Raw genomic sequence first — 144,179 nt, forward strand, 5'->3', positions numbered from 1 at the left:
ACACTTCTTCGATATTACTGTCGACATCATGGGCACATCAGATCTTTCACATATTCCATGATCTTGTCCGTGTTCTTAGAATTGTGCTGATGGTTGAATGATTCATGTTATAAGAATGAGTGACATCTACCATCTTTTTGCCCCACTCCACTCTCTCAATTATTTTCACTTTTGTTTCCATCGTTAACACTTGGTGCTTCTTAGCAGTACCAGCTATATGACCGCTGCTTTTATGCTTGCTTCCAGACATCCTGGGCTTGAAATAAAGATACTGTACTACTGTACTCTATACAGTACTGTGCAGTAAAGTACACAAAAGCACAACCACTCTTAGAGAATGCACGCACGTGACAATGTACGCCAGACACGTGAACTAACTTACGTGATTGGACATGCGAATACACGTTTGCATCTTTTAAAGTTCACAACTTGAAGGTTCATATGTAGGGGACTTACTGTACATATATTCAAAAAGCCATAAAAAAGAACTAAACTAAGTGAAATATCAGAGAACGACAAATACTCTGATATCACTTATATTTGGAATCTAAAACAATACAACAAACTAGTGAATATAACAAAAAAGAAGCAGACTCACAGATACAGAGAATAAACTAGTGGTTACCCGTGGGGAGAGGCAGGGGAAGGGGCAATTTAGGGGTGTGGCAGTGGGAGGTACAAACTACTGAGTGTAAGATAGGCTACAAGGATGTGTTGTACAACACGGGGAATATAGCCAATATTTTGTAATGACTGTAAATGGAGTATAACCTTTAAAAATTGTGAAACACTTATATTGTACGCCTGTAACTTATATAATATTGTACAGCAGCTATACTTCAATTAAAAAAAAAAGATAAAAATCTCATTCCTTCCTGCTTTGTGTAGCTTTGTTCCTTTAAGCTGAAGTCCCCACCCTATCTCCAGCTTTTGAAATCCAACCCTCCATTCAAGGCTGTTGATTAACTTCTCCTCTTAGTGAAGTCTCTCCACCAGATGCAAACGCACTCTCTGAATCCTAACTGTAGTCCGGAACGTAGCAAAATGTGTTACAGAGCACTTTATCATATATTATATCATTTGATACTCACAAAAACATTGTAATATTCATTTAGAATAAAGGAAATTTGTCTGAGAAAAGTTATGCAGCCCTCGAAGGTCAAACCACTGGCATGCGGCTGAGGATCCAGGATATAGCTTCTGGGTTTATATGGAGCTGCCCAAAACCTACTGGATTTAACTCTGGGCACTAACACACTTCTTTGAATTATTCATTATTTATAAGCCTCTTTTTTATATTTCTACTGAGCTATAAACTCCTTGAGAACAGGGGCCAAGTCTTAAACATTTTTGTAACCCCAGCAGTCTTAAGCATATATTCAATCAATACTCGTGGAATTCATAAAATAGTAATCTGTGGTCAATTTATGAATAACAGAATGGACCCTACTAACAAAACACACATCAATAATATATACTTGAAAAATATAAGCACCACAAAAAGACACTGTATTCTAACTGCTTCCAAAACACGGCAATTGTCCAGATGGATAAGATATCCAAACAGTTAATTCATGTGAAAAAAGAATGTGTTCGGAAGCATCATAACTGGCTTTAGCTGAGTAATAAATTTCTGCATTTGTCTTAACTCCTCTGCCATTTACTAGCTGTGTTATTTTAGGCAGTCATTTTCAATGTTTTGATAAGGGTTATCACCACATTCTTACTCATTCATTTCTGCAAAATGTTTTATCCTGTTTCCACTTAAGAAAGCTAAACAAACCAGTTTCGCATTACTGATTTTGCTACATAGCAGCATCTGCTCTTCACAGATTCGTCCACACTTCTTGACCAGGTCTGAGGGTTCTAACCTGGTATATTTTATAGCAGATGGCCTCTAAATTGGACTTGGAGTAGCACTTCTGGATCTTTGCTTTTCTACTTCTTAACATTTATTTGAGGATTAATTGCAAATGTGTAATATCAGCAGCATGCTATGCTTACCGATCTAATCCCCAGCAGACCATAGACATATAAGTTTCACGTTCGGTTATTTTACTAGTTTTCATACATTGCCAGTCCCTACCATTTACTAGATATCGTTTTATTTTCCACTTTCTATAATTTTACTGAAATTGACCTTATATTCTTATGAAAAGGAGAACAGAGTGAAGATAGTAGAACACATTACCAACCTAATACACGGTGTTTCAGTGATGAGCTGTGGTCATCTGCTGCAGTCACTGAACATGGGCATTTCCACGTACTCTCACGACATTAGTCACACCTTCAGCCTAGGGGAGGCAACTTTCCTCTTAGTTACTAGAGATCTTTGAAGTTAGCCATGTCAGTGAAGCACTGGGTATTTTTAGATAACTCATGGGGTTCATAGCTCTCTGCCAGGTGGCTATGCCTATGCATGAATAAGCCTGTCACTGTCCTATATAACCATATAATGATGCAGCATGGACCAGAAATGGTGGCAATCCATGACAGGGTTTTCCAGGAAGACAGAAATGAGAGGTTCTCCACACTATCTGATATTTCTTCCAATGTTTTTTTTTTTCCCTTGACACAGTACTCAACTCTTCTAACTCTTTAATATCGTCTGTGAAATAAGAGAGGGCATCTCCAAGATGCTGGCTGATGCCCCGATGTAGGGCGGAAAACAGGAGCATGGCACGGCACTGTGATAAGAGAGCCAGGGCTCCCACACCAAGCCTCCTGGAGATGCATCCACCTGGAGGCCCTTGGCTCTGTGGACGTGCACACGTGTTTGTCATGGTGCTGACGTAATTGCTCGCAGGATTTGCTTTAAGCTCGTTCCTTCACATGAAGACAAGGCAGGCACTGCACACCAAGGAAGGCAAATCCTGGCTTGGGAAATAACAAAGGTCTTTTCTGTTTCATAGCTAAAGGGACTGAAACTCAAAGATGGGGGGAATGTACTTTAAACAATTTGTAGCTATTTTGCTCGATTTTCCCTTGAAGCAATAAATAACGGTGCCCCCTGCCGCTGGTATTTTATCAAGCTCTGTTTGTCATAACTGTGGATTATGTTCCATACAAGACAGCGTCTTTGAGCTTTCTTTCCGTATTTCCCTAGTACAATTGAACTCCGTGAGGAGCAATACCAATGTACCACCAGGATGGAGAAGAAATAGCAGAACCTGCTGCTAAATGCCACCACCTGAATGCAGAATTCCCCTATTAGGAACAAATGAATGCCAAGTTGGCTTCTTTAGTGTAACTTAATGTGGTGACAAAAAATAAGCGGGAGCCTCTAGATTAACAACCACTCCCTGTTGTTGAGGACCTTGGCCACTAAGGGGACCAGAACAAGAGAAAATGATTTCCAACACAGAAAATGATTACCTACCCTCCTAAACCACCCTGTATCCCCTGAACATAGAAAAGCAGCAGTAGTGGGAGAGGATCTCTGAAGATGGTCCTATCAGTTGGGTTTTTAATGAAGTGTGATCTAGTTTGTTTCTCTGTAAAAGGCAGAGGGATCGAGGAATATTCGTGTTCATAATGACATGAGCTGCAACAGACTAGAATCACTGTTCCTCAAATCCTGAGGCCTATGACATAGATTTAGGACATTTAATTTATCTGCTCCCAAGGTCTGTACTCAAAATTAATGATAACAATTATAATGTAAACAGTCATACTCAAATTCAAAGCATTTTTTATTTCCATTTTTCATTTGATCCTTGGAAACAAACAGAAATAAGTATATGATGATCTTCCTCACTTCTAACACAAGTGGATCACTCAGTGATCACCTGTTTTCCTCTCTATAAAACAGGCATTTACATAGATCAATGTGACAGGATAGAAAGCCCAGAGGTAAACCCATGCACCTATGATCACCTAATCTATGATAAAGGAGGCAAAAATAAACAATGGAGAAAAGACAGCCTCTCCAATAAGTGGTGCCGGGAAAACTGGACAGCTACATGTAAAAGAAGGAAATTAGAACCCTCCCTAACACCATACACAAAAATAAATTCAAGATGGATTAAAGACCTAAATGTAAGGCCAGACACTATCAAACTCTTAGAGGAAAATATAGACAGAACACTCTATGACATAAATCACAGCAAGATCCTTTTTGACCCACCTCCTAGAGAAATGGAAATAAAAACAAAAATAAACAAATGGGACCTAATGAAACTTCAAAGCTTTTGCACAGCAAAGGAAACCATAAACAAGACGAAAAGACAACTGTCAGAATGGGAGAAAATATTTGCAAACGAAGCAACTGACAAAGGATTAATCTCCAAATTATACAAGCAGCTCATGCAGCTCAATATAGAAAACACAAACAACCCAATCCAAAAATGGGCAGAAGACCTAAACAGACATTTCTCCAAAGAAGATATACAGATTGCCAACAAACACATGAAAGAATGCTCAACATCACTAATCATGAGAGAAATGCAAATCATAACTACAATGAGGTATCACCTCACACGGGTCAGAATGGCCATCATCAAAAAATCTACAAATAATAAATGCTGGAGAGGGTGTGGAGAAAAGGGAACCCTCTTGCACTCTTGGTGGGAATGTCAATTGATACAGCCACTATGGAGAACAGTATGGAGGTTCCTTAAAAAACTAAAAACAGAACTACCATACAACCCAGCAATCCCACTACTAACCATAGAAAACCATAACTCAAAGAGTCATGTACCACAATGTTCATTGCAGCTCTATTTACAATAGCCAGGACATGGAAGCAACCTAAGTGCCCATCGACAGATGAATGGATAAAGAAGATGTGGCACATATATACGGTGGAATATTACTCAGCCATAAGAAGAAACAAAATTGAGAGTTATTTGTAGTGAGGTGGATGGACCTAGCGTCTGTCATACAGAATGAAGTCAGTCAGAAAGAGAAAAATAAATACCATATGCTAACACATATATATGGAATTTTAAAAAAATGGTTCTGAAGAACCTAGGGGCAGGACAGGAATAAAGATGCAGATGCATAGAATGGACTTGAGGACACGGGGAGGGGGAAGGGTAAGCTGAGATGAAGTGAGAGAGTGGCATTGACATATACACACTACCAAATGTAAAATAGATAGCTAGTGGGAAGCAGCCGCATAGCACAGGGAGATCAGCTCGTGCTTTGTGACCACCTAGAGGAGTGGGATAGGGAGGGTGGGAGGGAGATGCAAGAGGGAGGAGGTATAGGGATATATGTGTACATATAGCTGATTCACTTTGTTATACAGCAGCAATACAACAATGTAAAGCAATTATACTCCAATAAAGATGTTAAAAAAATAAAATAAAACAGGCATTGATTACAAAGCATTAACTATTCACTGGCTGGAGTTAATCCAAATCACTAAAAATAAATTGCAAGCCACTTTTCAAATTCAGAAGGATGAATGAGGCAAAGTTTGTATTTCAAATTCAGCAGTCTCCTCCTTTCCCTTTACAGTTAAATGAATGATGTCAAAAGAAGACCTGCCAGGCTAAGACCTAGGAGTGTGTGGATGTGTGCGCTGCCTGAGTACTAAGTAATCACCACATGAGCAGAGCGCTCGCACTGTGGGCCCTCTAATCCACACTGTCTGCCCAAGTGTTGACAGGAAAATTCTGTCAGGAAGAATCCATTTCCTCTAAAGACAAGAGGGTCTCGGAACTGGTACTAGCAAGATGTTATTGCAGGGAGGAATGGCAGAGTACAGCTGTATGAAAGCAGTAAGTCTGGTTGTGAAGACAAGTAAACTTGAGTTGCGGAGAAAATGTTCTCCAACTAAAAGTCCCAGGGGCTCAGTACATGTTGTCACATTAATAATAGGTCATAGATGGAGTTTTTCAACTTAGAAATTTTAAGATGTCATTTAGTACATTAATAAAGAATGCTGGGACATCAAAAGTAATATAAATAAAGGAAATGTAATCCATGTAAGGGTCATTTAGATAATTATTTCATCTCTTGCATCCAGAATTTTGAAATGAAATATAGTCTTTCCTCACTTCTAGTGCAATAAATCACTTATAAAAAGTAAGTGGTTTCACAAATAAATGACTGTATCTATGACTGCTCTCCTAAAATCAATAATACATTTATTGGTAATTCTGCATTTAAAGGTTCATTTCACCTTAGTATTGACATTCTGTCTCCTCTGCCATTTCAACAGATTTAACATTTTTCATTCTTGGTAATGAACTGTAAGAAAGTCACTATGTTAGGAAGCGGCCCCATTTCGAGTTGGGCAATACAACTCAATATATCATTTTCTATTAATTATGGTAATCGGTAAGGTTTCTTGTTTGTACGCTCAGCAAAAAGTTAGGAGTCTGGCTTCATTTTGTAAGGCAAGAATTCCTGGCTTCTCCTTAAATACATCATTGAGCTGCTCTGTAAAATGGAGCAATACATAAAAACTTGCATCCTGTGAGCCTTCAGCCAAGACTTGAGTCAGTTCAACAAATCCTTTTGAGTGACTACAAAATGCCCAACACTGGGTGGAAGGCCAGGGATTCAAGAGTGAAAATGTAGCACTGCCCTGGAGAAGCTTAGTCTAGTGAGAAAAAAAATATACACGCCGAAAATCACAAGAGAAAGCAGTAAGTCTCCAGGCCTGTAAACAGGCAAACGCGGCATAGGAGTGTCAGCCCATTGCGTTAATTTAGGAACTGCTGCAGAGGTGAGATGATGTTTAAGCTACATGTCAACCCTCTTTAATGAGAAGATTTCATGACAGTGTAAAACATAAATGAGTGTCTCAGTCAGCTCGGGCTGCTGTAACAAAATACCATAGATGGGTAGCTTAAACAAGAGACATTTATTTCTCACGGTTATGGAGGCTAGAAGTCCAAGATCAAGGTTCAGATAGTCTTCTTGCTGTATACTCACATGGTAGAGAGAGTAAAACTCTGGTGTCTCTTCCTCTTCTTCTAAGGGCATTAATCCTATCATAGGGCTTCTACCCTCATGACCTCATGTAAACTTAATTACCTAACTAGCTTCCCCAAATTCCTTACCTCCTAATACCACCACAATCAGGGTTAGGGTTTAAACATTTGAACGGAGGGGTAAAGGGGGGAGAGACACAAACATTCAGTCCCTAGCAACGAGCATGTCCAACTGTATCAAATCACCAAGCAATTTAATAAAAGCATTACCACAATAATTTAGCATGTGAAAATCTCTATGGGAGCATCACCACGTGGAAGAGACAGTCAGGTCTCTCTTCAGAAGCAGATCACTACACAGAGTCACTGTACAGCCTCAAATGGAATGACACAACCAGGGGGAAAGTTTTCATCTCCACTGCGTATTAATGCTGTGACGCCATAAAAATTATTATAATTTTAAAGGCTGGAGCAGGCCGGACTAGAAAAGCAGGGTTATACTGCCACCTGCTGGCATCACTCCAGGATGACTGTCAGTAAATGGGCACTGGATTCCACCTGCAGGTCTGCCAGCAATAACAGTACAGGTAGGGGAAAAAAATACTCATCATTAGCTATTTTATTAGAGAACATACATTTAAAACTCATTTCCAATAAACTGAGTTTTCTGAAACTCATCTGCATTGTATTCTAATCAGATAAAGAAATGTTAATGATATTTTCTTAGTAAGTTTTTAAATAGTAATCCCAGAAATAAACATTTTTTATTCCCACCTCTTAAATTTTTTATATATACCTTGTTATTTCCAGCACAATTTAATAAGATACACTATAGGGACAAGGCAGCATTTTTCATCAGATTTTCAATTAGCTAAAACAAGACATTGTTGGCACTCGAATGAGGTAGACTATAGTATATTTCATATGTTGACAAACTAAATATTTAAAAGCTTTTTCTTTGTCTTGGTTTGAGAACAGATTTTATTGCACCAAATCCATACACTGCATGTGCTTCTCTAACTTTCCCTGAGGCTTCCTTTAACCATAAAACCAGTTATGACCAAGAAAAAAAAAAAAATAAGCAAACCAATTGTTCCATTACTTGCTGGTTTTCATTATATCCTGAAACATCCATTCAGCATTTTTATCTGCTAATGTAACAGAAACTCATCTGCTCAATGAGATTTATTACTTGTTTTTTTTTCACATGTTCACAAGATATTGTACATTTTGCAATGGGTCTTTATTATCTAGTAATGATGGTTTGCAAATTAAATTAGTTTTTAATGGCATAGTTAAATTCTAATTTATGTTTTGGAGCTTTGTTTAATTCATTTAGTTATAATGTAATCGTTTTCTTGCTATTTTCTCACATTACATAGAAAGGACAAAAGAATGGGGGCTCATCGTCACATTGCATTTCCCCCAAGAAACTTTCAAAACAATTGCAATCCAATCCTTTGGGTAAAACTATCTGGTTGCTCAGCATTCTGTATAAGAAGTTGAATCAAACTATTACCGTAACTCTGAGGGCTGGTTAGATATTGCACTTTCTCATACTCATTATAACCCCACTGTACTGTGTAATGTACTGAGCGATTATTCTTTTGCAACAAATTCCTTTCCTATGAGCTCTCTTTCTTTCCTGAACATTCAGGAAAACCAAAACCAAAAGTGATCATTAGCAGCGCAGAAAGTAATATTTTATAACGTCTACTTGCATTTTCTTCCCTCTCAATCAACAGAACTTTCATGGACCCAGCTGCAATAACTTTTTATAATACCTTCTCGTTGTGGTCTACCCCGCAAGAGCAAAAAACCCTTAGCAAGTTTCAACCTTTTAAACCAGAAAGTGGATTCTGGGGCTGCATAAGAAGAATTGATATGATTTAGAATTTCCCAAGCAGGCTTGAACCTTCCTTGGTGTTGGTAGTTTTCCCAAGTGGACTGAAACACACAGGTAGTATGTTAATGAGGACTCTCTGCATCATTGGCTATTTTTTTTTTTTTTTTTTTTTTGCGCTACGCGGGCCTCTCACTGTTGTGGCCTCTCCTGTTGCGGAGCACAGGCTCCGGATGCGCAGGCTCAGTGTCAATGGCCCACAGGCCCAGCCGCTCCGTGGCATGTGGGATCTTCCCGAACCGGGGCACGAACCCGCGTCCCCTGCATTGGCAGGCAGACTCTCAACCACTGTGCCACCAGGGAAGCCCTGCATCACTGGCTTTTTTAAGTTCTCATTCAAATAAGGATAACCTCTCTGGCCCATTCCTTTTTTCTAATGAGAAAAATAACTCTCATATCCCAGGGAATTCTCCCATTCCGATTCAATTTGGGAGTGCTTTTCTGCATATGGTTCCCCCAGAGTTTCTAGGTATAACATGCAGATGCCAGAGGTGATCGGATCAGACTCTGCCCCTCATTCTGACCATCACCTTTTAAATTCCTGATACTGGCCACCAAAGGGCAAAGAGTCTGATAATCAGCAACCCATTTTCTTGTGGTGGAAAAGCAGCTCATTACACCCGTTCTGCTGACTAGGAACCAGGTGTGGCATTATCGCAAATGCAGACAACACTAGAAGGAACATCTTGCCTTATTTCTGACGAAGGTAAAACAAGAATATGTACTATTGAGGTAAGAAAGAAATCCACCTTTCAGTATATAACTTTTTTTACAGTTTTCATTTTTTCCCTGCACCTGTTCTACTTTTTACAAAGCCTGCTAAACTAACAATGTGCTGTAAACATGTGATAGTACTCCTGATTCAGTTGATTATGTTACCTGTGAAAGGATGAGAAAGAAATAACTTGGGGCATCAGAAGTCCTTTTAAATGAAAGGATATTTCTCTAAGAAACCAATGAAAAATAAAAAGCCACCTCGACATTAATCCCCCTGTTCCCCCATCCGAACCATCTTCGGTGCCTTCCGGTCTTCAGATTTGCTGCTGACAATGGCTAGGACAGTATCCACAGAATGGATTCAAGATTATAAATTGGCCCTTGAAATTTACTTATTCAGGAGACACATCTGCACTGAAGCAAGTCTGGAAAGAAAAGAACACTTGAAGAAAAAGCAATTTGCCTCAAAGCTCACCTCTGCTCCTAGCCATTCATATGCCCCTGTCCATTGCCCGGGAGCTATGTGCTAAGAGTGGACGTTGGCTCACAATCAACAGTCTTTGCTCACTTCATTCCTTAGTTCACTAGCTGTTAAATAACACACCTTGTTTGTTTTGTTTGTTTGTTTTTTTATCATGCTGCTTGTTTAGTGCATTTTGGTTTCGCTTTTGTTTTACATTTTATTTCTCTGTATCAACAGGGGCACAATAGAAAAGATCAAAAAAGCAGGTTGTCCCTGACCTGTCTCAATGCCACCAGCTGCTTTCTTCTCGTGGCTTCAGCTATGATAAAGAAAGCTGTGGCTTTCTGTAGTTTTATTCACAGTCCTTTTAAAGTCAATTAATCTCATCACATCAGAATCAAATTTTTTTTTTACCCAATTTAATTCATCACATTATTTTTTTCAACTTGATTTCAAGTAACATTTTAAAAATAAATCCTTTACTTTAGAATAGTTTTAGATTTCCAGAAAAATTGCAAAGATAATACAGAGTTCCCATACACTCCACACCCAGGTTTCCTCTATAATAGATATTTAATTAGTATGGGTATGTTTGTTACAATTAATGAACAAACATTGTTACATTATTATTAACTAAAATCCATGCTTCCTAATTTCCTAAGGAAATTCAGATTTCCTTAGTTTTTACTAATTCCCTTTTCCAGTTCCAGGATCCTATCCAGGATACCTCATTACACTTAGTCTTCATGTTTCTTAGGCTTCTCTTGGCTGTGACAGTTCCCTCATTTTCTTGTTTTTAATGACCTTGACAGTTTTGAGCCTAATCATGAGAAAAACATCAGACAAATCCCAATCGAGGGGTGGACACTCTACAGAATACCTGACCAATAGGCCTCAAAACTGTCAAGGTCACACCTCGTTTTTTGTGGAATGCTCACTGAAACCTAACACTGCAGTTCACTCTGATGGTGATAGTGTTAGGTCCTTAGAAGAGGAATGAGACCTTTTAGGACAGAATTCAGAAGAGAATTTTATAGACTGTTAATTCCTTTAAATATAAAGTTTTCCTGTTTGTTTAGTTCCACCCAGTGTAACCGTGACCTTTAAAATAGAAGCACCCTTGCTGTAGTTGACTTATGAGTGATCTACACACCTAAGCAGCCGGTGCTCTCTAGGCCCTGCCAAAAACGCACCAGTCATGGACGCCCCCAACCTCCACACGAGGTTTCTGCCAGCTGAAGCCCACCTGTGGCTCCCCAACTGCTCACTGTTATGAGTTGAATTACGTCCCCCAAAAGAGATGTTGAAGTCCTAACTCCCAGTACCTCAGAACGTGACCTTACATATTTGAAAATGGGATTCCTGCAGGTGTAATTAGTTAAGATTCGACCCTATTGTAGCAAAATAAGCCCTTCACCCAAGATGATTAGTGTCCTCATAACATGCAGGCAGGCAGGGAGAACACCATGTGACAACAGAGGCAGAGACCGGGGTGATGCAGCTGAAAGCCAAGGAACACCAAGGATTGACAGCCACCACCAGAAACCGGGAAGAGACAGGAAGGTTTCCACCCCGTCTCAGAGGGCGCAGGGTAGTGCCAACACCTTGATTTTGAACCTCCAGCTTCCAGAATGGTTCCAGAATGAAGTTCTGAATAAAGTTTTAAGCCATCCTAGTTTGTGGTACTTTGTGCTGACAGTCCTAGGAAACTAATACACCCACCCACCAACCAGAGGTTTATCCTGGCCTAAAATCAAACCCACCAACAATAAACACTTCCCACTTCCCAGGGGGTCAAAGAGACCTGGGAGCAATTACGAGTTTGTTTCGCTCGTATTAGAGGTACATCAGATCCCATAGACTTGCTTGAAAAGCCAACCCTCAAATGATAACAATTAGTGGAGACATGGTTTTATATTTCAAATGATTTTTATGGAAAAATGATTTTTGAAACCTAATCTAAATAGGATATACCTATTTGGATGAGGTGTATTGTTTCTATTATGTCATTAAGTTTTGCCATGGAGTTGCCATGGAGGTGTCTAGGATTACAACACTTTTAACCTAAGAAAGCTTGTATGTTTTATAAATAATGCTATTTTGGCCATGAAAATAAACACACAACTGGGAAAGATTTGGTTTGGATTTGAAGGAAATCAGGTGTGTGTGTATGCATTATATTCATTGAATATATATTTATTAAATATAAAAAATAAAAATGATTATATTTTTATTTAATTTTTAAAGGAATCTATACTTACAAGAGACAGAAAAAGAATAGGTTTACGGGTATTTTGTTTTGAAGAAGGCTTGCTGATTTGAAAACAAAGGCCCTCATAACTGCCTCATTGTTAGTGCTGAGTTACTAACTTTCACCACACACAAGACACTCAGGAATTGGCTGGCTTTTTTAAGACTGTTTAGGACATGCAAATACCTCTAAAAACCTTATCCTCAGCTACTTGGTCCCATGAACAGACCCTACAGTGTTTTCTAAACTTTTTCGACTTGCTTTAAATTAAGAAATGCATTTTACATTGTGACCCATTACAAACAGACCTCTATATGTACACAATTTATATGAGTACATATTTTATACATATATATATATATATATATATATATATATATATATATATATATAGTTGAAACAAACATTTCCCAAAGCAATATGTGTCCTTATTACTTGTAATCACTCTAACATTTCCCATTCTATGGTATTTCATTTTAATAATGCTGAACTTAGGGGACTTCCCTGGTGGCGCAATGGTTAAGAATCTGCCTGCCAACGCAGGGGACACGGGTTCAAGCCCTGGTCGGGGAAGATCCCACGTGCTGTGGAGCAACTAAGCCCGTGACCTACAACAACTGAGCCTGTGCTCTAGAGCCCGTGAGCCACAACTACTGGGCCCGTGCACCTAGAGACTGTGCTCTGCAACTAAAGAAGCCAACATAATGAGAAGCCCGCACACTGCCACGAAGAGTAGCCCCTGCTTGCAGCAACTAGAGAAATCCCGTACACAGCAACGAAGACCCAACGCAGCCAAGAATAAATAAATAAATTTTGAATAAATAAATAAATAATGCTAATCTGGACCCACTAAACCTATTCCACATCAGGTGAAGTGGGTCATGGCCCACCCTAAACTGATGACCGTAAACTCTATCATTACAAATGGCTCCAGTGCTTCCACAGTCTCTGTTGAAGCGCCCTGAGCCCCAGCTTCCCCTCATATCTTTCCAGCTTATTCCTTGAGAACCCAGCTCCTACAGTTCTTCTACCCCACCGAGACATACAGTCCCTTGATCCTACCACTTTTCCTTGAATCCATCCCTTTATATCCTCTTTACACCAGATACATTCCATGACCCCTTATCGTAATCCCTTCCTTGTACACTCTCCCCTCCTTTGCCCCCTCTTGCTTTGTCACACTGTCCTGGTGAAACTCCGACCTTGGTTAAATCTAACTCTGTGAACTCTGGGCCCATATGCCAGCAGGTAAACAGGGCCAGAGGAAACTATCCTACTTGCTGCTGGTCTCACGTGTCACCTGTCAAGACTGACTCCAGGTGGCCTAGTGCTGCCCTTGTAAATCCCGTCCAGCCTCATGGCTCTGAACACCATTTGCACTAATGACTCCCACGTTATGTCTCCGGCCCTGCTCCCTCCCCTGAACTACAGATATGTGTGTACAGCTGCCTGTGTAGCAGCTCTACGTGGAGGTCTCACAGGCACTTCAGGCTTAGCATGACCAAACCAAGCTCCTGGTCACCACTCCCCACCCCAGTCTGCCTCTCCTGCGGTCTCCCCATCTCAGGAAATGCAGCTCCATTCTCCCAGTTCCACTCTCCCAGTCACTTTCCACCTCACTCACAGGAAACGCTGGGGCCCTAGAGGAAGCCCTCCACAACCTCACCCCACAGTTTGTTTTCTGACCTCCTCTCCCGTTAACCTTTCACACACTCAGCCAGCACCAGGCACACTCCGACATCAGAGCCTTCACTCTTGCTGTCCCCCCCGTGTGGAGTTTTCTTTTCTTAGGTAGTTTCATGGCTCACCTTCTTCAGATCTTTGCTCAGGCCTCACTTTCTCAGTGTATCACCCATTTAAAATCGCAACTCACATCACAACAGCAATGCATATTCCCATCTCTGCTTTACTTTTCTCCTTAGCACTCATCATTATATAGCATGCTCTATAATTTACTGACTTATCCTGTTTATTGCCTGTCTCCTCTGACTAGACTATAAGTTCCACGAGAACAAGGATTTTTGACTGTTTTGCTCTTGATAGTACTCACAAGTGCTTGGTACCTAGTACCATAAATGTGTGTGGTGAATGAATGAATGAGTGAATGAATGATGCAGGTGTCATACAAGTCCACACACTACACTTGAGTTCCAAAGGTGAAACCAAACGTCCCAGGAGGATAAATGGGATGTCAGTCCCTTTCATATAACCTCGTGACCAGTATGTAAGGCCTGTTCTCTTTTGTGCTGCTGTGGATATAGAATCAGCAGTACTTGCCCTAGTGATGACATTGTCCCTGACTTACCTGGGAAACACACACACACACAGGGAGCAGGAAAGGTAGAGACACCTGGACCTTCCTGGATCTTAGGTTTCCCATTCCTAGGATATCTGCCTGGGAGATGCAACTTTCTTGCAGATACTGCCGAAGGATGGGGAAGTGCAGATTTCTGAGAGCTCAGTTGGTGACTGACACTGGTCCAAAGGTCTTTGTGTCTCTGCTAGGGGAGGTAGAATCTGGAAAAACTGTAAATCAGAGGTTCTAGTAGTTCTCTGTTTTGCAAGAAGTTTGAATTTGCCTACTGAACAGGCAACGCTTAGAAGAAACTACTCACTTTACCAAGCCTAATAACTGTGCAAAATAAAAAGCAAAGCACCTATTTTAGACTTGAGATATCCAAGTTACTGTGGTTCCGAGGAGAAAAGTACCACCTGGCCTAGTTAGCATAAAAGAGAGCTCAAGATGGAAAAGAAAATGGGTTGTTTTGGGGATAAGATGAATCACATGAGGAAGATTAGGTTGATTCAGGAGACAGGGACAAAGTGCTGGAAATCCCCCCATCTGGATACTTGGAGCAGATTTGAATACCTGTGGGGTGAGGGCCCTGACTGACTAAACAATTCATGAAAGCTTTTTTAAGACCAAAAAAAAAGCAACAACCCATAATAAGCACTCAAAAGTTGTAATTAGTATCTAAATTTTGGCACACGCAGAGCTGATTTAGAGCCTAGATGACCAAATATAACTTAGAGTTGAAGAGAAAACAGTTCTCCTCGCTTCTGCCCTTCTGAGGCCTGGAGCTTCAGGATGGTGCACAGACAGGACTCGACCCAAAAGGTCAGCACCGTCAGCAGTAACTGAGGTAAGATCATCAGAGGTCCCAGGACCTGGAAATAGAAGAGCATATTGGATGTGTTTGTGCACATATGTGAGCTACCGATTCAGGGACTCCCAGAAATAGCTTGGGAAACGTTGAGGGGGGCAAGTTCCATATGGATGGAATGGGTAGGGGCTCAGAGAAGTGTGATTTCAGCCCACATGTAAATGAAAGCCCAAAGGCTGTTTTGGCCAGGCAACGTTTTGGTACATACTCATGAGGCAAATGAGAATAATTTTAAGAAGCATGCATAAGGTTAAATCTATTCAATAAACCTGGGATCAAAGGTGGACTAGGAAATCAATTTACTCACTCTTGTTCTAGTCAATTCCTAAAGGGAAAGGACAGTGAGATTTCCTCTAAGTATCGCAAGGAGTGGTCTATATAGGCCCAGTTCATGCTGGCTTCCAAGATCTCCTAATTAAGAAGTCCCGGAACCTCTTCAGACTGGAAGCTTGGAAAGTCTCGAACTTGGAGAACCACTTTTAAGTGGAATTAAACATGATTCTTTCTGAGGTATGAAAAGGATTATCTGAGGTCATCAAAACAAAACCCCACAAACCCAAGGTGATAACCCTACAGACTCCCTAAGTATCACCTGCATGTAGTTTTGATTGTAACAGATAATCCTGGCACACAAGAAAAAAAGAAAAAAAGAATGAAACAAAGAGGGAAGGAGGGAGGGAAGGAGGGAGGAAGGAAGGAAGGAAGGGCTCAAATGAAAAGAAAAAACCCCATAGCACAACATTTTTAAAGAACTTGGTTTTCTGTTTGTTTGTTTACTGTAAGTCAATTTACAGCAAATTGCACATAACTAAGTAGCATGAAGTATATAACAACAAAGGGTGAAGAGTGGTTCCACTCTGCAATTTGGTACTAATTTCTTTGCTTTTTTTAAATAAAGATGTTAAACAATCTCTTGTTTTAAATTTGCCACCTGGAACCTTAAAATTTGCCCTCAACTTTGTGATTCATGATGCTGCTCTCGGATGGGCGTTATTAACGATGCTGCGCCATCTGGTGGCCTCCCGTTTGAGCCAATCACTCTTGCTAAGTAGGTATTAAGACCATTTGTTCCTGTAATGCTGAAGGCATGTATATGCTGTAAATGTAGTACTCTTTTTACACATTAATTTAACCTTGGGTGTCCTCTAAATTTTCATGCCCTCTTCCCTAATTACAGCTGTGCCCTTGAAATTTGTTTCATTGGCATTTGAACTAAAGTATAATTGAAAGGAACTGAGGAGGGGGAATGCTTATGAAGCCTTGAGGGAAATAAAAAAAAGGATATATCTAAATAATGCTAAAGAGGGCTTCCCTGCGCCTCGTGGCACAGTGGTTAAGAATCCGCCTGCCAATGCAGGGGACATGGGTTCAAGCCCTGGGCCAGGAAGATCCCACAGGCCACGGAGCAACTCAGCCCGTGAGCCACAACTACTGAGCTCACGAGCCACAACTACTGAAGCCCGCGTGCCTAGAGCCCGTGCTCTGCAACACGAGACACCACCACAATGGAAGCCCGCGCACCACAACGAAGGGTGGTCCCTGCTTGCTGCAACTAGAGAAAGCCTGCGCGCAGCAATGAAGACCCAGCACAGCCAAAATAAATTAAATAAATAAATAAAAAATTTAAAAAAATAAATAATGCTAAAGAGAGACTCCCAGGATCACCAGCTACGATCAGTCCACTAATATCCACTAAATTTCAGATTTGTCATCAGCTTTTCTATGAACATACAAAGCCATCTGCTGTGGAGAGGTCAGTATCACGTGACACACATACTGGCCAGAAGGCGATAACTAGCTAAGAAAAAACACAATCAAATCGCTGGACAACTTTCTCAATAAATTGGAAAAAAAAAAACACAAAAAAACCCCTGATATTTCAAAACAGTGCAAAACTTAGCTCTCGTATTTGCATCGGTTATACAATGTAGAGATGCAATCCATGTTTGTTGCTGATTATTCCATTAAGAACTCTCAAGCAACTTTCTTTTCTATGCCCAGTTGGTATTCCACCACAACAACAAAAAGACTGTTCACAGATTGACCTTCAGTAACTTTTAAACTGTACAAAGAGCCCCTAGACAATGTCAGTGTCTGAATACCAGAACAGCAAGAGGGAGGAGGGACCATCCCACTGGAGGGAAGAGAAAAGAAGAATGCCCAGAGCAGGGAAGCGCTTAGCTAGAAAGCACTTCGTGGTCCTCAGTCAATGGTGGGAAGAGGACAGAATGTGTGGAGAAGACTATTCATGGCTCTGGGGAGGAAGGAAAGACCAAATCCCTCCTGGATCTCTAAAGACCCAGCTCTTCCCCAGTCATTCCATTCATTTATTTTATAAAACCAGGAAATCCTCCATTCCCATCTCATGTTATCATGCCCACGTTTTGGTTGGTGGAACACATGAAATGAAATCATCAGCTGAGGGGGGAAAGGCAATAGCTTCCCACTACGTGAGCGCACATTACAGGGAGCAGAAGGTAAGGGACACTTTCTACCTGCCGGGTTCCAAATAAAGTGCAGTTTATGTTTCCCTGGAGTTCACATTCAGAAAAAAAAAAAATCATGTAGTGACCCTCAAAACAACCCCAAGAGAGCTATGGGGAGATTTGATAATGGAACAGTTCACTGGGAGAGAGCAAAGGGTCTTAAGTCCCCGAGTTACAAAGCAGCCTATAGAGAAAGCATTATTCCATGCCTGAGCGACGCCACATGCTCCGGATCGCGGCTTTCTTTTCCACACTGAATTGTGTTTTCACATCTATTGTTGCAAATGTTTCAGGGCCACTGGAAGCTGGAGAGTCCGGTTTCTGACAGGGCTGGAGAGCAGATAGGTGGGGGATTGAGGGGCACCTCCCCTGAGTGGGGGAGTCCTTTTTTTCAACACTCCAGTTGTCTCAGTCACTGGAAGCAAGGAATGCAAAGCCCAGACATGCTCCATAATAGACTGTGATTAAACTTTGGCTGAACTTTCCCTCACAAAACAAGGTAACACATAAAGTATCCAAAATCTGGAGTACTAGGAGAAAACAATCATTCACTTGTTCAACCAAAAAGAGGTTTTAGATCTAATTGTTACCTGCAGTGCACACCATACAAAGGTTGCTGGCTACAAGGCAGAGTTGTATAAATAGCATGACAAACAGCTGCAGATTTCAATTACTTCATGATCATCAGTGTATAGAATAAAGAGGCAATTTTGCAGAGGAGAAACCACAGGGAATACATTGGACTGACAACTGCCTGGAATTCAATTTGCTGAAGTGATATTGAAATATGGGGGAGAAGTCGCGGTGCACTGATTAAGTTTCAAGCTGCTGCATTACTAATACTATCTCATGAACCTGTATGCTCTGTTATCACCATAGCAACATAATCATCAGAGCAATACTGAGAACAGGCTACACCACAGACTGTTCATTTACATTTGTGATAAATGCTGGAAAAGTCAGGTACACTAATAAGCCAGGACTCTCACAGAACCTGGCAACCTAGAAAAATTGCAAAGAGCAGAAAATATTGCTTTTCTATACCTTTAGCTATTTGACAAATATAAACAAACAAACCAATAAGAAAGATGAATGAACAGGAGAGCCGAATGTTAACCCAAGAAGAAATAAAAACAGAAAATTTGTTTTATGATAGCACCGGTGATATTTATATTTGCCCAGAGTACCTACCGGGTGGGAAAAAAAAAATCTGTTTTGAGATATTTGAGGTAAAGAAAGGTTCCACACACACAAATACACACAAGCTTAAAAAGATCACTAACAGTATTAAATTGTTGGTTCTCATTTCATATAGACATGTTCAAAAAAGAAAGTTTTACTCTACTGATTATATTTACTATCCTTAATGAACAAATGAAAGAGGATTACAAAAAGCATTTTTGACAAACTGGACATTAATTTGACTCTATATAAATCTCAATCCCCGAATTTTTATTTCTATTTCCTTAACTTTTTAACTGCTGATTACAAAGGAAAAGTAAAATATAAAAAATATATCACTTCCAGCTTTTTATTTTTATTAAGGAAATTTGCTTTCCTGATAAAGTATGGCACAGAAATATTCGAATCTGACTTGGGAATTATGCTATTTTTCTGAAAAATTAACCAGATGAGAGAAAAATCTCAGAACTAAATTTTCAAATGTTTGCTTTTTCAGAAATGGCAAATCGATATGTCTCCTCTAGAAGTACTAAACATTTAATATTTTTTCCAGTATTTCCAGCCAGCGTCTTCCATTTCCATGGAATAACACTCTCCTCTTTCTGTCCCTGTCTGTCCAAAGGCTATGTATCAGCTCTGGCAACGAGACAGTGTCTCCTCAGGCTTATGTGATACTGCAGGTTTGGGGTGAGGAAAGTTTACTTCTACGTGCTATATCCAAACAAATGATTTCCCAAATACTTTGCTCACTGTAGTTCAAACAAAGTTCACTCTTAGCAGGATACTATAATAAAAAACTCCAGAAGCAAAGACTTGTGCAATGCATTGTTATTTTATTAGCGTCCTATTTAGAGGGCTGTTACATTGCGTTACTTTAATACAGGAATGTAGTTATTTTCATTCCAAAAGTAACCCACTTCGCACATGGGGGAGTAGTCATTAATAGACAGCTGAAAGGGAAAGTGACAAAACCCTCTCTGCCTCTTTTTTTTTTGGGCAGACTTCCCAGACTGTACTACCCATCTATGCATGCATGGCCATACACATCTCCTATGACTTTGTCTGATTTCCTTGTGTTCCAGATGCTTCCTTATTCTTTGGAAAGCATCAAGGCACAGAGAAAAACACAAGGGATTTTGAATAAGTTAAGCTTGAGCTGAAATCTCAATTTCCAGCTTTGGAACACTTGTGTTTGTGTCGTTTGATTTTTCGCGTCTTTTTTTCCTCATGTGTAAAATGGGGATCACAGCTAAAGATTAGATAAGGTCACATGTTGTGCGTCTACAATACCAGCCTCATGACGTGCACCTACCCGGTCAAGGTTTTTTCCTTCCTCTTGCCTTCTCTCAGCACACCTGTTCTCTGAAGAGCTCCTCGGAGCTCCCTCCTCCACCACTCTTTGTAAAAACGTTCCTGAAAAATCTCTCAACCACGCCACTACACTCTAAACCTAATTCCCACCTAAGTCTCATCAGTTAGACCCTTTGGTTGTGCCCTATTGAGGTGTTTGTTGTTGTTGTTGTTTTCGAGAGTTAACTTTAGACTTTTTTTTTTATTGGAGTATAACTGCTTTACAGTGCTGTGTTAGTTTCTGCCGCACAGCGAGGTGAATCAGCCATACGCGTACACACATCCTCTCCCTCTTGGACCTCCCTCATTGGAGTACAGTTGATGTACAATGTTGTGTTAGTTTCTGCTGTACAGCAAAGTGAATCAGTCATACATATACGTATATCCACTCTTTTTTAGATTCTTTTCCCATATAGGTCATTACAGGGTATTGCGTAAAGTTCCCTGTGCTATACTGTAGGTTCTTATTAGTTATCTATTTTATATATAGCAGTGTGTATATGTCAATCCTAATCTCCCAATTTATCCCTGCCCCCCGCTTTCCCCTTTGATAAACGTAAGTTTGTTTTCTACATCTGTGACTCTATTTCTGTTTTGTAAATAAGTTAATTTGTACCATTTTTTTAGATTCCACATATAAGCTCTATCATATGATATTTCTCTTTCTCTGTCTGACTTCACTCAGTATGACAATCTCTAGGTCCATCCATGTTGCTGCAAATGGCATTATTTCATTCTTTTTTATGGCTGAGTAACATTCCATTGCATACCTGTACCACATCTTTATCCATTCATCCACTGATGCACATTTAGGTTGATACCATGTCCTGGCTATTGTAAATAGTGCTGCAATGAACACTGGGGTACATGTATCTTTTCTTCAGATATACACCCTGGAGTGGGATTGCTGGATCATATGGTAGCTCTCTTTTTAGCTTTTTAAGGTACCTCCATACTGTTCTCCATAATGCTGTACCAATTTACATTCCCACCAACAGTGTAGGAGGGTTCCCTTTTCTCCACACCCTCTCCAGCATTTATTGTTTGTAGATTTTTTGATGATGGCCAATCTGACCAGTGTGAGGTGATACCTCACTGTAGTTTTTTTTACATCCCAGGCCAATGTCACCAATCACCCTTTTTTTCCTCCCCCCTACTTCTAGCACCTTCTTGCTTCCTATCACCCAATTCCCTTTTCCTTGGAGTATGCAAGTCCATTCCTCTCCACTAAGACAAAGAAGATTGGGAGGTTTCCCATAGAGACAGTATTCAAAGTAGGAAAGTTATAATTTTAAAATATCTCTGGAAAAGCTTGGTAGATTTATGAAAGCATAACTCGGCAGAAAGATAATGTCAGAATCTAAGACAGGCTGAGTCCTGACCCCAGCTCTGATGGGAATGTGAGCAGATAAGTTGGGAATAGATAGTGGAATAAAAAGCAAGATAATTTATCAAATATTGGACACAAATTTCCCAGACAGAGGATGCCCATAAAATGTTCTCCCTCCTAAGCTAGACAGAGGCTTTACTTTCTTTTTACTCAATGTGTGTGACAGAGTTTGGAGAAAGAGATGAAATAAGCAGGGAGCCCAAGTGCCCAGCTCCAGCCATGCCACCTGTCATCTCCCTTAGTCCATCCCAGCTGCCATAATAAAAACACTGTAGATTGGGTAGCCCAAGCAACAAACATTTATTTCTCATAGTTCTGGAGGCTGGGAAATCCAAGATCAAGGCACTGACATTTGGAGTCTGGTGAGGGTCATTCCTGGTTCATAGATGACTGTCTTTTTGCTGTCTGCACATGGCAGAAAGGGGTAAGGGAGCTCGCTGGGGCCTCTTTTATAAGGACACTAATCTCATTCATGAGGGCTCCACCCTCATGACCTAATTACCTCCCAAAGGCCCTGCCTCCTGATACCATCGTATTAGGGGTTAGGATTTCAACATATGAATTTTGGGGGCACACAAACATTCAATCTATAGTACCCTCAGAACTACTCTATTTCTGCAAGTAGAACTTCTCATTCTCCCCCACGCCAAAAGGCATCAGCATGGTAGTGGGAAGAGCCTCACTGGACAAGAAGTTAGGAGATCTGGGTGCTGGCTTTGGTGCTGACACCGGTTAGCCATAGGATGTTTGGTCCTGTAAGCCCTCTAGACCTCCATTTCCTTATCACGGGGCTAATCATTTGGGGCCATAGCTCCCTGTGACGGGCTGATGAAGCCTGTAAAACCCTTCTCAGAAGAATGGGTTTAAATGTATAAAATCAAAGACAAGAAGTATAAAGAAAACCAAGTATACTGAAATACAGTTATCAACTATTTAAAAAACAAAATTGTGATATAGTAATATCTATGCTTCTTTATTAATTCACTCAAAAAAATGGCAGGTCTGATATTGGCAGGTCTAATAAAGACTGTAATTTTGAAGCAGGGATGATTATAAATGATACTTCAACATATCTGTTATAAACATAAATATCTGAAAATAGCTGTGATTTCCATAGGTGACAAAATTACAGGTACTGCTCTAATACTGTGATTTGCAGGTACCTTCCTAATTTAAGGAAATGCACAATTTCAGTTAGGGGTTAGTCAAAATAGTGTTTTTGTAAGATAAGGGAATTCTTCCAAATGATCTCTAAGACACCTTTGGACTCTGATGTTCTGATTTCCTCACTCTCACAGAGCTGTGCACCATCACTCCCTCTCACCTGCTTCTGACTGCCCATCCCCTCCTGGTTACACTGGCCTCCATTCCACGCTGAACTTCAGAGGAAGTTATTTTAATATTGTCTTCACACTATATTGGAAATTGTCACCCCTAATCTGTCACAATTGTCATGTCTCCCAATCCTGATTCATCTCGACCATCTTTTCTGCTAACCCTCTCTGGGTTTCAGTTTCATCCTCGTAAAATAGGATGATAATGGCGCTCACCATATGGCTGCTGTGAGGAAAAAGCAAGTTTCAACACAGAAAGCACTTAGAATGGCAACTGGAACATACTGGAGTCACAAAAGACATTAACTGTTTTCTTCTTATTAATAGTATTATTCCATTACTTTTGGCTACTAAGTACTCATAGAGGAAGATACAGAACATGCTACCTTGACGCTCTACAAAGATGTGCCGTTTAGCTTCAAGTGGATCTCACCACTGCCTCTCAATTCTTATCTATCTCTTATTCACCATTCATTTGTTAACAATGAATATGCGTGTTTGAGCACCCACTATGTGCTAAGCACTATTGTAGACCGTGGGGAGTTGGCCATTAATTTATTCATTTATTCAACAAATATTTATTGAGCACTTACTGTGTGATAGGCTCTGTTTGGGGCACTGGGGATCTAGCAAAGAACAAAAGAGAGGAGGTCCCATGGATCTTACATTCTAGTAGAAGTCTTCCCCTGTGATCATGATGGACAAGGCCCCCATTCTGCTGAACCTGACATTCTAGTTGGAAGTGACAAACAGTAAATTGTTCATCAACAAGCAAATAAATGACAAAATATCAGGTAGTGAGGAGTATTGCCACAACTCATCGCCAGTCCACCGTTGCACTTTCCCCTTCCTGTCTTCCATACAATAATAATAATCTTTAGCCTTGCTTCCCTCTTGCACCATCTCACTCTTTCTCCACAATTGAGATACACGTATTCAACTTTACCTTCTATTTTTTAACATTCCCTCCCAAACTCCCATAACTTGAATTTCCATTCCCTCCATTCTACTGAAACTGCTCTCTCAAGGGGCATTATTAACTCCCTTTTGATTAAAAGTCCTTTTAGAGACTTTTAATCTTTTAAAAGGCTTTTTATATCCCTCTAGGCCTCTCTTAACTGCTTGGTATAGAGAATTAGGGTCTGCTTCTTGAAATCCTCTTCTTTTTGGAGTTACTGCTCTATCTGCACCCCACCACCTTCTACGGCCATTTTTCCTGTATTCCTTTTGCTGGACTGTCTTACAACTAATAACCCCTTTTCAGTCAGTTCTCTTGAAGATTCAATCTATCTGTCCTTTGTTCTTTCCTGACATCTTTAAACAAATGACTTCCACTAATCGTAGTGGATCCAGTTCCCACAGTCATAAATGGGCCACAACTGGCATTTGGGGTGACAGGGCATCAGTGACTCACATATGCGGGTGTGGCTTCTCTCTCTGGCACTCTCCAATACCCTGTGCCCCACAGCGTCAAGCTGAGCCAGCACCTGTATCCTTGGATAAATCTAGCCATCTTTCTCTCTCCTCTTGCGACGAGTGTTGCCAGGGAATCTGACATCCTTTGTGTCCAGGTGGGGTTAAGATTTGGGAACAGGTGGAAGAAGAACCCCGTCTATGCTAGGCCACATGTAGAGCCTTACACTGTTGGCCGAGTGGTACTTCATATATCAGGTGCCATTATTTCTTGTGTATATCCCTCCCTTCGGATCTCATAAGAAAAGAAGTAGCTGTGGGCTTGAGGAAGAAATCAAGGATTTTGAGAGTCCTTGGTCAGATGCCAAGTAATACCATAAAATTCTTACTGGAATTGCTAATAATATTTATACTTCAAGGCCCAGTTCAAATCCTTCTTTTATAGCAATTAATAGCATAAGCTCTATTTTGAAGAAGCCCTGAGTATGAATCTCAACCTTTGTTAATTTAGTCAAGGTACTTAGTCTCTCCATGACTCATCAGTCAAAATTTGGGATTTTTTTAAGCAAAGATTACAAAAGATAATTCATCATTATACTTAACACTATTCGTGGCAGGTAGCAAGCACTTAATAAATGCTCATTATAGCATGTAGGCCTGTGTCCCAAGATTTCTCCCTTTCCTCTCCAACAATCGTACTTTCAGGCTTTCCTATATCACTTAAAAGGATGAATTTATAGAACAGAAGGTTTACGACCATTGATAGTTTGCTAGTTTCCATTAGTCTTATCTCTAACAGGGAACTTGAATCTCCTTGTGGGTCAAGCTTAAAGCTTATTCTTTTCCCACAAACCCAAGAGTGACGAGCACAGTACCAGTGCACCTCAACATCAGATGATTGGTCAGAATGCTACATAGCAGCATAACCTAGGCTTATACTTTAATGATATTGTCAATAATTTTTTTTTTTTACTACAGATCAAAAAATGGAGGCTGGCACATGGACAGCAGCTTTCACCATTAGTCAAACTTCCTGGCTTGTAGCAAATCTTACTATGACATAGCTCTGCAGAGGGTTGATGTGCCAATTCAACGTTCACCTACCTGCATGGTAAGCTAAGGTAAAACAGGAAGGAAAAAAGTACAAAATTTCTCCTGACCATAGTTTCAAATGACACCACATCTTTACAGATTATGGAGGAACCAATCTAGGATGCAACCCCCAAAATAAGTTGACTCATATTGAACAAACGTGGTCAACTGTACTTCAAGGCAAAGAAGCAGAAGCACAAATAGCAATAAATAACAGCTTTTGCCTCATAATACTGAAATTACTGGAGTAAATAATACAGATGACTAACACATCCACACAACATCTATCAAATGATGTTGTAACAAATATTAATTTATTAAACGGAATATAACTTAAGTTCAGCAAAATATTTCAGGGAATCTTTTCACTTGGAATTGGCCTTATACATATGTGTGAACTCATCTCTGAGAGCAGAAGGAAGGTGAGGTTTAAAAACTTCTTACTTCTGTTTTTCTCTCATGTACCCGTTCCTTCAAACTGGGAAACTGCAATGTTTTTAAGCAAAGAATATCTTTTGCAACACCCTGTGCTGCATTCCTTTCACGAAGAAGAGCAGGTAAAGTTACAGCTTATTCACTTTACCATCATCACACTGCAGTTAGAGGGTTAAAAAGGAATGCTCTGGTTCAGGGTACAAGGTATTATTATTTTTAATGTTGTTTTTTCAGCACTGAGCTTTTCTCTTCAGTCCTTAATCAAACTTTAATCAAGCCAAAAGCCTAAAGCAGACTTTTGAAAAGAAAAATGGCTAAATGCACATGTCTAATCACCGCTTCCAGGTGAGCAACACTTCTCTCTGGTTCAACAGAGTGTGAGCCCTGATAGTACATCAGGCCTCAGCTTTCTTGGTGTGGTTTGGCAGCTTAGAGAAGCCATGCAATTTTAGGCTGTGTACACAAACACATCTGTCACAGAGCAGTGGAAGAACGCCCCGATGCCTTTAGGAGCATCATCTGGTATGAAATATGGCATGCTATTCCCAGCCCTCGCAAATCAGGAGAGTTTTGATCACAGAAGGAAGAAATCAGCGGGGAGTCACAAACTTGGATGGAGGAAGAGCATAACGTTGTGGGGGTTTTTTTGCTTTTTTTTTTTTTTTTTTTGCGGTACGCGGGCGTCTCACTGCTGTGGCCTCTCCTGTTGCGGAGACGCGCAGGCTCAGCGGCCATGGCTCACGGGCCCAGCCGCTCCGCGGCATGTGGGATCTTCCCGGACTGGGGCGCGAACCCGTGTCCCCTGCATCGGCAGGCGGACCCTCAACCACTGCGCCACCAGGGAAGCCCGGGCATAAAGTTTTTACACACTGTGGCAAACATTCTGTGGCCCGGCAGTGACTAAGAGGAACAGGGAAAACACGTACAAGCATAAGGAAAGGGCAAACAGGAAGGAGAGAGAGGGATTGTTTGGGGTGCACGAAAGCAGAATAACAGCAGTAACGAGAGGAAATTGAGCAAAGGAAAACTTAGGCTGAACATCAAGGGAGAGTTTGCTAACACTGAAGCCTATTAGACTGCCAAATGGCCTCTCAGGGGAAGAGGTTTGAGCTCCATTGCCCAGGTCATTTAAAACTGGCCTGGACAGAAGCACTCAAGGAAACATTGTGGGAAACAAGCCTGCCCTGGCAGAGGAGAGTCAACATGACCTACCATTTCTTGTTCTGTCTCTAATTTTTGTGATATATAACATCATATTATGACATCGCCTCCAAATGGTCTGCTCCTTGGGCTGAGGCTATAATGAGAGTGGATTACTTAGCATGCAATGTACTCCAGGGGAGGCATGCAGAGGCCCAACCTGTAAACCACAGCTCATTAACCAGCAGCTACTCAAATTATTTTGTGCATCTCTGGCCTAATTCAAATTAGAAGTGGAGGGCTTTTCCTGACAGGCCAGGTGAAAGCTTCAAGTTCTCAGCATTTTATAGCCTGTTTTACTAGGAGCTATGAATCCCGCATGTTTTTTACACTTTGATTTTGTCTCAATAGGTACAGAAGGGGAAATAAAGTGCTAGGAAATAATTGGAAAATGGCAACTGACATGAGCAGATTGTTTTCAGCGTGGGCTATGATGCAGCAATAGCTGATAGAATAAAGCCAGTCACTTAGTAGAATAAGCCCTCTCCACTGGGATAAAACTTCAGTCTTCGGCATCCTTGAAGGATTGCAATATGCATGCAGATGGATACGGGTCCCCAGTAGCCCCTCATAAAAGTAGACAGGGATGAACACGGACTAGTGAGCACGTCCTTACGCCCACAGCATCTCCTGATCCTCAGGTGTGAATCATCAAGAAGATGGGACATTTGAAAAATGTGTATCAAGTTTCTATGAGTCCATGATCATATTTTTCCAACGTAGTGAATGGAAATTGGTCTTGACCCCATAAAGTTACATTGTAAATACGATTCTCCATTATATTCAATCAAACACCAGTTTTCAGTGCTTCTTGTGTGCCTCTCTTTTGCATCCTGCCGACTCCACTATTTGGATCGTGAGAACAATTATTTGTTAATGATTCTCCCTCCTTCCCTCAGCGAGAGTTCTATACCTTGAAAAATACTAAATCAATTTAACGCTTACCTGCAGCTTTAATCTGTGTTCTGCACCGTCTCAAGTCCCAAAATTAACCACTCCTACTCCTAAATTCTATTCAATAATCCTATATTACTGAGTTCTTACTTTTGCTCTGCAAAATTTCAGCTATGCCATATCATTAATGTATCCACCATTCAGCAAATAGTTAAGTAAGCAAATAATATATGCTAGGCGCAATGTTAGACCTCAGCTACAAAATAACCGCTACGGTCCTGACGTCAAGGTGCTCACAATCTAGCTGGAGAAACAGATGAGGCAAACAGAGAACAATGTGGAAAGTGCCTCATCAGAAGAATGACAAACTGCTTTGGGAGTTCAGGCAAAGGGACAACTGACTTGGCAGAAGTTGACATGTGAAAACATGAGAAACATTTGACTGAACCGATGTGCGTTCTTATAAAGTTATCCTCACTCTCCCTTTTCCTTGCCTCCACTCTGCCACCAGCTTGCAATATCTACCTTTCAGTCTTCCCAACAGAAGCTTCTTGGATAGCTTTCCTTGCTCATCCTCTACAAATATTCCATCCCGAAGAGCCATCTAACATATTACAACTACCTCACTGTTGGGATTGCCAGCTTATCCTTTGCATTCAGTGTTTGCTTGTAAATACACCCATGTGAGTTTCAGGAAAGCCTGTCTTTCTGCCATTAAAAAGTTGGATTTTTCTTATGACATGGTGGCTTTTTAAATTAGAAGAACATTTAATTCTACATTAATAATATTTTTTTGTCAGTTTCCCCAAAGTTCAGGTTCACTCCACAAATATTATCTTATTTCTTGACCACTCAACTTCTCTAGACAGTGGGCTTGCCAGCCAGGGTGCAGGAATAAGGGAAGCTTCTCAGTTTAGACCACAGATATGCATCTCTCTTTACAGGAGTTTAGACCACAGATATGCATCTCTCTTTACAGGAGTTTAGACCACAGATATGCATCTCTCTTTACAGGAGTTTAGACCACAGATATGCATCTCTCTTTACAGGAGTTCCGCTGCCACTGGTTTTCTAAAAGTGCTACACACTTTCAGTTCTCTATGCCTTTGCTCCTGCTCTGGAATAGCCACTCTTCTCATCTCCTCTACCTTTTAAGAAATCGTATTCTTCCTTAAAGTCTTGGGTCAAAAGTTACAGTCTCCATGAAAACTTGCAAGGAAAACCATCCTTCAGTCAGGATTAAATCAAGTGTGTGTACCTTCTACAAATTCTCGCTTACTCTGTTCTGTTTTACATTATTCATACAACCATTATAAATTTCTGGAGGGCAGAAGGTGTGGTTTATCTGTCTTTCAATCCTTCCGGCCTTGTGCATTATAGGTGCTCAACTGATGATAGCTGGATGAATAAGTGAATACAAACTGCTTTGTAATCTGTAAACCAGATGACAATTGTTTTAGTCAGCCTGGGCTGCCATAATAAAATGCTATATATAGGGTGGCTTAAACAGCAGAAATTTGTTTCTCACAGTTCTGGAAGCTGGAAAAACCAAAATCAAGGTGCTCCCAAAATAGGTTTTACTCTGAGGCCTCCTATCTTAGTTTACAAGCAGCTGTCATCTCCCCGTATACTCATATGACCTGTTCTTTGTATGCACATGTGGAAAGAGAAAGAGATTCTCTCTCTTTCTCTTCTTACAAGGGTACTGTCGGAAAGACATGACCATTGGTTTACCCTCAAAGCTGGACCTGGGCAATCAGAGGTTCATTACCCCTTCCCCAGTCCTTGGAATGTACAGTCTGCAAGTTTCAAGGAAGCAGCCTTGAGTTGTCGAGACCAACTGAACCGAATACATGACTGAACCCAGTTGAGGCCTCCATATTAACTTTTATGATTCTGGTGGGTAGATGTGGAGATCTACTCATCCTGCAGCCACCTTGTAAGTTTCCTTGCTTTTTAAAACTGGCACCTACCAATCTGGAGCAGTCTCCTCTTTCTCTGGGCTCTCCTTGTCCTCCAACATATGGAGGCCAATCTACAAACCAACAGGGCACTAATCCCACAGCAGGGACCCACCCTAATGACACCATCCAACCCTGATTACCTCTCAAAGGCCCCGTCTCTAAATAGTACCATTACATTGGGAGTTAAAGCTTCAACCTGTTAATTTTAAGGAGACACAATTCAATCCACAGCAATAATATATTCATAAGTTATGCACACACACACACACACCACACACTCGACTCCTTTTCCATTTAATTTTTCCTGTTACTCTATCCATCCATTTCAAACAAATAACGAGAGATCTAATGAAGTTCTGCTTATACTTAGACTTGAGCTAAAGAAACTGGTGAGAGCCATAGCTATGTCTAAAAGCTGGGACCCAAGGAGGTCTGTAGCTAACACATAATTTAATTAAAACCTCCAGCACTCTGATAATGTGATTGATTTATTGCCATATAAGTGAATTTTGTTCTTTGAATTCCATGTTGAGAATATATCATTACACTAAACACTGTTAATCCTATCAGAATAAATTTTCTGAGCAGCCTTGGGCATGTGTCTTATGTAGCATTCACTCTTACGTCTGTTCAAACCTAACTACACTTACATTTCATGATAAATGGAAGCCTTAAATAAGGCCATTTACACATCTTTGTCCTTCAGTGATTACTCTTAACCACTTTCTCTAACAAGATTCAGAGAAAAGTGACCAAAATGATTTCCAAAAACTGAGATAAAACCACAGGACTGTGGACTCTAGAGGTAATTATGGTAGGAAAAATAGATAACTGGACTTTGGTGCCTTTAGAGTTTAAACAGCATTGTCAGGATTTATCAATTGTATTTATAGTCCAAATCGCTACCCTTTACATGAATATTCCCTACACAGTTCCAAATAAATGGTCAATCAACTGGTTTTCAAATATATCCAGGGATTGAGAACTCACCACCTTACACAGCCATTCATTCCTTAGTTTAGAGGGTGCTGGTTGTTAAAATGTTCTTCTGCATAATGATCCTAATCAAAATCTCAGCAACCTCTACTCCTTGTTCCCATTTCTGACCACTGAGTCTCATAAAATAGGTACAACCTCTAGTCCTTTGGATACCCTTTTATCATGGCATATCATCCTGTTATTTGGAAAACATAATTCTTTCCTGTAATTATTGATGATCATAACAATGGCTAACATTTATGGGGTGCTTACTCTGTGACAGGCTCTGTTTGAATCCTTTAGATTAACTTATTTGACTCCTTAGAACAACCCTCTGAGGTGTTCACTATTTTGATTCACAGAGATGCCTGCCAGCACAGAGCCATTATGGGCACCCAGTCTTCAGCCTCCAGAGCTGTTATCCTTAGTGACCAGGCTATGATGTTTTCCTACCGCCCTGTTTGCTTTCCTCAGTGCATTTGCTAGTCTGTCCTCTACATCCCTGTGAGGTTAGGACGATCTATTTCTAACCTATCAATCAATGTGGTAGGCCTGCAAGTCCCATAGAAAATGTGCTGTTACTGCATACATCTGGAGGATTGCAGACGCTAGGGATTCCGCTCCAGACCCCTCAAATCAGACTCAGTGGAGGGGACAGAGGGGAAACTTGAGCATAAATATTTTTTTAAAACCTATTCAAGCGATTCTAATGTACCTCCACTGGTCCAGGGCAAAGGTTCACAAGCTTTAGTGTTCATAGAAATCATCTTAAATTCTGATTCAGGAGCATAGCTTGGGGTTCAGAAACAGATTTTCATCAGGACCCACTCCAGGCAATTTTGATTCAGGCAGCAATGAACTATGGAATTCTTACTCTCTTACACAATGTGCCATGGAGTGAAGACTTCTGAAAAACAAGCAAAGGTTTCCTATATCATCAACATGTTCAGGACCACAGTGGTCAAGTTCACTTCCTTATTTTCTCCCCATCCCTAGTGACTCAGGCTCCACAGGAGCACTTGATGAGCACAGACATCAGGCACCCCATGTACCTCAACTATGCAAACATTACTGAAGGCAAGTTTATCTGCAGTGGGTACCACAGCCTACACTGAAAATACAAAAGACACACTTTTGAAAAATATCTACAGCAGGCTATCTTTTAACTATTCTTAAAATATCGTCATTATATACACACATTTCTTTTCACATTCTATACAATATTTTTATATAAATAAAATCTGCTGACTTCCAGTCGCTTCAACAAACATATTTAGTGCACCTGCTAAGCTCCAGACACTGTGTTAAGGGGGTATAGGGGGAGGAGAGAGAGATTATAACAAAAACGAATAAAGCATGGCCCCCTGCCTTGAAAAGACTCATGTTCATGGACCGATACAACTCTTTTCATTACAGCTATCCAGAGAGATGATGCTCCAGGTGACCAGAACCCATGAGTGTATTTCTGGACATCACAGCTCTGTTCAGGTCAGGGGGTTGTACTCGTTCACATTATTCCCAGCCTAACACTCACTGCTCCCAGAACTGTTCCAACAGCTGATTCCCTTGTGGCTTTTTTTTTCTTGTATTAAGATCTTCCTTCCCTAGTCAGACTCATATGGCACCTCTACCCCTTCTCTCTGTCTACCTACTCAGACGTGACCTGGATTCATCCATGAGTTCCACCTCTCTCTGGTCACTCCTGGCATATTCCAACCCAGTACAAGTCTATCTATGAGAATAGGAATTCTTTCTAATCAGACCCAGAGCCACAAAGCGGGTGTTGTACAGTTCCTAGTCTACCAAGAGACATGTGCAGACGTATCCACAATTAACCATAAGACAGAATGTGTTATAATATTATAAGGGAGAAGAACAAACAAAAATGCCATGGCAGCATATTGGAAAGAAGGATTAATTCTGACTAACATGACAGAAGGCAGCTTCATGGAAATGTGATGTTTGTGACCATTTAAAGAAGAAGGAAAAAGTTAGCAGGAGTTAAGAGAACTCTAGATGAGAAGAGAGTAAATAAAGGATTGGAGTTGGGGGAAAGTTTGGAACACTATCAGGTTAAAGAAAAAGATTGCAGTAGAAGGGAGGTGGTTGGCAAAGGCTCAAAAGTTAGTTGGAAAGGAGATTTCAAGTCCTTGAACTCCATGGTAAGGATTTGGACTCGATGCCCTATGGAATGAGTCAGTAAAGGTCTTTCAGTAAAGACGTGGTAGAATCAGCTCTGCTTTAAGAATAATACTTGGACTCCAGTTTAAAGGATGAATGGGAATTGGGGGAGGTGACTAAGAAACAAATCATTAGAACCATTATTTACTCTCCTCAGGAAGTGAGCTGGTTATCCTTCATTTGCCCGAAGGGCCACTTTCCACTGTCCTTCACCCCCCCTCTCACCTGAGGGACTAAGTGCACCGCAGCCTACCCCTCTGCATCCCTATTATGTTCAGCCACTGGTGAGGGCCCACAGGAGATCTGGAGGAAATAGGAGGGTACGTTTGAGGTGCATATTTCCTCAGCTCCCTCCCTGGGAGGTTACCTTGGACCAGCTCCGTCCTTCCCTGTCCTGTCCAGATGAAGGTAACGGCTCCTGTCAGCTGGCCTGCCCCATGCCCACCCCGTCTCTCTAAGGTTCAGGAGCCGCCCTCTCTCCTTAGCCCTTCAGGTTTAGGGCTGGCAACAGTAGCCACCCCAATAGTCCTGCGGTACCACCTTATCTCTGATGGTTTCCCTACACCCTGCCCCTTCCTTAGCAAATAATCACTTTAGGAAACTTTCCTCCACTTACCCACTCTCAGTGTGCCATTGGTGTCTTCCCGGGACCCTGACTGGAGCAGGAAACAATAAGTGCCCTTGAACCAGGGTGTCGGCCAACAGCACGGAGAAGGCAAGTGTAGCACTCCTGAGAGCACAAATCTAAAATGTCCTTCCTTGCTAAGGAGATAGTAACTATGGTAATGCAGCCGTGGAATCTTAGTCAATTTATCCATTTCAGATTGATGAGGCAATCATAAAACATTTCTGAAACTCAATACATGTCTGATAGGAAAGGGCTTTTAGTTGTAAGGTGGATTCACGTTCAAACACTTTCCTTTAGCAGTAAGAGGCTACACGGGTTTGAAGTCAGACTAACACAGCTCGCAGATACAGCAGCTCAGGGATAGGGAACTACAATCACAAAAATGACACTTCCTTTAACACAAGAGACAGACGTGTGACTGTTTATATAATGTATGCAAAGGCTGAGTCGGAGAGGAAAGCACTGAGAAGAGGACGCGTGAGATGCTGAAGCTGCAGTTCTTTGAGCAGAACCATAGGAGAGAACATTTGGACTCTTCTATGTGGGTCTATACAGCAGTCTACTCAAACAGATCAGATAATACCTAAAGGGCAGGTGGCTTATTTGTTCTAAATGCAGCAAGAGGTAATGGCATGCTTAAGTCATTTCTGCAGCAGCCTGTAATTTCACAAGTGTTCAAACCCTTCCTTTGACAGCTGTGCTGTGTGTTCATTATGTTGTCACTGTGAGTTCTATAATGGAGAGAGTGCCTGGTAGGAGAAGAGCTGGGGGGAGCAAGTGTTCAATGGTTTTTATCTCTCCAATTGGTTTAAAGCAATCAAGTAAGGCAAGAATCCTCTTTCCTGAAAATATTCAAATTGCCCATTTCACACACTATTCCATCTTTTATAGAAAGATAAAGTTAATCTGCCATGATTTACTTGAAGTTAGCGATTACAAATATCTACTTTTTGACCAGCCTTATCACATTCTCTGGGAATACATTTAAATAGAGTGGAAGAGAAAATTGAATGGCCCTGTGGAGGGGGAGGTAGAATTTTTAAAAAGAAACACACAACCCATGGAAGTCATGGAATTAGAGTTTAAGAAAAATTGAAAAATAAAAGTAACTTTTCAGATTTGAATTACACATGAAAGGTTTTTGGTTTTTTTTTTTTTCTTCATTTCAGAAAGAAAACATGATAAATACCATACAAGGGAGAAGAGAAAGTGGGGAATTGTAGTTATCTCCCATGAGTTCCTGGCCCTGATTAAAGCAGCCTAAGTAGGTGTGAGTCTGACAGATGCCCATGTCCCTCCCTTTGACTCCATAAGACCCTTTCTTTCTCAATCAGCACTGCTCCCCCATGGAGAACTGAAGATGCGAAGACCACAGAGAACCAAGCAAAGCCTCTTTATTATTCCTCTTTTCAGCCTCAGCTGTGAGTGCCTCCAGCTGGGGATAGGAGTAAAAAGTGGCCATAAAAGTAAGGTTGGGCCTATCTGTATGACACCAACCAATTAGAAAAAGACAGAAAATTCCTTCAAATTCATCAAATGTGGAGCAACTTAATAACAAAAAAGCACACTTGACTTCAGCTTCCTACCCAACAGATGTCAGGACACCAAGTTAAGTTCTTTTATTTCCAATCTGACTAGCTTGTTAAAATAGTTCAATCGATTGACCTAATTTTTTTTCACCTCCACTCAACTGTATGTAGTGTGATTGGTTCGTAACTCCGACTGATTGAAAGGTATCCACAGCCACTGGTTACCCTATTTGAAGCTGACATCTCTTTTTTTCCATGTTTCTTTTTGTTTTGTTTGGCTTTGCTTTGATACCAAGGCAGTCTCATGGTCCTTGACATTTTAAACATTTTAATAAGTGCACTTTCAGCAAGGCCCAGCAGCCTGAAGATTTTAAAGAGCCCGTAGGTCCAGAATCAGCTTATGCCAAGTTTTGCTTGTTTTTTTTAATGCTAACTAATTGCCTTAATTAGTGCTAATTAAAAAAGGTATGACCTCTGACATTAATCTATGCAAACTAATTTGGGGGTTTCTGATAGAACAAATACACAAAATTAAGCTAATTGAAGGAGAGATCCTTTGGAATTAGAACATATTTTCAAAGAAAGCCCATTACCAAATATTTAGTGAGTACTTTTTATATGCTAGGCACTGTGATAGGGCATGGTCTCTACTTTCAGGGATTGTACAGTCAATTAGATACCTGTTCCCCAAGATTTCTGATTCTGTACAATTCTGTACAATTAAGTGACAATTAGATCCTATAATTTGGGAGGAAAAGGGTGATGTATGGTAAGAGAAACTAGAGAGCCAGATATTAGACATAAGCTAACATTTATTAAGTATTTAATAAGCTTCAAACATTCTTCTAAGCACTTTATATCTATGTAGTAGGTGTTATCATTTACACCATCATATAGGTGAGAAAAGTGTAAAAGTTTGGAAATTTGCTAAAAGTCACCAGCTAGTAAGTGGAAATTGCTGGTGTCAAAGGCTGCATGTTTTCACTATTCAGCAGATAATAACAGATACAAAACCTTCAAAGGGAGAAACTTGCATACTAAACAGAATAAAATTTCATTGTATCTGAACACAACAAAGGCCTTAAGGAAAGTTGTCAAGAAAAACCTGACAGAAGTTTCCAAATCGTGGCAGTTATTTCCACTATTCCAATAACTTCCTATCCAACACAAACTCAGAGTCATAAAACTTCAGAAAGAGGTGAGGAAAGGGTGAGGAACTGATGCAGGGATAGAAGACCTGTCTGCAGTCAGGAGGCTGTTAGAAGAGGGAAGACACTAGAACAGTTTACCCTATTTTACATCTATAATCTTTGGACTAGCCTGATGGCATAATTTTGTGATTTTTTTTAAATCTTAGTGGCCATAGAGTGAATCAGAAACAATACATAAATGCATAAAGGCCAATAAGTAGAAACATATTCCTTTGCATTCGTTCATTAAACAAATTTTATTGAGAGCCTAATTTGCCCTTGGTATTCCATTAAATATTGTTGATACAGTAGTGAACAAAACAGACACAGGTCTTTGGGTAGCCAACAAAGAAGCAGGGAAAACACTAAACAAATAACTACATGATAAGCAGGACAGGAGCCATGAAGAGATAGTGTACTTGAAAGCCTGTAATAGGGTGGTCTTAGGGAATCAGGGAAAGTATGTGTTTGAGGAACTAAAAAAAGAGCCTTATAGACTGAATGGCAGAGAGCAAAACTGAGGGTGGTATGACATGAGCCTGGAGGGGCCGGGAAGGACCAGATTGTGCAGGGTCATATAGACCATGTTGAATATTCTGCTTTTTATCCTAAAAGCATAAGAAAGATATAGATATGTTTTCAGGTAAGGATCATAATAATATATATATCTTTAAAAGATGATCCAAGATGTCTGGATAGAAAAATAAGAATGCTTTTAAGTAGTTCAAGAAAGAGATGATGGTTTAGATTCATACGACAACAATGGAAATGAACAAATGTGATAATATTCAAGAGGTATTTAGAAGGTGAAATTGGCAGGACTTCATTATTTATGGAGGTGTAGGGAGAGGAATGGATATGCAGTACTAAGGACGTACTGAGAATACTGGTGGATCATAGCTGTATTAATAAGATAAGGACTCCTGGGGGAAGAACAGCTTAGGGAGGAAAGAAGGCGTTCTATTTTGTTTTTGTTTTTTCTGGGTTTTTTTGCGGTACGCGGGCCTCTCACTGCCGTGGCCTCACCCGCTGCGGAGCACAGGCTCCGGACACGCAGGCTCAGTGGCCATGGCTCACGGGCCCAGCCGCTCCGCGGCACGTGGGATCTTCCCGGACCGGGGCACGAACCCGTGTCCCCTGCATCGGCAGGCAGACTCTCAACCACTGCGCCACCAGGGAAGCCCAAGGCGGTCTATTTTGGACTCGTATTTAAGGTGCCAACAAAAGAGTTAAGTGAAAAAGGATACATTAATAAGTTTAAGAGTCTGGAGTGCAAAGGAAAAGTCTAGGCTGGAGATATAAATTTTAGAAGTAGCATATAGTGACAGTTAAAGCTATGGAAATCAATGAGCTCACCTAAGGGGACCTTGTAAAGCAAGATGAGAAAAGAATCTCTGCCTTTTTGAAAAAAGTGGTTTCTGCTAAATGCCAAGCCATCCGAATATTTAAAGGAAACTTAAAGGTAGCAAGATGTTTAGGGTTGAGGCCACAAAGTAAAAACAATGTTTCTAAGGGAAGGAGCAGATATCTACTTCTGGTGATGGTGGAATGAGAAGATGGGGTATTTCCATTCCACAGAAATCAAATACTATAAAGGGAAAAATTATTTAAGCAATTTCAGGGCCCTGGAAAACAACCAAGGGCAAAGACCCACCTCAGAATTGTTTACCCATTGGAAAACTGTTACTCAGCTGTGGGTTGTCTGGCCTTCTTGCCAGTTAACATTTCAATCCCACCCAGCTCAGACTGCGAAAACCTACAGCTTATTTGTCAGAAATGGCAGACAGTTTAGGGCAGGCAAGAGAGCAGCTAAAATCTTAACTGGGAGATTTTGTAAGTCAAAGAGCATTAGAAGTGCTGAGATATAAATTCCCCAAATATCTTTAGATAACTTCTAAGCATGAATGTTGGAGACCTCCAGAGAGCCTAACAGATATTAAAAACCTGAAGAGATTGGTGAATATGTTGTGCCCTTGAATGCATTCCTCAACCCACACACAGCTTGGACGTATAAAGGATGTAAAAGAATTGAAAGACGCTATCAAACAACTTGACCTAATTGACATCTATAGAACACTCCACCCAACAACAGCAGAAAACATATTCTTTTCAAGTGCAATTAGAATATTCATCAGGATAAATCATATGCTGGCAATAAACAAGGCTCAACAATTTAAGAGCACTGAAATCATACAGAGTATGTTTTCTGACCAAAATGGAATTTAATTAGAAATCAATCAGAAAAAGAAAACTGGGAAAACTACAAGTGTGTAAAAATTAAGTAACATACTGCTAAATCATTTATGGGTTAAAGGAGAAGTCACAAGGAAATTAGAAACTATTTGAATGAAACAAAATGAAAACACACATATCAAAATTTGTAGGATAAATCTACAGCAGAGCTTAAAGAAAAGTTTACAGCACTAAACACCTATACTAAAAAAGAAGAAAGGCTTCAAAACAGTCATCAAAGCTTCCACATTAAGAAGCTAAAATAAATAAATAAATAAATAAAATCAATTTAAATCCAAATACTGTAACCTAGAAGAAAGGTAATAATAAAGATCAGAAGGGAAATAAGCAAAATAGAAAAAAAATACAAGCAACAGGGAAAAATCAATGAAACTAAAAATTGGATTTTTTTGGATTTTAAAAAATATCAATAAAATGAATAAATATTTAGCTAAACTGAACAAGAACAAAAAAAAAGATTCAAGTTAGCAATATCTGGAGTGAGAAAGGCAACATTGCTACTGACTGTATAGAAATCAAAGTAATTATGAAAATTTTATAAATAATCTTGCATGTATAAATCTGATAATGTAAATAAAATAGACAGATTCCTTGAAAGACTAATGTTACTACTGTTAGTAACTAACTAATGTAACTTGTTACTAAATTATATGCTACTAAAAAAAATTCTGAATAGGCCCATCTCAAGTAAAGAAACAGTACTAGTAAATTTTAAAAATCCTTTTTTAAGAAAAGCATCAAGCCTAAATGGCTTCACTCATGAATTTTACCAAACTTTTAAGGAAGAAATAATATCAGTCCAACACAAAATCATTCAAAAAATAGACAAGGAGAAAAAAATTCTATTTTATTAGGCCATTATTACCCTGACAAAGACATCATAGCTAGAGAAAATTACAAGGCAATATCCTTCATTGAAATGGATGCAAATATCCTTAACAAAGTATTAGCAAATTGAATGTGAAAAAATATAATACCCATTCACAGGAAAAATTCTTAGTAAACTAAGAATGGAAGGGAACTTTCTCAATCTAACAGAAAGGATTTATGAAAAAAAAACAAAAACCCGAAGCTAACATCATACTTAACTAGAATGCTTTTAGATTAACATGAGAAGAACAAGGCAAGAACATCTCAGCTCTCCCTACTTTTATTCACTACTAAAGATGTAGCTAATGCCATAAGACAAGAAAAATAAATAAAAGACAGAAATTAGAAAAGTAAAACATCATTTTTCTTGGAGACAACATGGTCCTGTATGTCAACAATCCTAAGGGATCTACAAATAAGCTAAAAAATGGATTTATCAAGGTCATCAGATAATAGATCAATATATAAAAATCAATACTGCTAAGATGGCAATTCTCCCCCAAATTGATCTATAGATTAAATGTAATTCCATTAAAAATCCCAATAGGCTTTTGGGAGAAACAGGCACGTAAATTCTAAAATATATATGATAATGCAAAGGATATAGAATAATCAAAACAGTTTTATCAAATAAAAACAAAGTCAGAGGACATACACAACTTGATTACTTAAAACTTACTTAAAACTACAGTAATCAAGAAAGTATGATATTGACATAAGGATAGACATATAGAGTATAGAAATAGACTCACACTTATATGGTCAATTGATATTTTATAGCTAACAAGGTAATTCTCTGGGAAAAGGGTAATCTTTTCAACACAGTTCCGGAGTAACTATATATCTGTATAAAAAACAAACAAACCCATAACTCATTCCTCACACCATACACAAATATTAACTCGAAATGGATCATAGACCTAAAGAGCTAAAATCATAAAATTTTGGAAGAAAACATAAGAGAAGAAAACATAAGAGAAGACTTTGGAGAAACTGTTGTGACCTTGTATTAGGCAAATACTTCCTAGCTAGCACATAAAAAATACTAACCATAAAAGAAAAAAATTTGACAAATTAGACTTGACCAAAATTAAACACTTTAGTTCATAGGTCTCATTAATAAAATGAAAATACAAGCCATAGATTGGGAGATGTTATTAATAAAATATATATCAGATCTGAAGGACTTGCATTCAGAATATATATAGCTCCTACAATTCAATAGCAAGAAAGCTAATAACAATTTTTAAATGTTGCAAAGATTTAAACAGACACTTTACAAAAGAAAATATATGAATGGCCAGCACATGACAAGTTAAGCATCGCTGATCACTAGGGAAATGCAAATTTAAACTACAGAGATATACCAACACATATCCATTAGAATAAATAAAATTATAAGTGTTGCTGATGCTGTGGGCAAACTGGAGCCCTTATACATTGCTGATCGGAATGTAAAGTGGTACAGACACATTTTTTACCAGTTTGGCAGGTTCTTAAAACGTTAAACATGTATCACATGACCCATGATTCCCCTCCTAGGTGTCCACCCAAAAGAAATGCAAACGTATGTCACACAATGACTTCTACATGAATGTATATAGCAACATTTTCAATATAGTCAAAAAAAACAGAAATAGCACAGAAGTCCACCAACTAGATAAACAAAATGTGGTATATCCAAACTATAGACAATTACTCAACAATTAAAAAAAAAACGAATGATACATGCAATCAAATGAATGAATTTCAAAATATCATGCTGTGTGAAAGGTGTCAGACACAAATTTGTACATACTACATGATTCCATTTATGTGAAATCACAGAAATGGCAAAATTAGTAGAAAGTAGATTAGTGGTTGCCTGGGGTCAGGTGGATGCGATGAGGAACAAAAGGGAAATTTTGGAATGATACATTTGGTCTTAAACTTGACTGTAGTGGTGTTTTAATGGTAGTGTACATTTATTAAAACTCAACAAAATATATACTTAAAATGGATGAATTTTATTGTATGAAGGTGTTAAAAATTTTAAAAACAAAAAGCAAAAAGGAGAGAGTGGTTAACTGAACTGAAAAATGGTAAGAGACCAAAAACAAAGAGAACAGTTCATTTTCCATTGGAAGTAGTCATAAAGGCCATTTATGACCTTAATAAGGATAGTTTAGTGGTTTGAAGGGTAGCAGAAATCAAAATGGAGTGAGATGAGAAATTCACAGGAAAGGAAGAAATGAAGACAGCCCACTTGATGTGTTAGATCCATCCTTGCTAGCCAAGCAGGTAAGAAGAAATGGCATTTTCTTTACCCAAGGTCTACGTCAGTAGACTGTTCAGTCTTCATGAATAGGTATTTTGAACTGCTTCCAAGTGACCTCACCTATCTTATATCTTGGTAGGAGTGCTGCCCAATGCATCCCATTTGCCTTCATACCACCTGCAATGGTCTCTCCATGAGTATTTCTCCCCATGTTGGGGAGATAGAACTAGAGGAGTCCCAGGATACCTATTTGTTGAAGGTTAAAAGCATGCACACTTAAATGTTATATTAAGCAAAACAGAATACCCAACCTGGGTTAATGAGGAGTAGATACTTCTATTAGAGTGGTTCTTAATAAATCTATCCTTCTCAATGAAGTTTTCTTGGCCACTTGGCCTGAAAATGAAATCTGTATTCATGTAACATTCATTGCCCATAATATACATCCTGCAATTAATCTTCTTCTGCCTTCTGACATTTCTTGGAATTTTGGAATGGGGAATGTTGGAAAAAGGGAAAGTGAAACAAATAATAAAGCTCAGGGCCATGGACAACATGATAGGCCTATAGAGAAATTTGGCAATTGAAAAATTCCTTTCAGCAGAAACAGGAATCCTTTCAGGAATAGGAAACCTAATGTTTAAGCTCCATGTAATTCTCTTTACCATTCCAAACTCAGAAAGTTTCTATACACACACACATACACACAATGCCTTCCAAGAATGGTATTAGGGAAAGAGCAAGGAAAAAGCCCTGGGCTCCGTGGATGGATCAGCTCAGAGCCAACAGAACTACTGCAGGAAATGACATGAATGGAATTGAGAGTCCTCAGGAACATATGACCCACTGAATTCACAGAAATATTGGTAGAGCCTTCAACTATCCCTTCCACATTATGAGGGTTAGAGTGTTTAAGCCAATTTTATTTGTCTCAAAGGATAAAGTGATCTCAACAAGAACCTTCCTAAAAAAAAGAAGGAAGCAAGGGAAGAGAAAGAAGCCCAGTTAGGAGGGCTGATGAAGAACAGAATTCTAGGCAAGAAAGGTGGTCAGCAGAGAGGCATGTGAAATAAGCCAGGCCTATATGAAAACCAAGAAGCCCACAGACAAGAAGCAAATTCACATTCCAAGTACAGAGTTGTAATATAGTAATTTGAATATAACATCTGATATTAAATCAGCTTGGAATTGAATTCCAGCTTTCATACTAGTAGTGTTGCTTCAGTTTACTATCTGAAAAATGGGAATAATAACACATATATATCGCATGTTTGCTTTAAGGATGAAATAACAAATGTAAAAGCACGTAGAGTTGTTCTTGGCATACGGTAAGCAATCAATGCATGTTACTGTTATTATTACTATTGTCGTTGCTGCTGCTGTTACAGAAGGCAAGCACAAGGTCTAGGGTTTTCGGCTAGAGAAGGAGAAGTAGCAGAAAATCTCTTCAGTGTGCCTAAGCATCACCAGGAATTCTTTTTTAAAAGACAGATGCCTGGACTTCAGCCCCCTAGAATCTGGGTAAGACACTGGGGTCTGCATCTTTGTTAGTCTGCAGATGATTCTGGTACAGGTGGTCCATTAAGAAATAGGACTCTAGAGGGAAGCCCTCTGAGAGATTTATTTTTCTTGGAAGGGTGAGCAATTATTTAACATCATTAAGGGACACCCAAAGGTGACACCTAGGATATCAGGCCACAGGATCCAGTTGGGAGGATGTTCCAACTATAGCCTGAGAAAAATTAAGCAACGATGTTTGATAAGGCCGGAGATAAATAAGGGCATAAAGCCATATGTAAACATGAAAATGACTCTTCCACAATAAGAAACCAAGAGCCAGCCAGTAAACATGAGGCCAGAGTAGGATCAGTCACAACAAAGAGAAAAACTAGGGATGAGGAGAGAATCCCGGGATGGCAGCAAAGAAGCAGGTTCGGTGTAGGAGGGTCAGAAACAAAGGGATGAGTGGCCTGGGAATGGATAGGGAGGTAGATTAATTAGACAGAGAGATAAAATTATAGTAGTCCATAATGCTAGTCTCAATTAGGAAATGTTTTTCAAATAATCCTAAAGATCCCCTTTTCCACATAAGGAACCAAGGCTCAAAAGGGCTAACTTGCTCACCCACATAAACAACCAGTAGAGGAACCCATTAATAATTCCAGCTCCTCTGGCTGGAATGCAGGACACTGTCCAGTCCACCACATGCTGGTGACGGAATGCAGTATGAGATAGGAAGAGAAGCAGAGAGGAAAGGGAACGTTCACCTTTCACTCAGGGAACAAACCTCTCTGTGGCCAGAACCTCTTTTATCATTGGAAAACCCCATTGGGATTGTATGTAAAAATGTCCAAGATCCACTGGGTGTTTTAAAAGCCATCAGGGGACTTCCCTGGTGGTGCAGTGGTTAAGAATCCGCCTTCCAATGCAGGGGACATGGCTTTGATCCCTGGGCCTGGAAGATCTCACATGCCGCGGAGCAACTAAACCCGTGTGCCACAACTACTGAGCCTGCGCTCTAGAGCCCGCAAGTCACAACTACTGAGCCCATGTGCCACAACTACTGAAGCCCGCATCCCTAGAGCCCATGCTCCGCAACAAGAGAAGCCACCACAATGAGAAGCCTGCGCACCGCAACAAAGAGTAGCCCCCGCTCGCCTCAACTAGAGAAAGCCTGCAAGCAGCAACGAAGACCCAACGCAGCTGAAAATAAATAAATAAATTTATAATAAATAAATAAAAGCCATCAGAATTTTGGGTGAAAATGGAAACTCATGGTACCTTTTAGGAGTTGGCTTCAGAGACCTCTCAGGTACAGCGTTAGTGCTGCTTCCTGCTGATGTAGCATTCTGCACCTCACTAAGGCGCTTGATCTACCTACCTTTTAAGACTGTACTCCGTAATCATCCCACGGGCCAGCAGGATGTTTCCTCTTTTCAGTCCTACAATAATAACCCTACAGTGTTAGCGGATAAGTTTAAGCCACTTGAGATGCCCCACTTAGCAAGCAAGAACAAACTGGATAAGTATGATTTAGAACAAGAGTCTTAATTATAGTATTGTGTACCTGAGGTAATTATTCACAAGATGTAGTGGTGCTTGAGACTATTATTTGTGAGCAACACAATTAATGCAATTTGGCCTGGCCCACAAGTGAAGTCAATTACCTGGCAATCACAAATGTCTCTTCATAGCTTCAAGCTGATTGTTCCAAAAAGAGAATCGTGCCAGATAGATAGATAGACTTATTTATTTATTTATTTATGTATATAAATCTTTTCTGCATTTGCCCATCCCTCTGGTAGAAAATCACTCTCTATTCAAGTCCCAGAGATATCAAAATCTGTATTCTAAAGTTTTCCTGTCAGAACATTTTTCTAAAGTGTTTCTATAAAGTTTCATAGAGATCTGAAATAAACTTAAGTGACCAAGCTAAACCAATCACTCTATGCCACTCTGTATTGAGTGGTGTTGGAAAGTGAACAGAAAGCCTACACTCACATTGTACTGGTGACAGGTCTTCAAGAAATCAGGAGCCCGGTATCATAAGATGTATTGGGTTGGCCAAAAAGTTCGTTCAGTTTCATAAGATGGATCTAGTAGCATTTAGTCGTCTTTAACTGCATTCGAAACAATTTGGTTAGATTGTATTGTGGAGGTGAGGGGGAAGATGGCGGAAGAGTAAGACGCGGAGATCACCTTCCTCCCCACACATACACCAGAAATACATCTACACGTGGAACAACTCCTACAGAACACCCAGTGAACGCTGGCAGAAGACCTCAGACTTCCCAAAAGGAAAGAAACTCCCCACATACCTGGGTAGAGCAAAAGAAAAAACTGAGACAAAAGAATAGGGACGGTACCTGCATCAGTGGGAGGGAGCTGTGAAGGAGGAAAGATTTCCATACACTAGAAGCCCCTTCACGGGCGGAGACTGCGGGTGGTGGAGGGGGGAGCTTCGAAGCCACGGAGGAGAGCACAGCAACAGGGGTGCGGAGAGCAAAGCGGAAAGATTCCCGCACAGAGGATCAAGGCCGACCGGCACTCACCAACCCGAGAGGCTTGTCTGCTCACCCGCGGGGCGGGCGGGGCTGGGAGCTGAGGCTCGGGCTTCAGTCGGAGCACAGGGAGAGGACTGGCGGTGTGAACACAGCCTGAAGTGCACCACAGCTAGCCGGGAGGGAGTCCGGAGAAAAGTCTGGAGCTGCCGAAGACGCAAGAAACTTTTTCTTGCCTCTTTGTTTCCTGGTGCGCGAGGAGAGGGGATTAAGAGCGCTGCTTAAAGGAGCTCCAGAAAAGGGCGCGAGCCGCGGCTAAAAGCACGAACCCCAGAGACGGGCGCGAGCCGCGGCTAAAAGCACGGATCCCAGGGACGGGCCCGAGACGCTAAGGGTGCTGCTGCCGCCACCAAGAAGCCTGTGTTCGAGAACAGGTTACTATCCACAACCCCCTCCCGGGAGCCTGTGCAGCCCGCCACTGCCAGGGTCCCGGGATCCAGGGACAACTTCCCCGGGAGAACGCGTGGCGCGCCTCCGCCTGGTGCAACGTCACGCTGGCCTCTGCCGCCGCAGGCTCGCCCCGCACTCCGTGCCCCTCCCTCCCCCCGGCCTGAGTGAGCCAGAGCCCCTGAATCAGCTGCTCCTTTAACCCTGTCCTGTCTGAGCGAAGAACAGATGCCCTCAGGCGACCTACACTCAGAGGCGGGGCCAAATCCAAAGCTGAGCCCCGGGAGCTGTGAGAACAAAGAAGAGAAAGGGAAATCTCTCCCAGCAGCCTCAGAAGCAGCAGATTAAAGCTCCACAATCAACTGGATGTACCCTGCATCTGTGGAATACCTGAATAGACAACGAATCGTCCCAAATTGAGGAGGTGGACTCTGAGAGGAAGATTTATGCTTTTTTCCCCTTTTCCTCTTTTTGTGAGTGTGTAGTGAGATTTTGTCTGTATAGCTTTGCTTTCACCATCTGTCCTAGGGTTCTGTCCGTCCTTTTTTCTTTTTTACTTTTGAAAAAAAATTTTCTTAATAATTATTTTTATTTTAATAACTTTATTTTATTTCTTTCTTTCTACTTTTTCTCCCTTTTATTCTGAGCCATGTGGATGAAAGGCTCTTGGTGCTGCAGCCAGGAGTCAGTGCTGTGCCTCTGAGGTGGGAGAGCCAACTTCAGGACACTGGTCCACAAGAGACCTCCCAGCTCCACGTAATATCAAATGGCAAAAATCTCCCAGAGATCTCCATCTCAACACCAACACCCAGCTTCACTCAACGACCAGCAAGCTACAGTGCTGGACACCCTATTCCAAACAACTAGCAAAACAGGAACACAACCCCACCCATTGGCAGAGAGGCTGCCTAAAATCATAATAAGGCCACAGAAAGACAAGATCCAGCCTCATCCACCAGAACACAGGCACTAGTCCCCTCCACCAGGAAGCCTACACAACCCACTGAACCAACTTTAGCCACTGGGGACAGACACCAAAAACGATGGGAACTACGAACCTGTAGCCTGCAAAAAGGAGACCCCAAACACGGTAAGATAAGCAAAATGAGAAGACAGAACAACACACAGCAGATGAAGGAGCACGATAAAAACCCACCAGACCTAACAAATGAAGAGGAAATAGGCAGTCTACCTGAAAAAGAATTCAGAATAATGATAGTAAAGATGATCCAAAATCTTGGAAATAGAATAGAGAAAGTCCAAGAAACATTTAACAAGGACCTAGAAGAACTAAAGAGGAAACAAGCAACGACGAACAACACAATAAATGAAATTTAAAATACTCTAGATGGGATCAATAGCAGAATAATTGAGGCAGAAGAATGGATAAGTGACCAGGAAGATAAAATAGTGGAAATAACTACTGCAGAGCAGAATAAAGAAAAAACAATGAAAAGAACTGAGGACAGTCTCTGAGACCTCTGGGACAACATTAAATGCACCAACATTCGAATTATAGGGGTCCCAGAAGAAGAAGAAAAATAGAAAGGGACTGAGAAAATATTTGAAAAGATTATAGTTGAAAACTTCCCTAATATGGGAAACGAAATAGTCAAGTCCAGGAAGCACAGAGAGTCCCATACAGGATAAATCCAAGGAGAAACATGCCAAGACACATATTAATCAAACTATCAAAAATTAAATGCAAAGAAAACATATTAAAAGCAGCAAGGGAAAAATAACACACAAGGGAATCCCCATAAGGTTAACAGCTGATCTTTCAGCAGAAACTCTGCAAGCCAGAAAGGAGTGGCAGGACATATTTAAAGTGATGAAGGAGAAAAACCTACAACCAAGATTACTCTGCCCAGCAAGGATCTCATTCAGATTTTTTTTTCTTTTTCCTCTCATTCAGATTTGATGGAGAAATTAAAACCTTTACAGACAAGGAAAAGCTGAGAGAGTTCAGCGCCACCAAACCAGCTTTACAACAAATGCTAAAGGAACTTCTCTAGGCAAGAAACACAAGAGAAGGAAAAGACCTACAATAACATACCCAAAACAATTAAGGTTGTATTGTGACAGCTGTCATATCTGTATGCATTTTAAAAATCTTATCAAAACTGGTGAATTTTTGTGCAGTAGCCATTTTAATATTGAAGATGGAAGACAAGCAACATTTTCAGCATACTATGCTTTATTATTTCAAGAAAGGTAAAAACGCAAGTGAAATGCAAAAAAAAAAAAAAAAAAACAAAAACGATTTGTGCAGTGTATTTAGAAGGTGCTATGACTGATCAAATGTGTCAAAAGTGAATTGCAAAGTTTCATGCTGGAGGTTTCTCACTGGACGTCGCTCCATGGTCGGGTCAACCAGTTGAAGTTGATAGTGATCAAATTGAGACATTAATTGAGAACAATCAATGTTATAGCACTCGGGAGAAACATGACATATTCAAAATAACCAAATCAAGTGTTGAAAATCATTTGCACCAGCTTGGTTATGCTCATCGCTTTGATGTTTGGGTTCCACATAAGTGAAAAAAACCTTCTTGACTGTATTTCCGCATGCAGTTCTCTACTTAAACGTAATGAAAACTTTCCATTTTTAAAACAAATTGTGACTGGCAGTGAAAAGTGGATACTATATAATAATGTGGAACAGAAGAGATCATGGGGCAAGCAAAACGAACTACCAACAACAACACCAAAGGCCGGTCTTCATCCAAAGAAGGTGATGTGTATATGGTGGGATTGGAAGGGAGTCCTCTATTATGAGCTCCTTCCAGAAAACTAAATGATTAATTCCAATAAGTACTGCTCCCAATTAGACCAACTGAAAGCAGCACTCAATGAAAAGCATCCAGAAGTAGTCAACAGAAAATGCATAATCTTCCATCAGGATAACACAAGACTGCATGTTTCTTTGATGACCAGGCAAAAACTGTTACAGCTTGGCTAGGGAGTTCTGATTCATCCGCCGTATTCACCAGACATTGCACCTTCAGATTTCCATTTATTTCGGTCTTTGCAAAATTCTCCTAATAGAAAAAATTTCAATTCCCTGGAAGACTGTAAAAGGCACCTGGAACAATTCTTTGCTCAAAAAGATAAAAAGTTTTGGGAAGATGGAATTATGAAGTTGCCAGAAAAATGGCAGAAAGTACTGGAACAAAAGGGTGAATACGTTGCTCAATAAAGTTCTTGGTGAAAATGAAAAATGTGTCTTTTATTTTTACTTAAAAACCAAAGGAACTTTTTGGGCCAACCCAACACGTTAATTTTTCATTTAAATAACAAGATGAAGAACATGATTAGAATAGATTTGGTTATCTCAGTCATTTAAAACCAACATCTAGTTGTGTCTACATAAGGAACCAATGCTGACCAAAATGTCTGTCTTCCTTCTGAACTGTGATAATTTGGTCGGCTTAGTTCTAATGGCAGATAATTAAACTAAGGAAATTACTCCTCAACATGGTAGTTGCAATGTAACATCACTAACAAAATATTCAAATTTCAGCTCCTCCAAAAGAATTTTTATAAAGTATCTTATTTCTCTCAATTATAAGATACATAGCACTACATCAAAGGGGGCATGAAGATCCATGCCTATAAGTGACTTGGCATAAATTCCCCAAACCAAGCAGAAAACAACAACAATAATGCTGCCTATATGCATTTGGCATTTACTCTGTATCAACCACTCTGCTAAGCATTATTCATCTAATATTTCACTTAATCCTCCAAACAACCTAATGAGGGTAAGATTGTTATTATCTACATTTTCTCATGGTGAAGCTAAGCCTGGCCACTAATCCAAGCTCACCTAACCTGTAGTGGTTGAACGTTGATTCTAGCCAGGTCTATCTGTCTCTGGCTGTGAATACCGATTCATGATGCCCGTGGAACAGGTCGTACATAGTATCCCAAGCTTGGTACCTTAGAGACCTTCTGGTCCAATGCCTCTTTATATAGGGAAGGACACAGGGGCCGAGAGAGAGCCTGCATTATTATTAGACGAATCTGAAACTCAGGGCAATTTGTTTCCTCCTTTGCTCCCTAAATGATAAAAGATCATTTCAAGTTTCTTCTCCCTGTTATTCTCTAACGAAAGTTTAGATTTTCCAAAAAAAAATACTTTACTTTCTTAATTAAATCAACTGTTTCTCATTCCTATTATCCCTGAAGTAGACGGTTTAATAATTAGAGTATTTATTCACCATAAGTTTAGTGTGAAATTGTTACTCTGTTCTACCTTGCGAGGCTTCATAGTTCATTTTTCTTGGGCTTCAGATCATATACCACATCCAGAAACCATGCTTGTGAGCAAAGTACCTTAATAAAGCAAATCAGCATTCTCTGAGCACGATCAGGCTCACCTGCTTAGCAGGGGCTTAATCACATAAGAGAGAAAATCACCAAGTATCTAACAGTACTATTTTGAGGACTGATGAATGAGTCAAAATAAAAATTATTCTATTATTTAAGGTCAAGCGAATCATTTGGCACATATTTATTACTCAACCTACAAATTGTCTACATTTTTCATCTACTAATCATTCTAAAAAAAATCTGCTTTTAAAAATGTTAAGGCATATTTTTCTAGTTAAAGGAAACACGAAAATTATGGTCTTTAAAGAAATTAGTTATCACTTTCGAACATACCATAGGCTACATATTTTGATGACTTTGGTAACTATAATAAAATTAAATCTTGGGTAAATAACACATTTTTCAATGCATTGATGGTTTATGATAAAAAATAAAATCTAACAACAGAAAAAAAAACATTGAGCTGAACAGAAATGGTGAGCTATAAGCAATCTGAAAGCCAAGTTACCCAAGAATATAAATTCTTATGTGTCACTGACATCAGGAAACTGAGGTTTGGGGCCCCTTGCTTGAGAGGGGAGCTAACCCTGAAACTCCTGCATTGAGTCAAGAACCTGGAAGGGGATTAAGGATGTCTCAGGAAGCTGGGCTTGGGGCCATTGTTAGGAGAAGCAAGATAACCTGATGCCCACAGTAAATGAAGAACTTTGAAGTGGATTAAAGCTGTCTCTGACAGGGCCAGGACTAGAGTGAGGCAAGAGAGGCACTTAGGGTGCAAATTTAAGGAGGCACTCTTGCAGGACTCTGAGAGTGAGTGCCTCCTTAAATTTTGCACCCTAGACAACCTCACTTGCCTCACCCTAGTCCAGGCACCTGTCTTAGGTTGATATCACACCTCTGGCTCTGCTAGAAGCAAATACATATCTTCTGTGAATGAAGGAATTCCCAGCTAAGGCCCTCAAAATTCATGCAGATGAAGTTCAGCCAAATATGAGTTCACACATGCCACTAAACCCACAAGGTAACAAGTACTATGATTTAGAATCAGCAGAAACAACAAAAAATTTTCCTGGGCAAAAAAGGACTTCAGATATCGGAATAGCTGATAACGAATATAAACTATTGAAAGATATAAAAGGTGGAATGAAAGTGCATAAGTAATCAAAATAAGTATAACAATACAGATCAATGGAATAGAAAAGACAGTCCAAAAATAAACCTCACATTTATGATCCACTGATTTTCAGTAAAGGTACCAAGTGATAAAAAGAATAAACTATTCAACAAATGGTGCTGAAATATTTTAATATGCATATAAAAAAATAATTTAATATACAAATATTAACTAAAAACAGATTAAACACCTACATGAAAGAGCTAAAATTATAAAACTTCTTTAAGTTTCTAGAGGAATTTTTTTCCTTGGGTTAGAAAAAGATTTCTTAGATATTATATTAAAATAATTATCTATATAAGAAAATGTTGATAACTTAGGCTTTATCAAGATTAGAAGTCTTTGCTCTTCAAAAGGAACTATTAAGAAAAAGAAAAAAAGCCCACATATTATGAGAAAATATGGGCAAATCATATATCTGATTAAAAAAAACTTATACCTGGAAGATAAAAAAATTCTTATTACACAGTAATAAAAAGGCAAACAACCCAATTTTTAAGATTGGGAAAAAGTAATTAAATAGACAATTCACAAAAGAAAATATGTGAATAATGAATAAGAACATGAAAAGATGCTCAGTATAATTAGTCATTAAGGAAATGCAAATTTAAACCACAATGAGATAACACTGCATATCCACTAGAATAGCTAAAAAGAAAAGACTGACAATACCAAATGTTGCAAGGATGCAGAACAACTGAAACCTTTATATACTGACAATGAGAAGGTAAAATAATACAACCACTTTGGGATATTGTTTGGCAGTATCATAAAAAGTTAAATGTAAACTTGCTATATAACCCAAGAATTCCACATCTAGCTATCTACTGAAGAGAAAGGAAAACATATACCCACACAAAGGCTTATACGTGACTATTCACAAAAGCCTTATTAATAATATAAAAAACTGGGAACAACCCAACTGTCCATCAAATGATGAATGGATTTTTTAAAATATGGCATATCCCAACAATGGACTATTATTCAGCAATAAAAAGCAGCTATTGATGTACACAACAAGATAGGTGAACTTCAAAAACATCATGCTACACTAAAAAAGCCAGATACAAAAAACTATACATTGCATGATTTCACTTTTAAGAAATTTCTAGGAAGGGCAAAATTATAGAGACAAAGTAGGACAGTGGTTTCCTGGAGCTAGGAGTCAGAGTGGGGAGTGGTTCCAGATGGGCATGAAGGAACTTTTTGAGTTGATGAATATGTTCCAAAACTGGATTTTGGTGATTACTGTACAACAGGATACATTTCCTAAAAATTATCAAACTGAACATTCATACTGGGTGAACTTTACAGTATGTAAATCATACCTCAATAAAGCCGTTTTTAAAAATGAAAAATCAACAATGACCAAACGGTTTTCAAAAAGAACAAATTTTGTATAAATTATACAAAAAATATAATAGCCAAATTTAAAAGTTCTACAGATGGAATGTAGACTATGGATTAAATCAAAGTATTATACCCAGTCTCCTAAACTGGCTAATTATACTGTGGTCATGAAAGAGAATACTTTTGTTCCTAGGAAAGTTACACGAATGTATTAAGAATTATATAGGCATGATACATGCAGCCTTTCTTCAAATGGTTCAGAAAAAATAAATTGTATGTATGTACACATGTGTGGTAGGAAGGGGCAGTAATAAATGATAAGGCAAATGTTCTCTGTGCCATTGTTGCCACTTTTTTGAAAGTTAAGTTTATTTCAACATAGAAAGTTAATCATTTGAAAAGACAATTAAAATAGACAAACTTAAGTGACATGATTGAAAAAAACAGAGACACAAATAAACAACATTAGAAATGAAAAGGAGGGACTTCCCTGGTGGCACAGTGGTTAAGAATTGGCCTGCCAATGCAGGGGACACAGGTTCGAGCCCTGGTCGGGGAAGATCCCACATGCTGTGGAGCAACTAAGCCCATGCATCACAACTACTGAGCCCACACACCACAACTACTGAAACACGCGCTCCACAACAAGAGAAGCCACATCAATAGGAAGCCCACGCACTGCAATGAAGAGTAGTCCCCACTCGCCACAACCAGAGAAAAGCCCACACTTAGCAGCAAAGACACACACAGCCAAAAATAAAATAAATAAATTTATCAAAAAAAAAAAAAAATGAAAAGGAGGATTTACCACAGACATATAAAATGAAAAAGACAACCAAGAACACAATAAAAAATTTAGGCCAATAAATTTGGAAACTTACACAAAATGACTAAATTCCAAGAAAATATAACTTACCAAAAAATGACTCAAGAATAAATAAAAATTCTTAACCATTCCATAATTATAAAGAAATTGAATCAGAAGTTAAATTTTTTCATACAAATAAACTGTCAAGCCCAGACAGTTTAATGAATTTTATTGAATTTTCAAGGAAAAAATTATTCTAAAATTTTATGAATTGTTCCAGAAAATAGAAAAAGAGGTAACACTTAGATAACTAATTTGTAAGGCTAGTATAAGCCTAATACCAAAACTAGACAAAGATAGAAAGAGAAAAATTTTAGTCCAATCTCACAAATGAATACAGATGAAAAAAGTCACTAAACAGAATACTGGGAAAGTGAAATACCATGGCATTTAAAAAACAGTACATCAAGACCAAATTAGTCCTTTTCTAGGAATGGGAAGAAAGTTTAACATTATGAAAGCCATAAATGTAAAATACCACATTTATTTATTAAAAGATAAAACATTATTGTCATTTCAACAGATATAGAAAATGATTTGCTAAAATTCAAACCTGTTCATAATTTTTTGAAAATATACTGTTAGAAACTTGGAGTAAAAATGAACCTGAATGAATTAACATGGACTTGAGCAAAAATCAGTCTAAAAAAAGAAAAATCAGTCTAAAGGGAGAAACATTAGAAAGATTTCTTTTTAAAGTAAATACGAGGATTATCATTTCACAATGTGTATGTATATCAGATCATCACACTGCACACTCCAAGTATACACAATTTTGTCAATGATACTTCAATAAGCTTGAGAAAAAATAGAATGAAATAAAATACATCATAAAGTAAGTAAAGTATGAGGCAAATTATCCACTGTTACTGCTTTATTCAACATTACGTTAATATATATATGCTTACGTATACTATACACTATACTATATATTATAGTTTGAAACAAACTGTCAAAAGGAAGAAACATAGACAAGTGTAAACAAGATAATGTAGTAACAAGATGCATAAAACCATATACTGTATCATACCATTTTTGTAAAGTTCAAAGACATGAAAAAATAATCAATATAATTTCTAGGGATACATCATCTTTAAAGCAAGGATATCATAAACACCAACACAGAGTAATGTTTTCCTCTGTATGAAAGGCAGGAGGAAGTGCTTGGGAGGAGGCCTCAGAGAGCTTCAGCAGTATCCAGCTCAAGCTTGGGGGAGTAGGCTAGTTTTCTTTTGTTAATTTGCTTACATAGTTTATACATATATTGCATGTATTCTTTTGCATATATCAAATATGAAAATGTTCTGTTAAAAAATCAAGGGGGGGACAAGAAAAATGCTAAAATCAAAAGAGGTTTACTTACTGTTTTCTTGATTTTAACAAGAATTCATTTTTATCAGGTTTTCATGGCAGTTTGTTTTCCTAGAAAAAACACAAGATTTCTAGTGGGCAGGAGTTTATGTTCCTTTAACCTATTCATTTGCAGGAAAACAACAAGGACGTGGATTTTGAGGATCAGTAAGATGCAACTCTAATGTAAATCTAGAGCAAGTTCTGTTGGCTGAAATGAACTCTGATATTCTAGGGAGCTTGGAGGAGAATCAATAAAACTAAACTAAACTTTTATCTGTGCAAATAAGGTAATTTATATGAAAACACTGTACAAGCATGAGCAAATGCCCAACTGTAAGGGCCTGGACCAAAACAAAATTAGGTTCAAATATTGGCTTTAACTTATTTAACTTCTCTGAACCACAGACTCTTCATCTATAAAATGAATATAATAATATTTCCTTAAACACTGTGCCAACCTATGGCGATAAAATATCCATAAAGACACAGGAACCATAAACTTTGTTCCTGCATAATTTTCAATGTAAATTACCATCATCCTCAAACTCATAATAGATACTATATTTCATTTCTTTATTGAAACCAGTGAAATTTTAACAGCTTTCTTAAAGTGTTGAATTCAAGCAGTAATATTACTCCTCCTATAGCCCATTGGAAAGGTACTTGAGGAGACAAAAATCACTTTTATCATCAGTATGATATTGTAAAATAATAAAAATGTTTTATAAAATCATGAGTTTTGCCTGATCATGGGGGGTTTTCATAAAATTCAGCAGAATCATACAGGCCATATATGACAAATGCACAGCAAACACCATACTCTATGGTGAAAAGCTGAAAACATTCCCTCTTAAGATCAGGAAAAAGACAAGAAGAATATCCACTCTCACCACTTTTATTCATCATAGTTTTGGAAGTCCTAGTCACAGCAATCAGAGAAGAAAAAGAAATAACAGGAATCCAAATTGGAAAGGAAGAAGTAAAACTGTCACCATTCACAGGTGACATGATACTATGCATAGAAAATCCTAAAGACACTACCAGAAAATTACTAGCGCTCATCAATAAATTTGCAGTATACAAAATTAATACACAGAAATCTGTTGCATTTTTATACACTAACAATAAAATATCAGAAAGAGAAATTAAGGAAACAATCCCATTGACCATTGCATCAAAAAGAATAAAATACCTAGGAAAAAACCTACCTAAGGAGGCAAAAGGCCTGTATTCTTAAAACTATGAAACACCAATGAAAAAAATTTAAGATGATACAAACAGATGGAAAGATATATCATGTTCTTGAATCAGAATAATCAATATTGTTAAAATGACCAAACTACCCAAGGCAATCTACAGAGTCAATGCAATCCTTATCAAATTTCCAATGGCATTTTTAGCAGAACTAGAACAAAATTTTTTTTTACAAAAGACTACAAATAGCCAAAACAATCTTGAGAAAGAAGAATGGAGCTGGAAGAATCACACTCCCTGACTTCACACTATACTACAAAGCTGCAGTGATCAAAAGAGTATGGTACTGGCGCAACAACAGACACTTAGATCAACGGAACAGGATAGAGAGCCCAGAAATAAACGCATGCACCTACAGTCAAGGAGGCAAGAATATACAGTGGAGAAAAGACAGTCTCTTCCGTAAGTGGTGCTGGGAAAACTGGACAGCTACATGTAAAAGAATGAAATTAGAACATTCTCTAACACCATATACAAAAGTAAACTCAAAATGGATTAAAGACCTAAATGTAAAACCGGATACTATAAAACTCCTAGAGGAAAACATAGGCAGAACACTCTTTGACATAAATAGCAGCAATAATCTTTGGATCTGTCTCCTAGAGCAATGGAAACAAAAGCAAAACTAAACAAATGGGACCTAATTAAGCTTAAAAGCTTTTGCACAGCAAAAGGAAATCATAAACAAAATGAAAAGACAATCTATTCAATGGAAGAAAATATCTGCAAACAATATGACTGACAAAGGCTTAATTGACAAAATATACAAACAACTTACACAGCTCAATATCAAAAAAACAAACAACCCAATCAAAAAATGGACAGAAGACCTAAATAGACATTTCTCCAAAGAAGACATAAAGATGGCCAAAAGGCACATGAAAATATGCTCAACATTGCTAATTATTAGAGAAATGCAAATCAAAACTACAATGAGGGGCTTCCCTGGTGGCACAGTGGTTGAGAGTCCGCCTGCCGATGCAGGGGACACGGGTTCGTGCCCTGGTCCAGGAAGATCCCACATGCCGCGGAGCAGCTGGGCCCGTGAGCCATGGCCCTTGAGCCTGCATGTCCGGAGCCTGTGCTCCGCAACGGGAGAGGCCACAAGAGTGAGAGGCCCACGTACCGCAAAAAAAAAAAAAAAAAAAAAAAAAAACTACAATGAGGTACCACCTCACATGGGTCAGAACGGCCGTTCAGCAAAGTCTACAAATAATAAATGCAGGAGAAGGTGTGGAGATAAAGGAACCCTCCTACACTGTGTTGGTGGGAATGTAAATTGGTGCAGCCTCTATGGAGAACAGTACGGAGGTCCCTTAAAAAACTAAAAGTAGAGGTGCCATACGATCCAGCAATCCACTCTTGGGCATATATCCGGAGAAAACCATCATTCACAAAGATGCATGCACCCCAGTGTTCACTGCAGCACTACTTACAATAGCCAGGACATGGGAGCAACCTAAACGTCCATCAACATACGAATGGATAAAGAAGATGTGGTATATATGTACAGTGGAATAGTACTCAGCCATACGAAAGAATGAAATAACGTCAATTGCAGCAACACGGATGGACCTAGAAATTATCATACTAAGTGAAGTAAGTCAGAGAAAGACAAATAACATATGATGTCACTTATATGTGGAATCTAAAAAATTGACACAAATTAACTCATTTGCAAAACAGAAATAGACTCAGACATAGAAAACAAACTTATGGTTATCAAAGGGGAAATGGGGGTGCGAGGGATAAATTGGGAATTTGGGCTTAACAGATACACACTACTATATATAAAATAAACAACAAGGACCTACTGTATAGCACATGGGAACTATATTCAATATCTTGTAATAACCTACAATGGAAAAGAATCTAAAAAAGTACATATATATATATATATATATATATATATATATATATATAACTGAATCACTTTGCTGTACACCTGAAATGTTGTAAATCAACTGTACTTCAATAAAAAAACAATTCAGCAGAGTTCTCTTTTCTGAACTCTAAACCTGTCACCTCTTTCAGCAGAACTCACAAGAAAGCCTCTGAGATCCATCAGATCATAGCAGTTATGCACCTCACCTACCATCACAGTTCCATTAGTGAGGACTGAGAAAAAGTCTCAGAGCTTGACAGTTCCTCCAGCCTCCCCATTCTTCACCACAGTGACACAAATTGCCTTGCTTCATCCTGAGATCTTCACTACTGATCTTTTGGTGTCCTTCACCCACTTTATGTATCTCTGCATGCTAATCCCTCCATGGCCATCACAGTCCTTTTTCTGGCCCCATCAACCCAAGTCCTGAATCCTTCCATTGTGTCCTCTGGATTCACAGTTAGTCATTGTCAAATCCCCTATATTCTTTTCTCTCAAAATTCCCCTCACTTTCTCTATCTAAAGGAAATGTGGCTGTCCCTTGAGGATACTACTTGCCCTGCAACTCTTCCAAGTGGTGACTGTTTATTCTCCTTCACAGACCTGGAGATGAAGTAGATGTGTTTCATGATTCTCAGTCTGCTTTCAAACCATTCATCCTCCTTCACTTTATTTGTTTTTGTTTTTGTTTTTGTTTTTGCGGTACGCGGGCCTCTTACTGTTGTGGCCTCTCCCATTGCGGAGCACAGGCTCCGGATCCGCAGGCTCAGCGGCCATGGCTCACGGGCATAGCCGCTCCGCGGCATGTGGGATCTTCCCGGACCGGGGCACGAACCCGTGTTCCCTGCATCGGCAGGCGGACTCTCAACCACTGCGTCACCAGGGAAGCCCCTCCTTCACTTTAGAAATGCCCAGCTCTGGGTTCCATAATCAGAATATATCTGAATCTCAACAGGTTGCAGTCACTCCCCTCCTTCCTTGAAAAATTTTCCTCCTGTCATACTCAACTACATTATACCTATAATTCTTGTGATTTTAATATCCAGGTAAATGAGCCTCCCAATGCCTTAGCCTCTCACTTCTTTGATATGGCCCTACACTCAATTTCAGACACTCTCTTCCATGGTCTTGAAGAACATTCACCAAACCCAACCATGCTGGTACCTTGATCTCTGACTTCCCAGCCTCCAGAACTGTGAGAAATAACTTTCTATTATTTATAATCCACCTAGTTTATGGTATTTCTGTTTATAGCAACAAAATTGGACTAACATAGAAAGTTGGTACCACGTGCTGCCCTTAGAAATACCTAAAAATGTGGAAGCATCTTTGGAACTGGGTAATGGGTAGAGTCTGGAAGTGTTTTGAAGTACGTGCTGGAAAAAGTCTATATACATCGCCATGAACTGACCATTAAAGTGAATCTGGTGAGGGCTCAGAAGAAGAGAAGAGCTATAGAGAAAACCTCATTCTCTTAGAGAATACTTAAGTGTCATGAACAGAATGTTGGTAGAAATACAGACTGTAAAAGGCCATCTTGATGAGGCCTCAGAAATGAGGAACTGGAGGAAAGGCAATCCTTGTTATAGACTGGCAAATAACTTAGCTGAATTATGTTTGTGCCCTGTTGTTTTGTGGCAGGTAGAACTTATGATTAATGAAATTGAATATTTGGTTGAAGCTATTTCTAAGCAAAGTGTTAAAGGTGCAGCTTGACATCTCTTGAACCCTTATAGTAAAATGCAAGAAGAAAGAAAGGACTTAAGACAACTGTTAACCCCAAAAGAAGCAGAACTTAAAAATTCAGAAAATTCTCAGCCTATCCATATCTCAAAATATGAGAAACATGTTAGGAAGAGAATACTAAGGGTATGTCCATGCAAACTTTGATAAGGAGATTAGTATGGGTGTAAACCATTGGTTTAATAAGCTACCCCAGCAGGAAAACTGCCAATATGAACTGAAGGGGAAAGAGATAGAAAGGAAAGAAGCAAGGTTGTTAGACTTCTTAGATTTTACAGGATGGAACCATAGAGCCATTCAGCAGCAAACAGGAAATATTCCTCAACACAGAAAAAGAAGGACCTCAAAAAGGACTCAGAGATCATCAAGCCTACCTCCTCAGTTTCAAAAGAAGGAGGCCATTGCCTGGGTTTCAACAAGCCAGACCAACTGCACACAAAGCCATAGGGACCCTACCCCTGCCCAGCAGAGCCATGGGAGTATAGATGGCTACCTCTGCCCAGATTTCAAAGGATAGAGTTACCCAGAGCTGCAGGCACATGATGCAGGCAGAGGGCCTTGGTGGTGAGGGTGATGCCACTGCAGAAAGCCCCTGCTAGAGCAATGCCCAATAAATAAAGCCATGGAGGCAGGCACCACTTCCCGCAACCCCAGAGCAGTAGAGACATTGGCTCCATCCCGGGAGAAATGCACATTGAAACTTCAATCTGTGAGAGCTGCCACATGGGCCTCACTTAGCAAATCCATGGGGCTAGGGATACCCCAGTGTGTCCAGAAGGTGGGATCACTGCCCCAGTGGGCCTGGTGGCAGAACATCCAGGCAAAGGAAATTATTCTCAAGCCTTAAGATTTAATGTTGTTTGCACTGTTGGGTTTTGGACTTGTTTGGGACCTGTCACCTTTTCCTTTCCTATTTCTCTCTTTCGGAATGGGACTGTTTACTCTACATCTGTCCCACCATTGTATTTTGGAAGCACATGACTTGTTTGATTTCACAGGGTCACAGCTGGAGAGGAATTTTGCCTCAGAGTGAATCAGCCTTGAGTCTCACTCATTTCTGATTTAGAGGAGACTTTCGACTTCAGGCTTTTGAGTTGATGCTGGAACTGGTTAAGACTTGGGGTCTATTGGGATGGAATACATGTATTTTGCATGTGAGAAAGACGTGAATTTTGGGAAGCCAGAGGTAGAATACTACGGTCTGAATGTTTGTGCTCTCTCAAAATTCATATGTGGAAATCCTAACCCCCAACATGATGGTTTTAGGAGGTAGGGCCTTTGGGAGGTGATTACTGTCCTTATAAAAGAGACCCCAGAGAGTTCCATTGCCCCTTAAACCACGTGAAGACACAGCAAGAAGGCACTGGTTAGGAAGCAACCAGGAAGAGAGCCTTCACCAGAATCTGAGCATGCTGGCACCTTGATCTTAGACTTCCCAGTCTCCAGAATTGTGAGAAATAAGCTCTTATTATTTATAAGCCGCCCAGTGTATGGCATTCTTGTTGATGCAGCCTGAATGAACTAGGATAATCATTTATCTGTCAAAAACAAGTGTTCATTTTCAGCTATTGTCAAGTTTAAGTATTGTATCAATACATTCATTTATTAATTAAGTCAAAATATCTATTGATTACTTCTGATGTACCAGGCATTAGTTTAGATGCTAAGGAGTCAATGGTGTGACTTGTTAATTATTATAATTCTCTCAGATAACTCCAAGGTTGCTCCATTTTCCAATATTGGCCTATTCAGTTGCTAATCTGATCTTTATCCTTTTAATCATTTAGTTTACTGTGTACTAACTATTTGGCATTGATGAAATGGAGAACAGAAAAGTGTACTGGGCCAAAAGAGTGAGAGCAAAACAATGTCAAAATGTTCTGGGTTACACAGCCCTTGTCCTTAATGGGTAGGTCTAGTTACATACCAATCACTTCCCCATGCTCTATTGCTTGTATAATGCCATTATCAAATAGCAATACCAAAGACAATGAGTTCGGTCTTAATATCTTGAGTTAAAGGTCCCAGAAAGACCCTTGAGTGAAGATTTTCAGCAAGTAATTTCAGTGTGGGACTGGTTCTTAGCGAGAGTACCCAAGACTAGAGACAAAAATTCAGGAGTCATACGAATCCAGGTGAGAGTTGAAGCGTAAGTCTAGATGGTATTTCCAAGAGGCAAGAAAGAAAGAAAATTAGAGGGAGACCAAGAACTAGTTTTGTGAGCAGAAGAGAAAAGAAACAAGGAAAAACTTTTTTAAAGTATAGCATTTTTGAACAATTAAAGAGATGATAACTTGAAAATTAGAGAGAGAAGTATGATTTCTAGCACTTTAAAAACAGTTAATTTTTTTTTGTTTATAATAAAAAGTGGGACGAGTGACAAAGTAAGTGAAAAAGAAGAATCTGTAAAATAAATGATGGCACATAGAATAGAACACCTTGCGACAATTTGCAACAATTAAAATTATGCCGAACAAATCACAAAAGTATTTCTTTTTCACTATAAACTGAAACATATATTCTCTTTTGATTTCTTCTGATCCATCTCCACTGTGTACCACTGAGAAGGCTAAATTCAGAGGAATTCCTGCCTCTGTGTCCAACTTTGCCCATTGCTCTGGTACCACAAAGAGACAGAACTGGTTTATTAGTCTTTTTTTCAAGATAGGAGATAAAATGGCAGAGGGAAGTGAAGAATAGTAGAGAATCTACTTTTGGAAACTATATGGTGAGCACAAGTCCTTCTTCCTTCATCCTGGCCCCACCCCTGGTATCTTCCCCACGATGCTGGAGAACTTAGAAACTGATCCCAAGAGATGGCCGAGAGGCACAACAAGATGCAAAGGTGTGGATTTTTTCAGAGCAAGCTACTGAAGTTGGTTGTAAGCATCAGCCAACCTGCCAGCTTCCACCCCAAAAGGCTGCCTAGGAGAAAAGGGACCCCAAACAGCATAAGTCTTGAAGGGATGGGGACAAATCTGAGGTTGGAGAAGGGAAAGTAAGAGCCATGATGCTTCTAAAGCCTCAAAGGGACCCAGGCAGGCACTCTTAGATGCTGTCATATGTCCTAAGATCCCAGCAGGTCCATCAATGCCAAGAATCAGCAGCAGCTGCACAGAGACAAGAAAAGGACAAGAATCATTCTATATGGAGATCAGTGAAGGCGTCCCCTACCTTACTAGCCCTGGGCTGTGATTGCAGCAAGCATCCCCAGTGCCAGAGATCAAATGAGGCAAAGACACAAGCGACAAGAAATAGCAGAGAGGGAACCTGGGAATGAGATGCATGTCCTACCCACCACCGATTCCATACTTAACTTTCAGAGATTCCCCACCCTTCCTTCCCTGACACCTCAGGGGAACACAAGTCTGTGAATTAGAGAAAGGACAAGGGAGGGAAAAACTCTTGAGAAAGGGAAGAAATTTGGAGGACAAGCTTTGAACGGTACCTGAGATTATAGTTCTTGAATTTGACTACCAAAAATGGCCTGAGTTTTAAATTGGAAAAGACAAGAATAACTTGACGACTCATTATATTTTTTGCTGCTAAACCAAAAAAAAAAAAAGACACTTAGAATCAAGGAGACCCCACCATGCTGTTATGAAATACTTTCATTTTTTGCACATATCTGATCTGTGGCTATTCAAGTTATACCTTTTACAAATATTTGATAACATGAAAAATTCTGTGTAACATATTGTTAAATGAGACAAATCATTTTAAAACAGTATTTAAAGCATGATCTTATTTTTAAATGATAAATACGCTTGGAAAGAAAAGGTTGGGCTATACACTATGTTGTTAAGAGTGGCTCTCTCTGAGGGGTAACATTACGGATCTGTTCCCTTTTTTGGTTTTGTCCGTTGTATTTTCTAGTGTTTTTGATAAATAGCGGGGTTTTTTTATTTTAACCAAGAGGAGAAAATTCTGTTTTAAAAAGGAACAATGGATAACAGTGTTGAAGGCTTCAAAACGGATGATTTCACTACGGGTAAAAACTGTAAAAAAATAAAATGCAATTGGATTTGGCTGATAGAAAACTCACTGCTGACCCACAGAACAATGATTTCTATTAAAGTCATTTGTAAAATTCTACTATTACAGTCTTGGAACCATATAGCTACATCTTGTACATCCACAGAATAAAGGATATCTGACTCATTCATCTTTGCACTATGCCCTCCATTGAGGAAGGAGCAGAATCCTAGATGTTTGTCCTCATTCAGATGGAAGCTACTAACCTGACTGAAAACATTTTCTTCACGACCCCACACTTTGGGTGACAACACAAAGACAGATGCAAGAGAAATTACTCCCAGCTCCCTATGATGCTGCCCTGCCTCCAAGCAGTCCATCTAAGTCAGATGCAGAAATAGGGGTTAATTCAGGGCTTCTATCTCACAATTCATTCAGTTTGCTTTCATTTTTTATTTCTGTGAGACTGTCACTATATGACAGGTTAATGATGATAAATTTACTTCTGAATATTTTTAGATATATTCCAGATTGTACAATAAAGTTTTATAGATATGTGCACAGCACAGCAGGTAGTTGATATCCAAATTAGTTACAGCTGTCACATTTAAATTACAGGAGGAGAGCCTGAATCAAGATGGCGGAGTAGAAGGACGTGCTCTCACTCCCTCTTGTGAGAACACCAGAATCACAACCAGCTGCTGGACAATCATCGACCGGAAGACACTGGAACACACCAAAAAAGATACCCCACATCCAAAGACAAAGGAGAAGCCACAATGAGATGGTAGGAGGGGCGCAATCACAGTAAAATCAAATCCCGTAATTGCTGGGTGGGTGACTCACAGACTGGAGAACACTTATACCACAGAAGTCCACCCACTGGAGTGAAGTTTCTGAGCCCCAGGTCAGGCTTCCCAACCTGGGGGTCCGGCAATGGGAGGAGGAATTACTAGAGAATCAGACTTTGAAGGCTAGTGGGATTTGATAGCAGGACTTCGACAGGTCTGGGGGAAACAGAGACTCCACTCTTGGAGGACAAACACAAAGTAGTGTGTGCATCAGGACCCAGGGGAAGGAGCAGTGACCCCAGAGGAGACTGAACCAGACCTACCTGCTAGTGTTGGAGGGTCACCTGCAGAGGTGGGGGGTGGTTGTGGCTCACTGTGGGGACAAGGACACTGGAAGCAGAAGTTCTGGGAAGTACTCCTTGGCGTGAACCCTCCCATAGTCTGCCATTAGCCCCACCAAAGAGCCCAGGTAGGCTCCAGTGTTGGGTTGCCTCAGGCCAAACAACCCACAGGGAGGGTACCCAGCCCAACCCATCAGCACTCAAACGGATTAAAGTTTTACTGAGCCCTGCCCAACAGAGAAACAGTCAGCTCTACCCGCCTCCAGTCCCTCCCAACAGGAACCTTGCACAAGCCTCTTAGATAGCCTCATCCACCAGAGGGCAGACAGCAGAAGCAAGAACTACAATACTGTAGCCTGTGGAACAAAAACCACATTCACAGAAAGATAGACAAAATGAAAAGGCAGAGGGCTATGTACCAGATGAAGGAACAAGATAAAACCCCAGAAAAACAATTAAATGAAGTGGAGATAGGCAAACTTCCAGAAAAAGAATTCAGAATAATGATAGTGAAGATGATCCAGGACTCTGGAAAAAGAATGGACGCAAAGATCGAGAAGATGCAACAAATGTTTAACAAAGACCTAGAAGAATTAAAGAACAACCAAACAGAGATGAACAATACAATAACTGAAATGAAAACTACACTAGAAGGAATCAAGGGCTTCCCTGGTGGCGCAGTGGTTGAGAGTCCTTCTGCCGATACAGGGGACACGGGTTCGTGCCCCGGTCTGGGAAGATCCCACATGCCACGGAGCGGCTGGGCCCGTGAGCCATGGCTGCTGAGCCTGTGCATCCGGAGCCTGTGCTCCGCAATGGGAGAGGCCACAACAGTGAAAGGCCCATGTACCGCAAAAAAAAAAGAAAAAAAAGAAGGAATCAATAGCATAATAACAGAGGCAGAAGAACGGATAAGTGGCCCAGAAGACAGAATGGTGGAATTCACTGCTGTGGAACAGAATAAAGAAAAAGAATAAAAAGAAATGAAGACAGCCTAAGAGACCTCTGGGACAACATTAAAAGCAACAACATTCACATTATAGGGGTCCAAGGAGAAAAGAGAGAGAAAGGAACAGAGAAAATATTTGAAGAGATTATAGTCGAAAACTTCCCTAACTTGGGAAAGGAAATAGCCACCCAAGTCCACGAAGTGCAGAGAGTCCCATACAGGATAAACCCAAGGAGAAACATGCCGAGACACATAGTAAGCAAACTAGCAAAAATTAAAGACAAAGAAAAATTATTGAAATCAACAAGGGAAAAATAACAAATAACATACAAGGGAACTCCCATAAGGTTAACAGCTGATTTCTCAGCAGAAGCTCTGCAAGCCAGAAGGGAGTGGCATGACATATTTAAAGTGATGAAAGGGAAGAACCTACAACCAAGATTACTCTACCAGGCAAGGAACTCATTCAGATTCGATGGAGAAATCAAAAGCCTTACAGACAAGCAAAAGCTAAGAGAATTCAGCACCACCAAACCAGCTCTACAACAAATGCTAAAGGAACTTAACTAAGTGGGAAACACAAGAGAAGAAAAGGACCTACAAAAACAAACCCCAAACAATTAAGAAAATGGTCATAGGAACATACATATCAATAATTACCTTAAACATGAATGGATTAATTGCTCCAAATAAAAGACACAGGCTCACTGAATGGATACAAAAACAAGACCCATATATATGCTGTCTACAAGAGACCCACTTCACACCTAGGGACACATACAGACTGAAAGTGAGAGGATGGAAAAAGATACTCCATGCAAACGGAAATCAAAAGAAAGCTGGAGTAGCAGTACTCATATCACATAAAATAGACTTTAAAATAAAGAATGTTACAAGAGACAAGGAAGGACACTACATAATGATCAAGGGATCAAACCAAGAAGAAGATATAACAATTATAAATATATATGCACCCAACATAGGAGCACCTCAATACATAGGCAATTGCTAACAGCTATAAAAAAGGAAATCGACAGTAACAAAATAATAGTGGGGGACTTTAACACCTCATTAACACCAATGGACAGATCATCCAAAATGAAAATAAATAAGGAAACAGGAGCTTTAAATGACACAATAGACCAGATAGATTTAATTGATCTTTATAGGACATTCCATCCAAAAACAGCAGTTTACACTTTCTTCTCAAGTGCACACGGAACATTCTCCAGGATAGATCACATCTTGGGTCACAAATCAATCCTCAGTAAATTTAAGAAAACTGATATCATATCAAGTATCTTTTCTGACCACAACGCTATGAGATTAGAAATGGATTACAGGGGAAAAAATGTAAAAAAACACAAACACATGGAGGCTAAATAATACGTTACTAAATAACCAAGAGATCACTGAAGAAATCAAAGAGGAAATCAAAAAAATACCTACAGACAAATGACAATGAAAACACGACGATCCAAAACCTATGGGATGCAGCAAAAGCAGTTCTAAGAGGGAAGTTTATAGCTATACAAGCCTACCTCAGGAAACAAGAAAAATCTCAAATAAACAATCTAACCTTACACCTAAAGGAACTAGAGAAAGAAGAACAAACAAAACCCAAAGTTAGCAGAAGGAAAGAAATCATAAAGATCAGAGCAGAAACAAATGAAATAGAAACAAAGAAAACAACAGCAAAGATCAATAAAACTAAAAGCTGGTTCTTTGAGAAACAAAATTGATAAACCATTAGCCAGACTCATCAAGAAAAAGAGGGAGAGGACTGAAATCAATAAAATTAGAAATGAAAAAAGAAAAGTTAAAACAGACACCACAGAAAAGCATCCAAAGAGACTACTACAAGCAACTCTATGCCAATAAAATGGACAACCTGGAAGAAATGGACAAATTCTTAGAAAGGTATAACCTTCCAAGACTGAACCAGGAAGAAATAAAACATATGAACACACAAATCACAAGTAACGAAATTGAAACTGTGATTAAAAATCTTCCAACAAACAAAAGTCCAGAACCAGATGGCTTCAGAGGTGAATTGTATCAAACATTTAGAGAAGAGCTAACACCCATCCTACTCAAACTCTTCCAAAAAATTGTGGAGGAAGGAACACTCCTAAACTGATTCTATGAGGCCACTATCACCCTGATACCAAAACCAGACAAAGATACTACAAAAAAAGAATATTACAGACCAATATCACTGATGAATATAGATGCAAAAATCCTCAACAAAATACTAGCAAACAGAATCCAACAACACATTAAAAGGATCATACACCATGATCAAGTGGGATTTATCCCAGGGATGCAAGGATTCTTCAACATACGCAAATCAATCAATGTGATACATCATATTAACAAATTGAAGAAGAAAAACCATATGATCATCTCAATAGATGCAGAAAAAGCTTTTGACAAAATTCAACACCCATTTATGATAAAAACTCTCCAGAAAGAGGGCATAGAGGGAAACTACCTCACTATAATAAAGGCCATATATGACAAACCCACAGCAAGCATCATTCTCAATGGTGAAAAACTGAAAGTATTTCCTCTAAGATCAGGAACAAGACAAGGATGTCCACTCTCACCACTGTTATTCAACATAGTTTTGGAAGTCCTAGCCACGGCAATCAGAGAAGAAAAAGAAATAAAAGGAATACAAATCGGAAAAGAAGAAGTAAAACAGTCACTGTTTGCAGATGACATGATACTATACATAGAGAATCCTAAAGATGCCACCAGAAAACTACTAGAGCTAATCAATGAATTTGGTAAAGTTGCAGGATACAAAATTAATGCACAGAAATCTCTTGCATTCCTATACACTAATGATGAACAATCTGAAAGAGAAATTAAGGAAACACTCCCATTTACCACTGCAATGAAAAGAATAAAATACCTAGGAATAAACCTACCTAGGTAGACAAAAGACCTGTATGCAGAAAACTATAAGACATTGATGAAAGAAATTAAAGATGATACCAACAGATGGAGAGATATACCATGTTCTTGGATTGGAAGAATCAATATTGTGAAAATGACTATACTACCCAAAGCAATCTACAGATTCAATGCAATCCCTATCAAATAACCAATGACATTTTTTTATGGAACTAGAACAAAAAATCTTAAAATTTGTATGGAAACACAAAAGACCCCAAATAGCCAAAGCAATCTTGAGGGAAAAAAGCAGAGCTGGAGGAATCAGACTCCCTGACTTCAGACTACACTACAATGCTATCGTAATCAAGACAATATGGTACTGGCACAAAAACAGAAATGTACATCAATGGAACAAGACAGAAAGCCCAGAGGTAAACCCACGCACCTATGGTCAACTAATCCTTGACAAAGGAGGCAAGCATATACAATGGAGAAAAGACAGTCTCTTCAATAAGTGGTGCTGGGAAAACTGGACAGCTACATGTAAAAGTATAAAATTAGAACGCTCCCTTGCACCATATACAAAAATAAACTCAAAATGGATTAGAGACCTAAATGTAAGACTGGACACTATAAAACTCTTAGAGGAAAACATAGGAAGAACACTCTTTGACATAAATCACAGCAAGATCTTTTTTGATCCACCTCCTAGACAAATGGAAATAAAAACAAAAATAAACAAATGGGACCTAATGAAACTTCAAAGCTTTTGCACAGCAAAGGAAAGCATAAACAAGACCAAAAGACAACGCTTTGAATGGGAGAAAATATTTGCAAACGAATCAACGGACAAAGGATTAATCTACAAAATATATAAACAGCTCATGCAGCTCAATATTAAGAAAACAAACAACCCAATCCAGAAATGGGCAGAAGACATAAATAGACATTACTCCAAAGAAGACAAACAATTAGCCAAGAAGCACATGTAAAGCTGCTGAACATCACTAATTATTAGAGAAATGCAAATCAAAACTACAATGAGATATCACCTCACACTAGTTAGAATGGGCATCATCAGAAAATCTACAAACAACAAATGCTGGAGAGGGTGTGGAGAAAAGGGAACCCTCTTGCACTGTTGGTGGGGATGTAAATTGATCCAGCCACTATGGAGAACAGTATGGAGGTTCCTTAAAAAACTAAAAATAGAATTACCATATGATCCAGCAATCCCACTACTCAGCCTATACCCAGAGAAAACCATAATTCAAAGAGAGTCATGTACCACAATGTTCATTGCAGCTCTATTTACAATATCCAGGATATGGAAGCAACCTAAGTGTCCATCAACAGATGAATGGATAAAGAAGATGTGGCACATATATACAATGGAATATTACTCAGTCATAAAAAGGAACAAAACTGGGTCATTTGTATAGACGTGAATGGATCTAGAGACTGTTATACAGAGTGAAGTAAGTCAGAAAGAGAAAAACAAATATTGTATATTAACGCATATATGTGGAACCTAGAAAAAGGTATAGATGAACTGGTTTGCAGGGCAGAAATTGTGACACAGATGTAGAGAACAAATGTATGGACACCAAGGCAGGAAAGCCGCGGGGGGTGGTGGTGGTGGTGGTGGTGTGATGAATTGGGTGATTGGGATTGACATGTACACACTGATGTGTATAAATTTGATGACTAATAAGAACCTGCTGTATAAAAAAATAAATTAAGTAAAATGCAAAATTTTAAATAAATAAATTACAGGAGTAGAAACTGAATATATAACAAGATAATTATACATTGTAGATGAATACAAAGCTCAAGAAATAGTAAATGCTCAACAAATGTTAGTTGATGCTGATAGTAGAACCAAATTTAGGTAATGAAGTTTTATAAATCTGAGTACATGTATATTTCTTAATAATTACCAGGATGGGACTGGTCCAGGAAGAAAAGATGGACAAGTTCTTGACAGTTTCACATTAAATATTTAGAGAGTCTTCTTACTCACGGATACCTGCTAAGCCATGATAAGGATAATGAACTCTAGGCTGTTCAGAATTGTTTGACCCTATGAAACATTAAAGCCAATTTATTCTCAAAGGGTTCTCTTATAAAAGAGTAAAAGTAACTTCATTCTTCTTTCAGAGTAACCGAAAAAGAAGTCTTACATCAGTTTTCTAAACTTAACAGTCTAGTTAATCTGAAAGTGCAAAATGCAAGGCCTACAGGACATCCATGATCTTTCTAGAGTGTAAGATAACCAGCTCTGTCTCTACACACATTATAATAGGTCACTGGGACAACCAAAGGTACCTAAGGGTCCTTCTGTCCAGAAACCACTTTCCCCAGTGGTTTATAGTACCAACTCATAGAATCCCAAAGTCGGAAGGGGCCTCAAAGAGCATCCTACCCCAAAAATTTAGTTTATAAATGAGGAGAAACAAACTGACTCACCTTAAGTCCCTTTAGCAAAAGTGAATTGACAGCTTAGGGACTAAACTCAGACCTCCTAATTGCCAGGAAGCTTTCTCTTCACATTGTTTTGGCTGTCTCCCTTTCCTTCTGGTGTGACAGTCCCACCTTTAAGATTCCTACTGGTCAAGAAAACAAACTCAGCAACACAACATCTGCCCTAAAATCATTTCAGGAGCACATTAACACAAGTGTATTTGTCATTAGCTATCGCTAGTGTGCATCAAGAGGAAGAGAGTCCTGTCTTAGCTCTGCTCAGATATCCTTCCTCACTTCTGCTAGAAATCCCGCCCAACATTCTCCCACCTCTGGAATCCTATAAGAACATTCACACACAGCATTTCATCTTCCCACTCAGCAATATAGAGCTTTACTTTGTTATTTGACTGCTTCCTGTTTCTATATGTTCTCTCCCAATTAATTTGTGCGTTCCTTGATAGTTGGCTTGTGTACCGTATCTCATTGGTGTCCTCCACAGAATTTCATGTATACTTCTAAAACAAATGGATATGTTTGATATTCTGTCTCTTTCCAAACAGAATTTAAAGCAATAATAAATACGTGTTGAGTTTAACTAAATGTGAATTCAGGAGAATAAATTTCTGAGAGGGAAAGAGATGACCAAGTGTGGCAGACAAGTGCTACATGACAAGGTGGACCACGAAGGCCCCCTGGCCTTGACCTACTGCACAGCTGAGCTAGGCCTGCTGTCACATCCACAAACAGGACAAATTTCCCCTGAAGCCCCTTCATGTTTTATTTCACATTAAGTGATACCATAAAATCTCCAATTGTGACATTTCAAAAGCCAGTTGTTCCAAGGTATTAAAAGCAGACCCATCACAACTCATTTGGACTGTTCGGATACACAAGGTGATGGAGGTTCCAAGGGCATGCTCTCTTTATTTGCATCTTAGAAAAAACAAATCACCCTGGACTGTAGTCTGGTACTTAAAACTCTAATCATGCCTTGGGTTTATTTGCATCCCATCATTTCAGATACATATAATGTCACTGAGGCACTGTAAACAGGATATATTCAAGAAATTCCAGAATGTCCATTTTTTATTATTAATTTGCTATGAAGCCATGATGCACTATGTCATTTATTTAATAGACTTGCATTCCTACTTAAAAGAAAGTCTTATTCCCATGAAGGTAGTTAAATAAGCATTTATGAAGACAACTATTCTCTTAAAAATAATTACAATTAATTGCAATCATCACTAAAATAATAAAGTGTTTGGCTGATAGCCTGTTTATCTATTGTGATTTTTTTTTCCTTATACCCATTAATTTTTTTCTCAAACTTTCAGAACTCTACCTGGTCAAGTAGGTAATAATTCTGAATGTTGTGCTATTAGCTGACTTTTAATTAGAACCCGTTAATAAAACCACTGTTATTTTTCTTGGCATTAATAAATACATATATTCATCAAAATGCACAAAATTGTCAATTTAAAACCTAGTGTGGCTTATGATATAATGTAAATTGAAAACATAGAAAATATTCTTTTATACATATAATATCAAATCTCTTTTAATAGTTGGTAAGTTTCAGCAATTGTAAGTAAAACCACATTTCCCTAGATCACATCAACCTGAAGATATAAGTCCCAGTGACAATAACAGAACAGCTACTGCTTGAATTCCTGCTCCTCTCAAAGTCACCAGGATAAATATTCCTGATCATAATGGTATGTCACATTAATACAGGCCAACTTACTCTTTGCTTGGAAGCAAGCCACAGCATGGAGTCTAAACCAATTAAGAATCTAACAACTGAAAAACAGTTTAAAGCAATTTAGAGCTTTATTGCAGCCTCTTAGAAATATTCATGAGATATGGAAAAACTTATAATCTTCTTTCTCCATTTCTCCTTCAATTTTCCCAAACATAGCAGCTTCCCCATTGTCTCTCTCAGGTCTCTTTCCAGTACAGCTCTCCTCTCTTCTCTCCCATGCACTACCCAGAAAGGCTCCTATTACAAAATCAATTTAGCTTCACTAGCACCCAACTTGCCAATTCTGTTCGCAAGTTCTGTTCAACAAAGTGACATGCAGATCCCTGGGCCCTAAGTGCTAATCCTAAACTAAGCTGGTGATACTCCCACTATAGATGCAATGCTTAGACCCACCCTGCTTCTCTGTTCCATGCTTCAACAGTTACTTTACATCACCAATTTAATGAGGCGATCAAGTATAACCCCTTTTGCTACCAGGATCCTATAAGAATCTTTGAAATACTGCTCATCACATCATAATCTTCTCTCCAAAGAGCACTGGTACAAAAGTAGGGAGAACTCAGGGAAACCGTAAGAAAATTCTAGGTCAGAGGATGATATCAAGCAGCCCACAATTTTCTTCAACCTTGGACCAATCTTTTTCTAAAAGATTTCTAAACAAATCCCCAGAAATATGTATTGAAGGGTTTCAAAATATGTATAGTCTTTGACCCTTTTATGCACAAGGACATTCATAACATCTTTATTTTTTATAGTAACATGTAGAAACAGCTAAAATATCCAATAATATAAGAGGGTTCAACCATGACACACGCATACAATGAAATATTAGATAGCTATTTTCAAAGAGATTGATCAAATGATTAGATGAGAGAATGCTCTTTTCCCAATCAAGTTGAAAATACAGATATAAACTAGGAATCCTCTTCTTCAAATTAATCCATATTTGCTTAGTTTAAAAAACTGTTAGGAGCAGATTCATAAAAATTACTGTATATATATTAAACATAAAATTTTAAGTTAAAATATAAATGTATACTCTTTCAGCAAACTTTGAATGTAGGCCAGGATCTTGGGCCCATTGACTAGAGTTCCGTATTACCTGCATAACTCATACCAACAATGCGGAAGGATTTCAAGCAAGGGAATGATATGATCCTGTTAACATTTTGAAAAGATCCCTCTGGTTGCTCTGTGAAGAATGGATGGCACCAGGGCAAGAGTGAAAGCAGAGAAACAAGATGGGAGATTCCAAAAATCCAAAATAGAAAAGATGGTAACTTGAACAAGGGTGGTAGCAGTGCAGATAGAAAGAAGGAGCTGAGCTGAGACAGATTTTTAAGGTGAGTGAGTGCCAACAGGGCATTTTAAGTGATTAGGTGTGGGGGAGGAGTAATTCCTAGGCTTGAGCAACTAGAGAAGTGTAGAAACATTAATCAAAAAGCCAACAACTGGGGACAAGCAAGGAGGCTAGCAAAAAATCGAGAGTTCTCCTTTTCACATGCCACATTTGAGATACCCCTTAGACATCAAAGTGGAGTCGGATAAACAGTTGAATATACAAGCCTGAAACTCAGGGGAGAAATTGGAGCTAGAGTTATAAATTTATGTCATCAGCCTATAATTGTACTAAATGACAAGACACTGGATGAAGTCACTGAGAGGGAATACGTAGTCCAAAAAGGAAGGCCAAAAAATTGGGAAATGGAGAAGTCAGCAAGAAAGGCTCAGAAGCAACCAGTGAAACAGGAAAACTTGGATATCTAGGGTCCTAGAAGCCAAGTAAAGTATTGCCATGCTGCTGAGAGGCTGAATGAATGAGATGAACACAAATGACTGACACTGGCTTTGGCAAGCTAGAGGTCAGTGGTGGCCATGACAAGAGCAGTTTCAGTGGAGGGATGGGGAGAAAATAGTGATTAAAGTACATGTATTAAAAAGAATGACAGGGGGAAAATGGACACAGTAAGTCTAGGCACCTTTTTCAACGAATTGTACTGTCAGGGGGAGCAGAGAAATAGAGTGGTAGCAGAAAGGGAACATAAAGTAAAGGAAAGGTTTTCCTTTTAAAGATGGAAACTATTGCACCATGTTTATAAGCTAATGAGAATGATCCAGTAGGAAAGAAAAAAGAAAAACGATGAAGCAGATGAGCTATGAGATATTGCAGTGTCAGAGAATGTCAGAAAATAAGAGGGCATGGTGGACCCAGCACACAGGTGAAGGAGTTGGCTGCTGGGGGAAGCAGGGACAGCTTATCTGTGGAAACCAGGGGGAAAGTAGAAAGCGGTAGGCAGATTTGGTGATGGGAAGTGGAAGCAGTTCTCATCTTAGCACTCCTGTAACTAGCTGAGACTGAGGATGAAATAAGAAGCATTAGAAGTTTAAAAAGAAAGAATAAAGTATAAAATTAAGTCACCTCAGAAAGAAGGAAAATGAATTTACTAGAGAAATACAGTAGGACTGCCCTGCAGGCTGAGGGCTCACTTGAGATTTGTGGTCATAAATTTAAAGAGACCAGTAAGCGTAGTTGGGTATTGCCCTCCAGCCACATACAGCTATTTGGTTCCAGACATGACATAAAGCAGAGTTATATGTAAATAAGGTAGAGTTCTGACAGGTAAGAGAAAAGTAGGGGGGTTAAGGGTGCATGCAAAGGAGTGATTAAAGGCTATTGACTCTAAGCTGGTCAAGGAGAGAATTGAGGACATAGGTTGGGGAGGATGGGAAGAAATGAACTGTGAAAAGGGGTGTGGAAGTGGGGGAGGGGTCAATGGATTGAAGGTCCTGATAAAGTTAGGAACAAATGAAGTGGGAATACTAGGAAAAGTGGGATTAAAGGTAGTAAGTAACGGTTTCACAAGGGATGCTTGGAATTGATATTTTGGTGGTGGGACTAATATTGCCTAAGACAAGGTTTAGGGTATGACCCCAAAGTGGGTGATGAGAAGGACAAGACCACTGGAAGTAAGGAAGTCAAGGCACTGACTAGAGAAGGTATGGGTGGATTGTCTAAGTGGCTAGTATCAAAATGATGGAAGGATTTGTAGTCGAGATGAGTATTTTAGCCAGGTGCTAAGTTTCATAAACGATAAATAGAAGTAATTGGTTTAAATGATAAACTCTACTATTAAACTTTAGCTTGTTGAAAATAGGAACTGTTTATTTTTTATCTTTAGTGTCTAGAAGAATGTCTAGTACATAATAGCTATTTAATAAATGCTTGATAAGCCATTTCCCAAAGCTTCTGTATCTTAATTTTCCCCTTAGCCCGACATCAATTCAGCAGAACTGACATGAAAAGGGGAAAGTGAGCCACATATCAGAGGTAAACGAAGACACAGGATGACTCAGAAAGGTGTAACGTCTTGGTGTTGCTTTCAACAAAAACTATTTGAACACTTTACCATCTTTAGAGGAGAGAACACTGCACCACCATGGTCCTCCTCTGCTTCTGTTGAGAACATGGTCAGCTTCTCCTATTCCCTAGAAATTCAACCCTGGTCCCAAATTTTCATATCTCACACACACAAAAATCAAAGCCCCTATGTTAAAAACACTCTCTTTTCTTGTAGAATAATTTAGCTTCATTATTCAAATATGCCTTTTACAATCTCACCTCCCACTCCAAGCAGTTTATAAACATATCCCTTGCAACTCAATAGAATACGTGTCCTTATATAACCAGTGATGTTTTAGAACCTCTCATAGACCAGCATTCAGTATCTTCCCTGAGCAGTCAGTTTCTTAAACCAATTCAGCTCTCTCCCCTTGTCTGGGACCAGAAGAACTGAAGGAGGATTAAGGCAAAAGTCACGCCAACAGCTGCATGAGATGCCAATCTGTAAAGGTGTTAAAATAACATTCGAATAAATGGTCATATTTTAAATTCATCCTTTATCACAAGGTTATCACACCCTCAGTTGAACACCTCTCTCTGCTGCATATCTGGCTCTACTGAGTATTTCTTTTAATGAACATTTGCCGTTGTAGGCAGATAAAAAGTCAGTTGCAATCAGCTGAAATTCCAAAAACTGAGTGATGCATGTTTATTGAAATGTTATTTTATTTTATTGCCTAAATTTTAGTAATTTTAAATTCTTTGCTTTCTAAGAAGTTGTTTCACTTGGCTTATAAAAAAAGAAAGCTGGAGAAAGAGCAGCAGGATATTAATAATATTTATATCTAACCTGAGGTTAAATGGTTTAGCTGGTATTTAAACCCAGGCAACCTGGCTCAGAACCTGAACTCTTCACTATTACACTATTTTTTGTCTTTTTTTCCTCAAAATATTGGCACTGGTTTGGCAAAAGCAAAAGTAAATTACTGAGTAAATGCTTCTTTTTGCACTATTTGTTGCAATAGACATTTCTTTTCTTTCTGCCCCCTCCAAACGAAATACTAAACAACTATTTAAAGAAAATTGGTTTTAAAAGGTACTAAATTTTTAGTCTTCCTGAGGCATGCACATGTTCTCCATCTAGCCCTGGGTGGTAGATTGCATTGTTGTTCTCAACTCTATACCTTTCCTGGTATCTACCCTTTGCCATGTAACTTTGCAGTTCCTCCTACAAGATGGGGAGTTTATTTCCTGGTCTTTGACTTGGGGCCAGGACTTTTTTAGGCAATGGGATATTAACAAGCAGAGGCTTGAGGTGTGCTTATACAGCTGGGTGTGTCCTCTTACACTCTGCCATCAGCATGAAAAGAACATGGCCTGAGTATCCCTGTGATCCCAGAAGAATGAGACACCTGGAGCAGACTTAAGCCTCACCTCCAGTCTGTGGCCAAACCCAGTCTCCATCAGCTGAGTCCCAAATCTCAAATGCAGGAGCGAGAGAAAATTGTTTCCTGTTGCCTGTCACTGAGTTTCAGAGTTGTTTTTAATCAGCATCAATATGGCCAAAATTAACTGATAAACTTTGCTTAAGACCCTTGAGGCTTTAGTCCATCCTTCTACTATCGGACTCCGGCCCAGGAGAGTCTAACCACAAACATTCTAAATAGAAAAATCTTTTAATTGTGCTTTGGGAGTAAAATATCTCTGTCTTTTAGTATTGACATAAAACTCTACTTCCTTATTGTGAACAGCCAGAAAAGAAAATATAAAAAGTAAAGAGAGAAGAGAGTTTGGGGGGCTTTTGCATTGTTTTCTTTCTTTTTGCCTATTTGGTATACTTTACTTTCTTGTCATTAGCACAAAGAAAAAGAATAGAAAGAAGAAAATCCCTCAAGAAACAAGACTTTTTCCCCCTTACTTCAGGACTAGTAGTTTAAAAAAATATCTGTGAAACCACTTGGAGGGTCAGGGAAACCAATTCATAGAACCAGCAGAAGGAAAGAAAGGGTGGAGCACAAGCCTTACAGGACTTAAAAGTCCTCCCAGGAAGACAGACCTATTGGAGCCAGAGAAGTTGCTGTTCACAAGTGAGGGAAATTGGTAACGAGTTCATACCCCAGTGTATTATAGAAAACTTTGTAGCTGGCATCACTCCAAAGGGAAACTCTGAAAGCATTTTCTCATAGGAATGGTTTTCTACATCATGATTAGGTTTTACAGTTTTCGCATTACATTCAGTCACTAGTTTCACAAATTTTATTTAGCACCGACTATGTACCAGGCATGTGCTATGGTAAATTATAAGGATAAAGACTTGAAGACTGCCCCCAAAACCTAAGCAACAAGCACAGCATTGTTTGGGTGTAAATGAGTGTTGTTATTATAAACTAGTTTACAAATGACCCTTCAGAATAAAATCTCTCTATAAATTAGGAACTGTGTTGTTCTACGCATTTGCCCCCTAAGTATATCAGAGAGGCTCAAGGAACTTGCAGGTTAAAAATAGATGTGTTGGCTAATTCTTAAAAGGAAACTGCAATGACATTATTACATGGAAAGAGTAGGTCAAAACTGTAGTATATATGATTGATAAGTCAGCCTGGAATGGCTTCATTCCAACCGGCTGGTATCATAACAAATACGGCCAGTAGCTTTAATAGGTGCTTAGGTGAAAAAAAGATAGTTTACTGCCTGCTGTTTTACACAGCAGGATGACAATTCAGGAGAATGCATTTAAACTACCTTTCCATCTTCAATTAAACACTGTCTATATTGAGAACAATTTTCAGAAATATCTCAAGCACATTTTAGATTTTAAAAAGGATAATTTACACCATGGAAGTTTGGAAAGCTAGACTGAGAAGCCATATATAGAAAATCAGAAAAGATTTCCAAATACCTAACAGCTTGTTGAACTGGGAGGATTCTACTGGGATAGAGTGAGAGACTTTACTGTCATGCCCATAAATCCTATCCAAGGATAGAGCCTATCTTATTAGATCAAAGTGTGAATTAATTGACTCTTTCCACATAACAGGATCTATTCCAGCTCGCACACACCAGTTCATGTGAAAATGAGAGAGAACAGCAGAGTAAGGCATAAAGGACTTAAAAGTGGTAATAGTATTCATAACCAACTGAGTAATAGCAAATTAAACCCAAGATGGTGCATCTCAGTTTTGAAATTGATGATGCTGAGGATGTCATAAAGAAGGGGTTGGAGACACAATAAATGCAGTTTTGAGAGAGAAGTTAATTATGGCATTTTCAAAATTTAAAGGCAAAGAGGTTATTTAATGAACAATCTTGATACTTCAAACCAAAATTTTAAGAGTCAGGAATGATACAAAGTTTAAAAGATTGATTCCATTAAAATATTATTGAAATCAATATACCTTTATCCATCTCTATCACTGCATGTATAATGTCATCATAAAGACACTAACACAAAGATAAATGATGCCACCCTCTCACTTGTATCAATTCAGCTAGATTTTACTTAAATAATAAAGGCTCTATCTCTGATTGACATATAGGACACATATACAAACAGACGAGTAAAACAAACCTTTCCATTTTTTGTAACATCTACTTGTTAAGAAGCCTGTCTAAATCATAGATGTCATCATTCTCCTACTGGTGGCTTTGCCATATCAGTGTTTGTTAGACTATAATTGCTTAACAGGAAAAAATACCTTTATAAATTTTTTTGAACGAAATATATAAACTTCTGATTTAAAATTGGTTTTCTTATTATCTTTATCTGAGATGCATGCAAAATAGTTGACAGAGCCTGGACAACATTTTAAGTATCAAAGGACTAGCTGTCATTTCAGTTATTTTTCATCTTTCCATTTGCAAATAGACACCTCCAAATGTGTAAAGGATATTATCTCCCACTCAGAGAAGGCTGTTTCTGTACTTATAAGTGAGTATGTCTTGCCGAATGGGCCAGCACAGATACAATGGACATCTGAGAAATAATTTACTTGAATCAAGAAAAGACTGTAGTTGACACCTTTGTCTCCATGGAGAAGAGGTTAAATTTATACATTTATGCATAAGTGAGTTTATTTATTTATGCAGAAAAAATAAACGGGTAAAGAATGATTTATAATATTAAATAAAACAAACAAGTGCACAAAAATCATGATTTAAATCACTGTTATTCAACGTCAGGATCCTGTGCCTCTATGAATGTGAGGATGAATAACTTAACAATTGAGTTACAAGTATAATTATAAGGTTAAACTTAATTTTCAGTATAAAATATGAAAAATAAATTTGATACCATGGTAGAAAATTTGGTAAGTGGTAGAAAATCATGTCTAGCACATGCCACATCTGACGACTGTATCGTTATACACGAAATAAAATACCCTTTATATACAAAGGAAAGCATATGCAAGATGCTGGTTAGAAACAGCCACCGTTGAGCCAGAGACTGGCAGATATAGAACTCCAGAAAAAAATACCAGAGAACAGCTCTCCCATTCATGACAACAGCTGCAACAGGATGTTCCTCAAACCCCAGGAAAATGAGACAGATTGTGTATGTGTGTGTGTGTTTGTGTGTGTTTTCTTTTCTCCGTGAAGTTGCTTCAATTTCAGAATTTCCTTAGAAATCAGATGAAACTCAGGGCTGAAATCCTGTTGCAGCAAAAAATAGAAATGAAGTTTTCCCTCTCCTGAGAACAAGGAAAATAAAGGGGACAGTGAACAGGCTAGAGAAGAAACATAAACTGGCCTGAGTTCATCAATCCTAGTTTTATTTTAACTGTTACTAATCTGGAGCGTCTGTAGTTAGATTTGTCCTTCACAAACCTAACCAGTCACCCCTGATCCTGTGTAATTTAGGTCATTTATATTCTGTACCTGGTATTTGCTCCCCCTGTAATCTCTTGTAGCAAATCACCCCTTGTAGCTCTTTGCATTTCAGAAAGGAGGTTGCAGACCGATAACCCAGAGACCGCTGGACCCAGTTACCAGGTTGCCTGACTCCAGTAGTGACTGTTTTGAAATAATGCAAGAAGAATGCAAGACATTCACCATTTTGATGCATATCACTCACTTCTGACTGCCAACTCCCCTATAAGAATCCTTGATTCCCCAGGAAAGGGGCGTTACAGTTCTTGAGGTGCTACCCTTCTGTGTCTTCCCTTTGCCTGGCAAATGAAGCCTCTCTATTTCTTATCCTCCAAATCTCTGTCTCTATATTTCTATTTGGCATAGGTGCACAGGGAGCCAAAATTTGTTGGCAACAATCCCTTTCTGGAGCACCAAGCTCTAACTGAAACAAGTCCAGAGTTCTGAAGGCAAAGTCACCTTCCATGACAAGGGCAAATAATCATCTGGCTTCCAATCTGAGCTTGGTTCTACCACACCATGCCAATGATTTGAGGGCTTTGCTCTCCTTTTTAATGATAAATAAAAATTTAGTAAAATACCCTATCAAATAGTCCATTATCTCTTCTTTTGTGGAGGTCATAAAAATTAAAATAATTTTTAAAAAACTGTCTCCACTTCGTGTCACTCTAAGACTTATAACAATATACTCATTGAGGCCAAAATATGCCATGAAATGAAGCACCTTAAATGAAATCCCTTTAAAGTCTTGAGTCGCCTGTATTTGTTATTCTAAGTGTAGCTGTAGGAATAGCGACATTAATTATTGAACTGAAGGTAGATGAATGCATTCTTCATGGTGTTCAGAAGGACGCTGGTAGCAGAGACTCAATCCAGAATCCTTTCTGAGCACCTGCGCCTGTTTCCAAGGTGCTTTTCCTGTCCTTGAAGCACCACCTGACACCAACAAAGTCCCTCTTTTTTACTAGTGACTTGAGTTGAAAGAGAATTGAAAAATCCACACGCTGCCTAGCTTTATTTATCCAGTTATTAAGTCAGTAATTTATCCTCACATAAACTGCTTTTGTGTTTCCAGGTGCCAAATATAGAAAAATCCCAGCTTTTTCTCAAATACGTTACCAAAAACCTCGCTCGTCCTCTTCCCAGCAAATAGGCACTTATGTATAGCTGTCTCTTGCTTTGTGTAGGAGGCTCTGGAAACACTTCAGTCAGAAATGAAGACATAGCCGTCATTTTCTCTGTGGCAGAAATCTAGCTTCAGAACACATTTTAAATCCCTTCTTCTACTGACGAGAAGGGCTTAGTTTAAAAATTCAGATTAAAGATGACAAAATTCCATTAACTGATAGGAAACCAATATGCTCAAAAGGCAAGACATGAGGGAACAGGCTCAAATTGTAAGAGAAGTGATTTGGATTTGATATTATAAAGAATTTAATGACATAACAGTTAAGAAAATTGGGAAAATTTATCACCGAAGTAATTGGATGTGTTTTATTTTAAATAAAGAATTTCAGAAACAGAATAGAGATAGAATAGACTCTTTCAAGGCTTCTTCCCGTGTTGTGATTTTATGATTTTTCTTTATTGTTTTCATCTCCATTTAGATTCCGTTTGTGTTACAAGTTAAACTATTCTAATCATCTTTGCCCCTTGGGTCAAATGAATTTTATTTCTGAATCACTATGGACAATAGTCCTGAGGCAGAAGATAGATGGACCCCAGGCTGAGCAGCTGGAGTTTGTCCCCCGTGGACAGATACTCCAAGATGAAGCCAATAGCAGGAGGATAGTAGGAGTGGCTGAGCCCTGCCCAGATAAGATACCACATATTTCTCATTCTCGAGGTCAAGGAGACCTTCCCACCTACACATGTGCAGAAAGGCTCCTTGGAGGTCAAAAAGGGAGTGATGTCAACCTACCCATAGGCTTCTTTGCTGGAATTCATCTTGTCTAAGAGATGTGCCCACACACGTGGGAGGACCCTGAGATATACCAAATAAGGAATCAGAACCAGGCAAAGCAAGATGATTGGCCAAAGGAAACCCGGAAGAAATGCCCCGTATAAGTAATTTAAACTACCACAAGCACACGAGTCTCTCTGTGAGCTCGCCGTGTGTGTATATGCACACGTACGCTTTTTCCTCCTGAGAAACACTTTACTTGTTTCACTACTTTCCGTCTTTGTGGGAATTCATTTCTACAAAGCCGAAGGGCCAGGGGCCTTGTCACCAGCCACTGGTCTAGTGGCTAGGATTCGGCGCTCTCACTGTGTCGGCCTGACGTCAATCTTTGGCCGGGAGCCGAAATCCTGCTTCAAGCCGCTGGAGGCTGAGGCCACCCGAGATCAGTCCCTGCATCAAAGGAGATCCCTAACTTGTATGTATGGTACTTGTTCATGGTTATGATATCACACACAGACTACCACTTGACGAATTGTGAAGTTGGTCTCCATCACCTCCACAGAAACCTGTTCTGCCTCTTGTCCTCCTTCGAGGCCACCCCCTCCAACTTTTTTTTTTTTTAATCTTTATTGGAGTATAATTGCTTTACAATGGTGTGTTGGTTTCTGCTTTATAACAAAGTGAATCAGTTATACATATACATATGTTCCCATATCTCTTCCCTCTTGCGTCTCCCCCTCCAACTTTTTCTAATAACCAGAATCTTCATGTTTTCTTTTTCTTCATCTTGCTTTCACAATGAATGTAAATGATGCATAGCACCTTAAGAAAGCATGGCCTGAAATACGCTGAAGAGAAATTAGATCCTTGGGATATTAATGGAACTTATTTGAAAAAAGATCTTCTGGTCAATTATATTTTAAGAAATGTGTTAACTATGTTTTTGGGGGTTTTTTGGTTTTGTTCTTTGTTTTGGCTCTTGGAGCTTTAATATGCTGGTCCTATGCATTATGACTCACCAGGAGAGAGCTATAGTAGACAACACTGCCCAAACTTATTTGGATATAGAATCTTTTTTTTTTTTCTGGAACAACTCAGGAGGACTTGAATTCTCTGGAAGACACTCTGAGAAACCCCAGGAAAGGGAAGTATGCTGGATTGCTGAGGAGTCTTCCACCCTGAGGGTTTACCACCTCCTGTGGCCGTTGAGGCAGGCACTGTGGCCATGCAGCCAGGAGTCTTCTACTCAAGCTCCTAAATTCATTCTCCATATATGTGTTAAGCTGGTGTATAAGACAAAAGAAATAGGAAAAAAGTGGGTAATATTTGGATCCACAATACAACTGTTCTCAGTAGCATGTGGTCTAGAATAAACAGACTAGTTAGACTTTAATTTTAGATGTATTGTTTGCATTTGGCTCTAAATACACCTTAGTGCTAATATAGAATATATTAAAAATGAATTTTCTTCAATATAATTTAATGAATTCAAGAGTTATTTGTTTAATGTTTACTATGTGCCAAGCATTATGCAGGAAACTCAATAAATATTTGATAACATTATTAAGTATGATAATAATATTCAATGAGATAAACTATTTTACAGGTACAATACAAACATTTTATTAAAAGCTAACCAAAGAAGACCTTGTTACATCAACATCTAATGCAAATCAACTATGCACTATCTTTTCAAAGAATCAAAATGAGATTTTTATCTCTTTTGACTTATTTCCATGAAAGATGACAACTTCTTTAAGTACTTTTCTTGTTTGTGTATATGTACATTATTTTAATACTTATCCACATATATTTTTTCTTATCTAATGGCCAGAATGCCCATCCAAATAGCAGTTATAGAGCCTGACTTTCCTACCCTGAAATATTTCACGCTTTAAAAGGTACATGAGTTCTTTCAGAGCATAAAAATCTCCCATTCTATCTTAAAGGTAACTTACACAAGGAATATGAACAAAATGGTTCTAGAACATTTTACTCTATGCCTATTCAAGAGAGGACAAAGTCCAGCATTATTAGTAATTAACTTCTCTACATTAATTAGCCTGAGGAAACCGATACAGTCTCCAGCTGTGCCTAATTTGTAATCTGTAAGATGCTAGTAACTTCCCTGTTCGCATACATGACACTTTGCTAAACGTCAAAAAACAGTGATTCAATTTTCAGAGTCTAAAGAAACACAGTCTTTTGTGGGACATCTGAAATAAAACATCAAATCAATGCAGGAAACACCAGCAGTAATAAATTAAAAGAACACAGGTGAGGCACAGCAAGGGTGTGTCAAGTTCAGAACTTCAGGCAGTTATTATCATATAGATTGGTCTTAAAGTTGAGTAAAAAATTTGGCAAGGAAGGATGCAATTTCCACCAGGAAGACAGAGTGATATGAGAGGACTAAATTATACAGAAGATTCAGTTCTATTACTACTGTTCTAGTGCTAAATCTACCAAAAAGAATTTGAGGAGTTTTTAATGCCAGGGCTGTAATTAAGTACTTGGTAAATTAAACGCTATTAAATTTCAAGTGCATTATTTTCACCCAACTGCATCTGTAAGATATTTTAATATGTTACACATACGCTAGCTATATTAAAAAATGTGTGGGGAGCATTCAGACTGAGGGCAATGTTCTGGTAAACACATTTGATTCAATTTTTATAACTGAAAGGTCTCAGCTGGATCACTAATGTTTTGAACCAAAGAAGCACATTTCATCTACAGAACTCTGTATTTTTTTAACATTAGCATTAATCCTCAGAACATACCTGTCACTGCAGGGAGGTCTAGGACTGGGTGTTCTTATCCTAACAAGGAAAAAACTCTTAGACATGGGGTCTAGAATCAAAGACTTAAATCTCAGAAAATCCTAAAATCGCAGCAGGAGCTCTACAGTTTTAACACACTCAAGCCTTTTAAGTCAAAGAAATCCCAGAGCACACCTGAACTTAGCTTTGAGAGGAAAGAAACTGTGCACTTCACAGGGGTGTAATACAAATTCTCACACATGAGATTTTTCCCTTCTATTAAATCAAACCAAGAAACATGGTTACAACAGTCCTAGTAGATGTCAGGAAGTATGAATTGGTAAGGGACTTAATCTAGATCTATATACGTGAGATTTTTAATTTGAACTTCGTCTTTCACACTAGCAATTTATTTAAAAAATAACCTAATCCCCATTAGGTGTGGAAATGTGTGTGGCAAGTCAAAATTCCAGCTGACAGCTTTTAAATTAACTCCCCTTTTTGGTTTGTCTACCAGTCTATGGAAGGATCACACTATCTGAATGACTGTCACAGATGAGAAGGAAGAAAATACACTGCCCAGAAATGTGGGTCAGTATATTTCCTGATTGCTCAGAAGCAACTGGTTCAAAGGCATTTTTGGAGGAAACCCATCTAAAACTGTGTTGTGATTAATTATGTTTCCTCTTTACTTACAGATCAGCTGAAGAGGGAAAGTCTATATGTGATTGTGTGCCAAGAGCTGGAACATAGTTATGGAAAGAGCAAAAGCTTTCTCTGTTCTCAAAGAGCTCACATGAAATCATATGAATATGCTTTCAATATGAAGTCATATTTTACACATTTGACACAATGGTTTTCAGTACTTCTGGAGTCATTTTTTATTTTCTAATGTGCTAATATATTCATATATTGCGATGAAGAATCTAGTCTAGTCTTAATTATTGGAGATGTTAAGACTGGAGAATCACTTTTGATTAACTGATTCATTCATTTACTCATTCATTGTTTCATTCAGCAGGTATATATTGAGTAGTTACTACGTGCTGGTCAACGTGCTAACTGCTAACAATACAATGGTTAACAAAATAGTCCTCGGCTCTCAGAGATGCCAAGGGGAGGCAGTTATAATGCGTATACAATAAATGTATTTATTAAGCTCCTAATATGTGCCAGGCATTACGCTAAATCTGGAGATATAGCAGTAAGTGAACATAAATTAGATTCCTATCCAAACGGATCTCACATTTGAGTAGAGAGACAGAAAAATAAGTAAACAAGGAATTAAGTTGATGAGATAAAGAGTAATTCAGGAGGTTAAGTAGGAAATGGAAGTCACTGAAAATGTTTAAACAGAGGATTAAAGTGATCCAATGTATATTTTAAGAAGGTTGGTATACGGAGAATAAAACGAAGGAAGCAGGGATGTAGCAAACCTGCTATTGCCCAAGTCCAGACAAAAGATGTCAGCAGAGAGGAGCAGAAAAGTAGAATGATTCCCTGTGAACAGAAGAGAAACTGGGGCAAGCACAAGATCCTGAAGATTACAACAGTAACAACAGCAATAACAGCACAATCGTATTAGTTAAACCAGTTTTAGAGTATTTGCTGTGTACCTGTCAATTCGATTTATACATATTAGATATTAACTCTTCTAATCCTTAGATGAGGTATTAGTATATCTATTTTACATACAACGGAAAGGAGGTCTAAAAGTAAATCAGCTTGCAAGATCACATAGCTACTAAGTGGCAGAGGTGGAATTTGAATTCAAGTTCCTGACTCTAAAGAATGCATAACTCTTAAAGGAACAATTACACTGGCAAGAACAGTTATCACATGCAGTAGTCTGAATCAACAGTAGTATGTTGTATGCAATTATATAGTTATACATTATAAAACTTTGATAATTAATGATAGTATATGCCTTATAATTATCATTTACTAGCATAAGTTATATAATATAAATATGGAGTTACTATTCAGTTAACAGAAGTGTTCACTCCAATTTTCCTTTGCTCACCTCTTCTCCTCTTCACAGTGTTAAGAGTTCCCCAAGGCTCTCTCCTAAGTCACTTACCTCCTTTTCCTTTTCTGTCTCCCTAGCTGACCTCTTTCATTCTCAGCTATTCAAAAATCATTTTTGCCAGTGACCCGCAATCAATAAAACAGACTAGAACTCATAGATCCAAATGTCTACTGGGTATCTTACTTGATATCTCACCAAGCATATAAAAAATAACATGTCCAAAAGTTAACCCAATACAAAATCTTCTTGAATTCCTGTCACCACATCTCAGTAAATGATCCTTCCATTACCCAGTTTTTCATGCTTTAAGCCTGGAAACTGTTATTGATTCCTTCTTCTTCCTAATTTCCAGTACATAGTCCATAGTACTAGTTTGAATGACCCCTCGCATGACCTGGCTTTTGCCTACTTCTCTAGCCCAGCTGTTGCCACTGTCACCCTGGCACACACATTACAACCATATCAGTCCTCATACAATTCCTCAACCAAGAGAAATACTTTCCACAGCATTTCACTCTGCATGGAATGCTCTTTCACCAATCTTCCCCCATGCTCGTCCAAGCACATCATCAAGATCTCATCTTAGATGTTTATTTTTTCAGTTCTTCCCTGATCCCTTGATCTAAAAACTTGGTTTCCATGTTATTATCTTCTTATAACACTTATATTTTGTAATCATGTATCTATTTTTTGCTCTTATTTTTTTTATCTTCCCCAATAGATTTTATATCCAGTAGTAAAACTTACTGGAAAATTAACACAACTCAATTTCAGATAGGACTACTAATGACTCATATACTTCAGGAGTAAAGGTTTAGGTCACTCTATGATTTAAAAAACCTCAAACAGCTGATGTGCTTAGTCAATAGGTTGCAGCATACTACTCTTTAATCAGAATCAGTAATCCAGTCAATGTAGTGACAACCTTTTTTTGCCAGTTATTGACAACCTCTCCTGCCATTTGATTGGCATGAGAATACCAAAGTAGCTAAGGAAATCTCTGCTTCCAGGTCAATGGAATCAATGTTGTGCTCCCTGTGGGAAACATTTCTCCCTTGGGAACTAAGACATCTCAACAAACAGAGCCCAAATACATGGAGATAGGAAGATAAATTTGCCATGTGATGTTTTTCCATGCATACATACACAGAGATATAGGCAAATATCACTACATTTTAACAAACTTTTGTGTATCACTTTGTTACTTGCTCTTTTCATATAAGATTCTATTGTAGACATATTTCTTTGTTAATAAATAAGATATAGTTCATTACTTTTAATCTAAAAAAAAATGTTATGGCTCTATTCCCCCTTAAGCGCATAGACCAATTTTGTCTCAAATTTAGAAAAATTATTTTAGTATAAACTACATAATCCTTTTCCTCTTCTCCAATAAATTAGCTGTATTATCTTGCTGATTCCTTTATTAAAAAGGTAAATAAATTTTTGACGTGTACCCATTCTAAATAAAAAATTTGCCATGTGAGTTATATGGAGTAATATTTGAATGGAGTCATTCTCACCTTGATTCCCATCTCCATGTATTCTGGCTCTGGGGAAAACAGCACTATATACCAGTCACTCATTCAATGTATATACCCTGTCTCCATGTGTTATAATAACAGAAACATTGTAGACAAAAATCCAATATTTTAGTGAGGATAAATCACTGAGCCCTCAATGATGGAAGAAAACCAAAGTAAGCCACCTGCCACAATGGGGCTAGCTGGTTCTCATGAGGAACCGTGCCATATCTGGGACTCAACACTGGCCTCTGCTGTTGACATAATATACTAGTGGTCAGACCAGTCTCAGTGAGAAAAAGGTCTTCTTTTGAAGGTGCATAATCTCCTTTGATGCCATCATGAGCACTTTATTAATGATCCCATCAAGCAAGCACTAGCATTGATTGCTAGGGAAAGAAGCTTACAGATCCACGGAACAGGCCATTTCATCCACCTGATTACTGAAAGCCACCTCTGTAGCTGGTGTGATTTGGTGGTGAGCATGCGTGTGGGTCACAGATATCCTCACATTCTGTGCCCATTTCCAAGGTGCAATCAGGATCTCTTCCCCACCCCTCCTTGTCACTGATTTCCCAACTGTGTCGTTTCCAGGTCCTTGACCATTTGGACAAACTGTTAGCTATTTCCCTTGAGTCCATGTAGGTTGTTTTTCTATCCATATCTACTCCCAGACAAATAAGCAACAAGATATAATGCTTGATATTCTGCCCACTGGAAGGATTTTGTTCCCCACTGTCCTTCCTAACCACTCCTATGTTAGACGGTAATGCTACAGCATCACGCTCTGGCTGGTGCCTGAATATGATACAGAACCATCTGTAAACCAGGTCTGAATTTTTTCTTCCTAAGTCAGATAATGATAGGTCTACCCCATGAGGCATAGGTGTGGGTTGAGGGAGACATGTCAAGGCAGCAGGAGTAAGCGCTATGGAGAGTTTAAGCACTTGCTCTCGAAACCCCTGTGTCTTTAGGGCTTCTAGAGACTGAGATCACATAAATGAACTTTCACCTGATGAGACAGAATGCTGTTGCACATTCTGTTATTGCTTGCTGGTTCAGGTAACGCTCAGTTCATGACACACAGCTTAGATCTCATGTCACTCGTTGTTCCATGGTCAGGGCCCAATATCAAACTTTGTCTTAAAAAGAGAATAATTAGTTGTGAAAAATGTATAGCTCTTCTTCAAAACCTAAAGGATCTGTGATGCAATTCTCCTGGAGATTGCAGAGGCTCCTATAGAACATACATAACTGTTGCAGACACTTTAATACAATTGTATCCACTAGGTCACAAGGCTAAAGTGATAGAGCAGCTTGCATGTTACCCCAAAGCATCTCTAAAGCCATCTTTTGCTATTGGTCCCACACATAACTGGCCACCTTATGAGTCACGGAAAAAATGGTTACTCGTTGGAAAAATAATAGTTTACTCAGGGACTTCCCTTGTGGCGCAGTGGTTAAGAATCCACCTGCCAATACAGGGGACACGGGTTTGAGCCCTGGTCCAGGAAGATCCCACGTGCCGCGGAGCAACTAAGCCCATGCACCACAGTAACTAAACCTGTGCTCTAGAGCCCGAGAGCCACAACTACTGAGCCCCCGTGCCACAACTACTGAAGCCCACGCACCTACAGCCCGTGCTCCGCAACAAGAGAAGCCACCGCAATGAGAAGCTCGTCCACGACAATGAAGAGTAGCCCCCATTCAACACAACTAGAGAAAGCCCATGCACAGCAACGAAGACCCAACGCAGCCAAAAAAAATTAAATAAAATAGTTTACTTAGATATGGTATACATTGCCTCCCTAATCCAAAGGGTAGTCTGTTTTTTTCTTAGCTTTGGGGAATGCAAGAAGCAGCAATTTATCTTTCACTTTGAATGGGACACATCAATATTCCCAGGCTATTAAAATTCTAGAGCTTTCAACCATGTGCAAGCTTCTTGAAATTTTATGAGGGTTTCTGAGGCATTTAAGTCATTTCTTACTTACTGTTTCCAAGTTCTAATCAGCATGATGTCTTCAACATAGCAGAAGAGCATGATGTGGGATGAGAGGACCAATGTATCTTTGATTATTGAAGAAAGCTATTTGAGGTCCCTGCAATTCCATACAAATTGTAGGATCAGCTTTTCCACTTCTGCAATAAAGGCCATTAAATTTTGATAGGGATTAGAATGAATATGTAGATTGCTTTGGGGTATATTGCAATATTAACGATATTAAATCTTCCAATCCGCGGACAAAGGATGACTTTCCATTTATTGGGCTGGCCAAAAAGGGGCTTCGGTTTTTAAGTAAAAATAAAAGACACATTTTTAATTTTCACCAAGAACTTTATTGAACAATGTATTCACCCTTTTGTTACACTATCTTCTGCCATTTTTCAGGCAACTTCATAATTCCATCCTCCCAAAACATTTTATCTTTTTGAGCAAAGAACTGTTCCAGGTGCCTTTTACAGTCTTCCAGGGCATTGAATTTTTTTCCATTAAGAGAATTTTATAAAGACTGAAATAAATGGAAATCTGAAGGTGCAATGTCTGGTGAATACAGCAGATGAATCAGAACTTCCTAGCTAAGCTGTAACAGTTGTTGCCTGGTCATCAGAGAAACATGCGGTCTTGTGTTATCCTGATGGAACATTATGCGTTTGCTGTTGACTAAATCTGGATGCTTTGCATCAAGTGCTGCTTTCAGTTGGTCTAATTGGAAGCAGTACTTGCTGGAATTAATCGTTTGGTTTTCTGGAAGAAGCTCATAATAGAGGACTCCCCTCTAATCCCACCATATATACAACATCACCTTCTTTGGATGAAGACCGGCCTTTGGTGTGGTTGGTGGTGGTTCATTTCGCTTGCCCCACTATCTCTTCCATTCCACATTATTGTACAGTATCCACTTTTCATCGCCCATCACAATTTGTTTTAAAAACGGAACGTTTTTATTACGTTTAAGTAGAGACTCACATGCGGAAATACGGTCAAGAAAGTTTTTTCACTTAACTTATGTGGAACCCAAACATCAAAGCGATTTACATAACCAAGCTGGTGGAAATGATTTTTAACACTTGTTTGGATATTTTGAATATGTCAGCTATCCCCCGTGCGGTATAATGTTGATTATTCTAAGTTCGTGTCTTGATTTGATCACTATCAACTTCAACTGGTCTGCCTGACCGTGGAGCATAGTCCAGCAAGAAATCTTCAGCACAAAACTTTGCAAACTACTTTGACACGTTTGATCAGTCACAGCACCTTCTCCATACATTGCACAATTTTTTTGTGGGTTTCGTTGCTTTTTTACATTTCTTGAAATAATAAAGCATAATATGCCAAAAATGTTGCTTTCTCTTCCATCTTCAATATTAAAATGGCTACATAAAAAGTCACCAATTTTAAATCTTTTCTTAAATGCACACTGATATGACAGATGTCACATACAATTTAACAAAATTGTTTCAAATGAAGTTAAAGACAACTAAGTGCTACTAGAGTCATCTTATGGAAAAAAATGAACGAACAAATCTTTTGACCAACACAATATTAAGGCCTTCTTTGACTCATTTCAGTAATATTTTGAAGTTTTCAGTGTGCATGTCTTACACCTCTTTGGTTAAATTTATTCCTGTTTTATTTTTTAATACCACTGTAAATGGAATAATTTTCTTAAGGTTTTATGGGGGGAGATTGTTTATTGCTAGTGTATGGAAATACAATTGATTTTTAAAAATAAATTTATTTATTTATTTATTTACTTTTGGCTGTGTTGGGTTTTCGTTGCTGCAGGTGGGCTTTCTCTAATTGCACTGAGTGGGGGCTACTCTTCATTGCCGTGCGTGGGCTTCTCATTGCAGTGGCTTCTTTTGTTGTGGAGCACGGGTTCTAGGCATGTGGGCTTCAGTAGTTGTGGCATGCAGGCTCAGTAGTTGTGGTGCCTGGGCTTCGTTGCTCCGTGACATGTGGGATCATCCCGGACCAGGGCTGGAACCTGTATCCCCTGCATTGGCAGGCGGATTCTTAACCACTGCGCCACGAGGGAACTCCCACAATTGATTTCTTTGTGTTGATCATATGCCCTGCAACTTTGCTGAAATCATTTTAGTTCTAATAGAATTTTTGAGGATGTTCTAAATATAGGATCATGTTATCTGTTAATGCATGTTTACTTGTTCTTACCAATTTAATTGTCTTTTATTTATTTTTCTTGCCTAATTGCTGTTGCTAGAATTTCCAGTACAATGTTGACTCACAGTGGTAAAAGTGTTATCCTTGTCTTATAACTTTCAGTATACAGGTCTTACACATATTTTGTTAAAGTAATCCCTGGGTATTTCATATTTTCATGCTATTGTAGATGATATTTTAAATTCCCATTTCCAATTTTTGTTACAAATATATTAAAAACATAACTGAATTTTACACATTGGTCTTATATCCTAAGGCCTTGCTAAATTCACATATTCAGTCTAGCAGCTTTTCTATGGATATTTTTAAATTTTCTACTTCACTATCATGTCATCTATGAATATAGAGAGTTTCACTAGTTCTTTTCCAATCTATATGATTTTGATTACTTTTTCTACTTTAATACACTAGATCCTTTAGTAATGTTATGTAAAAGTGATGGTAAGAGTAGACATCCTTGACATGTTCCTGTTTATCAGTGGGAAAGCATTCAATCTTTTACCATTAAGCATTATGTTAGCTGTAGGTTTTCATAGGTTTCTTTTATCCATTTGAGGAAATCCCCATTAGTTCCTAAGTTGATGGGATTATCATGTATGGTAGCTGAAGTATAACAAATTATTTTTCTGCATCTATCAAGACTGTAATATGTGTTTTCTCCTTTACTCTGTTAATATGGTGAATTGCATTGATTGATTTTTTAAACTTGCATTCTTGGGATCTACTCCACTTGATCATGATTTATTATAACTACTCTATATTGCTGTACTTGATTTGCTATTATTTTGTTGAGCATTTTCGTATCTATATTTAAGAGGATTTTGATCCTCAATTTTATTTTCTTGTAATATATTTGTTTAGTTGTGCCAGGTTAATACTGGTAACATAAAGTGAATTAGGAGGCATTTCCTCTTCTATTTTCTGAAAGAATTAGTGTAAGATTTGTTTTTATCTTCTCCAGATGTTTGACAGAATTTCCTTTAAATCCATCTAAGTCTTGAGTTTACTTTGTGGAAAATATTTTAACTATGAATTCAAATTTTAATAGATACAGGACTATTTACATTTTCTATTACTTCTTGAGATAGTTTAGTACTTGTGTTTTTCACAGAATTTATTGGATTATTTAATTTACTGGCATAAAGATGTTCATAACAATCCCTTACTGCACTTTCATACTCTATTGAATCTGTAGTGATGCCCACTCTTTCCATTTCTTTTCTGTAATTGATAATATTTATCTTCTCTTTTTTTTCTTGACCAGTCTAATTAAAATGTCAGTCTAACTAACTGTCAATTAGGTAAAATTAGGTGATATTTTTGCTTAAGTTTTCTATAATCTTATTGATTTACTGTTTTATCAGTTACTAAGAGTGGATATTGAAATAACCAATGATTACTTGTATTTGTCAGTTTTTACTTTCAGTTCTGTCAGTTTTTGTTTCACATGTGTTAAAGCTCTGTAACTGACAAAAAAACACATAAAGAATTATACATCTTCTTGATGAATATTTTATCATTATGAAATAATCCACTTTATCTCTATAAATATTCTTACTCCTGAAGTCTCTTTTACCTTACAGTAATATATATAATCCTGCTTTCTAACATTAGTGTTTGCATGATATACTTTTCCCATTCTTTTAAGCTACTTGATTCTTGCTTCCCCCTCACTCCCCCATTCTGACAATCACTGCTTTTTCACTGAGTGCTTAAACCAATTCATATAACTAACATTTTACTTAGATTTAAATCTGACATCTTGCTATGTGTTTTCTATTTATCCCACATAATTTTTTGGTTTTTATTTTCCTACTCTGTTCCTTCATTTTTTTTTTTTTTGGATTGAGTAGTTTTTTTAGTTTTCCATTTATCTACTCATTTGCAAGTGGCAATATCTCTTCTTTTATACTGCTCTATCTAGGTTTAACTAATCCATCTTTAATATATCACAGTCTACCTTCAAATAACATAAAACTATGTCATATATAAGATTCATCCTCCTCCACTCACTTTAAAGCTATTTTACTTGTACTTTATTTCTAAATACTTTACAAGTGTTGTAATACAATTATTACATATTTTTTCTTGAGCAATAAATTATTCTTTAGAAAAATCAGAAAATGAGAGAAAACTCTTACATATCTTATAAAGGACCTTCTTTAGCTTTTCTTGCATTGCTGGTCTGCTATAACAAAATTTCTCAGCATATTTCTCTGATAAGGATTTTAATTTCCTTGAAAATGGTTTTAATCTCCATTGTTGAAGAATATTTTGTGATAGTAAATTCTGTATTTTCAGGGTTTTATTTTTTCCTTTCAATAGTTGAAAGATATCATTCCATGGGGGACCTTCAAGAGTGCGGAGGAGTAAGACATGGAGGTCAACTTCCTCCCCACAAATACATCAAAAATACATCTACATGCAGAACAACTCCTACAGAACACCCACTGAATGCTGGGAGAAAACCTCAGACTTCCCAAAAGGCAAGAAAATCCCCACATACCTGGGTAGGGAAAAAGGAAAAAGAAAAAAAAAGACAAAAGAATAGGGATGGGAGCCATGAAGGAGGAAAAGTTGCCATACACTACGAAGTCCCTTCACTGGTGGAGACAGGGAGTGGCGGGGGGGAAGCTTTGGAGCCAGAGGAGAGCACAGCAACAGGGGTGCAGAGGGCAAAGTGGAGAGATTCCTCCACAGAGGATCAGTGCTGACCAGCACTCACCAGCCTGAGAGGCTTGTCTGCTCACCCGCCAGGGCGGGTAGGCGCTGGGAGCTGAGGCTCTGGCTTCAGAGGTCAGATCCCAGGGAGAGGACTGGGGTTGGCTGCGTGAACACAACCTGAAGGGGGCTACTTCACCACAGCTAGCCAGGAGGGAGTCCGGGAAAAAGTCTGGAACTTCCTAAGAGGCAAGAGACCATTGTTTGGGGGTGCATGAGGAGAGGGGATTCAAAGCACTGCCTAAACAAGCTCCAGAGACGGGCATGAGCCATAGCTATCAGCTCGAACCCCAGAGACGGGCATGAAACGCTAACACTGCTGCTGCAGCCACCAAGAATCCTGTGTGTAGGCACAGGTCACAGGTCCACACCCCCCTGGAAGCCTGTGCAACATGCCACTGTCAGGGTCCTGTGATCCAGGGACAGGTCCCCCAGGAGAACACAATGATGTGTCTCAGGTTCTTGCTGCCACAGGCTCGCCCCACATTCCAATTATAACTACCCTACCCCTCCCTCCCCACCCCCCTGGCATGAGTGAGCCAGAGCCCCCTAATCAGCCTCTCCTTTAATCCCGTTTTGTCTTGGCGGGAACAGATGCCTGAGGGCAACCTACACACAGAGGTGGGGCCAAAACCAAAGCTGAAACCCAGGAGCTACGCAAGCAAAGAAGAGAAAGGGAAATCTCTCTGTACAGCTTCAGGAGTAGCACATTAAATCCTGACAATCACCTTGATGTACCCTGCATCTGTGGAAAAACTGAATAGACAATGAACCATCCCAAAATTGAGGCAGTGGACATATGGAGCAACTGTAAACTTGGGGTCTGCTGTCTATGACTGATTTGTTTCTGATTTTTATGTTTATCCTAGTATACTTTTTAGCTCTTGTTATCACTGGTAAATTTGTTTATTGGTTTGATTGCTCTCTTCTTTTTTTAATTATTATTTTTTTTATTTTAATAATTTTTTTTCTTTCTTTTTTCTCCCTTTTCTTCTGAGCCGTGTGGCTGACAGGGTGTTGGGGCTCTGGCCTGGTGTCAGGCCTGAGCCCCTGAGGTGGGAGAACCGAGTTCAAGACATTGGACCACCAGAGACCTCCCAGCCCTATGTAATATCAATCAGCAAGAGATCTCGCAGAGAGCCCCATCTCAACGCTGAGACCCAGCTCCAACCAATGGCCAGCAAACTCCAGTGCTGGATGCCCCATGCCAATTAACTAGCAAGACAGGAACACAACCCCACCCACTAGCAGAGAGGCTGCCTAAAATCATACTAAGTTCACAGACACCCCAAAACACACCACCATATGGGGTCCTGCCCACCAGAAAGACAATATCCAGCCCCACCCACTGGAACACAGACACCAGTCCCCTCCACCAGGAACTTTACACAAGTCACTGAACCAACTTCACCCACTGAGGGCAGACACCAAAAACAACAGGAACTATGAACTTGCAGCCTGTGAAAAGAGACCTCAAACACAGTAAGTTAAACAAAATCAGAAGACAGAGAAATATGCAGCAGATGAAGGACTAAGATAAAAACCCACCAGACCAAACAAATGAAGAGGAAATAGGCAGTCTACCTGAAAAACAATTCAGAGTAATGATAGTAAAGATGATCAAAAATCTTGGAAATAGAATGGAGAAAATACAGGAAACATTTAACAAGGACCTAGAAGAACTAAAGAGTAAACAAACAATGATGAACAACACAATAAATGAAATTAAAATCTCTCTAGAAGGAATTAACAGCAGAATAAATGAGGCAGAAGGATGAATAAGTGACCTAGAAGATAAAATAGTGGAAATAACTACCACAGAGCAGAATAAAGAAAAAAGAATGAAAAGAATTGAGGACAGTCTCAGACCTCTGGGACAACATTAAACAACATTCAAATTATAGGGGTTCCAGAAAAAGAAGAGAAAAAAGAAAGGGTCTGAGAAAATATTTGAAGAGATTAGAGTTGAAAATTTCCCTAACATGGGAAAGGAAGTAGTCAATCAAGTCCAGGAAGTGCAGAGTCCCATACAAGATAAATGCAAGGAGAAACATGTGAAGACACATATTAATCAAACTATCAAAAATTAACTACAAAGAAAAATATTAAAAGCAGAAAGGGAAAAACAACAAACACCATAAAAGGGAATCCCCATGAGGTTAACAGCTGATCTTTCAGTAGAAACTCTGTAGGCCAGAAGGGAGTGGCAGGACATATTTAGAGTGATGAAAGGGAAAAACCTACAACCAAGATTACTCTACCCAGCAAGGATCTCATTCAGATTTGATGGAGAAAATAAAACCTTTACAGACAAGCAAAAGGTAAGAGAATTCAGCACCACCAAACCAGCTTTACAACAAATGCTAAAGGAATTCTCCAGACAGGAAAAACAAGGAAGGAAAAGATTACAAAAACAAACCCAAAACAATTAGGAAAATGGTAATAGGAACATACATATTGATAATTACCTTAAATGTAAATGCTGCAACCAAAAGACATAGACTGGCTGAATGGATAAAAAAAAGACACATATATATGCTGTCTACAAGAGACCCACTTCAGACCTAGGGACATGTACAGACTGGAAGTGAGGGGATGGAAAAAGATATTCTATGCAAATGGAAATTAAAAGAAAGCTGGAGAAGCAATTCTCATATCAGACAAAATAGACTTTAAATAAAGACTATTACAAGAGACAAAGAAGGATACTGATCAAAGGATCAATCCAAGAAGAAGATACAACAATTGTAAATATTTATGCACCCAACATAGGAACACTTCAATACATAAGGCAAATGCTAATAGCCATAAAAGGGGAAATCAGCAGTAACACAATCAGAGTAGGGGACTTTATCACCCCACTTTCACCAATGGACAGATCACCCAAAATGAAAATAAATAAGGAAACACAGGTGTTAAATGATACATTAAACAAGATGGACTTACTTCATATTTATAGGACATTCCATCCAAAAACAACAGAATACACTTTCTTCTCAAGTGCTCATGGAACATTCTCCAGGATAGATCATATCATGGGTCACAAATCAAGCCTTGGTAAATTTAAGAAAACTGAAATTGTATTAAGTATCTTCTCTGACCACAACACTATGAGACTAGATATCAATTACAGGAAAAAAAAAACTGTAAAAAATAAAACACATGGAGGCTACACAATATGCTACTAAATAACCATAAGATCATTGAAGAAATCAAAGAATGAATAAAAAAATACCTTGAAAAAAATGAAAATGAAAACATGATAACTCAAAACCTATGGGATGCAGCAAAAGCAGTTCTAAGAGGGAAGTTTATAGCAATACAATCCTTCCTCAAGAAACAAAAAACATATCAAATAAACAACTTAACTTTACACCGAAAGCAGTTAGAGAAAGAACAAGAAAAACCCCAAAGTTAACAGAAGGAAGAAATCATAAAAATCAGATCAGAAATAAATGAAGAAGAAATGAAGGAAATGAGAGCAAAGATCAATAAAACTAAAAGCTTGTTCTTTGAGAAGATAAACAAAATTGACAAAACATTAGCCAAATTCACCAAGAAAAAAGGGAGAAGACTCAAATCAATAGAAATAGAAATGAAAAAGGAGAAGTAACAACTGTCACTGCAGAAATACAAAGGATCATGAGAGATTACTATATGCAACTATATGCCAATAAAATGGACAACCTGGAAGAAATGGACAAATTCTTAGAAAAGCACAACCTTCTGAGACTGAACCAGGAAGAAAGAGAAAATATAAACAGACCAAACACAAGCACTGAAATTGAAACTGTGATTAAAAATGTTACAACAAACAAAAGCCCAAGACCAGATGGCCTCACAGGTGAATTCGAAGAAACATTTAGAGAAGAGCTAACACGTATCCTTCTCAAACTCTTCCAAAATATAGCAGACGGAGGAACACTCTCAAACTCATTCTACGAGGCCACCATCACCCTGATACCAAAACCAGACAAAGATGCCACAAAAAAAGAAAACTACAGGTCAATATCACTGATGAACATAGATGCAAAAATCTCAACAAAATATTAGCAAACAGAATCCAACAGCGCATTAAAAGGACCATACACCATGATTAAGGGGGCTTATTCCAGGAATGCAAGGATTCTTCAATATATGCAAATCAATCAACGTGATACACCATATTAACAAACTGAAGGAGAAAAACCATATGATCATCTCAATAGATGCAGGGAAAGCTTTCGACAAAATTCAACACCCATTTATGACAAAAACCCTGAAGAAAGTAGACATAGAGGGAACTTTGCTCAACATAATAAAGGCCATATATGACAAACCCACAGCTGACATCATCCTCAATGCTGAAAAACTGAAACCATTCCCACTAAGATCAGGAAGAAGACAAGGTTGCCCACTCTCACCACTCTTATTCAACATTGTTTTGGAAGTTTTAGCCACAGCAATCAGAGAAGAAAAAGAAATAAAAGGAATCCAAATTGGAAAAGAAGAAGTAAAGCTGCCACTCTTTGCAGATGACATCATACTCTACACAAAGAATCTTAAAAATGCTACCAGAAAACTACTAGAGCTAATCAATGAATTTGGTAAAGTAGCACGATACAAAATTAATGCACAGAAATCTCTGGCATTCTTATACACTAGTGATGAAACACCTGAAAGTGAAATCAAGAAAACACTCCCATTTACCATTGCAACAAAAAGAATAAAATATCTAGGAATATACTTACCTATAGAGACAAAAGACCTGTATGCAGAAAAGTATAAGACACTAATGAAAGACATTAAAGATGATACAAACCGATGGCGAGATATACCATGTTTTTGGATTGAAAAAATCAACATTGTGAAAATGACTCTACTACCCAAAGCAATCTACAGATGCAATGCAATCCCTATCAAACTACCAATGGCATTTATCACAGAACTAGAACAAAAAAATTTACAATTTGTATGGAAACACAAAAGACCCCGAATAGCCAAAGCAATCTGGAGAACGAAAAATGGAGCTGGAGGAATCAGGCTGCCTGACTTCAGACTACACTACAAAGTTATAGTAATCAAGACGGTATGGTACTGGCACAAAAACAAAAATATAGATCAATGGAACAGGATAAAAAACTCAGAGATAAACCCATGCACATATGGTCAACTCATCTTCGATAAAGGAGGCAAGAATATACAGTGGAGAAAAGACAGCCTCTTCAGTAAGTGGTGCTGGGAAAACTGGACAGGTACATGTAAAACTATGAAATTAGAACACTCCCTAACACCATACACAAAAATAAACTCAAAATGGATTAAATACCTAAATGTAAGGCCAGACACTATCAAACTCTAACAGGAAAACATAGGCAGAACACTCTATGACATAAATCACAGCAAGATCCTTTTTGACCCACCTCCTAGAGAAATGGAAATAAAAACAAAAATAAACAAAGGGGACCTAATGAAACTTAAAAACTTTTGCACAGCAAAGGAAAGCATAAACAAGACCAAAAGACAACCCTCAGAATGGGAGAAAATATTTGCAAATGAAGCAACTGACAAAGAATTAATCTCCAAAATTTACAAGCAGCTCATGTAGCTCAATAACAAAAAAACAAACAACCCAATCCAAAAATGGGCAGAAGACCTAAATAGACATTTCTCCAAAGAAGATATACAGATTGCCAACAAACACATGAAAGAATGCTCAACATCATTAATCATTAGAGAAATGCAAATCAAAACTACAATGAGATATCATCTCACACCAGTCAGAATGGCCATCATCAAAAAATCTAGAAACAATAAATGCTGGAGAGGGTGTGGAGAAAAGGGAACTCTCTTGCACTGTTGGTGGGAATGTCAATTGATACAGCCACTATGGAGAACAGTATGGAGGTTCCTTAAAAAACTACAAATAGAACTACCATACGACCCAGCAATCCCACTGCTGGGCATATACCCTGAGAAAACCATAATTCAAAAAGAGTCATGTACCAAAATATCCAGTGCAGCTGTATTTACAGTGGCCAGGACATGGAAGCAACCTAAGTGTCCATCAACAGATGAATGGATAAAGAAGATGTGGCATATATATACATGCAGTATTACTCAGCCATAAAAAGAAATGAAATTGAGTTATTTGTAGTGAGTTGGATGGACCTAGAGTCTGTCATACAGAGTGAAGTAAGTCAGAAAGGGAAAAACAAATACCGTACACTAACACATATATATGGAATCCAAGGGGGACAAAAAGGTCATGAAGAACCTAGGGGTAAGACGGGAATAAAGACTCAGAACTACTAGAGCTTGGACTTGAAGATATGGGGAAGGGGAGGGTAAGCTATGACAAAGTGAGTAGTGGCACAGACATATATACACTACCAAACATAAAATAGATAGCTAGTGGGAAGTAGCTGCATAGCACAGGGAGATCAGCTAGGTGGTTTGTGACCACCTAGAGGGGTGGGATAGTGAGGGTGGGAGGGAGGGAGATGCAAGAGGGAGGAGATATGGGAACATATGTATATGTATAACTGATTCACTCTGTTATAAAGCAGAAACTAACACACCATTGTAAAGCAATTATACTCCAATAAAGATGTTAAAAAAAAAGTGTTACAACAAACAAAAGCCTAGGACCAGATGGCCTCGCAGGTGAATTCTATCAAACATTTAGAGAAGAGCTAACACCTATCCTCAAACTCTTTCAAAATATAGCAGAGGGAGGAACACTCCCAAACTTATTCTATGAGGCCACCATCACCCTGAAATCAAAACCAGACAAAGATATCACAAAAAAGAAAACTACAGGCCAGTATCACTGATGAACATAGATGCAAAACTCCTCAACAAAATACCAACAAACAGAATCCAATAGCACATTTAAAGGATCATACATTATGATCAAGTGGGGTTTATCCCAGGAATGCAAAGATTCTTCAATATATACATATCAATCAATGTGATACACCATATTAACAAATTGAAGGATTAAAAACTATATGATAATCTCAATAGATACAGAAAAAGCTTTTGACAAAATTCAACACCCATTTATGATAAAAACTCTCCAGAAAGTAGGCATACAGGGAACCTACCTCAACATAATAAAAGCCATATATAGGTCAACCCCCAGCCAACATCATTCTCAATGGCGAAAAACTGAAACCATTTTCTCTAAGATCAAGAACAAGGCAAGGTTGCCTACTCTCACCACTATTATTCAACATAATTTTGGAAGCTTTAGCCACAGCCATCAGAGAAGAAAATAAAAAATAAAAGGAATCCAAATCAGAAAAGAAGAAGTAAAACAGTCACTGTCTACAGATGACATGATAGTATACATAGAGAATCATAAAGATGCTACCAGGAAACTACTAGAGCTAATCAATGAACTTGGTAAAGTAGCAGGATACAAAATTAATGCACCAAAATCTCTTGCATTCCTATATACTAATGATGAAGAATCTGGAAGAGAAATTAAGGAAACACTCCCATTTACTACTGCAACAAAAAGAATAAAATACCTAGGAATAAACCTACCTAAGGAGACAAACGATCTGTAGGCAGAAAACTATAAGACACTTATGAAAGAAATTAAAGATGATACAGATGGAGAGCTATACCTTGTTCTTGGATTGGAAGACTCAACCTTGTGAAAATGACTCTACTACCCAAAGCAATCTACATATTCAATGCAATCCCTATCAAACTACCAATGGCATTTTTCACAGAACTAGAACAAAAAATTTCACAATTTGTATGGAAACACAGAAGACCCCAAATAGCCAAAGCAATCTTAGGAAAGAAAAACGGAGCTGGAGGACTCAGGTTCCCTGACTTAAGACTATACTACAAAGCTATAGTAATCAAAACAGTATGGTACTGCCAAAATAGAAATATAGATCAAGGAACAGGATAGAAAGCCCAGGGATAAACCCACACACATATGCTCAACTCATCTTCGATAAAGGAGGCAAGAATATGCAGTGGAGAAAAGACAGCCTCTTCAATAAGTGGTGCTGGGAAAACTGTAGCTGCAGCTACATGTAAAAGAATGAAATTAGAACACTCTCTAACACCATACAGAAAAATAAACTCAAAATGGATTAAAGACCTAAATGTAAGGCCAGACACTATCAAACTCTTAGAGGGAAAAATAGGCAGAACACTCTATGACATAAATCACAGCAAGATCTTTTTTGATCCACCTCCTAGAGAAATGGAAATAAAAACAAAAATAAACAAATGGGACCTAATGAAACTTCAAAGCTTTTGCACAGCAAAGGAAACCATAAGCAAGATAAAAGGACAATGCTCAGAATGGGAGAAAATATTTGTTAATGATGCAACTGACAAAGGATTAATCTCCAAGATATACAAGCAGCTCAGGTAGCTCAATATGATAAAAACAAACAACCCAATCGAAACATGGGCAGAAGACCTAAGTGGACATTTCTCCATAGAAGATGTACAGATTGCCAACAAACACATGAAAGGATGCTCAACATCACTAATCATTAGAGAAATGCAAATCAAAACTACAATGAGGTATCACCTCATATCAGTCAGAATGGCCATATCACCAAAAAAATCTACAAACAATAAATGCTGGAGAGGATGTGGATAAAAGGAAACCCTCTTGCACTGTTAGTGGGAATGTAAATTGATACAGCCACTATGGAGAATAGTATGGAGGTTCCTTAAAAACTAAAAATAGAACTACCATATGACTCAGCAATCCCACTACTGGGCACATACCCTGAGAAAACCATAATTCAAAAAGGGATATGTACCACAATGTTCATTGCGGCACTATTTACAATAGCCAGGACATGGAAGCAACCTAAGTGTCCATTGACAGATGAATGGATAAAGAAGATGTGGCACATATATACAATGGAATATTACTCAGCCATAAAAAGAAATAAATTAAACTATTTGTAGTGAGGTGGATGGACCTAGAGTCTGTCACACAGAGTGAAGTAAGTCAGAAAGAGAAAAACAAATACCGTATGCTAACCCATATATACGGAATCTAAAAAAAAAGGTTCTGATGAACCTATGGGCAGGACAGGAATAAAGATGCAGACGTAGAGAATGGACTTGAGGACACGGGGAAGGGGAAAGGTACGCTGGGACAAAGTGATAGAGTGGCACGGACATATATACACTACCAAATGTAAAACAGATAGCTAGTGGGAAGCAGCCGCATAGCACAGGGAGATCAGCTCGGTGCTTTGTGACCACCTAGAGGGGTGGGATAGGGAGGGTGGGAGGGAGACGCAATGGGGAGAGTATATGGGGATATATGTATATGTATAGATGACTCACTTTGTTATACAGCAGAAACTAACACACCATTGTAAAGCAATTATACTCCAATAAACATGTTAAAAAAAAAAGATATCATTCCACAGTTTTCTGGCATGTGTGCTTCTAATGAGAACTGACAGGTCACTCCTATCTTTCTTCCTTTACATGTAATAAGTTCTTTTTTCTCTAGGTTTTTACAAGATTTTCTTTTTATCACTGATATTCGGAAATTTGATTGTGATGTGGCATATTGAGTAGTTTTCCTTTTCTCTCTTTTTCTTTTTTAAAGGCTGCTTTGTGTTCATCGAATTACTTGGGTATGTAGATTTATAGTTTTCATCAAATACAGAAAAATTTTTGCTATTTTTTCAAAAATATTTTTCTGCTTCATTTCTGAAATCCAGTTACAATATTTTATACTGCCTTATGTTGTCTCAGATGTCACAGGCTCTATTCTTTTATTACAACTTTATATTTTCTATGCTTCAGTTTGGATTGTTTTGTTTCTGTTGTTATGTCTTTTAACTCACTGTTCTTTGCTTCTGCAGTGTCTGGTATCCTCTTAAGTCCAACCGAGAATCTTTAAAATTTCTGATATTGTGTTTTAGCCCTAGGATTTCCATTTGCTTATTTTATATATCTTACATTTCTCTCATGACTATGTTTATTTTTTCCTTTAAATACTTGAACGTATTTATAATTGCTTAAAATTTTTTTTTTAATTTTTTGACATGCAAAAAGCTGTATATAATTAATGTATACAACTTCATGATTTTGGAGATAAGTATAACCCATGGAATAATCACTGCAATCTGTGCCATGAACTTATTCATCACCTCCAAAAGCTTCCTCCTGCCTTCCTATTTATTAATATTATTATTGCTGTTGTTATTTTGTGATAACACTTAACGTAAGATCTACCCTTTTAGCAAATTTTAAACAATACAGTATTATTAACTATAGGCACTAACTATGCTGTACAGTAGATCTCTAAGACTTATTCATCTTGGACTTCCGGGAAGATGGCAGAAGAGTAAGACGCGGAGATCACCTTCCTCTCCACAGATACACCAGAAATACATCTACGCGTGGAGCAACTCCTACAAAACACCTACTGAACGCTGGCAGAAGACCTCAGACCTCCCAAAAGGCAAGGAACCCCCCACGTACCTGGTTAGGGCAAAAGAAAAAACTAAACAGAGACAAAAGGATAGGGACGGGTCCTGCACCAGCGGGAGAGAGCTGTGAAGGAGGAAAAGTGTCCACACACTAGGAAGCCCCTTCGCGGGTGGAGACTTCGGGAGGCGGAGTGGGGGAGCTTGGGAGCCGCGGAGGAGAGCACAGCAACAGGGGTGCGGAGGGCAAAGCGGACAGATTCCAGCGCAGAGGATCGGGCCGACCGGCACTCACCAGCCGAGAGGCTTGTCTGCTCGCCCGCCGGGGCGGGCGGGACTGGGAGCTGAGGCTCCGGCTTTTGTCGGAGCGCTGGGAGAGGACTGAGGTTGGCGGCGTGAACACAGCCTGCAGGGCGTTGGTGCGCCGCGGCTGGCCGGGAGAGAGTCCGGGGAGGGGTCTGGACCTGCCGAAGAGGCAAGAGACTTTTACGTCCCTCTTTGTTTCCTGGTGCACGAGGAGAGGGGATTAAGAACGTCCCTCTTTGTTTCCTGGTGCACGAGGAGAGGGGATTAAGAACGCTGCTTGAGAGAGCTCCAGGGACGGGCGCGAGCCGCGGCTAAGAGTGCAGAGCCCAGAGACGGACATGGGACGCTAAGGCCGCTGCTGCCGCCGCCAGGAGGCCTGTGTGCGAACACGGGTCACTGGCCACACGCCCTTCCGGGGAGCCTGTGCAGCCCGCCACTGCCAGGGTCCCGGGATCCAGGGACGGCTCCCCGGGAGAGCGCACGGCGCGCCTCAGGCTGCAGCGTCACGCCGGCCTCTGCCGCTGCAGGCCCGCCCCGCACTCCGTGACCCTCCCTACCCCCCCGGCCTGGGTGAGCCAGAGCCTCCGAATCAGCGGCTCCTTTAACCTCGTCCTGTCTGAGCAAATAACAGACGCCCTCCGGCGACCTACACGCACAGGCGGGGCCAAATCCAAAGCTGAGCCCCTGGGAACTATCAGAACAAAGAAGAGAAAGGGAAATCTCTCCCAGCAGCCTCAGAAGCAGCGGATTAAAGCTCCACAATCAACTTGATATACCCTGCATCTGTGGAATACCTGAATAGACAACGAATCATCCCAAATTAAGGAGCCCTGTGGATGAAAGGCTCTTGGTGCTGCAGCCAGGACTCAGTGCTGTGCCTCTGAGGTGGGAGAGCCAACTTCAGGACACTGGTCCACAAGAGGCCTCCCAGCTGCACATAATATCAAACAGCAAAAATCTCCGAGAGATCTCCATCTCAACGCCAGCACCCAGCTTCACTCAACGACCAGCAAGCTACAGTGCTGGACATCCTATGCCAAACAACTAGCAAGACAGGAACACAACCCCACCCATTAGCAGAGAGGCTGCCCAAAATCATAGTAAGTCTACAGACACCCCAAAACACACCACCAGACGTGGACCTGCCCACCAGAAAGACAAGATCCAGCCTCATCCACCAGAACACAGGCACTAGTACCCTCCACCAGGAAGCCTACACAACCCACTGAACCAACCTTAGCCACTGGGGACAGACACCAAAAACAACAGGAACTACGAACCTTCAGCCTGCAAAAAAGGAGACCCCAAACACAGTAAGATAAGCAAAATGAAAAGACAGAAAAACACACAGCAGATGAAGGAGCAAGATAAAAACCCACCAGACCTAACAAATGAAGAGGAAATAGGCAGTCTACCTGAAAAAGAATTCAGAATAATGATAGTAAGGTTGATCCGAAATCTTGGAGATAGAATGGACAATAGAATGGACAAATTGCAAGAATCAGTTAACAAGGACCTAGAAGAACTAAAGATGAAGCAAGCAACGATGAACAACACAATAAATGAAATTAAAAGTACTCTAGATGGGATCAATAGCAGAATAACTGAGGCAGAAGAACGGATAAGTGACCTGGAAGATAAAATAGTGGAAATAACTACTGCAGAGCAGAATAAAGAAAAAAGAATGAAAAGAACTGAGGACAGCCTCAGAGACCTCTGGGACAACATTAAACGCACCAACATTCGAATTATAGGGGTTCCAGAAGAAGAAGAGAAAAAGAAAGGGACTGAGAAAATATTTGAAGAGATTATAGTTGAAAACTTCCCTAATATGGGAAAAGAAATCGTTAATCAAGTCCAGGAAGCACAGAGAGTCCCATACAGGATAAATCCAAGGAGAAATACGCCAAGACACATATTAATCAAATTGTCAAAAATTAAATACAAAGAAAACATATTAAAAGCAGCAAGGGAAAAACAACAAATAACACACAAGGGAATCCCCATAAGGTTAACAGCTGATCTTTCAGCAGAAACTCTGCAAGCCAGAAGGGAGTGGCAGGACATATTGAAAGTGTTGAAGGAGAAAAACCTGCAACCAAGATTACTCTACCCAGCAAGGATCTCATTCAGATTTGATGGAGAAATTAAAACCTTTACAGACAAGCAAAAGCTGAGAGAGTTCAGCACCACCAAACCAGCTCTACAACAACTGCTAAAGGAACTTCTCTAGGCAAGAAACACAAAAGAAGGAAAGGACCTACAATAACGAACCCAAAACAATTAAGAAAATGGGAATAGGAACACACATATCAATAATTACCTTAAATGTAAATGGACTAAATGCTCCCACCAAAAGACACAGATTGGCTGAATGGATACAAAAACAAGACCCATATATTTGCTGTCTACAAGAGACCCACTTCAGACCTAGAGACACATACAGACTGAAAGTAAGGGGATGGAAAAAGGTATTTCATGCAAATGGAAACCAAAAGAAAGCTGGAGTAGCAATTCTCATATCAGACAAAATAGACTTTAAAACAAAGACTATTAGAAGAGACAAAGAAGGACACTACATAATGATCAAGGGATCGATCCAAGAGGAAGATATAACAATTGTAAATATTTATGCACCCAACATAGGTGCACCTCAATACATAAGGCAAATACTGACAACCATAAAAGGGGAAATCGACAGTAACACATTCATAGTAGGGGACTTTAACACCCCACTTTCACCAATGGACAGATCATCCAAAATGAAAATAAATAAGGAAACACAAGCTTTAAATGATACATTAAACGAGATGGAGTTAATTGATATTTATAGGACATTCCATCCAAAAACAACAGAATACACATTTTTCTCAAGTGCTCATGGAACATTCTCCAGGATAGATCATATCTTGGGTCACAAATCAAGCCTTGGTAAATTTAAGAAAATTGAAATTGTATCAAGTATCTTTTCTGACCACAACGCCATGAGACTAGATATCAATTACAGGAAAAGATCTGTAAAAAATACAAACACATGGAGGCTAAACAATACACTACTTAATAATGAAGTGATCACTGAAGAAATCAAAGAGGAAATCAAAAAATACCTAGAAACAAATGACAATGGAGACACAACGACCCAAAACCTGTGGGATGCAGCAAAAGCAGTTCTAAGGGGGAAGTTTATAGCAATACAAGCCCACCTTAAGAAGCAGGAAACATCTCGAATAAACAACCTAACCTTGCACCTCAAGCAATTAGAGAAAGAAGAACAAAAAAACCCCAAAGCTAGCAGAAGGAAAGAAATCATAAAAATCAGATCAGAAATAAATGAAAAAGAAATGAAGGAAACAATAGCAAAGATCAATAAAACTAAAAGCTGGTTCTTTGAGAAGATAAACAAAATAGATAAACCACTAGCCAGACTCATTAAGAAAAAAAGGGAGAAGACTCAAATCAATAGAATTAGAAATGAAAAAGGAGAGGTAACAACTGACACTGCAGAAATAAAAGAGATCATGAGAGATTACTACAAGCAACTCTATGCCAATAAAATGGACAATCTGGAAGAAATGGACAAATTCTTAGAAATGCACAACCTGCCAAGAATGAATCAGGAAGAAATAGAAAATATGAACAGACCAATCACAAGCACTGAAATTGAAACTGTGATTAAAAATCTTCCAACAAAGAAAAGCCCAGGACCAGATGGCTTCACAGGCGAATTCTATCAAACATTTAGAGAAGAGCTAACACCTATCCTTCTCAAACTCTTCCAAAATATAGCAGAGGGAGGAACACTCCCAAACTCCTTCTACGAGGCCACCATCACCTTGATACCAAAACCAGACAAGGATGTCACAAAGAAAGAAAACTACAGGCCAATATCACTGATGAACATAGATGCAAAAATCCTCAACAAAATACTAGCAAACAGAATCCAACAGCACATTAAAAGGATCATACACCATGATCAAGTGGGGTTTATTCCAGGAATGCAAGGATTCTTCAATATACGCAAATCTATCAATGTGATAAACCATATTAACAAACTGAAGGAGAAAAACCATATGATCATCTCAATAGATGCAGAGAAAGCTTTTGACAAAATTCAACACCCATTTATGATAAAAACCCTGCAGAAAGTAGGCATAGAGGGAACTTTCCTCAACATAATAAAGGCCATATATGACAAGCCCACAGCAAACATCATCCTCAATGGTGAAAAACTGAAAGCATTTCCACTAAGATCAGGAACAAGACAAGGTTGCCCACTCTCACCACTCTTATTCAACATAGTTTTGGAAGTTTTAGCCACAGCAATCAGAGAAGAAAAGGAAATAAAAGGAATCCAAATCGGAAAAGAAGAAGTAAAGCTGTCACTGTTTGCAGATGACATGATCCTATACATAGAGAACCCTAAAGATGCTACCAGAAAACTACTAGAGCTAATCAATGAATTTGGTAAAGTGGCAGGATACAAAATTAATGCACAGAAATCTCTGGCATTCCTATATACTAATGACGAAAAATCTGAAAGTGAAATCAAGAAAACACTCCCATTTACCATTGCAACAAAAAGAATAAAATATCTAGGAATAAACCTACCTAAGGAGACAAAAGATCTGTATGCAGAAAATTATAAGACACTGATGAAAGAAATTAAAGATGATACAAATAGATGGAGACATATACCATGTTCTTGGATTGGAAGAATCAACATTGTGAAAATGACTCTACTACCGAAAGCAATCTATAGATTCAATGCAATCCCTATCAAACTACCACTGGCATTTTTCACAGAACTAGAACAAAAAATTTTGCAATTTGTATGGAAACACAAAAGACCCCGAATAGCCAAAGCAATCTTGAGAACGAAAGAAGGAACTGGAGGAATCAGGCTCCCAGACTTCAGACTATACTACAAAGCTACAGTTATCAAAACGGTATGGTACTGGCACAAAAACAGAAAGATAGATCAATGGAACAGGATAGAAAGCCCAGAGATAAACCCACGCACATATGGTCAACTTATCTTTGACAAAGGAGGCAGAAATGTACCGTGGAGAAAGGACAGCCTATTCAATAAGTGGTGCTGGGAAAACTGGACAGCTACATGTAAAAGTATGAAGTTAGATCACTCCCTAACACCATACACAAAAATAAGCTCAAAATGGATTAAAGACCTAAATGTAAGGCCAGAAACTATCAAACTCTTAGAGGAAAACATAGGCAGAACACTCTATGACATAAATCACAGCAAGATTCTTTCTGACCCACCTCCTAGAGTAATGGAAATAAAAACAAGAGTAAACAAATGGGACCTAATGAAACTTAAAAGCTTTTGCGCAGCAAAGGAAACCATAAAGAAGACCAAAAGACAACCCTCAGAATGGGAGAAAATATTTGCAAATGAAGCAACTGACAAAGGATTGATCTCCAAAATTTATAAGCAGCTCATGCAGCTTAATAACAAAAAAACAAACAACCCAATCCAAAAATGGGCAGAAGAACTAAATAGACATTTCTCCAAAGAAGATATACAGAGTGCCAACAAACACATGAAAGAATGCTCAACATCACTAATCATGAGAGAAATGCAAATCAAAACTACAATGAGATATCATCTCACACCAGTCAGAATGGCCATCATCAAAAAATCTAGAAACAATAAATGCTGGAGAGGGTGTGGAGAAAAGGGAACCCTCTTACACTGTTGGTGGGAATGTAAATTGATACAGCCACTGTGGAGAACAGTATGGAGGTTCCTTAAAAAGCTACAAATAGAACTACCATATGACCCAGCAATCCCACTACTGGGCATATACCCTGAGAAAACCATAATTCAAAAAGAGTCATGTACCAAAATGTTCATTGCAGCTCTATTTACAATAGCCCAGAGATGGAAACAACCTAAGTGTCCATCATCGGATGAATGGATAAAGAAGATGTGGCACATATATACAATGGAATATTACTCAGCCATAAAAAGAGACGAAATTGAGCTATTTGTAATGAGGTGGATAGACCTAGAGTCTGTCATACAGAGTGAAGTAAGTCAGAAAGAGAGAGACAAATACCGTATGCTAACACATATATATGGAATTTAAAAAAAAAAAAAAAAATGTCATGAAAAACCTAGGGGTGAAACAGGAATAAAGACACAGACTTACTAGAGAATGGACTTGAGGCTATGGGGAGGGGGAAGTGTAAATGGTGACAAAGCGATAAAGAGGCATGGACATATATACACTACCAAACGTAAGGTAGATAGCTAGTGGGAAGCAGCCGCATAGCACAGGGAGATCAGCTCGGTGCTTTGTGACCGCCTGGAGGGGTGGGATAGGGAGGGTGGGAGGGAGGGAGACGCAAGCGGGAAGAGATATGGGAATATATGTATATATATAACTGATTCATTTTGTTGTGAAGCTGAAACTAACATACCATTGTAAAGCAATTATACTCCAATAAAGATGTTAAAAAAAAAAAAAAAAAGAAATAGCTACATAAATATGTTATTTAAAAATAAGGAAACAAAAACTAAAACGAACATCTAAAAAGAATTATTAGTTGCCTCTGAGGGGAAGAAATTGGTGGTAGAAAGAGGTGGGACAGGGAAATCTAAAAAAAAAAAAAAAAAAAAAAAAAAAAAAAAAAGACTTATTCATCTTGTAAAACAAAACCTTGTACACTTTGACTAATACTTCCCCATTTCTCTCCACATACACTGGCAATTGCCGTTTTACCATCTGCTTCCACATGTTTTACTATTTTAGACTCCATGTATAAGTGAGATCATGGTTGTTGTTTTTTTCTGTGTCTGCCTTATTTCACTTAGCTTAATGTCCTCCAGTTTCATCTTGTTGCAAATGTCAGGATTTTCTTCTTTTTAAAGGCTGAATACTATTCCATTGTATGTATGTGCATTTTCTTTATCCACTCATCTGTCAATGAACATTTAGGTTGTTTCCAGGTATTGGCTATTGTGAGTAATACTGCAATGAACATGGGAGTGTGGATATCTTCTTGAGATCCAGATTTCATTTCCTTTGGATGTATACACAGTAGTGGAATTGCTGGATCATATGGTAGTTTGATTTTTAATTTTTTTAAATTTTTTTTATGTTTTCCATAATGGCTGTACTAATTTACATTCCTGCCAAAGTGTGCAAGGGTTCTCTTTTCTCCACCTCCTTGCCAACACTTGTTATCTTTTGTCTTTTTGATAATAACCATTCTAACAGGTATGAGGTGATATATCATTGGTTTTGATTTGCCTTTCCCTAACGATTATTGATATCGAGCACCATTTTTAATGTACCTATTGGCCATTTGTATGTCTTCTTTGGAGAAATGTCTATTAAGATTCTTCACCCATTTTTTTATGGCAGTGGGAAAATTAAGAGGAGGGGAATAGGGAGAGTTCAGTGTGGCTACAAAGATCCCTGCAACTGTTTTGTGGCTGCATATCTACAGGGTGAACATCAGTGCTTTACAGTTGTCCATTTGTTGCACAAACAACCTAATAGCTGCATGAATAAAAATAAAAATTTCAGTATATTCTCTCCTTTGTCATTCATCAGAACATAACCTATTCTAGGCCTTGTGTGAACTCTGGGAATTATTCAGCTTTGAGATACCTAGTAGTTTTTCATTGCCCAGCATCGTAGAGTCTCACTTGTATATATAGAAAAGCACAGTATTCCGGCAAAGATTCAAGAAAATCCTTGTACAGAATTCTGGAGCTCCTTCTGTACATAGCTCCCTCCTCTCTGGAACAATGCCTCACAAATTCCAGCTGTCTCAGCCTACTTAATTCCAACCTCTGTCCCCTCAACCCAGTGAAACTGCTATACTCTGCTTGGGTTTCCTCTTCCTACAACATGGTTCACTCTTTGTCTCCAAGAAGGAAGTCTGGGCAATCAAAGGTCATCCTGTTTGTTTCTCTTCTTTCAGTGGTTGCAATCCTAGCTTGCAGTTTGTTTTCTGGAATCACTTCAGGTACCAGATACTCTCTCAATGTTCAGTTAGAAAAATAGATGCAATCTAGGTCTTTCAAATAGGAATGGCTTTAATACAGGAAAATACATGACTACAAAACAATTGGAAATCCTGAAAGAATAATGTCCAGGAAGGCCACCAGTAGATTTAATCTTTGTTATTAGCTTTGAGAAAGGTAGGAATTTGCAGAACTATGGGAAACTGCAGACAATAAATTTAGGCACCTCCACCACAAAGACAGGTGACTTGCAGAAAAAAGCCTGAAGGTCACCGCAAAATTTCATGTCTGCTAAAGCCCATGCATTTTCCTCCCACTACCAGGGGAACAAAAATATCGTATCTTTTTCTCATCTACCTTCTATATATTACAGGAATGCTCTTTGTTGGAGGATAGAAGGGAGAGCATAGAAAGAGGGCAATGTTGAGTTTCCAACAGATAATCGGCACAAATAGAACACTTGATTAAGAGCCAAAAGTGTCTGTTCAGATCTTTGATCTGCCACAGTTATCTGCATGACCAAGTCAAGTCACATAACCTCCAGAGTCAGGGATACCCAAGACCACCCTCAGCCTCAATAAATTCCTAAAGGACTCCCAGAACTCAGAAAAGCTGTTATATTCATATATGGTTTATCATGGGGAAACAGAACATACTAAAGTCAGCAAAGGGAAAAGTGCATAGGGAGGAGTCCCAGAAAAACCAGGTATAAACATCTATTTGTCCTCTCCCCAGTGGAGTCACATGGACAGTGCTTCATTATCTCAGCAACAATGTGTGGCAATGCATGTGAAGTGTTGCCAACCAGGGAAACTCACTCAAATCCTGCTGTCCAGAGATTTTATTGGCTATCAGTCACATAGGATACAACATCTGTATGACTGAACTCAGCCTCTCAGACAACAACCTCCCAGAGGTCAAATTGCTAGAGTGGCCTAAATCTTCAGGCATACAAAAATGGTTATTCACCAAAAATCATATTGTTAGTGTAACCTGTCTGATGTGGTGTAGGACCCTCAGGCCTACAAAGGCTCAGAGGTCATCTCCCACGAGCCAACAGACTTAGGAAATGCACAGCAGCCCAGGTCTGCTGGTTACCCCTTTCCTGCACACCTCGCTGAGCTTAGGTTCACTATTTATAAAATGAGGCTTGTTGTGACTGTAAATGGGATCTTGTATACAGAAAGTGCCTGGCATATAATTGATAAGGAATTTATATGTATTGGTACAGTCCAAAAACAGAATAAGGACTTCAGCCTTTCCAACATCCAAATATCTGCATGGTTCTACATATTAAACAGATAATTAATTGATTTTTGCCATACAATACTGTCCCTTCAGGGTGGCTATCCAGAAGTATTGGGACGTAATAGAAATCGTCTACAGGTATGCCATTTATACTCATTAAATACTTAGAATCTTACTATTAGGGTAGATTCACGTCATGTGTAGGTTGTGCTCTGCACAAGCACCTAGCTGAAGTGGCAAGTCAGGGAATAAACGCAGCCCAATTTTTGCTTTTGCCAAGCTATGTGCCACAAGCTCTAGCTTCCTAGGAACAGCTTTTTTCAAATTTCATACATAGGCCTGTTAGAGCATTCTAAATATTTACCATAGGAATTCTAATTACCATTTTATTGAATACAAGATGTATAACACACCAAATGAAACAATGTGTTCTGTGATGCACGGAAACACTTTGATTTAAAATAGGAATAAGCAGTTGATATTCTTCCAGGAAAAAAAACAAAAAAACGCTGTGAAAATATTCTACACACACCACACCACTTCCAAAAGCTACAAAGAAGAGATGTTGCTCGGATCCTCTGCTGTTTATTTTAGCATTAAAGCCATTAGCTCTGGTTATTAGATTCTCACAGGAGACAGGAAAGATTACCGCTAATCGTAGGCACTATAAATTACCATGTATGTTGATGACATTTTAATGTTCATGACAAATCCAGACAAATCTTGGTAGGCTTTGTTGGATTTACTGGATTAATTTATATAATTGTCAGAATATAAAATTAACTACGAAAATCTGGCCTGACACCAATGAATGACTTTTGCCTAAAGCAATTGATCACTTACCGGCCTTTCCCTCACAAAGTACTGAGGATACAATAAAATATCAAGGACTCCGTAATCTTGGCAAAATCATAAATACTGAAAATAAAACCAGGCAAAGGTTCACAAACACGAATTTCCTGGCAGATATTTGCCAGCATTTCCTGTTTTTTTCTCCTTTCTTTTTCTCTCTCCTACAGGTGTTAGTCTAGGCTTTTCTTACCTGAACACAATATCTTCTCAAAAATATCTGTCTTCATAGGGCAGGTCATGAGCAATGGAGTGGCAATTTCTATAAGCTTCCCCATCTCAAGGATAAGGTTAGAGTGCATAAAAGGGAAAGAAGAATGAAAATCAGCAGCCATGTCTCAGTCAGCAGAGGACTTTTCTTTTGGTTTCCTTGGTTTCCAAACCAAATGACCTGGGAACTAAAATCATCAATTTGTTCCAGTTTTCTAGTTCTCTCCAACTCTTCCCAACCCAGCCCACTATCCAGGAATATCTGATCCAGCAGAGTGAGATTCCAAAGCATGGAAAATGTCAACTGTCAACAAGTGTTCAATTCTTTTATTTGAAAATCATATTTGAGAAGTATGACTGATACTATTAATTGACTCCGTCTCATGATCTTCTCTTCTTTTTTTTTTTTTTTTTTTTTTTTTTTGCAGTACGCGGGCCCCTCACTGTTGTGGCCTCTCCTGTTGCGGAGCACAGGCTCCGGACGCGCAGGCCCAGCGGCCATGGCTCATGGGCCCAGCCGCTCCGCGGCATGTGGGATCCTCCAGGACCGGGGCACGAACCCGTGTCCCCCGCATCAGCAGGCGGACTCTCAACCACTGCGCCACCAGGGAAGCCCTATCTTCTCTTCTTTTGATGCAGAATCAAGATCTGACTTGGTGCAGTAGTCCCCAGATTCCACTGAAGCCAGACCTATCTAAATGATTATAAGGGGACTTCCCTGGTGGTCCAGTGGCTAAGTTCTACTGAAACCAGGCGTATCTAAATGATTATAAAGGGACTTCCCTGGTGGTCCAGTGGCTAAGACTCTGCGCTCCCAATGCAGGGTGCCTGGGTTTGATCCCTAGTCAGGGAACTAGATCCCACATGCATGCCGAAACTAAGAGTTCGCATGCCGCAACTAAAGATCTCGCATTCCACAACCAAGACCCTTTGCAGCCAAATAACTAAATATTTTTAAAATAAATAAATAAATAAATGGTTATAAGGTGTAAACTGAGAATTCTGGGAAGTTATGATTTCCTGATGCAGACAGTGGCCCTGTTTCTTCCTTCCTTCTTCCTGCCTGGGACCCAGACAGAATTCTGGAGGTGTAGCAGTCAGCTTGCAACCAAAATTTCTGTCATTCTACATACTAAGAATGACAGAGCCTGTTCAAACTCTGTATGTAGTAGGGTTTTCTATTATTTGCAGCCAAACACCCTCTTAACTGATGGGAGCAACATCTCTATGTCTCACACAGAGAAGATATTACACTCAGCATCCTTAATATGGTAGTAAAGCAGTCCATTTCCATGACAGCACTATGTCGCCATAATTGTCAGACAAATTAAAATGTGGTTAATTGTTACATAATGTTCCCTATATAGTGCCGTTTGATGTTTATGGTAAAAACAAAGCCATCAAGATGCTAGAGTGTAGGCACAAAAACATCCCTAGAAGAGATAAAATCATTATCATTAAGCCGTGCCTCATCAGGAAAGCGGTTGCTAGTTCAGTCATAGTTTATGGTGAGCATTGCAATGGGAGGGCAAGAGGAGAGGGCCGGCAGATTAATCACCAGACTAACTGACTGGCTTTTAAATCCATTTCGATAAGTCTCCAAATATGGCTTTTATTAATACCAAGTGCAAGCTCAGTGTTATCACAAAGAAAGCACGGCTGTAGAGTGTAGAATCATAGCACACACAAGAAATTTTGACAAGCACCAGAAAACATTCTGTGGTAGAAAAGAAAATATTTATCTAGCTTCTCACACAGTAAAGAATATCTTATTTACTCTTCTCAAGAGGGTAGATGATTTTTACACCGAGTGAGAAAAGGGAGCGCTAAACATGGTAATCATGACATTCATCTGTTTCTCACCAATCAATATTTGTTCGAAATCTCCCCACAATCACACTGCATGTGAGTTAGGGAATGCCAAAATTGCTACAACCTGGCAGAATTGTTAGTGTCTGGTAACTGTGATCCAAGCTCCAGTGTTTGCGTGGATCCCTTCACAGAGTGGACAGCCATTGCTCACAAGACAAAGCGGAGCCGGCGTCTGCACGCTATATCGGCACAAACGGTCGACAACACTCGTTACACACCCACCTGTCTTATGCAAGGCAAAATGCTTCAATTACGAAGACATTATAAAAGGAACCTCTGATGACTGGGAGAGTTATCAAGGGTATCCATCCTCCCCAAAATAAACATCATATTGTTAATTGTGGTTGACATGCAATTTGCAAAAACACCTTAAGTTATTTGTATTACTAACAGCCATCTGAGGTCTTACTTTATCTCCTTAAATCTGCTGCAGTTTTCTGAATGAATTTTTATGGACACATTTACAAAAACAATTAGAAGTGCAAATAAAGAATTCCCTAAAGGCCCACTTATCTTGTGCGATTGGGGCACGGGTAAACCAAGCCCTTTGAAAAGCTCAGACACTTTCTCCCATTTCCTCCTCACCATGATGATAAACCAATCTAGTAAAGAAGAAGTGCAATTGACATCTGAATTATCTCCTTGGAGAGACATCTTGCAACACTAAAAATTAATCTCTTTACCTTTTGATGTTCCCCGAACTTCCTCTCTCTGTTCAGTCTGTAAGAGTTCTCTTTTCAGCTAGAAGTAACAAAATTTTCAGGAAGACACTATGATCCTTTTCCTCTACAAGTAAACTATTTTTGAGTATTCATCATCATTCAGGTCCTTCTTACACCATTATTATAGGTACTTGAATTATATGTATATATGGTATTTATGTATATTCAAAAAACTATTGTCAGTGTTCTCAGAAAGCAGGACCTGTTTATAAATATGTTCAATATAAGTGGAAAAATAAGAGTTGAATATACAGCACTAGTCGCAAGCATGACAGAGAATCTGTCACCAGCCCTACTCTCAAGAGAAAGGAGACAGGTACAAAAATAACGATAATACACGTAGAAATTGATCTATCATAAGAGAAGTAAAAATGAAGCAATAAAGGAACTCGAGGGGAGACTCTTCCTAGCTGAGATACCAGAGAAGGATTCACATAGAGGGTCCACCTGAAAGGGTGCAGCAAAAAGGCTGGTAGACGGCACGGTGGGAATGAGAGGAGAAAGGTGGAGAAACAAGGGATAATACAGACTGATTTCTCATCAAAAGTGAGAGGCATGTTCCAATTAAATAAATGAATCACATGAAAGTCATTGGCCCGAAACAGGGAGTCCTACATACGTCAGCAAATAGAAATCTGAACACAAAGTAGGGTAAACTACAGTAAGGCCAATCTCAGAGGTCCCTGGAAGCCAGTCTAAGAAACTGAAGCTTTATTTGGTGGATAATTACGACAATATTTATGATACTCTAAGGGTGCCTCACAAAGGCTAGAATTACAGTCTGGAAAGAGCTTCTAAGACAAATCACAGATGAATGGATCGGGCTGATTGTCCAAAGGCTCCAGTATACAGTGCAGAACTCTCATCCATCTGATGTCTGTTCCTCAACCAATCCTGCAAGAGGCCTGGTATTTACTCTCCTCCAGAAAAGAACTATGTATAATCAAGCAATACAACTCCGAGTCAAGAGGATCACTGGCTTTACCTTCCATTCATGCCAATTTCGAGATTTAGACTGAAGCTTTCTCCGTACTCTTTGTGAGTCTTCAAAGTTCCAGACTTCTTTAAACATCTGTGCCTACATGTAATAATTTCCCAAGTTTCCCCATAGTTTTCCAGCAAACAGGAGAGAGAATAAATAAGAGGTTTTCACACAGCAGGGAGACTAAACTACATCAATAAAGTTAAATTACAAATAATCTACAAGAATATATGTATTACATATATATGTTAAACACAATGCTAATTCAATTTCCTTAAACACTTGACGAGACCTATTTTCTGCGAGACTTCTTGCTAACAGGCCCTCAATCACATTAAGTGCTCACAAAGCGCATGGAAGTTGTATTTTATCATACAGCCTTAATTGAGCTGTCTAGGTTAAAGAAGCTGAATGTTAAGGAAATGTTTATTATACAAGCACACTTAATCTGAAGCTGGAAAGAAACATTTCTGTAGCATCGGGTGTAATGTATCCTGAAAAAGGCAAGAAAAAAGGCCTTTTATCAACCTCTCATTTCAGTGAATTACGTTTATGGAGTCCTTCTACTGCTATGAATCTGGTTTCACTCCAACGTGAAGAGGAGTTAAGTCCCAAATCCCTCTCAGTTGAATCTCATCATGTCCTTGTCCCTTGTTTTCCATCAAGACATATGCCTTTACTATCCATACAGTGCAGTCACAGTCATTTACACCTGCTCTTACTTATAGCAGCCATTTATTTACAGCAAGGCAAACAAAGTGTAAATCTAGGTATCTAGAGACATTTATTAGTTCAAATATTTGTTTCAGTTAACTTGTCATTGGAGAATTAGCTATTATTTTCTTTATCCTTTTAATCTTTTGGGGTTTTTTTCAGTTGTTGGGAGAAGTGGAGGAGAGTCTTCATTTTGTTAAATTGACATTTTCCTCTTCTTTGATACTTTTGAACCTGAATATCAGGATAATGACAACAGCCAGTGAAATTCAGTATCTACATTAAGCAAGGGAAGCAGGATTAAAAACTTTTCTACTTTTTATTTTGTTCGACACTAAAACATCAAAGAGTGAGCTCATCAAAACAGACAGTATTAATTAAATCAAGCTATTCACCTTCATCTTCTTAACAAAGGAGATATTCTGCATGAACAGATTATAGTGTTGTTTTCATAATCTAAATTTATTTTAAAATATAGTAAACAAAAACTTACGTAGTTTAATTTTAAATACTTTATGTGATTGTTTACCATCTAGAAAATAAATTTCCAAGAACAACAAGTAAATTCAATGAACAAGATTAATAAAATATAGTGATGAAAAAAATCATTCTTCCCAACGTGAAAAATATCTAGCTCTCATGTGGTATGTAATAGTGCTGACTAATTAATTAATTAATTCAGCAAACATTTATTGACAGCTGACTATGCTTCAAATACTCTTCTGGGTATTAGTTGTACCACAGTAAACAGCCCCCCCCCCCCCCGCGCCGAAATTCCTCTGTTCATTGAGCTTACATTCCAGCCATCGAGAACCATTCAGTAAAACAAGGAATAAGAAATAAGAAAAAAAATTACATAACTACCTAGAAATGGTTAATTTTTTTTAGTGTATACATTTTGATAAGGTAGCTTACAAATACTCCAAATGGAATTTGGCCAGAATTCCAAAGTCACAACCTCCTTACCCTATGACATAATAGACTCTTCCCAAAGCCATCTCTTTCTGAAAACCCTTGAAGAGGTACCACTGTTTCTGCAGAGACCTAAAATAATGTCGTCTTGATTCCAGGGACTACAATTAGAATATATTAGAACACAAACAGGATTTCATTTATTTTAACAAAAAGATTGTTCAAGTATAGTAGAAGAAAATGCAGTTCAAAAGTTAGCGATCACACTACCAAAAGTTGGGATTCAAAGTCACAGGCAACTCTCCAAAGCTCTTCCCACAACACCTGGCTGTGGCAGGACGTAGCAGACTAGGAGAGTGTGATGGAAACTCAAACACAAATCCTGACACAGAAATTTCTTAAAACACATCAAAATTATGTAACCATTAAGGAAAATGACCAACCACCAAACAATAGGTTTTTCCTACCATGTTCAAATTTATAAAGACCCAAAGCAATAATAAATACACTCTTGAAGTTTAAACAACAAAACTTTTTTTTTTTTTGGAAGCAACAAAAATAGTTTATCGTGCACCATTTTCAGATGCTGGATAGACAGAACTGGTGAGTGGGGAGAGGATTATTAGTGGAGAACTCCTGGCTGCTCTCCACACATATGCTGAACTTTCTTACCTTTGCTCAGAGTTCTACAAAATTTCTATAACTCCATATATTCAAATCCTACTCTTCTATCATTGTCATCAGGGAGGCAGTCTTTTTCTATCCTTCCAGTCTGCTCTCCTTGATTACGGCTTCATGGGGCAACCGATTTTTCTTGTGGTAGCAGGAGTCCTGCCAGTAGCAACTGAGGCTGAATGTTTCTTTGTTCTCATCCTAGAGCAGAAAGAGAGTGGCTTCTTCCCAAAAGTCCCAACACACTTTATCCCTCTTATTGGTCCAGATTAGCATGGGCCTATTCATCTCTGAATGAATCCCTGACAAAGGGCCTGGAACAACCGCAGTCAGTTTACACAGATCATCTGAGGTGCAGTGGATACCAGGGAATTAGCCACAGCGTCCACTACACCACCTCCCAAAGCCCAAGACGATTAACTCTTTTGCAAAGTTTCCTCCTCCTTTTTCTCTCCTCTCTCTACTCTTAGGCTAGAAGTAACTTTTCACTACCCAGACCTCTGATAATGTGTCTTTTGTACTCTTCTAAGGTGCGTCTCAATCCTGTGCCTGACTATGGTTATTGAGTTGTAATCCAAACGTGTCCTGGGATCCTTAGGGCGGCCTCTATTTATAGTCCATGTTGACTTGAGGCCAGACTCAGTACTCTTCACGTACCTATCCTTACAATTCCCCCCAAAATATCCAACTCCAAAAGGATTGGCAGTGAGCAATGTCAATTTATTTATGATTCACAGAAAGAAAAGGAAAATGATTCACCTCATATGTTTCATACCACACAGCAGGCCTTTCGGACCTGGCCTAAGGCCTGCTAAGTATGGCTCTCATGAACTCTCTGCCAGGTAGCCTCCTTGCACTGTCTCCAGAACCCTTATACTCCTGATTCTATGTGACGAACTCCCGTCCAGCGTTTTAAAGCAGGAGACAGAATCAGCAGGGATTCTGCCTGGACATGATTTTGCCGTCATAGTCACTCTTCGTTGCTTTCTTCCCCCAGATGTTTTCCATGGGGGAAGTAGAATGGACTATTTTCTCACTCTGAAAGTCATAGTGTATTAGTTTCCTGCTTATCTCTGCCTATCCCCCCTGCTTCAGTCCTAAATAAGAATAAATATAACAATAAGAGTAAATATAATGCTTGCCCTGATGTCCTTTGACTGTAGCCTAACAAAATATTCCATTAGACTTGTCTATTCCTTGCAAAAGTCTTCTAGTTATGCCCACCACTTTATCTCCAGCTGTACTGGTGGGTGGAGAGCAGAGGTGATAATTTTTTCTGGTGCATTTGTACATTCCTTCTCTTCCTACAAGAGTATAAGATCTTTGAGGGCAGACTCAATTTCTTACAGATCTTGTATACCACACCCCATTCTCTCAGTTAACATTAGATAAGAGAAAAGGAAATTATATACGTGCAAAAGTTACTAAAGGAATGTTAAGGTTTATTGTACTTCTCCCTACTTACTCTATAATGCTCAGCCCTTATAGCTGCCAGCTAGAACTCTTCCAATCTGGGTCCAGGATCAAATGAGCTGAAATATCATCGGTTTTTATTGACTTAAAAGACCAGAGGTCTTCCTATAACTTCCCCACCTTATATGTCCTTTGCCAACATCATTGAGCTTTTAGGAAGGAGATCTAATATAAAAACTTAGAAAGGTTCTCAGAGAAGATATGGAAAAGGTCACTCCCTACTCCATCTTAGGGAAGTTTCACTTTTAAAGGCTAAAATACCACTAGAATGAGATTCTATGGAGCCCAAGGGGCAAAACCTCACTGCTAAAAGTCACTGTGTAAGGTTTCTTGCTTGCCTCTGTCTGGCCCTTACCTTCAGCCTTAAATAACAATAAAAATAACAACAATAATGATAACAACAACAACAATAATAGTATCCACCATTTATTATTTACTATGTGCCACTCACTGTCCTAAGTACTTTTCGCACATTACTGAATGTAATTGCAATGCTACCAAATTTAAGTTCATAGGAGATAGGTATGGTTAATCTCATTATATATGTTAGGAAATTGAAGCGCAGAGAAAATACTTGTCCAAGACACTAAATGGAACAAGACTGAAGTCCAGCTCTGAATAATTTCGCTCCATATTCTGCAAAGAATTGTAATCAGTGAGCTCCAGTCTGAGTGTCTGGATACAGTTTGCTGTCTCCTTCCTGGTGAGAAGTCAGCCTGGAATAAATCTTGCCCCCTGGGTTGCAGTCACTCTATTTCAGTCTCATTATGTGTGGTGTTTAAATAGATCTACCTGACTTGACTTCTGCCTTGGCTTTTATCTAGTTTTCCTCTGGGATCAATAATGGAGTGAGTTGAATCAGGACCTATAACCCTGATCCCCTCCTCCAGTGCCCCAGACTAGAGTCTGCTTCCCATATCACCTCAGTCACAAACTTGTCTCTGAATTACACTGAAGGACCCTGAAAATCTTTGGGGCTGGAAAATTCACTTCTGGAGTGTGACTGTATCCAAAACAAGTCTAAGGGACAGAGGGTATAGGCCTCCTGGAGCTGTCAGAGATATTCTACCTTTTCATGGATTGAAAAACATAAACCTTAAAGGAAATCAGGGTGAGAGGACTGAAGTTATGAGGAAACCCATAAAAACCCTTACATCCACAACAAAAAAACCCAACATGCAAACATATATAATAATACCACTGGTATTTTACACACCTAAAATTAGCAATAATGGGCATAATACAATCACCATCTATTTGAAACATCTTATTCATAATAATATTATGTTTTAGTTTTTAAGTTTTCCCTCCTCTGCAGTTTTTTGTTATTTATGTAATTCATTTTGAATGGACTACTTAACTTGAAGAAAAGACATATGTCATGCAAAAACAAGTACTTTTTTTAGATCTATCTCATCTTAAAAAATAAACAATCATGGAGACAGCAAATGTCATAATAAAAGTTAACATTTATTGACTGCTCAGTACATGCTTGGCATTTTTATTGTTTTTGTTGTCAAATTAGAGATGAAGAAAATAAGGTCAGTAATATCCTAACAAAGAGTATGTGGCATGTGGGAAGCAAAAGACAGCGTTTAATTAGCTGGAGTCCCTGGAGATCTTGAAATTCCATCTTATCTAGGAAGTTTATAATGTTGTAACCAAAGTTACAAGGAAACCTAGAGCCTTTAAGGAAAAGGGATGAAATAAGCCCTGAGAAGAGACAAGATGTGCAAGCAGAAATTGAGGTTGCATCTCAGGTTGCCGAAAGATGCAGAGTGGACACTGACTTCTCTTTTGTGGGCAGAACGCACATAGCACTGACAGAGGCATGAGTCAGATAGATTCAGAAAGAACCGTTTTGACTTGGTACCAAGATGACTTCTCCAGGAACTCGGGATACTATCAAAAGAAATTACACATCCTGAGATCTCAGGAGAAATCCAGATGAAATTTATTTTAAAAGGACAAGGCTCCCAAGAATTGGGGAAAATCTTAAACAAAGGGAACCACAAAGAATCATATTGATGTATATCAAGTCTATGCCTAACTAAAGAAACAATTCAAAGGTGTTCCTGCGAATTACCTAACTTGTGTGTGACTTGACCCCATACAGAAATGTCCTCGCGCCTTAGTGAGGTTGGTGAGGTTGTATTTATGCTACATATTCTCCTCCACAGTGGATAAAAGCAAAAAAAAAAAAAAAAAAGCAACCTTGAATCCTAGGCATGAATGCTAGAATGGTAGACTATCATACAATAGAAGTGCAGAGTTACTGTGGAGTAACAGAAACTGGGAAAGCCAGGAATTCACCCCAGTTGAGAAGTTATGAGCTAAATGGTGAGTTAGGCAGAAGGCAGGCAGGCAGGCAGGAGTCCAGAGGAGCTAGAGTCAAAGGGCAGGAGAGAGCAGCGTGTTTGTTAGGAACCAGGCAGACACAGGGAAGGCAGAGCCTCTCGGCTCCCAGAGACTGGGCAAACACAGGTCAGAAACCAAGCAGGCAGGCCGAAGGCAGAAGGCGTAACTATCCCAGAGCAAAGGAAAGCAGATGGCTGGAGCCCTGGATAGGCAGTGTAGGACCAGGATTTCCACAGAGAGCGAAGGGACAGGGAAAAGAGGGTGGTAAAACAGGCTTATGGGCATGGAGAAATTTATGACGTATGTGTGCCTGTTTATGCACAGAAGGAGCAGAAACTGAATATTGATCCTATAACATAACCCATTTAACACTGAATTCTGAAGTTTTCTCTTTTTGCATAACTGAATAGACTATTTAGTAAATGCAAACATTATACTGACTGTCCATTTTACCCTTTCTCAAATGACCAATGACTCAAAACATTAGTTTGAGAAAGTTTTCTGCTGCTTCTTAAGGGATCACTGATATTTCCCAAAACTAAATTGTCACAGTCAGATGTCAGCAATGGTGGTCATGATCAAACACTCCTGAGATTCTAAACTTTTTCCACTACACTCTCTTTCATCGTATTTATACGTAATTCTCGAATGCATAATATCTGCACCCACTCACTTAATGTGGGGATGAAAATGGCTGAAGAGAAATTAATATAGTCATGGCTTTCATGGACAAGCTAGAATAAAATATGTTCCTACTGAAGACACAAAACAAGAAGGAGCCATTTGAGCTTTGCTCTGAAGGATTTATTTAAATATTTTAAATGTCAGCATAACACAGAGAAAAGGCTCTTAAACCAGAAATCAGAGATGTGTGGTCTACTCTCTGCTGTGCCCCTAAATCACTATTTTTACTAACCTCTTGATCACAGGTTCTTTATTTTTAAAATGACAAAGATTATTTCTTTAGCTTTAAAATTCTATGTTTCTAAGAAAGATTCTTCTAAGTATTCTAGGGGCTAATGATTAGAATGTGTTAACCATAAAGGCTATAGGATATCTTTCTCTGAAAGTCTTTAAATATAAATTAGAAAATTCTATATGGAATAAAGACTTATATGTAAAATCATAAAAATATAGAAGGACTAGAAGAAATAGTCATATTTTAGGCTAATTTTGTAGTGAGGAAATATTTTCTAAACATGACACAAAAACATAAAGAAAAAATAATAAATCTAACAATATGAAAATTATAAACTTCTATACAACAAAGTATGATACAATATGACATAACCAAAGTTAAAAACAAACTAATAAAAATGCAACACTGATCACAGGCGAAAAGTTGATTTCCCTGATATAAAAAAGGATCTTACAAATCAATAAGAAAAATGATGCAAACATCACCACTGAAAAATGGCAAAAAAACCCAAAAAAGCTAGAAATGCTTAGAAGAAACATAAATGTCACTAAACATATGAAAAGATGCTTAACTTCACTGATAGTTGGAAACATTTAAATTAAAAAATAGAGGTACAATTTTTCACCTCTCTGATTGGCAAGTTTTAAAAATAGCGTCACCAGTATTTGTTGAGAATGTGAAGAAACGAGTACTCTCATACACTTCTGGTTAGAGTATAAACTAACATAACTTTTTCGAGAGTGATCTGGCAGTATGTATTATAATTTTAAATGTGTATACCTTTCTCTCCTCAATTCCCTTAGCAGAATTTATCTTATAGAAATACTTGAATGAGTTTTTAAAAAATGAGCATTATTGAACTGTTGAGAAGGGTGAAAGCTAGAAAAAATTCAAATATCTACCAGTAAGAAGCAGGTTATATAAGTCACATTTCTTCTGTTCAGTGGAAAACTATGCAGTCATTGGGCAAAAAAGGACATTTCTGTATTGCTTATGCTTTTTTAACTTGTTCATATTGATTTTACAATACTAAGAATAACAAAAGAGTTGATGCTAGATAGATATTCTCTCTGATTGTAGAACTTAAGAATAATTCCACTGATTCATTTACCCATTTACTTATTCAACAAATATTTTTGTGTACCTATTGCATTGTTGCAATGCCCCATTAGAAAACTGGGTAAATATTTTCTCAAGTTCCCTTCTAGCTCTTTTTGTCAGTTTCCTTTCTCAAATACAGTGAAGATGGTGTTTGTTAGTATTTAAGACAACTTGAGAGGTTGACATATCTGATATAACAGCAGAAATAATCTTCCTTCTAAAAACCAACAGACAGCAGCAAGAAAGGTAGAACAGTTAAAAGGAGGTTGTGACAGCTGGTTATGGAGTTGTCTGGGAATGCCAGAGGGGTGTTTCTTACTGCTGTCACAGGGCTCATGCTGCTTTTTTGCTGGGCATGAAGGGTCTTGGAAGAAGAAAGTCACTGCTTCACTGTGTTTATTTGGTCTTAAAAATCTCAGTTCTTTCTTTCATCATGTAACTTAAGAGGAGAAGATAAAAAGGGAGATTTTCTGCAACATCACGAATTAACATTCATAACAGAGAAATTTGACAGGACTGAAAATCGACCAGTACGTGCATTGAAAATGTCAGCATGTTGAAATTTTTTCTTAATGGTTGGTAGGAAGCCCCTGCCCTGAAGCCTACCAGAGCTGCTCAGAGCCTTGGCTGCCCAGCCCTCTCCCAGGATTCCCAGACCTCCCCATGTTACAGCCAGTAAGGGCCTAATGCCTGTCCCGGCAGAGACATCCAGGATCTTGCTCCAGGGCATGGCTGCTGTCCATTCTGAAAGGTCAGGGTCAGTCCTCACCAGTGGTTGAATGTTTTGAGTATCACCTTGGGGAATCAGATATGTATTTCCACTTCTTCCTTTTAACAAATGGGGTAGCTGTTGCCTTGGAGGGTACTCAGAAACCTCCTGGGTGGTCACCATCCTCACCATCTTCACCACGGAGCTACCTCACTTTGGTATTGGCAAATCCCAAGATCCTCAGTCATGAACACCCTCACACCACCCTACTTCCACTACTGGGTCATGCCCACTCTGCACCTGTCATCCCACAGCTACACATGCAAGGCAATGATCCCTGACTCCCCATAGTTTTGACTGAAGCTTTGGATCTCCCTATTTTGTGCTATTAAGGGCCGAGTTCTGGGTTTCGTTATCTGTTTCATAAAATTAACGTTCATTTCTGTTATCTTACTTAGTATTTTACATCGCTGACTTTTCTCTCCTATTCCTGTTCTTTTCAGTTTTCAATATACTTTTGGACATTTTGCTCCCTACATTCACTTTCTTAACCTATTAGGACTCCCTTTACATCTCTGACCTGGCCTCTCATTAAAATTCAGAATCCACACCAGGTTTCTGCTTTGATTGACTGAGTGATTCTTCTCTGTGCCCATGTTTGGCAGGCATTTAACACTAATTAAAGATTTCTCTGATCTGTTCATAGGGCTCTTGGATAATCAACAAGAAGTCACTTTGATTGATAGCCACTGTCACAAAAATAGGAAGGCAGCACCTCTGAACAAATTTCCATGGAGAAATATTCAGTGGATGCAATGTTCCAAAGGAATGTCTGGACATATTTAACCACAAAGCAGGGTTTGTTTCTAAAGGACAACATGAGCTTTTATTGTCTGGCAACCATAGCAAAGTAAAGCCTGGAATAGGAATTCTGAATGTCCCTGAGGCCTGAAAAAGCCCCTGAGGTTCCCTTTCTCCTCCTCATTAGCTGGAACTCTTTGATGGTATGAAGGATCAACTAGAAATCTATAGCAATAAAGCTGGTGGTGAGGCCATCCCGGTAGGTGAGAAATTAAGACAGGAAGTGAATCCTGTGGGCTTTAAAATAATGAGGAGAAATGGCAAAACCAACAGCAGTGGGTAAAGGGCATGAACAACTAAAGAGTCTCCATGGGTCATCATTGGAAAACATATTATTTCAGTATATGTTCTCTTGATTTAGTGCCTGCTGCCTGAGGTCTGTGGTATGACTAAAGCTAATAAATCATCACTCTGGATGACAGCCTGAGCACCTGTGTTTTATCATACAGCGGGAAACCTTGTAAATTACCAAGAGCAGCAACTAGTGACCATGCAGCAGAGCTACGAGAATCAGTCAAAGCCTCAGTCCATTAAGCCCATTTCATTTTATTTGCAGGTGCATTAAAAGAAATAGGGAGCACTGCAAAAAAAGATGAGTCCTAGCCTTTTGATTAGTGTTTAATGAGAACCACACAGGGCCGCTGGAGCAGACTCCTAATGGCCTGCAGATGGAACATGTCCACAGTGGGACCCCACCTGCTTCTATCTGCCCATTGGCTATGCTGCAATTTCGCTTATAAAAGCAATAGGACAACTTCAAGGGAGTGAGTTTGTGGCAGACACAGAAACCTTGCTTTGTGCTTTTGTGCCTTTGAGCTTTGTTTCACAGAGAAAGTTGGCTTATGAATTCACTTGGTGTGTCACACTTTTCAAAACTTTTGATTCTATAACTTCCTCTCAAACAAATTGGCCAAAAAAAAAAAAATGTGCCAAAGTCACATATACCTTTCTTAGTAGATTCATCAAAGTGACTGAGCTCACTCTTTTTTACCCTTAACTTTTTATTCACATTGCTTCTGTTTTGTTATGATAACCTCTGTATTCTTGAGCGCTCACCAGAGGCAGTAGTAAAAGGAAGCTTGAGACTAAAGGATGTTCGCACCACTCATTTAATGGAGCTATCAGCCATAAGATACACATCCACAGGAGACAACTGGCAAAAGTGCTTTCATCCAAGCACTTCTTGATTTAAAGTGTCCTGTCATCAAAAGAAAATCTAGTACTCCTAACTTAGGTCAAGGTGACATTTAACTGTGTTGGGCCAAGTTTTTGATTACCTACAGATCATTAATCTGGGTTGCATATATGCAGTGCTATTCTGAGACCACATTTCTTTACACAGAAGGACTCAGAATACACCTGCTGGGCTTCCAAATACAAGACCACGAGCCCAAATTTCAGCATGCTAACTTCTGGAAGAGAGGAGAAAGGATTTGTGATTATCTCTAATCTTCTGTACTTATGGCCATAATTCAGCAAAAAAAAACCCAACAGCTCTCTCTTGTCTGTCATTCTTTTAGAAACTGAGCTGGATGGAGACATAAGGTAAGCAATAGGTCTTCCCTTCATGTACGCCCTCTCTACTGAATATGGCGCGTCATTTCTGCAAGCACACCCATAGAAAGATCCCTGCTTTGTGCCTCTCTGTGAGTGACTGTTCAGCCAGTTCTCAATTATTCAGGGAGGAGAAGGCTGCCATATTCTGAGTAATTTTCATTCTGTGCATCCCTCATACTCTATCATCGTCTCTTCACATGCTGTCTGCTATTTCTGGTTGTGCCATTGCTGGGGTGACAGGAAGAAGCATCACCCATCAGCAGCCCCCTCCCCGCCAGCCGTGCCAACAGCACTTCAAGCAGGGCTGCTAGAGCACTCCATCAGCTCCCACCTCTCAAAGCTGTCAGCCCAAAGTGATGTATCTACAAAGGGATTTCAGAGCTTTATAAGCAAATAATGCCTCCTCCAAAGCACATATTAACTGAGCAAACAATACGCCTTAATTCAGCGTGTGCATTTGCATATTTACACAGAAGCCCCTGCTGCTTATTTGCCTAAGATAATGAAAGAGCAGCCAAGGAACCTTTTCCACGGGAGCCTAAGCACATATGCAGAAAACATGATGGGTTGATTTAAAGTTTTAATTTCCCTCTTCTGTGGGGGAGAGTCACCATTTGGATTCATTTGGCTAACCCACGGTATCTGGTAAAAGAGGGAGCTAGCCTAGGAGAGAAATTCTTATCGATCTTTTTCTTTGCAGCACTGCTGATTTATTTCAGGATGTTCTGCCAGATTTTCTTCAGTCTGAAATGAGGTAGTAACACCTGCAGAAAGACAGGGAGGCCTCACGATAGGAAAAGCTGTGAAGGTCAACAAAATTTTGTAGTAATGTGAAATCCTAACATTGGAAATCAGATTAATAAAATATCTTTACTCCCAACTGTCCGCGGAACAAATGGTTACTCACAAGCTCCCTGGGTACCTAGTTAAGAACAGCATCAATAGAACTCATCTTTCTAGACATTCACAAACTTAACGACTTTTCTTTCAGTAAAATATTCCTGAAGATGAAGATGTAGTATGTCCTAATCAGGTATGCCTCCCAAAAGCCTTTTTAGATTGATAAGCAATAAAAGTAATCAGTTGTTCCACATTTCTTTTTCTCGGGTAAATTGAATTCAGTGTATTATAAAAATCATCAATTGAATTGAATGGAGAAAGGCATCAAGGTTAAAAAGGAAGAAATAAAACTTTTTACTTGCATACTAAGTGATGGTGAATGTAGCAAATCATAAGGAATCTACAGAGCAGCTACGTCTAGAACTAATAAGTAAATTTGGCAAAGTAAGAATATGAGATCAACATATTAAAAAATTGTATTTCTGTATGCTCGTAACAAACAATTAGAAAAGGTAGTTCAAAAATCAATACCATTTACAGTAGTATAAAACAATCAAGACAATGTCATATTAAAGTAACAATGTACAAATAAATAAATGGAATAGAATGAAGTGTTCAAAAATAGAGCAACACATATATGGAGAACACGTTTTAGACAAAAATCCAAGGCAAATCAATGGATAAAGAAAAAGTCTTTTCAACAAATAGCACCAGAATAACTGTATAGATGTATGAAAAAAAAACTTTGACCCCTTCCTCACACCATGCACCAAGAGATGGATCTAGGCCTGAACCTAAAGCTAAAACTCTAAAGGCTTTAGAAGAAAAACTAAAAGAACATTTATATGATTTGGTATAGAAAAAGATTTTTTAGGGAACACGAAAAGTACTAACCACGAAATACTAACTTTACCAAAATATAAAACTCATCCAGAGACACCATTAAGAAAATGAAAAAGGAAGCTACAGACTGCAAGACAATATTTGCAATACTCTTATCTCACAAAGGACTTATATCCAAAATATATTTTTAAAACTCAAGGATAAAAAGACAACTCGGTTTTAAAAATGGAAAATGTTTTAAATTCACACTTCACAAAGAAGATGCAGAATGGACAATAGCATATGAAAGAATGCTCAACATAATTAGTCAGCAGGGACTGCAAATTAAAACCAGAGTGAGGTGTCACTTCATACTCACTAGAGCAGCTGAAATTAAAAAGACTCTCATAGAGTGGTAGTAGGAGTGTAAAATGGTAAAATCACATTGGAAAACTATATGCCAAAGTCTTAAGTTAAACATGTACCGTGATCTATTCCATTCTTAGCAGCTTTATTAATAATAGCCAAAAAAAGTGAAAACAGCCTACATAATATCAATAGGAAAATGGATAAACAAAAGATGATATGTCATATACAAGTAAGTCCCCTACAAACGAACCTTCAAGTTGCAAATTTTCAAAGATGATATGTCATATACAAGTAAGTCCCCTACAAACGAACCTTCAAGTTGCAAAATTTCAAAGATGCAAACGTGCATTCATATGTCCAATCACGTAAGTTAGTTCACATTTCTGGTGTACATTGTCACGTGCGTGCATCCTCTACAAGTGGTTGTGCTTTTGTGTACTTTACTGTACAGTACTGTACAGAGTACAGTAGTACAGTATCTTTATTTCAAGCTAGATCTGCAAGAGGACGACTTCACTGAACTCCTTGCTGTGCAACACAAGGAGCTTACTAATGAAGACCTGATGGAATTGGAGGCCCAGAGAAAGGACGAAGAGAGACAAGAGGAAGAAGAAGTAGCTGAAGAACCGAAGAGATTCACGACACAGGAAATGGCAAGGGGATTTCCTTTATTTGAGGCGGCACTGTTAGCTTCTGAGGCACAAGTCCTGAACGTAGAACCATACACGAAGGTTGCAGCAGCCATTCAGAATGCAATCCAGTGCTACCGTGTCATCTATGATGAGAAAAAAAGAGCTACTATCCAAACATCACTGGATCAGTTTTTCAAGAGGGTAGATAGAACTGAATCCAGCAAGGAACCAGAACCTGTGCCATCCACGTCAGGCGTGAGTGAAATTGCAGCTTGCCCTCCCCTCCTATTGCTGTCGATCCTTCAGCTCTACCATCTCCCACCTCCTCTCCCTCCTCCAGTCAGTAAGTTTTCTTGCCTGTTCACTCGATGCCAGGCCCTGCATGCCACCTGTTGTACTGTACTACTGTACTTTTCAAGGTACTGTACTGTAAGATTAAAAATGTTTATTTTTTGTGGGTTTTTTAAACATCTTTATTGGAGTATAATTGCTTTACAGTGTTATGTTGGTTTCTGCTGTACAACAAAGTGAACCAGCTACACGTATACATAAATGCCCATATCCCCTCCCTCTTACGTCTCCCTCCCACCCTCCCTATCCCACCCCTCTAGGTGGTCACAAAGCACCGAGCTGATCTCTCTGTGCTATGCAGCTGCTTCCCACTAGCTATCTATTTTACATTTGGTAGTGTATATATGTCAATGCCACTCTCTCACTTTGTCCCAGCTTACCTTTCCCCCTCCCCGTGTCCTCAAGTCCATTCTCTACGTCTGCGTCTTTATTCCTGTCCTGCCCCTAGGTTCTTCAGAACATTTTTTTTTAAAATTCCATATATATGTGTTAGCATACGGTAATTATAAACCTATTACAGTACAGTACTATATAGCCAATTGCGTTAGCTGGGTACTTAGGCTAAGTTTGTTGGACTTACAGACAAATTGGACTTAATCAGTGTGCTTTCGGAATGGAACTTGCTCGTGTGTAGGGGACTCACTGTAATGGAATTCTAATCAGTATTTTTTTTTATTGAACTACTGATACCTGCAACAACATAAATAAACCACAAAAACATCATATTGAGTGAAAGAAGACTCTATTATTCCATCACACAAATGAAGTTCAAAAAACAGACAAACCTGATGTATGGTGTTAGAATTCAGAGCAGTGGTTGCCTATCAAGGGGTTGAGATTCACTGGATGGAGGCTCAGTAGAACTTTCTGGAATGGTGGAAATGTTCTACATCTTGTCTGGGTTGTTAGTCACATGGGCAAATGGGGTCACATTTGTCTAAACTCATTGCCCTATACCTTTAAGATTTGTGCATTTTGCTGTAGGTAAATTTTACCTCAATAAAAAGAAAGGAAGAAAAATAATCACATGGAAAATACAGAGGATCAATTCTATATTGTCCATGCCCCAAAACATAATGTGTCATCTATAATCTAATTGCAAACTAATAATATACTTAAATACTCATTGTACACTTCCTATATAATAGGAATATTTTTAGATGGGCACATTTAATGGATTTTTCTCATTTTATCCTCGTGGTAACCATATGAAGGCATATTTTTTTATCATCACCCCAACTTTACAGATGAGGAAATTGAGGATCAGAGAGATTAAGTAATTTATTCAGGACCACAGAGCTAATAGGTAAAGACAAATTTGTACCTCACTCTGACTACAGAAACTAAGTTCTTATATTTAAGATCTGCAGATCATCTGAAAAGCACTTATTTAGGGCTTTAAAATGGGTTCAATACCTATGCTTCAATAAATGAGAAATCTTGATCAGAAAAAGATATATTGTATCTAAGAAGTGAAGGGTTTAAGAAAAAGAGAATGTATAAGTTTAGTGAATTCAGTGTAAATTAATCATGATGATAAAGATAGCTAAGAGTTACTGAGTATTACCTATATATCAGACATCATCTAAGCACTTAAATTTTAACTCACTGTATCCTCACAATGACTCTATGAAGTAGGCATTATTATCCTTGCTTTTACAGGTGAGGAAACTGAGAAAGGGACAGTTTCAGTCATTTGGTCAAGTAAGTAGCAGAGATCAGCAAGATAATGAAGAATAAACAAAATAAAGACAAGGAATCAGCAGGATGTTTACATTCCTGAAAACACAAAAGTGAGATGTTATCACCCAAGAACACAGATGAAAGTTAGCCATGTTCAGAGTGTCATAATGAGAAAATCTACATGCAAAGTGAATAGAGAGTAATCAGGGAGAGAGCAACACCTGGTCCAGCTATATTCACCTTCAGGAAAGACCTTAAAATGTACCTGGGACAGATCTGTGTATCAGATAAAGGATGCTCACACAAGAGGCTGGGCTCAGTTATACATTATGATTAAATTCTCTCTGACTGGGAGAACTTCTGAGGTATCATACAGCCACTGTAGCTCAAACTGACATGGTCTTAGGTTTTAATGTAAATCAACTAGGTATTTGTGAATTCATATAACTTCACTTGTTCTACCAGCAGCCACTGCTGCATGAAGTGAAACCCCAGGTCAAGGGGACAGTAAAGCATATTCTCCTCATGTGGTGGCTGGCAGTTTGGGCTTGCTGCTGCCAGGACTCTCTCCCTGGCTTTGCAGCCCTCAAGACAACTTGAGACCACTCGGTGGGGTGAGGCTAGTAGACAGAGGAACAAATATGAAAATGAGAGTGTCTTTTATTGGAAGGTTATAAAATCATCCCAATCGAATACAAAATTTTGAATCAAAAGAGCAAATGCTGTGAAAGTCTTCCTTAGTGGAATGCAAACCAGGTCATCTTCCCCAGGTAGCTCAGCTCTGCCTCGTGCCTTGACATTTACCAAGAAGCATGGCAGCAAGAGAGTCAAGCCCAAAGTTACAATACCTGAGCAAGAGAACAGATGAACTTCAAGTCTTTTCCTTACCACTTACTCTAGGCTGCAGGCTGAGGAAGAGGTACCAGCCCAGGAGGCAGAGGAAGCAATGTAGCCTTGCTTGACTTTCCTACTCTAAGAACACTGGGTGAACATAAAGACTTGTCTCTGGTTCACTAGCAGAGAAATGGGAGCCTGGAAAGTCAAATCCAGAGGTAAATATTTAACATTTTAGTAGGCTAAGTGTAAACATATGCTCTAGGATAAAGATTGAAGAAACATCTAATGGCAAGTATTTTTCCCTTTACTGGGAAATTTGAGAAACTTTTTCACCAATTTGGGAAGTAAACTGAAGAAACGATGGTTTCTAGTATACTGGTTTTTATTTCTCTGTGTTGAATACATAGAAATTTATGTCTTGAAAAAGCACTCAATAATGACAATGATGAGGACAATACAGTGCATTTTGATTTGATTATTGCAAGGGTGAAACAATACTACCTCAATTATCTTTTTTTTTTTTTTTTTTTTTTTTTGCGGTACACGGGCCTCTTACTGTTGTGGCCTCTCCCGTTGCGGAGCACAGGCTCCAGACGCACAGGCTCAGCAGCCATGGCTCACGGGCCCAGCTGCTCCACAGCATGTGGGATCCTCCCGGACCTGGGCACGAACCCGCGTCCCCTACATCGGCAGGCAGACTCTCAACTACTGCACTACCAGGGAAGCCCCCTCAATTATCTTTTAACCACTAGAAGTACCTGATGTAACCAGGTACATCTTTAATATAAAACATATGTGTGGTTTCTCTGTAAAATGTCAGTACATATATATAATGTGACACTGGAGGTGGCACGGTAATCAAGGGTATAATCGCTGTAATTACTGATGGAATTACTCATATTCCTCTATGCTACTTTTTCTAATTATCTTGGTTTAATGAAAATGTGTATTTTTGCAATGAACAGGATGTGGCCATCATTTGGCTTCCTGCCTGGGATGATGTACAGTGGCTGTCCCTTGAATGAACATAGAGCAGAGAGGTCACCACTTGTTTGCAGGAAGAAGAGATTTCTGGAACACAACAGGCAATTTAAATGCATGTCATGAACATCCTGCAAAAACTCACAGATGGGCTTCATTGGAAGAAATATAACAGTAGGGGGGACATTATCCTAGAAGGAGCCCCATAGCTTTACAGTCTTCAGACTTTAATGAGAATGACTTGTAAAAACAGTACAAAGGTTTCATACTGTTTGTCCATTCTTATTCTAGTCTCTGACTCAAAAATGGATTCAAACAGCTCCATTTTTCCTGGTTTTGTTACACCTTTTATCACAAGAATGAGGCCTAAAGCATTGGTGCTTTAAACATTCTGAAAATTTACAAGACTTGAAAGAAGCCTACTGTCTCTCTTTTTCCTTCACATATTTTAAATGCCTTAGAAACTTAATTGGCGGGCTATGCTGTTTATTTATTCATGAATCAGCCACCTGGACAGAGGTTAAGCAGCTACCCACTGAACAAAGAATATATGGTCATTTAAAACATGTATCTAATATATTCAGCTTTTTCTAGGAGTAAAAAATACTTTGTAAATCCAGAATTATTGGTATCACAGCCACTTGGTATCACTAACCAGAAGCGCTGTAGTATTTACTTTATTAAATCTATGAAAACTTTATAGAAGGAAACAAATAAAATTGGGAAAATTATCTTGATTCAATCACTCAACAATTCTAAAGATCTGCTTTAGATCTTTTAGATTCTGGGCCTGTATTAGTTTCCTATTGCTGCTGTTAACATATTACCACAATATTAGCGGCTTGAAACCATACAAATTCCTTATTTTAGAGTCACAGAATTCAGAAGTCTAAGATGGGTCAATAGAGCTGCATGCCTTCTGATGTTCTAGGGAAGAATTTGTTTCCTTGCTTTTTCCATCTTCTAGAGGCGGCCCCATCCCTTCGCTCATGGCCCCATTACTCCAACCTCTGCATCTCCTCCAGCCATCCTGTCTCATGCTTAACAGTGACCCTTGTGATTAGACTGGGCCCATCCAGATAATCCAGGATAATCTCCCCATCTCAAGGTCATTGACTTAATCACATCTGCAAATTCCCTTTTGCCATACAAGGTAACATTCACAGGTTCTAGGGGTTAGGATGGGGACATTTTGGGAGGCCCACTTTCCTGTCTACCACAAGTCCTCTTTTTTTCATTTTACATTGGAGGCAGCAGAATCCTTTGCCTCCACTTTTTTTAAAGTCAAGAGCTTCTGAAGGGAAAGCAATTACTATTTTTATTAACTCGATTTTTATAGAGCCAAAAAAATGTCAGAAATTGCATGTTTAAGATTCTGTTACAGAGCTAGTGTTTACTTCTTTCAGTTTTCACTATTGCCTAGTCAATGTTTCCAACATGAATATCAGCACCAAGAGGATATGCGCCCAGATATGTGTTCCTAAATTAAATAAACTAAAATCCACTATTCAGTATAAACTATTACCTCCTACCTGCCTCCATGTACTGACATAACCATTAGGTCCTTTTCCCTGACCATCCAAGCTTTTGACTCTTCTATCTCAGACTTTTTGAAATCCCTTATCTCTTTCTATGAGGTCTTTTTGATTGTTTATAGATGCCCCACCAGGAAAAGTCAGAGTCCATGGCAATTCCAAACTTTCCCTTTTCTCATTGAATGCAGACTTAATAAACTGAGCAAAGTTAAGCCGGATATAAATGTTCTTTGGGGGCAGCCTCCATCATGTGCTTTTGTATCTTAGTGTACCTTTTTGTTTCCCTAAAAGGCATTCATACATGTATCGGGAATGAAATAAGGATATAAAGTTCCACAATAGAAAAAGAATTCTTGAGTAGGAAGATAAACAATAATCCTGGATAAACATTCCTGGAGAGCTCCACACCAATCCAATGCACCAGTCCCCCAGCGATTGGTCTCATCTACCCAATGAACATGTGGAAATTAAATATGTCTGCACAGATGACAGAGTAACTAACAGATAATGAGTAATCAATAGGGTCATCACCTAACTAGACATCAGCTCAGATGAATTTATATAAATAAACACATACAATACAATACAATACATGGAGAGCATCCTGTGTGTCTTGTGTGTCCTAAGTCAAACTGACAGGATAGGTGACAAATGATCTTGATTCTTAACATATTTTAAATGCCTTGGAAACTTAACTGGCAGGCTATACGCTTAATTTATTTGTTTTATCAACCTGCTGGTAAAATTAGATAAAAATTTAAGTAACATTCACTATAATCCAAACATTGTTTCAGTAAGTATAAATATTGTGCACATCCTTAAGGCTTAGTTCTATAAATTCATAAATTCATGGAGCATTTATTGAGTACCAAGCACTGGATTAGGTATAAAAAGATAATAATCCCTGCCCTCATGGAGGGCTAACATTTAGGTAAGGAATATAGACAATACACATGATCAATAAATAAGAGATATATTAGATAGTGTTATGTTCCAAGTGGAAAAATAAAGCAGGGAAGAGGATGTGAACTCTTGAGGGTGTGAGGAGATTATATTTTGGACAGGGTACCCAGGAAGGTCTCACTGAAACGGTGACTTTTAGTTAAGATGGAATGGAAGTGAGACCAATTAGCCATGCAAATATCTGGAAAGAGAGCATTCCACACAAAGGGGATAGAAAGTTCAAAGGCCCTGGACTGCAGGTAGAAGCAAGAAGGCTGGTGGTGGGGTGGAGAGAAAAAGATGGGAGCAGTAGTAATAAAATCAAAGGAAAAAAGAGGAGCAGATGCCATTGGGTGTGCAAGTCATGATTATGACGTTTTCTGAATGAAACGCGAAGGCATTGAAGTATTCTAAATGGAGAGATGACATAATCTGACCCATGCTCAACAGGGTCAGTCTGGCCTCGACATTGAAAATAAACTAAAAGAGGGTAAGGGCAGAATCAGGGAACCAGTCCAAAAGCTACTGCAATAATCCACAAATCATGGTGGCTTGAACCAGGGTGGTGTCAGTAGAGATTGTGACAAATGGTCAAATTCTGATAGAGGAGAGTCAAAAGGATTTGCTGATAAACTAGATTTGGAGTGAGAGAGAGAGAGAGATGAGTCAGGGATTACTCTGAGGTTTGGGGCTGAACAACTGGAAAACTGGAGTTGTCATAACTGAGATGGAAAAGACTGTAGGAAAAACTGATTTGAGAAGTCAAAGTGTATCTGTCATCAATTCCAGCCCATGTGCGGCAGGGCAGTGGGCTTCCCCACACATCACCAACCAATTCTGGAGACACCAGCTAGGTGTCCTATAATTTAACTCAGCTCTGACACTATCTACCTGAAGATAGCATTCGATTCCACAGGTTAAGGACTCTATTCTACAGGAATCCCCCCACCCCAATTTCAGATGCCAGTCCCAAGCCCGGGTTGTTAGCTGTACTTCTGACACACTGGCTATAAATCAGAGGTTTCCATGACCCCCTCCTTCCTTGGGTTGGATTAATCTGCTAGAGCAGCTCACAGAACTGAGAGAAACATTTTACTCACTAGATCACCAGTTTATTACACAAGGATGTAATTCGGGAACAGCCAGATGGAAGAGATGCATGGGGCAAGGTAGGGGAAAGAGTGAGGCGTTTCCATGCCATGTCTAGGTACGCCACTCTCCCCAAATCGTCACGTGTTCCCCAAGCCGGAAGCTCTTTGAACTCTTTCCTTTTGGGTTTTTAAGGAGGCTCCATTTCACAGGCCTAACCGATTAAATCATTGGCCATTGGCAAATGAACTCAGTCTTCAGTCCCTCCCTCTCCACTCCCTGGAAGTGGGGGGTGTGAGACTGAAAGTTCCAACCTCACATAACGAAAGGCCTTTATCTCTTATCATTTAGAAAATTCCAAGGGTTTTAGGAACTCTGTGCCAGAAACGGGGACAAAAACCAAAGATCAAATAGACATTTCTTATACTAAATCACTATACACAGGGGAAATTCAAGAGCCCAGTTTGGGATAGGCTTAGCTTGAAATGCCTATTAGACAGCCAATTAAAGACATTGAGAAGCCAGTTAAATATATGGCTTGGACAGATTCATAGGTTGTCATCTACCTGGCTGGCAGGGAATCCAATCTGTCATTATCAGGGTAATTTTCCTCTCCATTGGGTATCAGGATCATAGGTTTACATTACGCTGGAAACCAGGAAGGGACCTGGTCCTTAGTCCATGGGGATTCCAACATTGCAGTTATTTCTTTTCCTTCATGTTGCTGTCAAGAACTGGTACTGTAGTCATTGCCCATAGACTTGTTCACAGAGACATACAGATGACCTTCAGGCCACAATGCAAGTGTCCAGTCATTAAGAACACAGGCTCAGAACAACATATTCAAATCCACTTACTTTTTGACCTGAGCAAGTTATTTAACTTGTCTGTGCTTCATATCTGTAAAATCATTAGAGTACACCAGTACCAGAATCGACCACAAAAGATTACTGTGAACATTAAATTTGTTAACAATCATACAGCACCCTACTGTCTGCAGAGCGGTGCTTGGCAATTGTGCAATAAAGAGCCATCATTCCCCTTGTTAACACTGCAAGAATCTGCTGCAGTCCCCACCCAAGATGTGGTATATATGTGTGGTTACAACCTCCAAGCCAGCTCTTAGTCTCAGGGACTTTCAACATTCCTCACCCCTGTCACCTTTAAGGTTGGCCACTTTTGCCTGTCCATTGTAAAGCTTTCCTACCTACCTCCTTCTCAAAGATTCTGAAGCAAAAATTTCTCTAGAGTGAGAGAAGGGAAATTTG

The sequence above is a fragment of the Tursiops truncatus genome, chromosome 5, assembly GCF_011762595.2.
Source record: "Tursiops truncatus isolate mTurTru1 chromosome 5, mTurTru1.mat.Y, whole genome shotgun sequence".
NCBI lineage: Eukaryota > Metazoa > Chordata > Mammalia > Artiodactyla > Delphinidae > Tursiops > Tursiops truncatus.